The sequence below is a fragment of the Delphinus delphis genome, chromosome 16, assembly GCF_949987515.2.
Source record: "Delphinus delphis chromosome 16, mDelDel1.2, whole genome shotgun sequence".
NCBI lineage: Eukaryota > Metazoa > Chordata > Mammalia > Artiodactyla > Delphinidae > Delphinus > Delphinus delphis.
Window position 1 is genome coordinate 28608713 of NC_082698.1, and position 144179 is coordinate 28752891.

General features: G+C 42.2%; 2 protein-coding genes and 1 long non-coding RNA gene across 6 annotated transcripts; 1 reads left to right on the forward strand and 2 right to left on the reverse strand.

Moving 5' to 3' along the window:
• Positions 1-1617: 1617 nt before the first annotated feature.
• Positions 1618-16257, reverse strand: LOC132439333 (uncharacterized). The gene is made up of 3 exons (XR_009522339.1): positions 15889-16257; positions 6303-6376; positions 1618-1735 (listed from the first exon to the last, which is right to left on the reverse strand). It is a non-coding gene; the product is annotated as an uncharacterized lncRNA (long non-coding RNA).
• Positions 16258-16453: 196 nt separating this feature from the next.
• GOT1 (glutamic-oxaloacetic transaminase 1) lies at positions 16454-46115 on the forward strand. Its single transcript, XM_060034290.1, has 9 exons — positions 16454-16668; positions 24750-24931; positions 37627-37750; positions 38382-38494; positions 38719-38823; positions 40224-40374; positions 40460-40625; positions 41438-41580; positions 45531-46115. Exons 1-9 carry the CDS (start codon positions 16551-16553, stop codon positions 45668-45670), a joined length of 1242 nt encoding a protein of 413 aa, XP_059890273.1. The 5' UTR covers positions 16454-16550; the 3' UTR covers positions 45671-46115.
• A 10624-nt stretch (positions 46116-56739) lies between these two features.
• CNNM1 (cyclin and CBS domain divalent metal cation transport mediator 1) lies at positions 56740-105085 on the reverse strand. Of its 4 annotated transcripts, XM_060034291.1 has the most exons (12): positions 103356-105085; positions 87005-87148; positions 84017-84157; positions 80985-81154; positions 79266-79365; positions 78867-78914; positions 75378-75440; positions 67702-67865; positions 61248-61431; positions 60945-61094; positions 60167-60268; positions 56740-59132 (listed from the first exon to the last, which is right to left on the reverse strand). In XM_060034291.1, exons 1-12 carry the CDS (start codon positions 104917-104919, stop codon positions 59053-59055), a joined length of 2910 nt encoding a protein of 969 aa, XP_059890274.1. In that variant the 5' UTR covers positions 104920-105085; the 3' UTR covers positions 56740-59052. The 4 variants fall into 4 exon arrangements, with proteins under 4 accessions (XP_059890274.1, XP_059890276.1, XP_059890277.1 ...); XM_060034293.1 differs by lacking the exon at positions 75378-75440; XM_060034294.1 differs by lacking the exon at positions 60945-61094.
• Between the last annotated feature and the right edge of the window lie 39094 nt (positions 105086-144179).

Sequence of the window (144179 nt, forward strand, 5' to 3'; positions counted from 1 at the left end):
CAGTCTTCTCACTGCTCTTCACACACCCCATGGTCGTTTGTTAATTTGTTCATTCATTCATAAATCCATTGACCATCCACTATGTGCCAGGCACTGTACCAGGAACTGGGATTCAACAGTGATAAGAAACGGTCCTTGCTTTCATCAAGCTTATGTTCTCAGGCCTCCTCCAGCTTTCTCCTCCCTGAACTTTTGGTGCCCAAGGGCTTGTAACACATAATTAATACTCAACTGCTCTCCAATTGTTTCCCTTACACTAATTTTGCCTCCCAGTAGACTGTAGGAGCCAGTAAACTCTTTGAAGTTATAGGCTATGCCTTCAGTTTAAACATATTCAGTCAATCTTTATCTATGATACTGTTAAAAAGGAAATGAGAAGCACAGTTTAAACATAACTTGAGGCTTTTAAGCTGATTCCCAGATAACAGGAGAACTTCTTCCAGCGTCTCCGAAATCCTCTAGAATAAGAATGTAAAGTCAGGATAGTAGTTTGTTTATTTGCTGAACACACCTCCTCCAAAGAGTCCTAGATTTTGTAAGGAGATCTTTAAAGCAACAAACATACCTTGAACTGAGTATTAGTGAGATTAGAGGGAACAGCAGGAGGGAAACAGCCAACAAGCTCAAAAAGGGAAGAAAGTTAAGGACAAACAATGGCAAATTCAGAAAAATGTTTGGTCCAAAATTGAGCCCAAACAACATTTTTTTGGGCCCCTCACACTCTGCAGAAGCAAAGCGTCCTGAAAACAAAACAAAACAAACCTAGAAACAACACAAATGGCCATCAATAGAGGATTTGATTAAAGCAATAATGGCACCTTCATAATGTGGACTGGTATGCGGTAAGAATGAAGTAGTAAATCTACATACACTGATGTGAAGAGATGGCCACTTTGTAGTTTAAACAGCAAGTCTCAGAACAATACAGATAATATGACCCCTTTCATTAAAAAACTTATTTATATATGTGTAGAAAATGCATTTAAGGATATATACTAAATTGTTAACAATGGTATTTCTGGGAATGGGTTATAGGCAATGAGGTTGGGGAGACAGGGGGATTTAATAATTTATTTTTACTTTATAACTTCTGAACTGTTGTATATCCTGCACTTATTTATGGATACCCAGAGTGGTTCCTGGATTTGTACGTGCCCCTTGTGCCACGTGGAAGGACTTCTGAAGAGAAATCCTAAGCATCTGCCAATGAACTGTGCATGGCTATGGCCTAGGGGGCATTCTTGGGTAGAAGGAGAGCATGTCCCAGCCAAAGATTTGCCAGGGCACACAAGGAGAGCCATGAGGAGGCCGCTACAAGCATGTTTCATGAGTTTGCTTCCTTAATGCAACTCAAGGATGCACTGAACAAATTTCATGACAAATTTGTTGTTGCTGTTATATAAATGAACCCCTGGAAAAACGTATAAATAAAACTTTTACGTCACCAGGCAGTAAGGGAAAACAATATTTAAGACATGTTGAGGTCAAGAATGTGGCTTTGGGATGATAGAGACATTTTGAATTCTAAGTTTGCCACTTACTAGCTTTGTGAACATGGGCAAATTACATCACCTCTCATTGTTTCCTCCTCCTTCCTGTGAATCTTTTTTGGGGGAGTCTTCTCGTTCTCTTTCCAGCCCTGAAATGCTGGTGTTCCTAAAGCTGCTGTCCGAGGCCCTCTTCTCCTTTCCTTGGGTGATATTATCTTCCTGTGGCTTTAGTGGCCACTGCGTGCCTGTGACATACAAGTCAACGGATCAGGCCAAATCTCTCTCCTTAGCTCCATGCTCTGCCTGATACCTTCTAACAGAACCCCATTTCCTGCATGCTAAAACCCTTTAACATGCTTTACATGGTCCTTCAAAATCTGGGGCTAGGTTACCTTTCTAATCTCATTGCTCACACATTCTCTCTTCCCTCTCTGCTCCAATCAGACCAAGCCATTTTTCATTTCTTCCACTAACCGTGTCCTGTGGTCCTTAAACTCTGGGCTTTTACAACTCTTTGGTCCTCTTGCTCTAGCCTACGTGTCTAGCACCCACCCCGGCAGTTTCCCAGTATTGCACTCCTCACACTGCATTGAATGACTTGTTTACACATTTGGATCATCCACCAGATCATAAGCCCCAGAAAGCCAGGGTATTTGTCTTGTTTGTCACTGTATACTTAGAACATAACCCCCATTACTGGCACTTGACAATCTAATTATAGACATTTGTTAAATAAAGCCCTATCATTGTAACATGAGCGAGGTGATATAATCTTTAAGAACTGGGCTCTGGGTTCAAACTTTAGGTCTACTGCTTAACAGCTGTGCAACTTTTGGCAAGTAATTAACTTATCTGTTCCTCAGTTTCCTCATCTGTTACCCCATCTATTAGAATGCTTCGAGGAAATGAAGCACTAAATGAAGTAACTGTTTTCATTACAAAGCAAGTGCTTAATAAATATCAGATAGTTTAACGCTTAGAAAGTGCTTAGAACAGTACCTGGCACATAGTAAGAACATAATAAATATTAGTTATTAGTATCACTATAATTTTTTGTAATGATAAAAATAATCTCTAATTAGTTTTAAAAGTTTAGATTTCTGTGTATAGATTTTCTTAAACCACAGCATATTTGTGCTTAGTAAGTCAGGTAGTCTAGTAGCTTTTCCCCTCTAGGAAAGTATTTAAATACTTGAGTGGAAAAGTTATTAGGGACAGTAAGAGAGCAAGGAAGGAGAACCAACTGTGTTTAGTGCTAATAGTGTTTTAGATTTCAGTTGTTGCAAAACAGTGGTTGGACTTTAATGTTTCTATGATTGTTGCTTTTCTTCCAATGGCAGTTCTCAAACTTGGGTGTGCATCAGCATCATCTGATAGCTTGTGAAACTACTGATCAACTGCCTCTATTTCTAGGTGGTTCTGGGACGGGGCCTGGGTCCGTGGACTTTTACCAAGATCCCCTGGTGATTCTGATGCAAAATAAGGTTTAAGAGCCTATGAGCCAATAAAAAGCAATTGGTTAAAACCAACAACCACTGTGTCCAGGTGGCAGCATCGGGCTCAGCAGGACTTTGTTGGAGTTGCCTTCTGGAAAGGGCTCTGAGAGATTGGTGTCTGGGAGATGCCTCTGTTGTGAGGGACTATTGTGATGGCCAGGAGAATCCTAAAGACAAAAGGCTTCACCTCCAACAGGAACAGCTGCTGAGGACCCACTCTGGGCTTGCTGGGGGAGGCGAAGAGGAGCTCCGCCAAGAGGTGTGCTGGAAGCACCATTAGAAGCCCTTGCTGGAGGCGCTACCCTGTAGCAGCAGTGAGAATCATCTAGATAGTTTGTTAAAATGCAGATTCCTTGGTCCTACTCCAGACCTTCTGAATTGGGATATGCATTTTAAACAAGCTTCACAGATTTGTCTGAGGCATGTTAAAGTCAGAGAACCATTGACAGAAGCTTGGGCTGATCCCAGTGCGTCACAGCCTCTGCCAGCTGGTGTGGAGAGATGTTTTTGTTTTGTTTTGTCATACTCCCCTTCCCAGCAGTCTGCATGGAAACTAGACTGACTTCTCAGATCTTAGATGGTCACCAGCCCTCAAAGACCAGGGAGGGTGTAACCCGGAAAAGACTTTTGTAAATCAAAGCATAACTTTCTTTGAGTTATTAGATGTTATGCCCTTTTCTGAGGACAACTAGAGTGGGCATTTGGTTTTCAGGAACTGTCTGGTTAATGATTTTCTTTAGAGAGAAATCTCCATTGTGGTAGGTGGGCCTTGTCTGGATTCCTCCTGTAGGGTCCTGCGAGGGAGACAGGGCTGTCCTGGTACACTTGGCTCCAGTGAGTGAGGTGTTTTGAAGGTGACATCTATTCTCCTTATCTGTCAAAGATAGATGAGCAGGGACTTGGTTGCCGCGGGAGATGTTACCGCCTTGGTTTTCCCATCAAACTCTGTCAGGCTTTGTAACTTGAAGGAATGAAAGAGGGAGTGGGAGAGGGACAGTTTCTAACGAGCTGTCAGCAGGGTCCCACCAGCCTGCCTTAGCCCAGACTTTGTTCCAATGCTGTTAGGGTAAAAATCCTTGAGTTTCTCTCAGACAAAGAGAAGTGGCCTGGGGCTGAGAGGCACAGATTCATAAGCAATTTCCCTCATTATACACTTCCAGTTCTTAATCACCAGTTCAAAGAGGATGAGCTATCAGAGTAGACTTTGAGAATTTTGCCCTAGACAAGATGCACAGCCCTCATACTGTAGCTTAATCAGTGTGCTTTTCTCAGCTGCTTAAAATGGGGGAGACCTGGCTCTCAGCATGGCTGAGCTGTAGGAGACCTTTTGTCCCTAGTGATTTTTAGGCCTGGGACAAGGGAGAATTTACGAAGTGCTAATGTAGAGATCTTTCCAGAAGTGGGATCTGCTCGCACGGATGAGATATCCAAGGAACCAGAGAGGTTATTAGCGACAATGCCAAGTGTAACATCGGGGGTGTGGGGGGAATGTATCTGGAAAAGTCAGACTAACACAATTCCAGTAATCCCAGAATCGAAAAGCTACAGGTTTAATAACAAAAACCTTGGTGCCCTAGCAGTTTTTGTTTGGTGCAGGAATTATAGATTTATTTTTTGTCAGCCACTCTGCTATTTATTATAAAATTATGCATTTAGGATTATAATATTAAAATAATAATTAGCTTAAATAGTCTGTAATCCAGGATTACAGATGGTATGACAACCAATAGCCCTGGAATGCACTTGGAATAGTAACACAAGTAGTGCATGGATACATTCTTGTAAAATATTTAGAAGTTTACACAGCAAAAAGTCCCTTTCCCTCCCATTCCTCTTCCCAGAGGTAACCACTGTCAACAGTTCAGTAAGTATATTTCAGTCATCTTTCTGAACATTTACATACACATGTATGTATATATGCACACTCATCTTTTCCCATGAGATCATATATATTGCTATGTAACTTAAAAAAAACCTGAATAGTACATATATCTTGGAGATATTTTCATAGCAGTACATATGAGTCTTCCTCATTCATTTCCACATTAGCACAGTACTGCATTATCGGGATGTGCCCTACTTAGGGAATCACTCACTAACTGGTAGACATTAAAATTGTTTCCAATATGTTTGCTATTACTAACTTTTAAAAATGATGTATACCCATGCTGCACTGCAGACCCACTGATTCAGAATCTTTGTGAGTAGGACTTAGGCTTTGGATTTTTTCAGAAAAAAACTGGAAAATTCTAATGTGAAGCAAGGATTGAGAATCATGATCTACACATTAAACAAAATAAAACGAACTCTAGAGCATTTTAAGATAGTACAATCAATTATTATGGAAGCAATCAGAGACAGTCAAATAGTCACTGATTAATTTTTAATCATTTACTCTGAAAACACCTTGAGTAAATCAAGTTATCTAAGTGAAAATAAATATGATATTTAATAGCTGCATGGCATTTTTATCTTTGGGAATGCTTTCCTTTTTTAATCTCAGCATCTTCAATTAAAAGCTGTGAGCAAGGTGGGCCAGGAATGATCTTGTCTATTTTACAGTCCTGGAAGCTGATGGGGGTAAAATGATGCTTCTCAATTTTAATATGCTTAGGAAAAATCTGGGAATCTTCTTAAAATGCAGATTCCAACTTAGTAGGTCAGGGGTGGGCCTGAGATTTTGTATTTCTAACAAGCATGAAGGTGACTCTGATGCTGTTGATCTGAGGACCACACTCATTAGTAAGCACCTGGATTAAAGGTAGTGAGCTAAATACAATGGAGAACTCAATTCAATAGAAGAAACTGGGTGTCATTGAAATGATGGACACTTAGCATGACGAAGAAAGGAGTTAAAGGAGAAGGGAATATAGGGTGGAGAAGGATGGACGGCAAAGAAGCTCTTCCTCTACATCAGCTAAACAAGGATGCCTTTCATCTTGGAATCCCATGCCCTAAACAGGGGCACATCCTGAATATGGCACTAAAAGCATTCCAAGCCTATTGGCTGTCATACCATCTGTAATCCTGGAGCTTGCCCAATACTATTTCTTGTCTCTGTAACTTTCCCTTCTGGGGGATCCTGATGGTAGCCCATGGGTCCTGTAGTGCTCATCCCACTGCCTTTCACCTTGTTTACAACCCATTCCTTCCTGGGGGAACCAGAGGCTCCAATTCTGAACTTGACATGTCTCTGCAGACCATTTACTCTCTTGGTTCACTGGTCTTCCAGAGGAGACTTTGCAGCCCAGCGCTGGCTGTTATCTCCGTCAGAGATGGAAGAGACACCATAAGTCTCTTGGTGATATCCACTCACCAACTATGACAGTTCCATCTTCTTTGGGCAGTGCCTGTCATCAGTTTTCCTCTCACTCTTTAGAGATTCCTGTCCTGTGTAGGATAAGAATAATAAACATATAAGTACACGTTTCTGATTCTCCCTTCTCTTGATATCTGTTTTTATTTAATTAATAAAGATCTATGTGATTCAGAATAAATTTTTTACTAGTTTTACATTTCTCAACTGAGTCATAAAGATAAAGATACTTGTATCTTACTAATAGAAACTAGATTTTTTTAAATGCTGTTTTTGCGCTTTTATCATTTGGAACAAAAGAGCTAGAAGCACTAATAAGATAACAAAGGTATTATTTTAATGGGCCATTTTCTCTTGAAAACATTGGCTTCCAAAACATATTCCAGAAATTTAAGATTAGTATGTGCAAGCTGTAGGGTCTAAGAGGTGCTGCTGGGGTGGGAATTAGAAGGGGAATGCTATCCACGCTGGAGGGAATATTCTGAGGGGAAAGAACTGGCCTCAACTAGATGAATTCCCCTTATTAATATGCTTTCACGTTCCTTTTCCATGAAAGGACAAACAGCACTTACCATGGCTGTAATTTTAGTAATTTTATTTGTGCACTGCTTTTATTGTCTGTCTCCCCCATTAGATTAGAGAATTCGTGAGGACAGGGACTTTGTCTTTTTGTTCACCATGTTATCTTTTTCTATTTTGGCCGCACCGTGCGGCTGTGGTTCTTAGTTCCCTGACCAGGGATTGAACCCAGGCCATGTCAGTGAAAGTTCCGAGTCCTAACCACTGGACCACCAGGGAAGTCCCTCACCATGTTATCTTTAGCACCCAGTGCAATGCCTGACACATAGTAGATGGTCAATAAATATTGATAAAATGAATGAAGTGAATGGAAAAAATCATGAAGAAAATTATGAAGAAAAAGAAACAGTGGTACTATGAGATGGAGTTTTAATGTAACTAAGGTTAAAACTACAATTAAAAGTAAAAAATAAAAGGCTCTCAAGACTACAAAGCTGATAAATGGAATATTGCCTGCCATATCAGTAAACAAAAGATGTCACAGTCATCAGCAATTGCAGCCACAGCCAGTGGTGAGCTGGTGAGCCCTGAGGAAACTCAGGAAGGGAAAGTGTACCTGCCATCTAGCAGCCATCAGGCTGCAGCTACTCCCTAGGGTGAGCCCTGAGGAAACTCAGGATGAGAAAACACAGGATACTGGCCCCAGTTAGCTGAAGTACATATCAAAGGAATGATTTCAATGAGCCCAGACTCTTGCATCTTCCCATGCATAGAAAAGCAATAAATTCCTTAACTTGAGATTTCTAGTTTTCTTTAATTAACAGTAATCATTTGTTCCTACTACCTGCCCTTTGTCGCAAAACTCCTATATATCCTAGCTCCCCCCTCACCTCCTCAGAGCAGTTCTCTCAGGGTTATTTGAGATGCTGCCTCCTGGGCTTGAAGCCCTAAAAATTCCCACCAAATAAAACATTACTCTCAACTTTTAGGTTGTGAATATTTTCTCAGTCGACAAAGCTTAGCTACGGAAGAAGGATTCCTGATTGGAAAAGTTGGAGACCCATTGCTTTAGTCATGTGGAAGATTAAAACTCACACCTTATCCCTTTAAATAATTTTGACATTGTTAGGTCATTTTTCTTTGTAAGCCCTATGCCTCTTCCATTTCTAGAGCAGGATGTTTCTCTGTTCCGAACTTGGAACTCTTGTATGGAAATTAATATGATGCCAGAAAGCAAATACAGTGACTTCACCACAGAACAAGGACCTCCTGTGGTCTTTTTAAACTCAAGTAATGAACCAGTAATACATTTTAAATGTTTTTTAAAATATGCTCTACCTTAAGGAGAAGTTGTGGGATTAAATTTTGGTATGCATTAATATAAAATATTCTGAAGTCCTTGGAATAAAAGCACAATATAATATCTAAAACCAGAACATCTCATGCATTCTTTCACTCAATAAACTTTTATGACACCAGAGGCCATATGGCACAGCGGAGCAGGGACCCTGAAGATAGGCTGTCTAAATTCATATCCCCACCATTTTATGGTTGTGCCATTTTGGGCAAATTGTTCCAGTGCTTTTTGCCTCAATTGCCTCATCTGTTAAATGGAATAATAAGACAACCTACTTCCATTGTTATTGTAATTTGAGTTAGTTTTTATTGAGCACTTAGAACAGTACCTGCCATATAGTGAGCACTATGTACATGGTTTTAAATAAACAAACTCCTGTAATGTGCCAAGCAGGTACTAAGCACCAACAGGCTTCCAGGAAATTAGTGAGCCAGTATCTACTGAACACTTGCTATGTATCAAGCACTAATCTGTAGGCAGTTTTGTATCCATTTTTATGACAACTCTGCTGGAGATATCATCCTCCTTCATTCCTTCAGCCAATATTTACTGAGTGTTCACTAGATGTCAGGAGCTGTTTTTGGTCCTGAGACACATGTCTTGGGATTTATGTTTTAAAAAATTACTATTTTACTAACAAGTGATTTTCAAGAGCTCCCTCGATTTCCAGATCAGCTCAAAACTGTAGTGTGTCACATTAATCTTTATTAAAACATATTCTCATAACTTCTGAAGTTTTAAATTACTACATTTCTAGAGCTTTGTAGAACTATTTTCCTCCCTGTCTGTTCTACTTAATTACCATTATTAGAGACTATCTTAATTTTGTATTCTTGTTGTCTCTTTCAAATGTTATTTTTTCAATAAAAACTTGATTTTTTAGGTTATAAAATAACACCTTTGTTGGAAAGTATGTCATTGTTTATTTCTCTATTAAAGCAATGCTGCAATGCATAGTTGTATATGACTGTCTCTCTTTGTAAACTTGTATAAATGTCTTTAGGATAGATTCCTAAGAGGAGAAATTGCTTGGTGAAATGGTATACACATTTTGACTGATATTGCCAAAATGCATTCTAAGAAAAGGGTTTATCGAGTGACACTCTCACCAATAGTGCATGAAAGTGCCTACCCTACCCTGCACTCTCAACGACACTATTTTATCCATATTTATAAATATTTTTGTCAGTCTGATGGGCAAAAATGGATTAATTGGTGCGGTTTCAATTGTATAATGAGTATGATTTTTGGTCCATTTATTGGCCATTTGTATTTATTCTTTCCTGATTGATTTCTCTATATCCTTAATTCATTTTTATATCAATACAATGAAGCGCTGAGTATCTACTAGATGTGACTGATAAGCAGGCTGCAAATATTTTTTCCAAGTCATCATATTTTAATTTATGGTGTCTATCGTCAATGTTTTTCTTTACGGCTTCTGAGATTGTGTCGTAATTGGGAAAGTCTATTCCACCCCAGTACTGTTTCAAAAATCTCCACTATCTTCCCTATTTTGTTTGTAGTTTAAATATTTAAATTTCAAAAAATTGCTACAGTGATAGCAATAATGATTAAAAATAGTACTTAATTTTCAGTAATTAACAGAAGTCACATATTCTAGAAATCAAATAACAGTTTCTTTTAACGTGATAGTTTTCTTCATGTAAATGTTTAATTATATGCTAGACATAAATGACCTGTGAAAGCATTTTATAGAGGCGTCTCTCTTTTCTGGCATATATTCCCATGTTTATAGAAAATGGCTGAGAAAATGGTTAGAGAGAGACCAGGACAGAACCTCTCTGAGGGGAGTGAGAATTTAAAACAAAGTAGAAGTCTTTCGATTACCTTGTTCTACACATCCCTATCCGCAGAGTGAAAGTCCTGTATTTTTTTCCTGTTTTTGCCCAATCAACAAAGATGTGCTTTGGAAAGCAGGTGATTTGGAAGATAGTTATTAAGAATTAATTCTGGATGAAAAAGTTACAGAGATCTGTTGTATACAATGTGCATGTAGCTAAATCTACTGTACTATACACTTTAAAATGGTTAAGATGGTAAATTTTATATGTTTTTTACCATAATTAAATAAAAAAGAGTTAATTCTGCATTAGAGTGTATTTTTAAATCAATCAACAAATATTTGAGTGTCTATTATGTACCAAATATCTTGTTGCGGTGCAGGATACCAGGAAATATAATTGGTGGTTTCAGTTCTCAAGGAACTAAGAAGCTATCAAGTTGGAGAAAAAAGTTAAGTATGCATGAAAATGTACAATCTCAGGCAATGTAATGATACCAAATGAGGAGAAGAGACACAAATTCTTATAGGAGTTTAGAAAAAGCAGGAATCTGACTACAGTGATAGAAATATTTGCTAGGTACTTAAAGGGCTTTCAAAGCACTTTGACATATATTTTCCAAATTGACCCAGATCTAGGAGACATTATCTCCATTTAACAGATGAGGAAACAAAGGCTCAGAGGTCGTAATTTTTCGAAGTTCACACGGCAGAACTGGGAACTAGACTCATGTCTTCCAGTTCTTACTCCTAGTGGGATTTATTTAAGTTGGCACTGAAGTTTTGCTGCCAGAAAGTTTTGAGGGTTACAGCAGAATCCAAATGTGCCAGGGACACTATGGTTATGTATTAGCTAGAATTATGATTATTCTCTCCTCGCTGTCATCCTGCCAAAGAGCATCAAGTAACTTTTAATACAAAATAAGGGATTATTTTTTTCTTGCTAGTTACTGCATAGAGAAACTCAAGTCAAACTGCAATTGAATGAGGACTAACATGCAAGACTTTAATTTCACCACTGTATACACACAGCCATTTAGCCAACTGCAGTCCCATGACAGACATTCCTTACTGATCATGTCTGACATCATTCTTTAAAGTCATAATACATATGGTACAGGTCTGATCTGACCCAGGTGTGACAGAAAGGAAAACTAACACAGAGAGCAGAATAAAGTCAGTGAATTCAAATTTAAAAGCAGTTATCCGGGCTAAGACCATATGACTTACACACATTTTTAAAACCACATCCTGCTAGTTCAGTGGACTGACTTCTCCCCAGAAAGTGCAGAGGAGCATTAGGTCTGTTCATACAATAACCCTATCTGATTGCCTAGGGTCAAGCTACTGTTTATCTCTGTCAGACACAACCCATATCCTGAACAGAGCCCATATCCTAAAACCTGCGTTTTTCACCAATTACTTCAGGGCAATACAGGATCTGACGTTATTTCTACATAATCATCTAAACAAGAAAAATACTCTAATTTTTTGTTTTTTAAATATTAGGTAAAAGTAAACGCACAGACACAGTGGTCAAGAGCTTTGCTTTTCATTTTCCTTCTCTTTGAGTGCTCAACATTTTGCAAAAGAAGGGCAGTGCTGCCCTCTACTGCAGGATGTTGCAATGTTCACAGTACACTTCTACATCCACGCATCACCCCGCACTCCACCCCCGACATGTTGGGTAGAGGAAGACAATCTATTACAAGGTTTTACACTACCCCTTTAGGAGCTGTTTAAAAGAAATGTGTTCTTGGAAAATACATTGAATTTGTTTCCTTCATTATCTCTTCATCTACCTTCCTCTTGTATCAAAGCATAGGACTTTTAGGACATGACCTACCAACAAAAAAAAGGATATTACAACTTGGGGGGATAAAAGCTTAAGACATTGCTCTAGAGGTAAGAGGTTGTGTTTTGATGCATTTAGGGAGAAACGGGGCAAGGGGAGGAAACTTTCTTCTGACTTTAAGGTCTGTAGCCTTCTGGTCTGTCATTTGGTGCGTTCTCATCAGCTTTTAGCTAGGGTGATCTATTTCCTTCACTGTATTTCTCTGACTGGAGATGACAGTCACCTGGGCATGTTAAGAGAGTAGTGGAATAGGGTGTCTAAAACACTCTCTACTCTTCAGAAAAAGATAATATAGAGATACTAAGGGCTATTATTAATATAGCTACATTTTAATTAATTATTAAATGTCTTGTTACCTTTAAATTGCTTTGAGATTTTACAGATCTCTACAAAGATTTCTTGAAGGGTTGAAGATATTAAGACTTATGTTGTTTTCTTTTCCATTAAAAAAAATTTCAGAGTACATGCCCTCAAGAGGCCACGGCAGACAGACTTTAAAGACAGTCTAACCATTACCTTATAGTTACCCAGGAACTAAATTGTAATCTTCATGATAATAATTTCTACAACTGTGTTAAATTCATGTGTGTGTGTGTGTGTGTGTGTGTGTGTGTGTATCAACACCAAGAAAAACATCTTTTTTCCCCCAATTTACAGATAAGAATACTAAAACTCAGACATATTAATTTACTCAAACTTTCAAAACTAGTAAGAGGCAAAACCAGAATTTGATTTCAGAATTTGATTGAAAGCCTAGGTATTGTTCTACTATGCAGCTGATCAACGAACAAACTAAACAAATCTCAAAGGCACATGCTTGTAAACAACATCTGTGATGATGACAATGATGATAGTTAACATACTGAGTACTTACTAAGTGTCCAGTACAATTCAAAGCATTTTAGAGTCAATCATTTAATAACATTAAATCATTTAAGCCTCACAGCAACCCCATGAGGTAGAAATATTATCTCCATGTTATAAGTAAGGAAACTGAGGTATACAGACGAAATCTAGTCCCAGAGGCCACGCTTTTAACCATTATGCTACACTGCTTCTTAAGTAAAGTACAAAAATTATATAGCACAACAATTTCTAAATGGTGCCCTGGAACTTAGTTCTATTAATAAGTAGATAAAACCCATCCATAGTGGTCAGTCCTGTTGATATGTTATACAAAGGCCTCAGCAGCTTTAAAAAAAGTTCTGCCCATGTAGGTGCCTAGTTTAGAACTAACATTAGACCTTGTCCACCGCAGGCCTCACTAGACATGCCCTTCTACGAAACAGGAAACAGCAAGAGACCTTCACTTGGTCCAATCCATGTATGCAGGTGGGGAGACAAGTCATACATAAGGGAGGGAGGAGAGAAGTGAGGGAAGAGATGCAAGGGGAGATGGTTCCACCAAGGCACACCCAGGAAACAAGTCAGTTAAGCTGAAGGGAGTGGTTGATAAGCGATCACTTTCCTTAGCAAGAGTAAACTCAATCCAATCAGAAGCCAGCACCAGCTTAGGGGCTCTACTCTTACTTTCTTGCCCACGATTTGGTCACACAGTGACTATCAAACAGATCTCCTCTAACAGCTTTGGTTTTTTTAAATTTTTATTGGAGTATAGTTGATTTACAATGTTGTGTTAGTTTCAGTTGTACAGCAAAGTGACAGCTTTGGTTTTGTTTTTTTTTTTTGCGGTACGCGGGCCTCTCACTGTTGTGGCCTCTCCCGTTGCAGAGCACAGGCTCCGGACACGCAGGCTCAGCGGCCATGGCTCACGGGCCCAGCCGCTTCGCGGCATGTGGGATCCTCCCGGACCGGGGCACAAACCCGTGTCCCCTGCATCGGCAGGCGGACTCTCAACCACTGCGCCACCAGGGAAGCCCCAGCTTTGGTTTTTAAAGAAACTTTTGTTCAATGCACAACTCAGCTTCTAAATAATATCCTACCCTTAGTGACAACATATACCCAAATATAACCATTCCAAAGCGCTTTGTGCTTAAGTACAAAGTGTGATAAACTCCTCCCTCCCTTGTTGCTAAGCATAGACCTTCCGGGTATCAGCGGCAAGATCAAGTACAATAAGCAGGTGTGGATTTGCTTAGGGGTCCATGCAGTGCCCGCTACTGCCCTGGCCTGCCTCTTATGCTATGCGGCAGTGCTGCCTAGCCCCAAAGGCTTCAGATTTCCAAGCAAGTATATTCTAAAGGAATTCATTCCCGATCAAGCTGTTGCTATGTGGTTCCTACTTCCTCCCTTCCAATTCTTTTGGGGAAAAAAAAAAAAAAAGGCAGAAGGGAGATGGTAGGGACAGATAGTCATAATGAAGTCAGGAGCCAGGGGAATACCTGCCCCTTTTCCTTCTGATCCTTACTGCCCTTTCCCTGGACACTCACTTTACCTGGCTGCCTACTAGTCTGGGCAATGTTTGCCTCTCAAGAATCTTTTGCTTGAATTATCCATTCAGCAGGGTGGCTGTCTTGCATCCATTCTAAGTCCAAGTGTTAAAATTAGTGATGGCCTGGAAAGCATTTTGTTTACTTCAATACAGGCATTTTGCTTAGAGGGGCAGGCTGCAGGGCTCAAGATAGAAGGCTACTGAACTTAAAGTAATCTCGAAGAAACATATTCCCGAGGAAAAAAGTTTGAGACTTGCATCCCACATAATATGCAATCCCTTCCCCCAACACCCAGTAACTGTTTGCCCCTTTCTAAAATTCAGAACAGATAATTATGGGGACATGAAGAAAAACTGCATATGGTACTTTCTATGCCCCTGTCAGCACTGACTTGGTTATGGGGCTGCTTAGGTTGCCAATAAATATTTATTTGGACTTAGCTAAGTTGATAATGTTTAGTTAATTTAGGGTTGTTTTTCCCCCAGGGAATGACGTAAGGCGTGACCATGACATTGTTGGCTAACACTGTGAAGATCATACTTTTAAATCAAACTTTGGTAAGGCTGGGCTATGTAACATCTCACTCAGCAGTTGCCCTTTGCCTCTGCTTATGGAAGCACCTAAAGTTCATTGTCATTTCACCTTCAGTGTTGAACTCACAATCTTAGAGGAAAGTGTTGTTAATGAAACACTGTTGACAGTTATCTTTAAAACCAGAGGCTGTTTCTGAAAAGAAGCAAATGATACAAAGGTTGGCAGGTGTTGCACAAAGGACTTTTGGCTTATGTTTGTTACTTTGAATGAGATTCATTTTGAGATTTGTCATATTATCCAATGAACAGAGGGTAAGGTATTGCTTTTTTCTGAACCAACAGAACTGACTCCTCCTGCCACCATTTATTGAATACTTACTAAGTGCAAGAAACTAAGGGAGACTAATACAGGGTTAATATCTCTAGCCAAAGGAAGTTTACCATCTACAAGGGGTGTGCATCTGTGCAATGATGACAATAGCTAACATTTAGGGAGTGCTTACTATATGCAACTAAACACTTCATATGTATTAACTCACATAATCCCCACAACGACCCTAAGAAAAGTACTATTATCTCCACTTTATGGAGCAGGAACAGAGAGGTTAAGTAACTTGCCTAGCCCTGACCAAGTTAGTAAGTGGTAGCATTAGAATCTAAACCTAGGTAGTCTGGCTCCAGAACTAGGTTCTTAACTGGGCATTTTGGTCATTTTCCACAATTGTAATATTGCCAACAAGGGACAGAAGCACAGGAAAGAGAGAGGGATTTTAACCAGCGTGAGGGTTAAGGCAAAGCTTTAGGGAGGAGGCATTTGCTCTGGATCTTGAAGGTCAACAGATGGAGAGAGGGGCTGGGGAGGAAGGAATAGTCTGACTAAAAGAAGAGACAGTCTGAATACCAGCCAGCTGACGACAGCAAGATCTGGTTGAGTGCCTGCGTGGGAGAAAAGCTGGAGGGGGAGGCCGCGCCCAGATCCGTAAGGTCCGTGAGGACCAAGCTCTCTCGGTAAGGAAAGGGGAGCAAAAGCTTCAAACTGTAAGAGCGGCAGAAAGGAATTCCTGGACACTTCCTCTTTTAGTAGGATGGCCCCCTGTCTGAAACCAACGCAGGTGGCCCACCCACATTTCTCTCGGGGGAAACAGCCGGCCGAGATGGTCAAGGTCGTCCGCGCGGGCTCCGGAGCTGCGCGTCCTGGCCGAGGACTCACTACCCGTGCGCAGAGGCGGATTTGGCTGCCAGCCCGAGCCAGGCCAGACTGGGTCAGGAACGTGCGCACTCCCGGGCCTGGCAGGGAGAACACCAGCTCCACGGGTACCGGAAGGGCGGTCCTCCAGCTACCTGCCGCCAGCCACCTCCCGCCAGCTACCTCCAGCTTGTCTCCGGGCGCCTGAAGGTCGAGAAAGCTGCCTCCCGCGTACGCCGCTCGTCTCCTCCCCTCAGCGACCCAAGGAACAACGGCTTCAGCGATAGGAGCACGCTCTGCCAATCAACTCTATCCCCGCCCCGTCCCAGCCGGCGTACGTTGCATTGGTTTCATCAATACCGGCCTCCGATAAGATTCTCTTCTTGGATTGGCTAATACCATCCTTTTCCTTTTGCGTCATAAACTCGCGATTGGTTAACCGCGTTGCCAAGTTCCGGACGCGGCTCGACCATTGGAGGCCGCGGGCCCGCCCCTGCCGGCTAGGCGAAGGTGAGAGTCTCCTCCAGTCGCAGCCGTTGGACCGGACCGAGCGGCTTCAAGCGCAGAGTGGAAGCTTTCGGCCGACTCCAGCTTTCTAGCTATGGCGCCTCCATCAATCTTTGCCGAGGTTCCTCAGGCCCAGCCGGTCCTTGTCTTTAAGCTCACTGCTGACTTCCGGGAGGATCCGGACCCTCGCAAGGTCAACCTGGGAGTGGGAGGTAAGGATGCAGTGCCCAGGAGTGTGAGCAGCCTGGGAGTGGAGCGGGCCTAACCCTGGCTGTGGGGACCGTAGGAGATAACCAGGTCCAGCTTAGCTCCGTCGGAGAAGAGGAAAGATCCATGAGGCTTAGTTCAACCTGCCCATTTTACAGATGGGCATATGGAGTCCCTGGAAAAGGGAGATGTATCAGTGTACACACAGAAAAGGTGTAGCAGTCAGGGCACAAACTCAGTTTTTCCGATTCCGCATTGTGTGTTCTTTATTCTGCATCCTTTCGCCTCTTAAGAAATGGGGCGGCCAGGGATTGAAAGGAGAGGGATAAACATAGGAAGTCTTATAGGCTTGGAGTCCTGGCTGCTGGGGAATGGAAAAAGGAGAACTCTTAGCTCTAGGGAGCTCTGGTCTGGGTCGGTAAATGTTTGAGGTATCAATCAGGTAGTTTACCAAGCCTTGTGCGGGGAAGACTGAGTCTTGGTTTTGGCCCCAAGGAGATTAAAATCAGCAGGTGTTAAGTGATGTAATAGAGATCTAAAATGCTTCTGAGACAGGTTAGTGCTCCCTGGGGATCTGGGAAGAATGTTCTGGCTCTCACAGATGTGGTGGGAATGGTAGAAATGGTGGTAGAGATGGTAGGAAAGAGAGGAAAGAGTGTGGACAGTAGAAGCTCACTTTCCACACATCCTTGTCATCATTTCTTGCTTGTATTTCTTGGACAGCTCAGAGCATGGGCCTCAGTTTTTCCTACTGCCAAGAAAAAGATTTGGACTGAAATGCCTCTGAAATTCCTTTAACTCTTAATCTTATCTGGTGAATTTGTTATTTCTGTCACTGTCATTTGGATGTTTGAAGCCACACCAACACTTACTCAACCACATAGAAAGATGAGCCAGGGAGAAGAGAATGAATAGGACAATGTTCTGTGCTAGGGAACAGACTTAGAGCAGAAGGACTAGAAATTTCTGAAAGAGAAAATTGAACTGTTTTGTAGCAGAGAAGCAGTGGCGAGAAGGAGGTGCAGAATCAGGTGTCCCACAGTGACAGTGTCTGTACACAGAACCTGTTAAAGTCTTCACCAAGGAATATGCAGGAGGGGTGAGGAAAAAGCCATTAGAAAGTGATGGTTTGGGCTTCCCTGGTGGCGCAGTGGTTGAGAGTCCGCCTGCCGATGCAGGGGACACAGGTTCGTGCCCCAGTCCGGGAAGATCCCACATGCCGCGAAGCGGCTGGGCCCTTGAGCCATGGCCGCTGAGCCTGTGCTCCACAACGGGAGGGGCCACGACAGTGAGAGCCCGCGTACCGCAAAAAAAAAAAAAAAAAAAAAAAGTGATGGTTTGTTGAACCTGGGTAATGGGTACATGGGCATCCATTATATTATTCTCACAACTTTTGTGTATGTTTGAAATTTTCCATAATAAAGCATAAAAAAGTCAATTCAGAATACATAGTTTCACCCACAGAGGGAAAGTGATGTTTTTAGCAGGCAGCAAAGTGGAAGTAATATTGAAAGATTGCCTTGAATTGAATTGGAATGAGCACTATTCAAGCTCTTAATTTAAAACCAATCCAAAACCTCCAAGTATTCCTTTAGGGCTGGATATATCGTGAAGAACTAGTATTGATATTAATCCAAATACATGTTTTTAAAACCTTAGGTTTCATTGGCTCAATTACCCTTGAACTATCTTACAGGATTTTGGTGAGGATTAAATGCATTTAAAGTGCTTAGAACAGTCCCTGGCACATAAGTAGGAGTTATGTAAGTATTAGCTGTTACTGTAGTTGTTTTGGCATTTCTTTGCATAAAAGATATTGAATAAAAATTTTCAGCTCAAGAACTGCAAAATGAAATAATTTCTGACATTGGTTCAGAAATAAATTGCTAATGCATAGAAAAAGCACCCTGCCAGCCGAGGCCAGAAGTGATTGGCTCAGAAGCATATTCTGCAGCCCGGATAGTGGTCAGTTCAACTGTGAAAGTGCCTTTGTCATGTTTTCCTGGAACCGAGGAATTCTTTCTCTTTACTACAAGCAAATGATTTATGCAGTTAATTGCATTTAGTGCTTAGGATGACTCTGGAGGGTTGTTTATTACTATTACTGTTTTAGAGGTAAGAAAGCTGAAGCCCAGATTGATGAAGCATTTTGGTCGAGATCACATGTCTGTAGTTGGTAGAGCTGGGATTCTAGGCCACATTTCTCAGATCCCTAGGTCTCTGCCCCCTTCTCTATTGGGCACCTTCAGGTGGTCCAGAGGGAGCCAGTGTATGGTAGTAGAACAGCCAGGAGACCTGGGTACAGGCCCAGGCCTGCGGTCCAGTGATGTGACCTTGGGAGTGTTATTTACATCCCTGGACCCAGTCTGTTAAATGAGGAGCCAGAACGGAATGACCTATCTCTAAAATTATACTCTAAGATTCACTAGCATGTTACATGACTGTAGTATAGAATAATAATGTTACTGGCTTCATCAGATGACTGAGAATTAAATGGATAATTATGTGTGTGAAATATAAATGAAAAGTGTTGTATAAATGTTATTTTTGATGATCACTGTGACCCGTCTTTTTTGTGGATGGCAGGTGCTCAGATAAAGGTCTCATTAAAGTATAGTAGAATAAGAAGTCTCTTTATGGCTTTTGTATGTCCTAGCTCTATTTATACACATCCTGAAGTATATCCTTTGTGAAGGAAATGTATTGATAATTAATCTCTGACTTTGGTGAAGATGCCCTTTTTTTTTTCTAAGTTAAGATAAAGCTTAATGGAAGTTAACCAGCTCAAGTTCTAATGACGTTGAACATTTAGAACAAACTGCAACTATAATCTCATTAGCTCATTCCTACTTGCAGATAGTTTCCCCAGAGATTTTCTTCTTGCTGTGACTATTTGCATAATTTCCATATACTTAAACAGAGCAGAGCATCACATTTTTCACTGTTAAATATGATGCTCTTCGAGTTGACTGTTTTAGCGCTTCGTAAAGTTTCAGACAAGTGACTTTAGGGGCAGGGGAGATATGAGTTCATTCAGCCTGATGCAGCCTGAAGCAGGACATTTCTACATAGACTACAGTCTGTTCATCATGTAAACTTACCTTTCTTTTGTTCCAGGTAGACTGTGCTTGCTTTCATATTTGTTGTTGTTTTTTTAATATGGGTTCTTAGCATCTTCAAATAAAGTTGTGGGAGAGACGTGCTGTATCAGGTGTTTCTGAGTACGCCCGGTCCTCTCCGCAGGGCCCTAGTTGGAGAAGGGCCTTAAAGAGGCATATGTGCATGGGCTGTTGGGTAGGGATGGATGGGGGAAGTGGAGATCTTAGGAGGAGGAGGAGGGTGATGGTTTGATCATCTAATTCTCCGTGTTCTTCTGGAAATCGAGACTCACCTGCAACCTGTGTGACTCCTCTAAAAGAGCTGGTCCTCAGGGAGAAGGGTGTGGTGTGTGGAGCTGAGGGGCATGCTGGTAGGTAGAAAGGCCCCTTGCACAGTCAGTCCTCTGGGACCTGCTGGCTTCAGGCTTTCCCTAGACATCTCTTGCTCTTTAGAAAAAGCACAGGGATCCATGAACTTAATATTAATAGTATGACAGCCTAACTCTTACAGTTCTTGTGATCTTGGGCAAACTTTTCTGGCCTCAGTTTGCAGATCCCGAAAATAGAGATCATAATATCTATTTTGTGAGTTGTTATAAGAATTAAATGAAAGTAAAAAAAATGTGAAGTATTTAGCACAGTGCCCTGTATGTAGTAAGTATTCAGTAACTCCTTGTTATTACCATGGCTTCAGCCACCGTCCATGTCTATAATTATGAAATCTTTCTTTCCATCCTGGACTTCTTCCCTGGATGCCAGACCCATATTCGCTACAGTTTGCTGGACACGTTGTACAACCACTTCAAATTCAACGTGTTTAAAACAATGCATGGATTTCACCCTCCCCTCAATCTTTTCTTTTTTCTTCTGCTTTGCTCTATATCTTGGTTGCCCTCTCCCCTGCACCACCCCCACTAGTCGTTATCCAGACTAGAGAGAGACTTTGGAGGTTGTCGGTGACCCTTTCATCAGTCCCATGTATATTTATTTGGTCACTAGGTTCTGTCTTTTTTACCTCATAAATTTATTTTGAATGTCTCCCCTTTTGTTTATCCCCGTGGCCGCTGCCGCTGCTGTGATTCAAGATTTCACTATTTCCTTCGTGGATTATTGCAGCAGCCTCCTGACTTCACTGTCTGCTTCTGTCCTCCTTCCAGTTTATTTTCCATCATGTCACTCAAATGATTCTGTTAAAATGTACAGCTGTCCACGTCACTCTCTTGCTTAAATGCTTTCAGTGGTTTCCCCATTGAGACAAAGTTCCTTAGAAGAGACCCCAAGACTCCCTGAGCCATTCCTTGCTGTTTCTCCATGGATCTTACCTCCGAGCCATGAACATGCAGATCCTCAAGAACCTCATCTCTTCAAGCCTCTGGGGGCCTTGCACAAGTGTTCCCTCTGTCTGGAAAGTCCTTTTTCCTGTCTTTTAAACTCTTATTCATCTTTTATACTTCATCTTCCCTGCTCACTTACAGGAGAACTAAGGACTCTATGCTCTATGTTTCCTGGAGGGAGGCCAAGACAGTATCTTGTTTTATCTTACCCATCTCTGTGTAGCTACTTCTGGCCAGTACCTGGTTCATGGTGGATTCAATAAGTAGCCGTCAAATGAGTGAGATAATGAAAGAATGAATGAGAAACTCATGGGTCCAACAAAACAGGAATAAAACCCCTCTGGGAGAGCAGGAATAGTGGTTGTTGGTAATGCTTAACCTCATTGCTCCAAACGCCCAAGAGTAACTGCAGTTCTCCTTCAGTAGGGCAGTGAGACAAGGCATTGGGAATAAATCTAGAATTGAATCTGGGGGAAACTGGGCAGTGAAGAAGGAAGCAGAGGTGTGAATTGGCCATTTTCTCTTTTGTCACAATATGGACACAATGCCTCCCTGCCTCCAGTCCTATCACAGGATTTTTTAGAGTTGCACAGAGTATACATTACTGGTAAGAACAGTGGTACTATGGCTTTATCTTTCATATTTTATTTATTTATAATACATGATTTACAAATGACATATCATAAATATAAGTAGCATAATTATATATTAACCATCCAAACACAGATGGGAAGCATAATAGAACTAGTTTTTCTACAAACACCCATATTCTTGTACATCTAAACAGTATCCCCTCTGTGTAGTGTAGTCCATATATACTGCTATTGCTCAAAGTTTTCCGAAAACCCTGTTTTGGAATGGCCTTCAACACATGTTAGACCCATGTAGGAGGCCATCTTTTTATAGCTGTTCTCCATTAATATTATTCAGTCCATTCACCCACCTACTTTGCTGGACATAATACAAGTACCATTTTCAAAAATTAAATTTACTTTCAAAGGACAAAGATTTGGCATCATTAAGGATATTCAAAATAATGAGATGTCTCCTCTAAAAACAATTCCAAGAGAAGAATTCCAAGAATATTTTGAACAATGGTAGCATTGTGATCATAGATGGGGTGATCTACTTCAGGGAAAACGATTACTTGGGAGTCATTATTTTGGTATCTCTTTGAAGAACCAGACCAAATCTCAACTGATAAAGTAGACTTTTTGAACTTGTTGAGAGGGAGGGAATTTGGTGGGCCAGGGGGTCTAATGTGAGTGATATGACAGTATTGTGAGTCAGATTCATCTACCCAGAGACTGGTTGTTGGTTAGTGGCTGTCAGTCTGGAACTCTCTCCACATTTTTATTCCTAGCTTGATGTGCTTTTCAAATTTGCAGATGACACATTCCTGGAAGGTAGGGTTAGTTGATGGGAGTAGACGACAGATGCAAAATCAAAATATCTTATAAAGTCTTATTTGTTGTCTGACTTTTGATCTAGTAATTTTACATCTAGAAAAAGTTTTCCTAAGGAAGCGCTCATGAATGTGTAAAGTATAAGAACGTTAATTACAATGTTTATTTTAGCAAATAGTCAAAAGCAACACAAATAGTTAATAAATTATACATAGAAAGGAATATTGTCTAGCCACTAAAATTGTGTTGTAAATGGCTCATATATATGAAAAATGCCCAGTTGCATCCACGATAAGAGAAATGCAAATTTAAACTACCCTGAGATAGCATTTGGACTCTTAAATTGGCAAAAATTCACTCAGTGGCTGTGGCTGTGGGGAAGCAGACACTCTTGTACATTGATGGCAGCGATGTACACTGATAACACCCCTGCCCTACGGCAGCGATGTACACTGATAACAGCCCTATAAAAAAGGCAATGTGGATATATCTGTCAAAACTACAAATACACAAAGTATGCTTAAAAGTAATATATTTGCATTTAAACTTTTCATTGATTGCCACCAGTATTCTTCCAATCAGTTGTTTTAACCATATTTGTCCTACAACCATGTGTTGTAAAATGAAAATCAGTTGAAAGTAGTAAACTAATGTATACCCTCATAAACAACAACAAAATTACACATACACATACTTCTCAACCTACTCTTCCATTTTCAACCCTGCCTCTTACAGCTATATTTACATACATGTAAGATGACATATGTACAAGGTTCACTGAAGTATTATTTTCTAATAGCCAAAGATTAGAAACAACTCAAATGTCCATCGACAGGAGACTCACAAAACAAATTATAGTACATTTATCAGTTATGCAGCTCTAAAAAGAACAAAGACAGTCTGTGTGCACAGACTTAAATAGTTAATGATGATGAAAGATATTCATAATATATATTTAATAAGTGGAAAAAAGCATGTTGAAAATTCTATATAAAAAATGACACAATTGATAAAAGAATATACTCATGTAAAATAAAGTTTAAAAGGCTGTACACCAAAATTTTCATACTCCTTATCTCTGAGTGCTGGAATTACATGTTAATCATAATGTTTATTATTTTCTTTCTGGGCTTTTCTAAATTTTCTACAGTCAACATGTGTTGTTCAGTAAACAGTATCAACCACCCTAAAAAAGTGATTTAAAAAAAAAAGGATTAATGTTGAGCAGAAATCAACAAGATAAAGAAGAATTACTTAAAAAATTTGTTTCACTGTCACTTGCCAAAGTATAGGCTTATTGGAGACCTAAACAGTCCAGCAGAAGCAAATCCTTGTCAGGAATCCTGCTCAGAGAAGTCATTGGCTTGGATGCAAGCCAAAGCAGCTGCCCTCTCAAGCTATAATCTCAATGATTATAGGGTAGTATAGGAAAAAAATCAGTGACAGGATAACTCAAAGTAGACTAAAAATACTTTTAGCATAGAAGAAATGCTTAGAAATTTGCTGTAATCAAGATTAAAAATTATGAAACAGGTAAACTTAGATCCATAAAAGTGTGAAGCAGAGGAAGTGAGTGGTAGGAACAGTCAAAATGGTAAACACTGACTGATGTCAAAAAACAGCAAGAGGACAAAGATGTGTTTAAACTTGTTGTTCGATGATTGTGTAACCAGTTGTGGGACTCTTCAGTCACAGGTGTTTCCTCGCCATTTGTCTCATTTCTGTTCTTAAAGGACAAGAGGAGGAGGTGGGCCTCCCTCCGCCCTCCTCTCTCTCCATGTTTATGTTTGAAGGTGCAGCGTTCATGTGAAGTAGCACCGAACCCTTTTCTTGGGGAGATGCAGAAGGAAGGCGATTACTGGGCCAGTGGTCGTAGAGACCTCAGTGCCCTAGTGATATTGACATAGCATTTGTAAGGTATTTTTAATTTGCGGAGTGCTTTTGCGTGCACTCTCTCACTCGATCAGGCTCTTTGATGTCCCAGTTTTATTTCAGCATTCTACTTTTTGGAGGTCACATATTTAAGAACTATAATTTCCGTAAGGATAGGAAACTGTCCTTCTGCCTTCCCAGCACCTAGCCCGGTGCCTGGCCCAAAGCAGGCAGCCAGTAAGTGAATGAACTTTAATTTCCCTCACAGTTCTGTTTGGATTGGAAGGTGGTAGAACTCTCCCTGTTCACAGCTCCGAATTCTTCCTTTGACGAAGCCTAAGACTCCTCCATTTTATGTCTCTTTCCCGTGTCCCAGCTTATCGCACGGATGATAGCCAGCCCTGGGTTTTGCCAGTCGTGAGGAAGGTGGAGCAGAGGATTGCTAATGACAGCAGTGTAAACCACGAGTACCTGCCCATCCTGGGCCTGGCAGAGTTCCGGACCCGTGCTTCCCACCTGGCCCTTGGGGATGACAGCCCAGCTCTGCAGGAGAAGCGGGTGAGTTTTGGGTGAGGATCTATTTTTTTCTAGAAACTGTGAGGGTAAAAAGTGGTTAAAAATTAGGTGTTATGTCTATTGAACTGTCAGTGAATAAGGGTTTAAATAGTGTGACCTCAGGGACTTGATAGCACGAATAACATGCTTTTGTATAAAGCACAGCTTCTTCAGTTGTTCACTTTTGCCCAAGAGATGATTGGATTTCAGCTGCTGGGTTTGAAGCAGTTAATGGAAGTGCCAGCCAAGGGAATTTAATGGAATGATCAAGAGATTAGGGTCTGGACCCAGCTCTGCCACTACTTTTGACCAAAGGCAAGTCATTTGCCCCTCTAGCCCCTATGTCTCATCTGTATGTTAGGAAAAGACTAGTTTATGGTTCATGGTCCTATAAGGAGCATTTGCATAGGGGATCATTCAAGGGGGCCTCTGAACTCCCTGAAATTTTAGGCAGAATTCTGTGTTTAAGTGTATTTCTGGAGAGAAAGTTCATAACTTTTATCAGATTTTCTGAAGGAACCTATGGCCCCCGAAAGTCCAAGAGCCACTAGTCTAGATGCTCTCTGAAGATCCTGCCAGTTCTAATATTTGATTCTTCTAGCCTTGATCTCAGCTTCTCTTCATTTAAATGCTTCCTGGTATGTAGTCTATGTATAACTAGAGATACATGGAAGAGAAATGCATTTGGGGAGAGTCTGTATGTGGCAGAAAGTGGTGTGATAGAGATTATCAGTGTTGTAGGAATTCAGAGAGACTGACAAAGGCTGGAAATGGGACTTGAGCTGAACCTTGGGGAATGAGGCCAGGACACTGGTTCTCAACTGTGACTGTATCACCTGGGAGGTTTTAAAAACATTCTGATGGCTGGATCCCATACCAGACCTGTTAAATCAGAATCTTGGAGGGTACCACCTTTCTCTGCCCTTTTATTACCTTTCCCTACAATTCCCTTCCCTTCATGGGTATTTTTTAAAAGCTCCCCATGTGACTGCAAAGTACAGCCAAGGTTGAGAACCGCAAAGTACAGAGGAAGAAAAAGGAGGGGTATTTGTTTGGAGCAGTAGGAGTCCAGGGACAGAGGTTGGAGGTGAGCAGGTCTAGGTTGTAAAGAGACCTACCTACCTGATATGGGCTGGGAACATGCTGGATAGATCAGGGAGGCTGATTTTGGCAGCCAGGGCAGGGGAAGCCCCTTGAAGTTTTGCGCAGAGAAGTTACCCAATAAGAGTGTTTGAAGAAGATAAACCTGGCTGGATGAGTAGGAAAGGGAAGAGCTCAGGTTTTTGCAATAGTCCGATTAGGTATTGTGCAATTTAAACCAACTTCCCTTATTGCTCTGCTAGGCAGTGTCAGCCCCGCTGAGCAGCCTTCATGCAGGTACAGCCTTCATGCATGAAAGAGACCACATCTTGGAGTCACTGATTTATTTCCATGCTGTTACCCAGATGCCGTGATAAGCAGAGTGGGCAGGGTAAAATGAAGGCTGCACACAGGCACGTTCTTATGTATATCAGGAGACCTGGAGGCTCTGCGTGAAGGTCTTGGAACTCAGATCAATGGTTAGATAAGTAATTAACTTGATGAGGGTTTTGTCTGGATTGGTATAAGAGACTGTAACTGACTTGCCTCTAGGAACAGAAGGAATATGGGTAGAAATGGTAGACTTTAGAGATTATGGGTGACATTGGGAAGTTGCTCTGAAAATCTAGGGTTTCCACTGAGGGAGAGAGAGAGTCCTGATGAAGTTTGAAAATGGGGAACTTTGGCGACTGGAGGTGATCTTCTGAGACGTTGTTGATAAATTAGTTGGAATTCCATTGCTGACAAATGAAAACAGAGGTTCTGTGTTGGGGAGCTTCTTCCTCTAAGACTATACATTTCTTATATGATGCTTATTAACTATGTTGGCAGATAGATGCTTGTTCCTCTGCCCAGGAACAAAATGCTCTGTTCCCCATTTTGATCACTTAATACTGAGGCTTGGGGCTATTGCTTGTGGCATAGAGCCCTTCCTCTTAGTCTAGTTCATCCTGTGTTATGTTTTTGATCATAGAACAAATTTAAATGGCAGTCTGTAAATATTTGAAGATTTTTACTTTTTACTTTTTGTGTGTGTGTGTGTGTGTGTGTGTAATGGTTTAGGATACCCTCTTGGCATCTACAACACCCTGGGTACCAGTTCATACTGAGCTCTGAGCACTTGCTCTTTCCCTGGACCATCCCCAGGTGACTATCTTAGCTCAGCCCACCATCATCTCATTTGGATTCTTATAATAGCCTCTTGCCTCTAGTCTCTTCCCCATTCTAGTACATTCTGCACAGTGCAGCTAGAATGATCTTCCTCAGCAAAAAAAAAAAAGAGCTAATTGTGTCACCTGCTTCCCCTCTCACAGACACACAGTAGCTCTTCCATTATCTACAGGGTAAAATGCAGACTCTGACCTGGGCATGCAGTGTGTTTTGTAGCCAGGTGTCATCCTGTTCTTGCAGTTACTCTTGCTCCCATCCTCTCAGGGGCCTGCCATCCTAAGAGCCTGCTGTTTTCTAGACCTTCCGAGCCTTGCCATGACTTGGCACCTTTGCCTCAGCTGTTCCTTCTGCTAGGAATGCCCCCTTCACTTCTCTGACTCCCCAGTCCCCACCTCCAAGTCCTTCAAGGCCTGAGCAAGGGTCACTTCCATGCTGAATCCTGAGCTCTCTCAGGCAGAGCTAGTTGTTGGAGTGCTCTGAGTCATCACAGGACTGTGCATCGCTTGGGAAAAGCAGTACTTACTGTGTTTAATGTACAATTTTGTAAGCCTGTCCCTCCCGCAAGACCCTAGGTTCCTCCAGGGCAGGGGTGATGGCTTATTTACTTACTTAAAAAAATTTGTGTGTGTGTGTGTGTGTGTGTGTATGGTGTGAAGTATGGTTCTTTTATTTATTTATTTATTTGGTTGTGCTGGGTCTTAGTTGCAGCCCATGGGCTCCTTAGTTGTGGCACGTGAACTCTTAGCTGCGGCATGCATGTGAGATCTAGTTCCCTGACCAGGGATCAAACCTGGGCCCCCTGTACCGGGAGCACGGGGTCCTATCCACTGTGCCACCAGGGAAGTCCCAATGGTTTACTTATTTACCTCATGAATCTTCAGCATTTAGCTCCTAGCCTGGCACCTCAGAGATCTCAGATGTTTTAATTCACTCATTCGTTCAGTCAGCAGATGTGTGCTCACCACAAGGCACTGTTCTAGATGCTGGAGCACAGTGGTGACCAAAACCATTGCCCGGCTTACAGTTTTGTTGGGAGAAACCGACAGTAAACATAATAAATAGGAACATTATATAGTTTTTTGAAAGATGATAAATGCTACAAAAACAGAGGAGAGGAAGGCATATTAGGAGTGCTGAGGGTGGGAGTGAGAGTGGATACAGTTTTAACTAGGGTGGTCATGGTAGAAACAGAAATGACATTTGAGCCAAAACTTGAAGGAGGTGAGGCATGAATGAAAGAATGAACCAGAAAACAAACAGTAATCATGTCCTCTCTTAGATTTTTCTTCTCAAGATTTTACATTACCAGGTCCATCAGCCATTTTGAGGAGACCTGTTTTCTAGACTCGTCACTGCCGCCTTCTGCTTTTCCATCTTCAGATCTTAGAATCCAGACCAAATGTCAAATTGTCATCTCCTGCCTGGTAACATTTCAGCTTCTGAAATTACTGAGCCACTGCAGGTAGGAGGGCTTGTGGCGCATGAGATGGTGTCCCAGTTTCCTGCTCGGACCGTTGCCTCTGGGAGACTTGGGGCTTTCTCTGTGGCTCTCACCTTGTCAACACTGTCTTCTTCTTCATCTAGTTCAGCCCATGTGTCTTTAGTGCCACATGCCGGATACCACATGAATTGCTAGGAGCACCCAGATCAATGCATCATAGCCTTGGCCACAAGCAACTCCTAAATAGCTCTCCTGCTCCTCACAGGGAAGTCATTACATCAGCAAATTGTGATCTCGGACAAGTGTTCTAGAGCCCAGCAGGGATTCCTTCAGGCAATTCATGGCTAAATTGGGAATACAGATTGCTGGCATAGCTTTCTGCCAAGTCTTACTGGATTTCTCTTGTTCTGGATACTCCTGTTTAGCCACCCAGGTCCAGTTGTCTGGCTCCTTTTGAAGTTTGTATTTATTTCCTTTGCTATTATGATTTTTTTCCTTCATCCCAAATACAGGATTTTCTTGAGCTTTACAGCTATTTGCCAAAAATCAGTTCAGAGAATGACCGAATTGACATATTATTGATTCACCAAAAATTCGTTTCCGCTAGTTGCTGATATAGTTTAGAGCCATCTGTGTTTCACTGAAGCCATCTAGTGTACAATATATTTTTAGAGGGAATGATAATTTCTTGGGAATTTAATATGTCAAGTGTCATATACATCATGAATATCAAGAATTAGTTACAGGGGCTTCCCTGGTGGCGCAGCGGTTGAAAGTCCGCCTGCTGATGCAGGGGACACGGGTTCATGCCCTGCTCTGGGAAGATCCCACATGCCGCGGAGCAGCTAGGCCTGTGAGCCATGGCCACTGAGCCTGCGCGTTCCGGAGCCTGTGCTCCGCGACGGGAGAGGCCACAACAGTGAGAGGCCCGCGTACTGCAAAAAATGAAAATAAAAAAATAAAGAATTAGTTACTGTTAGTGAAGTGGGTTTATCTCTTCCAAACACATTTCCAATCTAGTCTACTGACTTTGTGACTTCTTTTAGTTAATGACTTTGCTTTTTGGAGTGGGAGAGAAAGGGTGGGGTTAAAAGCTGAGCACAGGAGAGGGCAGACAACAGAAGCAAGAAGAACTACAATCCTGCAGCCTGTGGAACAAAAACAACATTCACAGAAAGATAGACAAGATGAAAAGGCAGAGGGCTATGTACCAGATGAAGGGACAAGATAAAACCCCAGAAAAACAACTAAATGAAATGGAGATAGCAATCTTCCAGAAAAAGAATTCAGAATAATAATAGTGAAGATGATCCAGGGCCTCGGAAAAAGAATGGAGGCAAAGATCAAGAAGATGCAAGAAATGTTTAACAAAGACCTAGAAGAATTAAAGAACAAATAAACAGAGATGAACAATACAATAACTGAAATGAAAACTACACTAGAAGGAATCAATAGCAGAATAACTGAGGCAGAAGAACGGATAAGTGACCTGGAAGAGAGAATGGTGGAATTCACTGCTGCATAACAAAATAAAGTAAAAAGAATGAAAAGAAATAAAGACAGCCTAAGAGACCTCTGGGACAACATTAAACGCAACAACATTCGCCTTATAGGGGTCCCAGAAGGAGAAGAGAGAGAGAGAAAGGACCAGAGGAAATATTTGAAGAGATTATAGTCGAAAACTTCCCTAACGTGGGAAAGGAAATAGCCACCCAAGTCCAGGAAGCGCAGAGAATCCCATACCGGATACACCCAAGTAGAAACATGCCGAGACACATAGTAATCAAATTGGCAAAAATTAAAGACAAAGAAAAATTAATAAAAGCAGCAAGGGAAAAATGACAAATAATATACAAGGGAACTCCCATAAGGTTAACAGCTGATTTCTCAGCAGAAACTCTACAAGCCAGAAGGGAGTGGCATGATATACTTAAAGTGATGAAAGGGAAGAACCTACAACCAAGATTACTCTACCCAGCAAGGATCTCATTCAGATTCGATGGAGAAATCAAAAGCTTTACAGACAAGCAAAAGGTAAGAGGATTCAGTACCACCAAAACAGTACTACAACAAATGCTAAAGGAACTTCTCTAAGTGGGAAACACAAGAGAAGAAAAGGACCTACAAAAACAAACCCATAACAATTAAGAAAATGGTCATAGGAACACACATATTGATAATTACCCTAAATGTGAATGGATTAAATGCTCCAACCAAAAGACACAGGCTTGCTGAATGGATACAAACACAAGACCCATATATATGTTGTCTACAAGAGACCCACTTCAGACCTAGGGACACATACAGACTGAAAGTGAGGGGATGGAAAAAGATATTCCATGGAAATGGAAATAAAAGAAAGCTGGAGTAGCAATACTCATATCAGATAAAATAGACTTTAAAATAAAGAATGTTACAAGAGACAAGGAAGGACACTACATATTGATCAGGGGATCCAAGAAGAAGAAATAACAATTATTAATATATATGCACCCAATGTAGGAGCACCTCGATACATAAGGCAAATGCTAACAACTATACAAGAGGAAATCGACAGTAACACAATAATAGTGGGGGGCTTTAACACCTCACTTACACCAATGGACAGATCATCCAAAATGAAAATAAATAAGGAAACAGAAGCTTTAAATGAAACAATAGACCAGAGATATTTATAGGACATTCCATCCAAAAAGAGCAGATTACACTTTCTATTCAAGTGTGCACGGAACATTCTCCAGGATAGATCACATTTGGGTCGCAAATCAAGCCAAGTAAATTTAAGAAAACTGAAATCATATCGAGTATCTTTTCTGATCACAGTGCTATGAGATTAGAAATGAATTGCAAGGGAAAAAACACAAACACATGGAGGCTAAACAATATGCTACTAACTAACCAAGATATCACTGAAGAAATCAAAGAGGAAATCAAAAAATACCTAGAGACAAATGACAATGAAAACACGACGATCCAAAACCTATGGGATGCAGCAAAAGCAGTTCTAAGAGGGAATTTTATAGCTATACAAGCCTACCTCAAGAAACAAGAAAAATCTCAAGTAAACAATCTACCTTACACCTAAAGGAACTAGAGAAAGAAGAACAAACAAAATGCAAAGTTAGCAGAAGGAAACAAATCATAAAGATCAGAGCAGAAATAAATGAAATAGAAACAAGGAAAACAATAGCAAAGATCAATAAAACTAAAAGCTTGTTCTTTGAGAAGATAAACAAAATTGATAAACCCTTAGCCAGACTCATCAAGAAAAAGAGGGACTGGACTCAAATCAATAAAATTAGAAATGAAAGAGAAGTTACAAGACACCGCAGAAATACAAAGCATCCTAAGAGATTACTATGAGCAACTGTATGCCAATAAAATGGACAACCTGGAAGAAATGGACAAATTCTTAGAAAGGTATAACCTCCCCTCTTCCTCCAGAACCAGGAAGAAATAGATAAAATGAACAGACCAGTCACAAGTAATGAAATTGAAACTGTGATTAAAAATCTTGCAACAGGGCTTCCTTGGTGGCACAGTGGTTGAGAGTCCGCCTGCCGATGCAGGGGACATGGGTTCGTGCCCCGGTCTGGGAAGATCCCACGTGCCATGGAGTGAGCCATGGCCACTGAGCCTGCGCGTCCAGAGCCTGTACTCTGCAACGGGAGAGGCCACAGCAGTGAGAGGCCCGTGTACCACAAAAAAAAAAAAAAAAAATCTTGCAACAAACAAAAGTACAGGACCAGATGGCTTCACCGGTGAATTCTATCAAACATTTAGAGAAGAGCTAACACCCATCCTTCTCAAACTCTTGCAAAAATTTTCGGAGGAAGGAACACTCCCGAAATCATTGTATGAGGCCACCATCACCCTGTTACCAAAGCCAGACAAAGATACTCCAAGAAAAGAAAATTACAGACCAATATCACTGATGAATATAGATGCAAAAATCCTCAACAAAATACTAGCAAACAGAAACCAACAACACATTAAAAGAATCATACACACCATGACCAAGTGGGATTTATCCCAGGGATGCAAGGATTCTTCAATATATGCAAATCAATCAATGTGATACACCATATTAACAAATTGAAGAAGAAAAACCATATGATCATCTCAATAGATGCAGAAAAAGCTTTTGACAAAATTCAACACCCATTTATGATAAAAACACTCCAGAAAGTAGGCATAGAGGGAACCTACCTCAACATAATAAAGGCCATATACGACAAACCCACGGCAAACATCATTCTCAATGGTGAAAAACTGAAAGCATTTCCTCTAAGATCAGGAACAAGACAAGGATGTCCACTCTTGCCACTATTATTCAACATACTTTTGGAAGTCCTAGCCACAGCAATCAGAGAAGAAAAAGAAATAAAAGGAATACAGATTGGAAAAGAAGTGAAACTGTCACTGTTTGCAGATGACATGATACTATACATAGAGAATCCTAAAGATGCCATCAGAAAACTACTAGAGCTAATCAATGAATTTGGTAAAGTTGCAGGATACAAAATTAATACACAGAAATCTCTTGCATTCCTATACAGTAATGATGAAAAATCTGAAAGGGAAATTAAGGAAACACTCCCATTTACCACTGCAACAAAAAGAATAAAATACCTAGGAATAAACCTACCTAAGGAGACAAAAGACCTGTATGCAGAAAACTATAAGACACTGATGAAAGAAATTAAAGATGATACCAACAGATGGAGAGATATACCATGTTCTTGGATTGGAAGAATCAATATTGTGAAAATGACTATACTCCCCAAAGAAATCTACAGATTCAATGCAATCCCTATCAAATTACCAATGGCATTTTTTACAGAACTAGAACAAAAAAACTTCAAATTTGTATGGAGATACAAAAGACCCCAAATAGCCAAAGCAGTCTTGAGGGAAAAAAATGCAGCTGGAGGAATCAGACTCCCTGACTTCCGACTATACTACAAAGCTATACTACAGTAATCAATACAAAAGACCCCGAATAGCCAAAGCAGTCTTGAGGGAAAAAAATGCAGCTGGAGGAGTCAGACTCCCTGACTTCCGACTATACTACAAAGCTATACTACAGTAATCAAGACAATATGGAACTGGTACAAAAACAGAAATATAGATCAATGGAACAGGATAGAAAGCCCAGAGATAAACCCATGCACCTATGGTCAAGTAATCTATGACAAAGGAGGCAAGGATATACAATGGAGAAAAGACAGTCTCTTCAATAAGTGGTGCTGGGAAAACTGGACAGGTATATATAAAAGAATGAAATTAGAACACTCCCTAACACCATACACAAAAATAAACTCAAAATGGATTAGAGACCTAATTGTAAGACTGGACACTATAAAATTCTTAGAGGAGAACATAGGAAGAACACTCTTTGACATAAATCACAGATCTTTTTTGATCCACCTCCTAGAGTAATGGAAATAAAAACAAAAATAAACAAGTGGGACCTAATGAAACTTAAAAGCTTTTGCACAGCAAAGTAAACCATAAACAAGACAAAAAGACAACCCTCAGAATAGGAGAAAGTATATGCAAATGAATCATCAGACAGAGGATTAATCTCCAAAATATATAAACAATTCATGCAGCTCAATAGTAAAAAAACAAACAACCCAACCCGGAAATGGGCAGAAGATCTAAATAGACATTTCTCCAAAGAAGACATACAGATGGCCAAAAAGCATGAAAAGCTGCTCAACATCACTAATTATTAGAGAAATGCAAATCAAAACTACAATGAGGTATCACCTCACACCAGCTAGAATGGGCATCATCAGAAAATCTACAAACAACAAATGCTGGAGAGGGTGTGGAGGAAAGGGAACCCTCTTGCACTGTTGGTGGGAATGTAAATTGATACAGCCACTATGGAGAACAGTGTGGAGGTTCCTTAAAGAACTAAAATTAGAATTACCATATGACCCAGCAATCCCACTACTGGGCATATACCCTGAGAAAACCATAATTCGAAAAGACACATGCACCCCAATGTTCATTGCAGCACTATTTACAATAGCCAGGCCATGGAAGCAAGCTAAATGCCCATCGACAGATGAATGGATAAAGAAGATGTGGTACATATATACACTGGAATATTACTCAGCCATAAAAAGGAACGAAATTGGGTCATTTGTAGAGATGTGGATGCATCTAGAGACTGTCATACAGAGTGAAGTAAGTCAGAAAGAGAAAAACAAATATCGTGTATTAACGCATATATGTGGAACCTAGAAAATGGTACAGATGAACCGGTTTGCAGGGCAGAAATAGAGACACAGATGTAGAGAACATACGTATGGATACCAAGGGGGGAAAGTGGCGGGGGCGGAGGTGGTGGTGGGATGCATCAGGAGATTGGGATTGACATGTATACACTGATGTGTATAAAATGGATGACTAATAAGAAAAAAGAATAAATTAATTAAAACAAAACAAAAAAACCCCCCAAAAACAAAAAAAAAAGCTGAGCACAGGAAATATAAAAACTATGCTTGGGAATGTCTTTACTGATATCCACATGCACCTGTCACATATCCATGATAACTTTAAGTCCCTGCTTTAAGGGAGACCTTGCTCATTTGTATAGGAAGTATCAACATTCCTATACAAAGTGCTGAGGTATTTGAAATATGAAATAATGAATAAAGTTGACATTCAGCTTAGCTGATGACAAATCCATAAAAAATGAATGTACATTTAGGTTACATCACCTTGGTCGAGTTTTGCGTAAGGAATCCAGGTAGGTCACAATGTGAAGCCCAAACCTTTAAGGTAATGGGAAGCAACAGGTACACACTGCTATATTTAAAGTAGGTAACCAACAAGGACCTACTGTAATAAATGAATGAATGAATGAATGAAATTATTAACATAAAAAGAAAATAAAGTAATGGGAAGGGACCAGTGCTCGGGGGGACCACTTTGAAGAACCACATCTGATGCACAGTGACCTTTTCCATCCCAGTCCACTGCCTTTGCTCCTCTCTGCAGTGGATGCCGTGCTCAGTTCCTCGTTTTCCTGAACGTCAACTTCGCTTCTGTTTCATGTTTCAGGCGATGTTCTTTCACAGATGCTCAGATCTCTGAATATAAATAGAGCAGTGGGGAATAATAGTGATAATTGGTATTATTGCCTAGTTCCTAGCTTAAAGGGAACTTCTGCTCGTGATTCAGTGTTCTTCATGAAGCTGACTTACTCATCATGGCTGGATCTTATTTTTTTTTCTTTTTAGTTATTTTTAGGAAGTCTCATTGCTTCTTTTTTTACCAAGCATTTATATCAGAAATAGCTCTATTGTTTTCTCCTGTTATGATGATCATTTGGGTGATCATTTTCTCTATCTAGCAGCATGACAAATTTTATATTTCTTTTCTCTTTTTTTTAAAATAGGAGAAAATCAAAGTTTAATAACATATATACATGGGAGAGGTCCAGGAAAACTGACTCACTCCTATATTTGTTAATAATCGTGCATTCGTGGGATGACTAACTTGACCAAGGGAGTATTTTTATATGCACTATTGGATTCATACTGTTCATCAATATTTAGGAAGTTAGTATCAATATTCATGAAAGAGGTCTCTTTTTTCTCTTTTTTTTCCCTTTGTCATCTTTCAGCATTGGTGTTGACGTTAGTTTTTTTTTTAAAAGATTTTGGAAGCTTTTCTTCTTTAGGAAGATTTTTTTTTTACTTCTTTATTGTGGGAAATTTCAAATATATACAAAAGTAGTTAAAACTGTAATGAACAAAACCCCATGGATCCATCAGCTAGCTTCAACAATGATCTGTATTTGGTCAGTCTTGTATATTCCCCCACCCTCCCTGCCAAAACTGAATTATTTTATAGCAAATTACAGACATCTAAATATATATTTTAAATTATTAAAAAATTTTCCAAATAATACATGAATACATTCTCCTTATTTTTTAAAAAAACAACTTGTAGATTAGGCCAAAGTCCCTTTGACCACTATTCCCACATCCTAGGCCCCTCCCCAGAGGTTGCTGCTGTTATTACATTGGTGTGTGTCCTTCCTTTTCAGTAGACATTCTTATGTGATCTTTCTCTTTCTTTCTCCTTTAGACATATTAAGCAACACATAATTAATGATATTTCTCTACTGAAAGAGTTATGCTAAAACCTAATTAGAAGTGTGAAGGGGCAAAAGCAAAGATGTTTAGGCAGAACAACAGAAGTAGGGCCTAGTGACTAGATGTAGAGTGAGAAGGCCTGGATTTATACCCACCTCTGCCGCTCACCAGCTGCGAATCCCTTGGTGAACCACTTCTCTGAATCAATTTCCTCATGTATAAATTGGGGATCTAGAACTTACTTTACAGGGCTGTGTGAGGGTCAAACAAGAATGTGTGTGAAGGTATTTTGTAAACAGTAAAACGTAGGACTTTTATTATTGCCCAGGTGAGGCCATTTTAAGATAAGAGGAAGCTTCAGGAGAGGAGAGTAGTATTTGCATATAACCTTTGTTCTGTGAGAACATTTCTAAGGATTAATAAGCCTTTGTCATAGCGATGAGAAAGGGCATTGCAGACTGATAATAGCAAGCTCGGAACATTATTTTACTGGCTTCTGTTGGAGGGCAGTTTTGATCTTGGGATGGGTGCAAACGGATGGGTTTGCTTTGCAGGGCACACTCTAGTGTGCCCGAGGTATGTCCTAGGGCCTAGGTATGTCCTCCACCTCTGTGTTCAGAGGGATACTCCTTTGGGGGTCAGACTTCCAGACTTCCTGGGTGAAGATCTGACCTTTCTGCTGAGTAGCTGGTAACTTTGAGCAAGGTGCTTCACTTCTTAGCCTTAGTTTCCTCGTTTGTGAACATGGGCAAATAATACTTTTTCATGTAGTTATGACATTTTATAGAGATAACACATTTAAGGAAGTGCTCATCATTACCATATTTTCCCTAATATTATCTGACCTCACCATTAAATAACCAGTGACCCTGCTTCTTCTCTTTCAGGTAGGAGGTGTGCAGTGTTTGGGGGGAACAGGTGCACTTCGAATTGGAGCTGAGTTCTTAGCGCGATGGTACAATGGAACAAACAACAAGGACACGCCCGTCTATGTATCCTCACCAACCTGGGGTGAGTCCTGTAGCTGTAGCGAGAGGAGAAACAGAGAAGCCAGAGGAATTCTTACATACTGTGAGACAGCTATATTGATGGGGTCCTGTGGAGGCACATAGCTCAGACTCTGGGGAGTGTGTGTGTTTTGGGAGGGCTGGTGGTAGCAGAGGAAGCCTTCCTGGAAGAAGTGGTTTCCGTGTTTAGACTTGAAGGATGAGGATGGGTCGGGGCTGGCAGGGAAGGAATTATCCTCATGAGTCTCACTGCTTACACTGAAAATGTAACCCAGCCCTGGATCAACTAACATGAGAATGGCTTGAGCAGTGGATTATGGTAGTACATGGGTAACCTGATGCTTAAATTCAGATTGGGACTACTTTATCCCAAGACTCTTGGTGAACTTGTGTTTTAGTGTATATTGAGCCTTCCCAGAGGAGGAAGGTCCCACTGTAGTAGGATGTAAGTCAGCATGACTAGACTGGTCAAACTTGTTGTTGGTCACAGTCATTCCTCTCAATCTTAACCCCTCACCTCCATGTCACCCAGTGGATGTTGAGCCTGTGAGGGCCCTGGAAGCTGCCTTGAGTCCCTTCTGTTCATGCCTCCTTGTGTTTGTAAAACATTTAACATTTTACCCCTTTGCTTGCAGAGAATCATAATGGTGTCTTTATTGCCGCTGGATTTAAAGAAATTCGGTCTTATCACTACTGGGATGCAGCGAAGAGAGGACTAGACCTCCAGGGTTTTCTGAATGATCTGGAGGTGGGTTATTAGAAGAAAAAGTAGACAGAATGCTATGACGTCAAGAAGAGCAGGGAAAAGTCTTTGGATCAGTTGATAGGTGAGAGAGTCTGAGACACCCTACTCAGGCCGGATGGTGGTTTCTGAAATGGCACGTAAGGAGGGAGTACCTGCCCTCTGTGCCCCTGACTCTGCCCCCCATGTCCCTGCTGGTGTCAGAACTTACATAGCTTCCTTCTCTCCAGAAAGCTCCCGAGTTCTCCATCTTTGTCCTCCACGCCTGTGCACACAACCCGACTGGGACTGACCCAACTCCAGAGCAGTGGAAGCAGATTGCCTCTGTCATGAAGGTAACTGTCTTTTCAGAGCATCTCCTAAAATAGTGTGTATTAGTATTTGATGTATTCAACAGCAGTACCTATTTACAGAAGAATTTGGAAAAATGGAGAAAAGCCCAAAGAAAAAAATAAGTACTAACTATAAATTCTATTACCCAAAGAAAGCCACTGTTAACATTTTGATATACAGAATGTCAGGCTCTTTTCTTTTTAAATTTTTTTTTAGTGTAGTTATACATGACATGCATGGCTATGTCACAGTACAGATTGATTAAATCAGTTGATGGCCATTTCGTGCCCAGGTTTCTTACTCTTGTGAACAATATATGTAATAAACCTCCCTTTTTTTTTTTTTTGGCGGTACGCGGGCCTCTTATTGTCGTGGCCTCTCCCGTTGTGGAGCACAGGCTCCGGACGCGCAGGCCCAGCGGCCATGGCCCACAGGCCCAGCCGCTCCGTGGCATGTGGGATCCTCCCGGACCGGGGCACGAACCCGTGTCCCCTGCATCGGCAGGCGGACTCCCAACCACTGTGCCACCAGGGAAGCCCCAAACCTCCTTTTTATTATTTCTTTGGGATAACTTTCTACACTGGAATTTCTAGCTCAAGGTGTATATATTCTTCATTAACATGTTTAAAGAATACTTCTTGATAAACTATTATGTACCAGGTGCCATAGGGGGACAATAGAGAACAAAGCAGAGGTGGTCCCGCCCTCAGAGCATACAGCCGGTTTGGGGAGACAGCCACGTACTGTGAGATGTTGATGGGGTCCTATGGAGGCACATAGCCCAGACTCTGGGGAGTGCGTGCAGTTTGGGAGGGCTAGTGGTAGCAGAGGAAGCCTTCCTGGAAGAAGTGGTTTCCGTGTTTAGACTTGAAGGATGAGGATGGGTCAGGGCTGCAGGGAAGGAATGTTTCCTGCAGAGGGAAGAGCACCATCAAAAGCCCAAGGCAGAGGTCATGGTCCATATGAGGAAGTAAAAGTAATTCTTGGTACGGGCTGGAGTTCCAGGGGAGGGGGCGAGTGAGTGATGAGGCTAGAGAGGTAAATGGGGGCCAGGTCCTGTGCTGAAGCCTCGGACTTTATTCTGAGGGCAATGGGGAGCCCCTGGGAATCTTTGATGTCATGGAGTGACATGATCAGATGTGCCCTTGTTGGCAAAGCAGCATCGTGACACTCTAGGACAATATACTTAAAAAAATAAGGTTTACCGAAGTTAGATTTGTTGGTTGGTATTTAGGTGAACAGAGAAACAGATGTAAAGTGGAGTTGGATGCAGAAAGGAAAGAGGTAGGAGAAACGGACAGGGTGAGACATTCCTTCCAGGCACCAGTTGGGGAAGGAAGGCCGGTGTCTGAGGTTGGTTCCAGGAGGATTTCCTGCCCTGACTCACTTTCCTTTCTCGCAGCGCCGGTTTCTGTTCCCCTTCTTTGACTCAGCCTATCAGGGCTTCGCATCTGGCAACCTGGAAAAAGACGCCTGGGCCATTCGCTATTTTGTGTCTGAAGGGTTCGAGCTCTTCTGTGCCCAGTCCTTCTCCAAGAACTTCGGGCTCTACAGTGAGTGCTCTTATGAGTTACAGCCCAGCTGCCCCAGCCTCGCCGCCCCCGGAGCCCCAAGGCTGATTCTCCTCCTTCCTTTTAGATGAGCGAGTGGGGAATCTGACCGTGGTTGCGAAAGAACCTGATAGCATCCTCCGGGTCCTTTCCCAGATGGAGAAGATAGTGCGAATTACGTGGTCCAATCCCCCTGCTCAGGGAGCACGAATCGTGGCCCATACCCTCTCTGACCCTGAGCTTTTTAATGAATGGTAAGGGGCTCAACGCCGATGGGCGAAGCGTGGGGATGCAGAACAGCGATTGTCCCATTACATTTAACTGTCTCTTCCTTTTATGCTGGCAGAGGCAGGACAAAAATACTTGAACCTCTTTTGAGTGTCAGTTATTATTTCTGTAAAATAGGGCTGACACTTACACATGAGTGTAACAGAGCACTGGGAACATAGGAAGGAGGCTCTCAGTGAATGGGAGTTTCCCCCACTCTCCCACCACCCAGGCTTCCTCCCCTTAAAGTTGGGAAATACAGGGAGGAATTTCTGATAAAATAGAATATCTAACTTCAAGTTAGTGCAACAATTTTGGGGCTCTTCATTCTTATCTAATTTATATACTTTTTGTGTTATTTTGAAACAGTAATTTTTTTGTAGTAGCTAAATCTGCAATCTCTACTTAATTACACCTGATAAAATACATTATCCTGTCTCAAGCAGCACCTAGCTGAAGAAAATATATTATCCTGTCTCAAGCAGCACCTAGCTGAAGAAAATATATTATCCTGTCTCAAGCAGCACCTAGCTGAAGTCTGAGTTAAAACATAAGTGGTATTACAGCCAGTATACCTAAGACTAGCCATAAACTCCATCAGTAAATAAAGTCCTTTCCTTCTGCCTAGTAAGTCTATCTCTCTGGTCTCCTTATCCACCCATCCAGGCATCCACATACCATAATAGGCAGGTTGTGATCATGTTTTCAGCTTACAGATTAAATTACATTTAAAAAATTTTTCTGTTTTCGTGTACCATCTCTCCTGTGTGGATTGGTATTCATATTGCTGTCCACTCAGGACAGGTAACGTGAAGACAATGGCTGACCGCATTCTGACCATGAGATCTGAGCTCAGGGCACGATTAGAAGCCCTCAAGACCCCTGGAACCTGGAACCATATCACGGAGCAGATTGGAATGTTTAGTTTCACCGGGTTGAACCGTAAGTGGCCCCACCGCCTCGAATGCTCACTGTTGGACACAGCACTCCTCACAGCCAGTGTTCTTGGGCTTGGCTCCCTTAGCTGTTGCCCATTTGGTCAGCTATGACTTTGGACCAGAACAAGTTAGATTTTCTCAGTGTGCCCCGCCCATCTCCTGGACTGCTTGGGTCTCAGAAGAGCATTGTGTGGTCTACCCTCCAGAACATAACTCAGATACTTTCATTTTTATGGGCTTGGGAAGTAGCTCAGAGCCAGCTGGGAAGTAACAGGATTTGTACCTTGGAGCCTTGATTTATGAAACATCTTTTATAAATGCTTAGGCACCTTTTGGGTTTTCCTTAACCTTAAGTATAAATATTACATATGATTATCGAAGGACCTAATTTCTTAACAGGTCTTTCCTAGTCTCCAAGCATTGCCTAGGTTACAACATTCTCTTTTCACTTCATAAATAAGAATTTAGATTGGTAGTTGGAATTAAAAGTCAGTTGACAGTCTGGCAGGCAGACATGCACGATCTTGGTCAGCCGTCAGTAGGGTGTATCAGTGATTGGCCATCCCGTCTGATGATAGAGGACTCATTCATTTAATAAGTAATTCCTGAGCACCTCAAGCCAAGCCACTGGTTGCATGGTGCAGATATGACCTCCCTGTGGAGCTTGTGTCTGAGTGGCTCAGGGGACAGATGTGTGCCTTTGGATAGTCAGTAGAACCTTAGGTACTGGGAGGTACTATAAACCAGGGCCATCAGAGTGCCTGTTTGAAATGGGCTCAGAAAAAAGCCAAAAGAAAGGTGGTAGAGACTGTATATTGCAGACTCACTGAAACACTTTGGGGTAAAATGAGGCTAACCAAGAAAGTAAATGGAAAGTTCAGTTAGCCTTTGGTGTCCTCACAGTTCTGGAATGGGGAATTAATTCACTTAATTAAGGAAAATCATCCTTATACAATTTTTAAGATATTAAGTGTAATGGAAATGGTGTTTAGTAGTAATATTCTTTTTTTTCCTAGCCACATTTCTTTTTTTTTTTAAATAAATTTATTTATTTATTCATTTATTTAATTTTTGGCTGCATTGGGTCTTCCCTGCTGCACGCGGGTTTTCTCTAGTTGCTGAGAGCAGGGGCTACTCTTTGTTGCGGTGCGCGGGCTTTTTGTTGTGGTGGCTTCTCTTATTGCAGAGCAGGGGGTCTAGGCACGCGGGCTTCAGCAGTTGTGGCTCACGGGCTCTAGAGCGCAGGCTTAGTAGTTGTGGCATACGGGCTTAGCTGCTCTGTGGCATGTGGAATCTTCCTGGACCAGGGCTCGAACCCATGTCCCGTGCATTGGCAGGTGGATTCTTAACCACTACGCCACCAGGGAAGCCCTCTTTTTTTTTTAATTTATTTTTTTTATGCAGCAGGTTCTTATTAGTTATCTATTTTATACATATTAGTGTATACATGTCAATCCCAATCTCCCAATTCATCCCACCACCACCACCCCGCCACTTTCCCCCCTTGGTGTCCATACGTTTGTTCTCTACATCTGTGTCTCTATTTCTGCCTCTATTTCTGCAAACCGGTTAATCTGTACAATTTTTCTAGATTCCACATATATGTGTTAATATACGATATTTGTTTTTCTCTTTCTGACTTACTTCACTCCGTATGACAGTCTCTAGGTCCACCCACATCTCTACAAATGACCCAATTTTGTTCCTTTTTACGGCTGAGTAATAGTCCATTGTATATATGTACCACATCTTTATCCATTTGTCTGTCGATGGGCTTGCTTCCATGACCTGGCGATTGTAAAGAGTGCTGCAGTGAACACTGGGGTGCATGTGAGTAGTAATATTCTAAAAGCTCACAAGGTGGGGATGTCTTCCCATGAAGTATCCATATTGTCCCACTCTCCAGAGTAGGAAATTAGTTTTATTATGAATTGAAAAGTGGTGAGAATAGACCTGGGCTTATAACATAAAGTTATACTTTTAGAACTTGGCATTATTTACCCTTTTTAAAAACAGGGTTTGTTTTTTTTCCTCTCGACATTTTATTAGGAAAAATTTTAAACATACAGAAAAGTTAGAGGACTTGAATCCCATGTGCCCGCCACATAGTTTCTACAATTTTCATGTTGTGGTACTTCCTTTTCTACATTTTATCTGTCAGAACAGGGGCTTTCATCCTGAAATATTTTTAAAATTGGGTATGCCTATATTGGCCTTTTTCTAGGGAAAGAGTCCCTAACTTTTACTAGCTTCTCAACTGTGATACTCCCTTTCCCCATAAAAGTAAAGAAGTTTCATTTCTATTTAAGAAAACGGGGCGGGAGCCCTGTAACCACAACATCTACCTCTGGGGCATAGGCTTTACAAGGTGCTGTGCCTGTGGCTCTGTTGATGTGTGAGGTTAGGCGCTCTCTCCTTGGATGGCTGTAATTCACATAGTTAAAGCTGATCAGGGCTACTGTGAAGGTGGCTTTGTTTGGAGGGGCCCAAAGGTAGCACTGAGTACAGGGTCTAGGTTTTTCACTTCCATACAGAGGCAGTATAGTATCCTGGCTAAGAGCTGAGAGCCGGGAGTTATACTGCCTACCTTAAAATTCCAGATTCACAGCTGACTAGCTGTGTGACCTTGGGAAGGTCATTTAACTTCCATTTATGCCATCTGTAACATGGGGGCGATAAGGTTATTATCAAGATTAACTGAGCTAATATAAAGTGCTTAGAACACTGCCTGGCACCTAATGTTTGCTCCTCTGATGATTATGATTTTATTACTGTCTTAGTCTGCTTGGGCTGCTATAACAAAATGTCATAGACTGGGTGGCTTAAACAACAGAAATTTATTCCTCACAGTTCTGGAGGCTGGGAAGTCTGAGATCAGGATGCCAGCATCAACAGGTTCTGGTCGGGTTTCTCTTCCTAGCTTGCAAGTGGCTGTCTTCTTGCTGTATCCTCACATGAAGGGAGGAGGTGAGGGGGGGAGAGAGAGAGAGAGAGCTCGTGCATGAGCAAGCCTCTTTGGTCTCTTCTTATAAAGGTCACTATTCCCATCATGCATGCTTACCCTCGTGACCTCATCTAAACCTAATTACCAGCCAAAGGCTCCACCTCCTAATACCATCACAATGGGGCTTAGGGTTTCAAAGTATGAATTTTGGAGAGATACAAACATTCAGTCCATGACAATTATTATTATCCTGATCCCTCAAATTGATGGTGCCTTAAGGGTGCTAATTACTTAGGGGAAAAAAATCAGCTAAAATTCTCTCATGGATTTGCAATAAAGCAAAAAAAGCTCTAGAGATTGTGGCAGAAGGGAAGTACAGGCAGTCCCTTCCCATTTCATACAGCAGCGTTTCTGCAGACTCATGGGAAAACCCTCCTGTGTGTGTGTGTGTGAATGAGAGCTGAGATGCGCCAGGCCCAAGAGGTCTCTGCAGTGTTCAGCCTGTGGGTTCGCACACACAGCATTTATCCAGCAATGCTCATCTCAGGGCCTTGTCCAATGTACTGTGAAAATGAAACGTCAAAGGGAAGTTGCTCTGGGTGCTCAGGCTTAAACAAATAGAGGTGAAGGAAGAGATAAACAAAGCAGTTCTTAACCAGTTTTTCATATTAATGGATTGTTCTTAGGTCTGTGGGTTTGGTTGAGTGGATAGGGTGTCCCGGTGAACGTAACCTCCAAGGTTTGGTTGGGAGGTAGTCCCAGATTAAAATTCCCATCAGGAAGAACCGTGTTAAACTTGCTGGGGATTAGGAAGTTAGCTCATAAGAGTAGTTTCCAGAATCTGCTGAGTGTATTTCTCACTGTGTCAGGTGGACAAAATAACTCCTATTGTTTTGCTTCTCTGTGTTAGGGGGAAGAAAGGAAATTGTCATTGTAATGGACTCTCTGGACCTCCATTACTTAAAGGATTCCTACTGCTCTGATTATGTATCTCTTTTGGTTTTCAACAGCCAAGCAGGTTGAGTATCTGGTCAATGAAAAGCACATCTATCTGCTGCCAAGTGGTCGGATCAACATGTGTGGCTTAACCACCAAAAACCTAGATTATGTGGCCAGCTCCATCCATGAAGCAGTCACCAAAATCCAGTGAAGAAACACCACCCAAACAAGCACCACCAAAGCGGTCCTCTGTCTCGTGTATTCCCTGCCTGCACAAACCTGGTTGTATACATCACAACTAGATTAGACACTACTGAGGGACAGAAAAGCTGTTCTGGTGAGGCGGTTTCTGTTTAAGCTGGCCCCACGGGAAGAGAACATGTCTTGAAAGGAAATGGGGATCTGGGATTAGAGCCCGTTTGGAGGCCAGAGCAAATTAAGGCTTTTATTTGAGAAGAATAAAAAGATACTTTGATGATGAAATGTAGATGTCTTGCCCCCTCGCTGGAAGCAGGAGTATTGCCCATGTCACTTGTGTGCTCCTCTGTGTTGCTTTACTCTGTACAAATTTGAGTCCCAAAGATCAAGTTGTCTGAAGAGCCAAGTGTGATTGTGGGTGTCATTTGTGTCATTAAAACTCGTCATCTCGATCCAGAGTGTCTGTCTCCCTGCTCTTTCTGCATGGTTGTGTCCCTGTCCCTAAGCTTGAGTTCTTTAGAGTGACCAAGTTAAGAAATACATTTATATCTCACCCACACATTTAACTGACATGAAAGTTTCATAAAACAGTATTTACCCTTGCTATGTGTAATGCATTCTGATATTTTCTATTCTATTCTATTCTATTCTATTCTATTCTATTCTATTCTGTTTCACTAAAGTAATAAAGTGAAAGTGCTGATTGAGGCCCATGGACTTGATTTTGTCATCCGCTAATGGGTTGTAACCCATGATTTAAAGTGAATGCTGGGGCATAGAGAATGGACTTGAGGACATGGGGAGGGGGAAGGGTAAGCTGGGACGAAGTGAGAGAGTGGCATGGACATATATACACTACCAAATGTAAAATAGGTAGCTAGTGGGATGCAGCCACATAGCACAGGGAGATCAGCTCGGTGCTTTGCGACCACCTAGAGGGGTGGGATAGGGAGAGTGGGAGGGAGATGCAAGAGGGAGGGGATATGGGGATATATGTATGCATATAGCTGATTCACTTTGTTATACAGCAGAAACTAACACACCATTGTAAAACAATTATACTCCAATAAAGATGTTAAAAAAAAAGTGAATGCTAGAGTGGGATTTACCCGTTGCTGAAGAAAAAACTAAAATGTATTCCTGCAATCTGCCTCCCTTTAGTGAACTCACCATAACATAGCCCTTTGACAGTTTTGTCCTTCAGAGGCCAGCCATCTTCATATGTTACTTAAGAAACTGAACTTCATGGATTCATAGAAGGGTTGACATCACTCAGGGGATTCTAGAACCCAGTCCCTCCCACTGTAGTTGGAGTACCTCTTAGTCTATTGAAATGATTAGAGCCACTTAAACATAGATCACATTTTCCAGGGAGTCCAAGGGACTCTCCAAATGATGATTTAGTAGAATTTGAGTTTTACTTAAAACAAGAGGGTCTACTAATTGGTGTCTTAAAATACTGAAAAGTAATTCTTGTTATGTTAACAGGATCTGCCCCTTTTTAGGATGCCTTTGAGTTGTTATAAAATCCTACAGTTTTTTTTTTTTTTTTTCCAGACTGGAAGAATATATTTGCCATGTATATAATAGACAAAGGATTACTATTCAGAATTATAAAGAATTACTGTTATACAGGATTACTATCTGGGATTTTTTATTTTAACTTTTAAAATCCTACAAATTAAAAGAAAAATACAGATAACCCAGTAGAAAAATGAACAAAGGATACGAACAGGTAATTCAGAGGGAAAACTCAAATCAATTATAAACAATGAAAATGTTCTGAACATCGCTAGAAAAAATGGAAATGTAATGAAAGTAACAGGATACTATTTTACACTTAGATTGGGGAAATGGGAAATATGGTACAAATATGTTGGAGAGCAATTTGGCAACATTTTGAAAAGCTGAGGATGTGTGTACTTTACAATCAAGGAATCATATGCACTTCATGTATGCATGTTAGAGAAACTCACTTGTGCACCTGGAGAGAGCCATGAGAGTGACCAGGGCACAGTGTAACAGTGAAGAGATGAAAACACAAGTGTGCATCAGTAGGGGGTACATCAGCACCCCACATCCAGTACAGTCACAGGACTGGACATGGCACCAGAGCTGTGTGTGTCAGTGAGGGTAAAGCTCACACATGATTTTGAGTGGATGAAAGGTGAGATGAGATGCCATTTATGATACCGTTTCTCAAAATGTGCTGCATATTGTAGTTGCTTATGAATACATACATATGTAATAAAAATTTTAAATATAGGTAGGAAAGGTACACATCAATCTCAGGAAAGTGGTTACCAGTGAGGAAAAACGGAGTGAGACGGTGAGGCGCTTAACCTGTAACTGTGATATTTTCTTTTAAAATTATGTATCTAAAAGAAATATGAGGAGAGGCTTTATTAATAAAATTAACATTTACTGAATACAATTTGCCATTGTCAGGCACTATTGTAAGCCCTTGTATGTATCGGTTCACTTAATCCTCAACAATAAATCAGTGTGGTAGGTACTAATGTTATCATCACCCTTTGCAGAGGAGAAAAGAAGCATAGTAAACCAAGTAACTTGCCTAATATTAATATTAGTCACATGACTAGTAGGTGCTAGGATTTGAACCTAAGAAGTCTGGGTCCAGAGTCCATAAGTTTAAGCTATTACTCTACCTTGTTGCTGTGCCTTATTCTCTCTGAATCTCCTAAAGCAGGAAGGGCGAGTACGGAGCAGTTCTCAGGGGCTCAGAGCGTAGCCTGTGATTCGCTCAACGTCAAAGGCAGAGTAGCCTACATGGCCTTCTCTGTCAGAATTCAGTCTTTCTGAAGCCTAATCTGGAACTCTGTGATTCCAAAAGGTACAGGGTGGCCACGTTCATCCGAGGCCGCCTCCTACACCTGCCTCTCCCTCAAAATACCTGTCTGTTCAGTCTTCCACTCTTCCCTGTCAGGAAGAGGGAAGACACTCCTCACCAATTCCTTCTTCAGGATCTGCCAGGAATGGGACACCATATATCTCCTCATGGCTCCTGAGTTGGCAAATGGCACAACAGCCCCTTTGCCTTTCAAGGGTAGAACCACAAATCTTTCCCCAAGAATCCAGTTATACTAGAAATAAAGTTTCCTTAGTGGCAAGGTAAGAGCTCCTCTCCATTCCTCATATCCGACCAACAGTGGCTGGAAGCCTTGTTTGGACAGATCTCATGTCACAATGGAGGATTCTGGAAGGAACAGGGGGCAGTGGGAAATAATTGGAATCTGGGAATCTAATGTTTACTGAGAACTCATAGGCATTATCTTAGTTAATCCTCACAACTACTACAAATAACCCAGAGGGACTTCACACCCAGTCCTTACATGAGGCTGAGGCTCAAAAGTAGCTAAATGACTGAGTCATGGGGCCATCTTAAAGTGGGAGGCTTCTGGGCTGGAGGTGGGGGCACCCAACACCTCAGCCTGGGGACCACTCTGAGGCTTAGAAACGAACCCCTGGAGTGTAGGTACAAGGCACTATCCTGTAAATCTTGTTAAGTCAGCAAATCAGGAACACTCCGTGTTGGGCTGCACACCACAGGCCTGCAAGCCCTGTACTTACCCAGCCTCAAGACCGAAGAAATAAAATCCTACAGTCTTGAAGGACGATCAGGGTCTCAGAAATCATTAACTCCAGCCTCTCTCCCAGTGCAAGAGTCTCTTCTATGTTGTCCCTGACTCATCACTTTTAACTGGGGTGGGTTGGGTTCTTTCTTTTTTTTCTTTTCCCACAGCACGTTTTACATGCTTACATTAAATTATATGTTCATTTATTTATTTTTAATTTTATTTATTTTTTATACAGCAGGTTCTTATTAGTTATCTATTTTATACATATTAGTGTATATATGTCAATCCCAATCTCCCAATTCATCCCACCACCATCCCCACCCCCCCACCACTTTCCCCCTTGGTGTCCTTATGTTTGTTCTCTACATCTGTGTCTCTATTTCTGCCCTGCAAACCAGTTCATCTGTACCATTTTTCTAGGTTCCACATATATGAATTAATATACGATATTTGTTTTTCTCTTTCTGACTTACTTCACTCAGTATGACAGTCTCTAGATCCATCCATGTCTCTACAAATGACCCAATTGCGTTCCTTCTTATGGCTGAGTAATATTCCATTGTATATATGTACCACATCTTCTTTATCCATTCATCTGTCGATGGGCATTTAGCTTGCTTCCATGGCCTGGCTATTGTAAATAGTGCTGCAATGAACATTGGGGTGCATGTGTCTTTTCGAATTATAGTTTTCTCAGGGTATATGCCAGGTAGTGGGATTGCTGGATCATATGGTAATTCTATTTTTACTTTTTTGAGGAACCTCCATACTGTTCTCTATAGTGGCCATATCAATTTACATTCCCACCAACAGTGCAAGAGGGTTCCCTTTTCTCCACACCCTCTCCAGCATTTGTTGTTTGTAGATTTTCTGATGATGCCCATTCTAACTGGTGTGAGGTGATACCTCATTGTAGTTTTGATTTGCATTTCTCTAATAATTAGTGATGTTGAGCAGCTTTTCATGCTTTTTGGCCATCTGTATATCTTCTTTGGAGAAATGTCTATTTAGGCTTTCTTCCCATTTTTGGATTGGGTTGTTTGTTTTTTTACTATTGAGCTGCATGAGCTGTTTATATATTTTGAAGATTAATCCTCTGTCCGATGATTCATTTGCAAATATATTCTGAGGGTTGTCTTTTTGTCTTGTTGTAGTTTCCTTTGCTTTGCAAAAGCTTTTAAGTTTCATTAGGTTCCATTTGTTTATTTTTGTTTTTATTTCCATTACTCTAGGAGGTGGGTCAAACAAGATCTTGCTGTGATTTATGTCCAAGAGTGTTCTTCCTATGTTTTCCTCTAAGAGTTTTATAGTGTCCAGTCTTACATTTAGATCTTTAATCCGTTTTGAGTTTATTTTTCTGTATGGTGTTAGGGAGTGTTCTAATTTCATTCTTTTACATGTAGCTGTCCAGTTTTCCCAGCACCATTTAATGAAGAGACTGTCTTTTTTCCGTTGTATATCCTTGCCTTTGTCATAGATTAGTTGACATAGGTGTGTGGGTTTATCTCTGGGCTTTCTATCCTGTTCCATTGATCTATATTTCAGTTTTTGTGCCAGTACCTTACTGTCTTGATTACTGTAGCTTTGTAGTATGGTCTGAAGTCAGGGAGTCTGATTCCTCCAGCTCCCTTTTTTTCCCTCAAGACTGCTTTGGCTATTCAGGGTCTTTTGTGTCTCCATACAAATTTTAAGATTTTTTGTACTAGTTCTGAAAAAATGCCACTGGTAATTTGATAGAGATTGCATTGAATCTGTAGATTGCTTTGGGTAGTATAGTCATCTTCACAATATTGATTCTTCCAATCGAAGAACATGATATATCTCTCCATTTGTTGGTGTCATCTTTGATTTCTTTCATCAATGTCTTAATATTTTTCTGCATACAGGTCTTTTGTCTCCTTAGGTAGGTTTATTCCTAGGTATTTTATTCTTTTTGTTGCAATGGTGAATGGGATTGTTTCTTTAATTTCTCTTTCTGATCTTTTGTTGTTAGTGTATAGAAATGTAAGAGATTTCTGTGCATTAATTTTGTATCCTGCAACTTTACCAAATTCATTGATTAGCTCTAGTAGTTTTCTGGTGGCATCTTAGGTTTCTCTATGTATAGTATCATGTCATCTGCAAACAGTGAGTTTTACTTCCTCTTTTCCAATTTGTATTCCTTTTATTTCTTTTTCTTCTCTGATTGCCGTGGCTAGGACTTCCAAAACTATGTTGAATAATAGTGGCAAGAGTGGACATCCTTGTCTTGTTCCTGATCTTAGAGGAAATGCTTTCAGTGTTTCACCATTGAGAATGATGTTTGCTGTGGGTTTGTCGTATATGGCCTTTATTATGTTGAGGTAGGTTCCCTCTCTGCCTACTTTCTGGAGAGTTTTTATCATAAATGGGTGTTGAATTTTGTCAAAAGCTTTTTCTGCATGTATTGAGAAGATCATATGGTTCTTCTTCAATTTGTAAATATGGTGTATCACATTGATTGATTTGCGTATATTGAAGAATCCTTGCATCCCTGGAATAAATCCCACTTGATCATGGTGTATGATCCTTTTAATGTGTTGTTGGATTCTGTCTGCTAGTATTTAGTTGAGGATTTTTGCATCTATATTCATCAGTGATATTGGTCTGTAATTTTGTTTTTTTGTAGTATCTTTGTCTGGTTTTGGTATCAGGGTGATGGTGACCTTGTAGAGTGAGTATGGGAGTGTTCCTCCTCTGCAATTTTTCAGAAGAGTTTGAGAAGGATAGGTGTTAGCTCTTCTCTAAATGTTTGATAGAATTCACCTGTGAGACCATCTGGTGCCGGAGATTTGTTTGTTGGAAGACTTTTAATCAGTGGTTCAATTTCATTACTTGTGATTGGTCTGTTCATATTTTCTATTTCTTCCTGGTTCAGTCTTGGGAGGTTATACCTTTCTAAGAATTTGTCCATTTTTTCCAGGTTGTCCATTTTATTGGCATAGAGTTGCCTGTAGTAGTCTCTTATGATGCTTTCTATTTCTGCAGTGTCTGTTGTAACTTCTCCTTTTTCATTTCTAATTTTATTGATTTGAGTCCTCTTCCTTTTTTTCATGATGAATCTGGCTACGGGTTTATCAATTTTGTTTATCTTCTCAGAGAACCAGCTTTTAGTTTTATTGATCTTTGCTATTGTTTTCTTTGTTTTTATTTCATTTATGTCTGCTCTGATCTTTATGATTTCTTTCCTTCTGTTAACTTTGGATTTTGTTTGTTCTTCTTTCTCTAGTTCCTTTAGGTGTAAGGTTAGATTGTTTATTTGAGATTTTTCTTGTTTCTTGAGGTAGGCTTGTATTGCTCTAAACCTCCCTCTTAGAACTGCTTTTGCTGCATCCCATAGGTTTCGGATCATCGTGTTTTCATTGTAATTTGTCTCTAGGTATTTTTTGATATCCTCCTTGATTTCTTCAGTGATCTCTTGGTTATTTAGTAACGTATTGTTTAGCCTCCATGTGTTTGTGTTTTTTATGTTTTTTTCCCCCCTGTAATTGATTTCTAATCTCATAGCATTGTGGTCAGAAAAGCTACTTGATATGATTTCAGTTTTCTTAAATTTACCGAGGCTTGATTTGTGACCCAAGATGTGCTCTATCCTGGAGAATGTTCCGTGCACACTTGAGAAGAAAGTGTAATCTGCTGTTTTTGGATGGAATGTCCTGTAAATATCACTTCAATCTATCTGGTCTATTGTTTCATTTAAAGCTTCTGTTTCCTTATTTATTTTCATTTTGGATGATGTGTCCATTGGTGTAAGTGAAGTGTTAAAGTCCCCCACTATTACTGTGTTACTGTCGATTTCCTCTTTTATAACTGTTAGCAGTTGCCTTATGTATTGAAGTGCTCCTGTGTTGGGTGCATATATATTTATAATTGTTATATCTTCTTCTTGGATCGATCCCTTGATCATTATGTTGTGTCCTTCTTTGTCTCTTGTAATAGTCTTTATTTTAAAGTCTCTTCTGTCTGATATGAGAATAGCTACTCCAGCTTTCTTTTGACTTCCATTTGCATGGAATATCTTTTTCCATCCCCTCACTTTCAGTCTGTATGTGTCCCTAGGTCTGAAGTGGGTCTCTTGTAGACAGCATATATATGGGTGTTGTTTTTGTATCCATTCAGGAAGCCTGTGTCTTTTGGTTGGAGCATTTAATTCATTCACATATAAGGTAATTATCGATATCTATGTTCCTATTACCATTTTCTTAATTGTTTTGGGGGTTTTTTTGGTAGGTCCTTTTCTTCTCTTGTGTTTCCCACTTAGAGAAGTTCCTTTGGCATTTGTTGTAGAGCTGGTTTGGTGGTGCTGAATTCTCTTAGCTTTTGCTTGTCTGTAGAGCTTTTGATTTCTCCGTTGAATCTGAATGAGATCCTTGCTGGGTAAAGTAATCTTGGTTGTAGGTTCTTCCCTTTCATTACTTTAAATATATCGTGCCACTCCCTTCTGGCTTGTAGAGTTTCTGCTGAGAAATCAGCTGTTAACCTTATGGGAGTTCCCTTGTCTGTTATTTGTCATATTTTTCATGTTGCTTTCAATAATTTTTCTTTGTCTTTAATTTTTGTCAATTTGATTACTATGTGTCTCAGCGTGTTTCTACTTGGGTTTATCCTGCCTGGGACTGTCTGTGCTTCCTGGACTTGGGTGGCTATTTCCTTTCCCATGTTAGAGAAGTTTTCGACTATAATCTCTTCAAATATTTTCTCGGGTCCTTTGTCTCTCTTCTCCTTCTGGGACCCCTATAATGCGAATGTTGTAGTGTTTAATGTTGTCATAAAGGTCTCTTAGGCTGTCTTCATTTCTTTTCATTCTTTTTTCTTTATTCTGTTCTGCAGCAGTGAATCCACCATTCTGTCTTCCAGGTCACTTACCCATTCTTCTGCCTCAGTTATTCTGCTATTGATTCCTTCTAATGTATTTTTCATTTCAGTTATTGTATTGTTCATCTCTGTTTGTTTGTTCTTTAATTCTTCTAGGTGTTTGTTCTTTAATTCTTCTAAGTCTTTGTTAAACATTTCTTGCATCTTCTCGATCTTTGCCTCCATTCTTTTTCCGAGGTCCTGGATCATCTTCACTATCATTATTTTGAATTCTTTTCCTGGGAGGTTGCCTATCTCCACTTCATTTAATTGTTTTTCTGGGGTTTTATATTGTTCCTCCATCTGGTACAAAGCCCTCTGCCTTTTCATTTTGTCTGTCTTTCTGTGAATGTGGTTTTCCTTTCACAGGCTGCAGAATTGTAGTTCTTCTTGCTTCTGCTGTCTGCCCTCTGTGGGTTGGGTTCTTTCAATGCTTGGTGAAACATCCCATTCTACTGATGGAGTAATTTCATTACAAAGATCTTTTACCTTGATCCAGAATTTGATCTCCATCTGTCCTACTCACCCAGTCCCCCTCTTCTCTTCCTTTAAACCACAGACATTAATTGTACTGGCACTTCTAATTGATGACTTTTCAAATATTTGAGAATAGCGGTTGTTATCCCTTGTTTTTGCTTCTCCCTGTGAAACTCCTCCCTCCAAGATTCTGCAGTGTTTGAGCACAGATTATGGTTTACAGATCCTTCACCACCTGGTTGGCTCCCTAGCAGTCCTTCAGAAAACATGTGCAGGTGCATGATTGGGTCCAGTGGATGGGAACAGATTTCAAGTGATGAGATGACCTTGCACTCAACTCTTCATTACTTTCATTCTATTTTTCTTTCTTTCAATATTTGTTCTTCCTATTTAAAGATGCTTGCCCTTCATAAGGGAAGAATAACAAAACTTGAGTCGAATGATTCTACATTTTGTCAGTCTTCTATCATTCTTCCGAAACACAGCTTTAAACCATGAATTCTCAACAAGGGTGATAGTACCCCTTAGATAGGGGCTAAAAATTGGTTCATGGGGACAAAGAAAGTCCGAGATATTAAAGTGATTTTGTAGTCCTGCAAAGCACAATCTTACTTGACAAAATCTTATTTCTGGGTATTTAATTTCTCTTGTTGGGGAGAATTTGAACTTAATTTTTGTCTTTAGGGGGATTGCTAATGAAAAACCGGTTGAAAACACTTCTTTAAGTCAAAGTATACCTACTAAAGTTCTCAAATGTTTTTAGTATTTAAAAAAGCCCCAGTCTCAGGAGTTCCCTGGTGGTCCAGTGGTTAAGAATCTGCCTTCCAATGCAGGGGATGTGGGTTTGATCCCTGGTTGGGGAACTAAGATCCCACATGCCATGGGGCAACTAAGCCTGCCTGCTACAACTAGAGAGAAGCCCATGTGCCACAACTAAGACCCAAGTAAGCCAAAAATAAATAAAAGCCCCAGTCTCAATAGGAATCTGCCTTTCTTCATTCTCTTCTTACATATATTCCCAACAGCGTGTTCTTTTTCCCCATGAGCCGGGGCTCTGAGCAAGTCTGGGAAAAGCCAGGCTAAGTGAGTTACACAGGTTTCTTTACTGCAGGGCTTCTCGGCGCCTCTCACATGCAGGAACGCTCATTTCTTTCTCAAAATCACCCTGGAAAGGAAGTTTCACAGCCTGCCCTCTTTTACAGTCTATGAAATAGGCTGGGAACAGTTAGGTGAATTGCTCAAGTTTCCATGGCCAGGAAGTTGCGGAGCCTAGGGGTGTGAGTGCTTCCTCGCAAGCGTGGACCAGTCCTACCTCTGAGGTTCACACTGCACACCTGCTTAGCACAAGACCTGGCACATAAAACCCTCAGCAAAATAGTTGTATCATTTATTTACTGTTAATGAACTTAACAGCCTATGGAGGCTCCTGGGAAGAATCATGGGTCGTACTGGTGCAGGTCACTTGCTAATTGTCCTGTGTGGTGGTTGAAGACCTTGGTAGTAGGTGTCAGATTCCAACCCTCTGCAAAGACCTTAAAAACCCCAACACCTGTGCCCACCTGTCTGGCTGTCCCCTCGCTCCTGCCTTGGTTTAAAACTAATCAATAAGCCCTGCCCGCTCCCTCGTTCCTTTTCCCAGCCTTTGGTTGGAAAGTGCTGAAATTAGGCCACTTTTGCTCCTCTCCAAAGGGCCTACAGAAGTGAGCCAGTGTGACCAGCACATTGTCTCAAGTGCTAGACTGGGTTTTGGCCTCCAAGACCTTGAACTTAGAAGGCACCCAGCCCAGTGCCTTGCACATCACGGGGCTCTGGCAAACGCCAGCCCTTCTCATTATCATCCTTGTGCTTCTTCCTTGTCCAGAAGTCACACTCTGGCTTCTCATTTGGCTTTTACTTTCCATTTCTGGCATTCGTTCTTGCAACATCTTACCCATCTGATATCCCAAAGCAGAGCGCGAGGGCTTTTCTGTAACCTTCCCTGCAACCTCACACCTGGTCTCAAGAGGGGTGCCTCTTTAGGCAGGTGGGCCTCAGGTAAGATAATTATGTGTGCACCACCCACCCTGCACCTCAAATGAAACCATGTCAGAACACTGAGATGCCGGGGCAAGGGAAACAGCCACATTCCAGGAAAAGCATTTTTATTTTATTTAAAAATTATTTACAGTTATTGAGCCTTCACAAATGCTTTATTTTAAAATCCTCTTTTTTTTTTTTTAAATCTGAAGAAAATCTTGGGTTGGGGTGGGGAATAGGGAGGGGAGTGGTGACAGGCTCCTTAGGGATTTTGCATAGGGATGGATTAATGCAACAGCAGTGGTGTAAGGGGTAATGAAAGGAAGACTAGACAGGCAGGCCCCCTCGGGCCAGTGGCCAGCTGGGCAAGATGACTGCATGATGGCAGTCCTTGTTTGAAACTCACTGTTTACTGGTTTGGGTCAGAGCACCCAGCACCAAGGGCTGACACTTTGCCTATTTCTACCAGGCAAGAGCAGGTGTTGGGGGTGGGTGGTAGCTGTGAGTTATCTACAAGAAGTCATGCACTGCTGAGCCTCAGGCAGAGCCAGGCAAGGGATGTGAAGTCAATAATACATTGATGAAAGAGGCATCTCCAGCTGGAAAGTCTACTTCCACATGCTGTGTCCCTCCTGTTGGCAACACCTGCTCTGGTTTGGTGGGGGAGGGGGACCAAGTTATGTCAGGTGTAGGCTGTACAGCACCACAGGGTGTGTCAGGGGTTTCTGACGACTTCCACGTGGCGTGTGCCAGCTTTCCCTATCGATTTGATGGACACTTGAGAAGAATCTGTCTCAAACTAACCAGTATTCACTTCACTCTGCACTGCAGAAACTCTGGGCTGAAAGTTCCACTAGTTAAAATAGTGGGTTTTAACACTTTGTGGGTCTGAGACCTTTGAAAATCGTATGAAAGCTTTAGGCCTCTGGAAAACACACATAAGAACGCAGACACTAAATTCTGACAGAGTCAGGGGTTTCATAGACCCTCTGAAGTCCAACAATGGACCCCCTGGAGCAATCGACCCCAAGTTAAGGACCCCCTGAGTTAAAGGTTCCTCTGGGTATTTTCTTTTGAGATGCAAATAACCCAGAGGAATTATCAGCCTCCCCGCTCCCCATGTGATTATTGATTGAATGGGTGGGGGGAGGTGAGAGTAATGGTTTTGGAGGAAGGGAAGGGAAGCCTGAATAGTATACCCCAGAGAAAAGTTAGGGAATGGTTTGGAGATCAGCAGGTAGCACTGGATCACTGGATCCCTGATCTAGGGGTGGGATATACATCAGAAAGGGGGGCAGGTGTCCCAAAGACAACCTTCACTTACTTCCACATTTTCCCTAAGGCTGGCTGTGTGGTTCCGGATCAGAACGAGTTTGTTCTTCAAGTAGGTCTGTGCAGTCATCCTGCCATCTGGTGGTGATGCTTGGAATTGCACCTGCCCCAACATCAGGTGAAAAACCAGAGATCTAAGATCAGTACGTTCTTAGAATAAAGTACGCTCAGCTGACTTGCTGGAGTGGAGTAATGGGTGGGGGTGGGGGGAATGGATGAAAAAAGAAGAGTGATTCTTCAGTGTTCCAGTGTAATATACACTGAAGTCCCATGAGAGCTTGCATCCTTCTTGGCCGACCTGGGCACTCTTTGGTTTGTCATGGCTAAAAACTTTCCACATACATATTTTTTGAACTTAAAACCTGAAGTTCCATCTCTGGCTCCCAAATGGGGTTCTCTGCTCCCTGCTCCTCCTCTTCCAGAGCAGATTTATTGTTGGATTGATGAGTACTGATCAGGAGCCAAAACAGATGTGTCCCTGGGAAATAACAGTGACTTGAGGTTCCATCTCACATTCTTTCCATTCCAGCTGAGACACACCTCCCAGGCTGCTGGAACCCTTATCTAACAGGAAACTGGTCACTGACAGTTTTCTGTCCTGTAACTTCACATGCCAACGTGACTGTCCCGCTGCTCTAATGTTCTGGAGGAATTCGTGGTGCATCTCCTGAACTAATCTTCCTATCTGCTGCTCCAGCCTCCTTTGTGCCCGTCTGCCAGTGGCACCTTTTGACCTAAGCTAAGTATGAAATATGGTGCCAGGGGACACCAAAGAACAAAAAAGGGCATCAGGGATCCTCGAGTGGCACTGTCAGCCTGGGGTCATTTCTTCTCCAGTCCCAGACTGTGCTGTGGATAAAACCATTTCTAGCATGTTCCACTGAGGCACCTCCTTCCGTTATGGCTACCGCAAGGCTCTGAGTCAAACTGGAGGAACGAGGGAAAATCTGCCAAACTGACAGCTAGGGGTGAAGAGGTGGTAAGGAAAGCGGAACGCTCTGTCACCTGTGGGAGGCCTTGGGGAGAAGCAGATGATGGGAGGACGGGTTCTCCCCAAAGCTCTGGAATCTCACGCACCCAGCGAACGCTGACTGCCCTGTCATGTGATGAGAGGGGTTAAGTTGGAGTTCTCCTCAGAGGTTCTCTCTCCATCTGGTGACCTCTTCCTTTTTTGACCACCTGAAAAACACAGCTTGTAAGGATCAATCTTTAAGACTGGGAGGACATTGATACTCTCTCGGTGGTCTAAGCTTTCTTCAAAATAGAAGCAGGAATGGAGACAAAGCCCTTGATAGTTTGTCAGAAGTAACCTGCATTGTCTCCTGGTGCTGACATCAGCATATTTACATCTTGAAGGATTAGGATGCACCTTCCACCTGAGATGACATCTCCAGAAAGCCGCACACCCAGGCTAGTGCCAATGGAATGGAGATTTCCTGGAGGGGACTGAGTGAAGCCCACACAATGCCTCAGGATCACGCCCCACCATCCCCAGCTCAGATGACTGCCAGACACCCTCTGAGAGAGGGCTGGTCTCACGGACTTTGATGTCCCTGAGCCAGGGGTGGTGGGTGTAGCTGGGAGCCACACCCCGCACCGGGGACCTACATTCTCTAGATCAGAGGCAACCTTCCTTCTGCACTGGGGTACGTGGGGGTAATTATGTAACTGCCCTCAAGGATGGAAGGGCACTCTGTTCCCAGCTCCACTGTTTTTAGGAAGGAGTATTTTTCACCTTGTTCTCTCTGCCATGGACTTCTTTCCACCGAGGATATTGCTTTCCTTTTTATTGAGTGTCCCAAACACAAATTCTTTCCTTAAAGGACCAGATTGTAAATGTTTTAGGTTTTGCAGGCCATTTGGTCCCTGTTGCAACTACTCAACTCTGCCATTGTGGCCATCAATAACAAGGGGCTTCTATGATCCAGTAAGTCTTTATTTTTTACAAGAATGGGCGGGGGAGGGAGGTCAGGATTTGATCTGTGGCCGTGGTTTGCAGACTCCTGTCCTAGATGACCACCAACTGAGTGGGACAGCTCCCCAAAGTATCAAAGGTGCAGTACTGCCTGAGCCCTATTATGGGTATCCACAATTGTACCTCATTAGAGTTCCCAACAGGAGTCAATGGTTCCTCCTCCAGGAATAAGATCCTAACGTGTTTTTTGTACTAACCAGCTGGCGGGCCGTTTTCATCTGGGTGAAGAGCTACTCACTCAAGGTTCTCAGCAACTTCTGGCCCATGGTTTCCTCAAAGCTGCTGCTGCAGCGGCTGGTCTCTGTGTCCAGGTTGATATGACAACATTCACTATCTGATGCTGAGAGAAAGGAAAGAAGAAAGAACACAAGCCTTTCCCACCTACACACCCAGGGATCCAGGTAGGGTGTTTTGGTTGAGGTTCCTCAGCAAGCGAAAGTTCAAAACCAGCTTACTAGCTAGTCTCTGGAGCCCAAAGGAAGGGACGAACCTTAGTAAGAGTGATGCCTGACCTCAGTTTCCTAATGTGTAAATTAGGCCTAATAATAACTATTGATACTTAACATTTAGGGAGCATGGTACCAAGTACTATGATGTGCCCTCCTGTAAACGTGATCTCATTTATGCTCAGAGCTACTTCATGAGCTAGCCACTGTGATTTATATCTACTAATATAAGGAAACATATCTATTAAGATAAGGAAACCTAGTCTTAGGTTAAAGTAACTTGCAGAGCTCCTAAGTGGAGAAGCCAGGATCTGAATCCAGGTGGAAACCTAGCTAACAGTGTCCTACACACTGTTTTCCTAGGAGAATGGATTAAGATGGGTCTGACGCATGGCAGGTGCATAGTAAGCCTTAGTTTCCCTTCCCGGGTGGAATAAGGAGGTGGGAAGTTTTACATGGGGACGGGGTCCCAGACTTCCCTCACATGGCTCACCCTGGGCCGTCCCAGCACCTGGTGGCCTTGACCCCCACCCCCACCTGTTCCTGCAGGGCCCAGTTACCCTCCCTGACCTGCTCTCATGGGAACAGCTGCAGGAGACAGTGAGAGTTGCTGCGTGCTCTGCCCCTCGAAGTCTGTCATCTCCTCCTGGGTGAAGGCCATCTCCTCCATCCTCAGGTACATGACCTCACTGGGGCTTCTCAGCCCATCTGAACGGCTGCCTGGGGAGGACAGTGAGTGCGTCACCTCCCTGCTTTGTAGAAGACCTGGGGCCCCATGAGGACAAGATGGCAGCTCTGGGCAGGACTGAGGAGGAAGGTAGGGCCATCCCTATCCCACGGTAGCCCGGCCCATCATCCTCCCAACTGACTTACACGGCAGGCTGTTCCTGTTGCTCAGGAGGGTGACGGCAGCGTCATCCTTGGGGGTCTGGGGTGTGCCCCGGGTCATGGGGGCCTTGGTGGATTCTCCGTCAGTGAAGGCCTCCACGTCGGGGGACTGAGGTGAGCTGTCCATGCGGCAGGCGGTGAGCGCATTCTGGTACTGCTGCCGTGTGATCTGGAAGGAAGGGGCGGAAGCTCAGGAGGAGCTGGGCAGAGCCCTCCCTGGATGTAGTCTGCCTCCCTGAGCTCAGAAGCAGCCCCACTAAGGTGCTTGGGAACGCCTGGCCTTGGTGGCCCGGGATCTATGATCTGGGGGCCTTACCCAAGTTGTACCAGCCCAGCAGTTAAGGGACAATGAGGGGACCCTTTTGCTTGTTTGCCACCAGAGCTCCCTCTGTTCATTTTTATTGGCTCTGGACTCTAGCACCTGGCGGAGCCAAGCCTTCTCCCGAGACCCAGGAGAGGATGGAGGGCATCTTCAGTTAGCAGGGTGGTTGCCCACTGAGAGGTTTAAAACACAGGCTTATACTGTTGCCAAGGACCCTCTTCCTAAAGGGCAGTCAGTGGGGACTCGGCAAGAGCAAGACCCCCAGCTTGTGTCAAGGGCTGAAATAAGAAACCTCCAAATGAACAACATAAACTGGCAAAACCACCGATGAAGCCAATTTATTACTATTATTTTTTTCTGATGCCTTCCATAGTCATATAGGAATCCATCTGATAAATCCTTCATGAAATTAGTGCCAGGAATAAGCTCCTTTCTCTAGATGAATTATATACTTTCTTATACTGGATGAGAACTCAAATATCCACTAGGTTTCTCCTTTTTCCTTTTATGACCAGGAAGCTCACAAATAAATTTATTTACTTGCAGTAACAAACTCATCCCTGATAGCGTTTTCACAAAATTGGTTTGCAATTTCTTTTCAATTTTTTCTTTAAAACATCGTTGGGTTATTTCTTTTGGGAAACCCTACATATTCCTGAAAGTTCTACAAATATCCTAAAGAGATGGAACTGATGATTAGATTTTCAGACGCTGGTGAAAGCTCTAGTGCTAATGTTACCCAAGAGAGCTTGCTTTTGCAGACAGATGTTGGGATATGAGGATGGAAACTTCCAGCCACACAGTGCATTATGGCTCACAGAGCACTTAGGAATGTGTTGTCTCCTTTGGTCACAATGACTGCATGGGGTAGGCATGAGAGGTTTCGTGATGCCCATTTTACAAATAAGAAAATGAGGTCCAGAAAGATGGGGGACTTGCCTAAGGTTTGACAGTTAGCAAGCCTTCAGAGTCCCAGCCATGTGATGTGTGTTCTGCCTGGGAAAGTGCTATTCATTCTTTGGGGCCAGGGAGATGGAAGATGGAAGTGGGAACTCCAAGTTCTCAGAGGGGAAACTCCAGGGTCTGATAATGGCACCCCTTGCAATCTGGGCATTTCACTTTAAAGGGCCTTTACTCTTGCTCTCCAGGGGAAATCATCTGAGCTCAGCTCTGTACACTGCAAACACACTTGGCTGCATTAGGCTGCCTTTCACATGCCCGCGGAGGCTGCCTTTCACAAAACTTTATGGGAGGTCCCCCCAAAACTGCTGTTTTTTGGGGTCCATAGGCATCAGATGACTGAAGAGAAGCTGGCACACGGTCTGAGCCAAGGTTATCATCAAAACTCAATTTTCTAATGTGCCCATGGGTGAAGGTGAAGCTTTCTTCGGAGTCTTGCAGGTTCTCCTGGCTTGAACAGGAAAATTTCCTAAATGACACTTCATAAGCCCAACAAAGCACTTGATATTATTGTTTGGGTTCTTTTAACTAGTTAGTTTAGATTTGGCTTCCAGTTTAGTTAAAGAAGACCCTTCGCCTAGAAAATATGGTGTGAAACACACTGCCTACTCAAGACAAAGGCACTGCCCATTGGTTACCTGCTCTAGGCATCTCACAGCCTTGCTTTCACACTGCTTCCACTTTTTAAGCTAAAACAAATATCACAAATACCATGTCAATGTGTCACCTTGAAAGAAATTTGAGAAGGGACCTCTCTGGAAATGTATTCAGGGAATCTCCCCAGCTGCACTTCTAGATTCAAGCATCACTTTTTGTCAGTTCCCTCCCCTTGTTCACCTATGAAGCCTTTTCTACGTACTACAGTACTGTCCAAGAGAAAAATAATGTGAGTCACATAGGTAAATTAAAATTCTCTAGTTGTCACATTTTTAAAAGGTAAAAACAAACATGTGAAATTAATTTTAATAATACATATATTTCATTTGACCCAATGTATCCAAAATCACTTCAACATGTCACCAATATAAAATAATTAATAAGGAATCTTACATTCATCTTTGTACCAAGTCTTTGGAATTCAATATGTATTGGGTTGGCCAAAAAGTTTGTTTGGTTTTAAGTGAGAGTAAAAGACACATTTTTCATTTTCACGGAGAACTTTATTGAACAACGTATTCACTAAACGAATGAACTTTTTGGCCAAACCATTATTTTACATTTTACCAAACATCAATTTGGATGAGCCACATTTCATGCGCTCAACAGTCACATGTGGCAACTGGCTACTGTATCGGACAGTGATGGTCCAGCAGATCAACTAAACGGCTCTGCCCAGTTTTGATAATACAGCCTTGCATGGCCATAGAGTCCCATTGCTTGCCAGTCAGAACCACTGGTCCAGCTCAGCTCCTCTTTCACATTCCTTGAATGTGCCATGTTCGCTTGCCTTCCATACCCCTATTTATCAGTGTTCCCCACTCCTCGCTCTTGGCATTGCCTTCACTCTCCTCTTATTCTTTCCTAATTCTTAAAGGTCCAGTATATTCTCTAGACAAATTAGTGCTTAAAATAAAGTGCCATACGATTTTGTAATCAATTAGATACTACCCTGCATTGGTTACTGTCATTTGACTTATGTTTCTTCTCCCCAACTGTATTTCTTGAGTATTGGTCATGGTGCCCAGAACCAGCCTTAGTGCTCAACAAATACTTACTGATTGGCATTGAGGGAATCTAACCACTGTTCCAAAGACAATATGTTCTTATTCTTTTTTCATTGCTGTAGCTACAACCATTTCTTAACAATAGCTTGAGTTAAAGTTGCCTTATACTCTGGCCAGTTAAGAACTCAAGCATCCTCTAAATTACATAGGAAATGGAGACCTGTTTATCTTGAAACTAATAGGAGTTAAGGGTACCCTTTGGGACATTTTGACTTAGCAGTCGATGTGTCCAGAAGTTAACCTTTCAGCCAGTGTGATGTTTCCAATCATTTTATGATGTTCCGTTCACATTTTCAACTTTCAGGTGGTTTATTCATCCCTCAAAACACGATTCTGCAATTTAGAGATTCTGCCACCAGATGGTGATGGGGCATCTTGGCCATGGTTACACAATTCTGTCTATATGACATCTGCCAAATATTCTTCATTTAAAAATGATACTTACAGAATACATTTAAAAAATTCATAAGGATTCTTTGGTACCTTCATAACTTATTAACTACTATTAATCATGGCTTTAATACCTTTCCCAGATACTCACTGGATACACCTTTCTATCTAATTTTATCTTGAACTCAAATTACTACTGGACTTAATGAACAGTTCTAGAACTTAGTCTGTTGGACAGGAAAAGCCCTTGCAGACAGTCACAGGGGCTTTGGCCAGTGAAATCACCCCTTGAGCTTCCTCAAAAACTCTCTAAATGTTAAAAAAAGGCGTAAACACCACTCCTCAAAATCTCATTCACTTTTCTCCCCAAAGCCTCATATGGCTTTTCTCAACTTAAGATATAAATGGTGTTATGGACTGAATGTTTGTGTCCCCTCCAAAATTCATATGCTGAAACCCTAACCCCCAAGGTGATGGCATTAGGAGGTGGGGGTAATTAGGTCATGAGGAGGCGGAGACTTCATGAATGGGATTAGTGTCCTTATAAGAAGAGAGCCTTCGGGCTTCCCTGGTGGCGCAGTGGTTGGGAGTCTGCCTGCCGATGCAGGGGACGCGGGTTCGTGCCCCGGTCCGGGAGGATCCCGCGTGCCGCGGGGCCGTGGGCCATGGCCACTGAGCCTGCGCGTCCGGAGCCTGTGCTCCGTGATGGGAGGGGCCACAGCGGTGGGAGGCCCGCATACCGCAAAAAAAAAAAAAAAGAAGAGAGCCTTCTTCTTCTCTCTCTCCTCCCCGCCATATGAGGATACAAAGAGAAGACAACCATTTTCAAACCAAGAAGTGGGTTCTCACTAGACGAGACACCACCTGGATCTGCCAGCACCTTGAACTTGGAGATCCAGCCTCCAGAACTGTGAGAAATAAATGTTTGTGCTTTAAGCCACCCAGTTGATGGTAATTGTTATAGCAGCCCAAATGGACTAAGACAAATGGAAAGACCCGAGAAGCAAACTTAACAAAAATTCCCAATGCACTTAAAACGGAATCCAGACACCATACTCTGGCCTAAAGATGCCACGCAACATTGCTGCCAGCACTCCATCCCCAACTCACATCGGCCTCGTCTTTGCACATAACGGGCCAGAACAAAGATCCTCCTTGGACCACCAAGCTCTTTCCTGCCTCTGTTGTTTCTATCTTGAACATTCTCTCCACATCCCCTTCCAGGTCTCAACAAAAGAGACCTGCTCTCTCAGGCTGCTCTGACAACCATTTCTAAAGCAGCTTCCTTGCCAACTCTGCCCAATCACTGTTTATCCCATGACCCAGTTTATTTCCTTCATAGCCTTCATCACTCCCCTAGATTACCTAGGTTATTTATGTAGTTACTTGTTTATCATCTTTCTCCCCCTAGGAGCATGGAAGCTCTAGAAAGGTAGGCGCTTGCTGTCTTGTTCACCATGGTATCTCGCTGATGCCTATTCGGTGCCAAGCACGAGCAGGTAGTCAGTAAATACCTGTTGAACCACTGACTCATATAGCGACATTCAGTTTCTTTTCCCACAAACCATATGCCCAGTACTACAAACCACTAAGAGTTAGTTATAGCAGAATTTCTCTTCTCCCAGTTTTTCCTACCTCCACTTCTGAGGAAGGTCTGCAATGAGAGGGCTTCAGGGCTGGAAGCAAGAGGGAGGAGAATCGTGGGCTGCGGTTTTCTGAGGTTCATTCTCACTGCCACGATAGACTAGTAAGTGTCCACAGTCATACACACCATGCGTGTTGTTGGGTTAGTGCCTAAAGCCCTTCTCCCAGGCTCTGTCAGCTCTGATTTCTCTAAACTCTCCCCAAAGCCCAAGGACTTGAAGGCTTGGACTCTGGAGACAGAGAGACTCAATCTGAAGTTTGGCTGTGCCACGTCCCAGTCACGAGACCTTATACTCCTCAAGCTCCCACGTCGTCTATAAAGTGGGGATGACACAGTACCTACCTGTTAAGGTGGTTGTAGGACTCAGTGGGAAATTCGTTCAAGGACTTAAAGTGCATGGCACACAGCACCCCACCAACAGTCATTGTCCCAGCCCACCCCCCAGGAGTGACCCCTCTTCTCCACGGTTACTTTTCTCAACGCTCTTGAGTTTTAGTTCAGGGTGTTTGCAGAGTTCTGGAACACAGAAAGCCAGCCAGCACACACCACCCTCAAATAATCAGGGTCAGTGTTCTGAACAGAAGGAAAGGACCTCCTCCCACCTTTGTGATTTCCATACACCTCTCACCCGGCCTGCAACTGGGATGACTGTTACCAAGTGAGTGCGTTGGGTGTTTAGTTGGACTCAGGTAAATGGGTTCCCTTCTGATCTCAGGCCAAGTGTGTAATGGTTTGTGGAATGCTACCAAACAAAACAAACAAAACCTATCAAAGCAAGAGAAAGGAGGGAATCTTAGAATGTTTCTGTCCAATACCAATCTCAATGAGGGGTATGAAGAAACAGCTCTCCTCCTTAATTACAAGGCGATAAGCACTGCTGCCTCTCTCTACTGCACTTGCAAAGCGGCTCTCTTCAAATAGCTCAGTGACAGCAAGGGGGTATAATAATATTTACAGGCTGAACTGTGTTTTAGACTTTAAATATTAACACGTAAAATCTTATCCACATGTAAAATCATAGCATGGTTTCTTCTATACCCTTGGTTTATTAATCACCTGCAGATTTATCTTGAATAAATAAAATCAACCTGGTGCCAATGGCGGGCATCCAAAGGAAACAGTTCTGCCGGCAGCTTGTCTCGGGCAAGCTAATTCCCTATCGCTTTGTGCCTCAGTTTCTCCACAATGAAAAATGGGGATCAGGAGATCTTAATGAACAATCATGGTTCAAACGAACAAAGGGACAATAACGGTGACAAATAATGAACAGAATAAAGCTAACCGAAACCAGGGCCTTTAGAAAGCCAGGGAGCAATTGCCACGCAGCATTATCTTGGAACAGGGGGAACAGGATGCTGCTGGCTGGGAGTGAGGGGACAGCCCTCCCTGCGGAGCTACCTTCACAAACTGCACGTCGCTGAGGATGTGGACTGAGTAGTCGGGTGTGTAGAGGTTGTTGCTGCTACTGCACAGCTGGGTGTTGCTTCCCCCAAAGTCGCTGCGCTCACGGCTCGGAGACTCGGAGCGGTTCAACCCGCTGCAGCGGGAAGGGGACCGGTTTACTGCAGAGGGTGAGAGAGAGGAGAGGGAGGAAAGGCAAGGAGGGAGGGGTGGGGAGGAAGGAGAGGGGAACAGAAAGAGGGAGAGAGAGAAAGGGGTGTCGTTTACCGAGGTCTCGCAGTATGTTTAGGTGATGGCAACACCGGGTGGTGGACTGGGCCCTCTCCCCTCCCATCAGAGCCCAGGAAAATGCCTGGCTGCTCCATTTATGAGGATCAAATGCCTAAGGCCTCGTGGCCCCACTCAGCTCAGGTTCCTGCTCCCCACGACCTCTAGAAGCGGGAAGCTGGGTGGGCCGCTGCCTTTCTCCGTTCTGGGGTATGCGCAGGAGATAAGGACCCTTCTATGAGTGTGGGTTGCTACCCCAGACCATGACACCCTCTATTGGGGTGAGTTCTTTTATATAAACTCCATTCACAAACCTTCTTTTAGGAAGGCTGAGGCCTTAGGTTTGCCCTAAAAACCACCTGTCGCAGAACAGGTAAGCAGCCCTCACCGTGGTGAGGGGATGACGCAGGCCCCAACACTGGCAGGGCCGGGGACAAGTGGAGGCCCATAAACCATGTGGATAGATATTTAAATCATGTCAATAAACTGTTAAAATATGTTCTATCCTTGTCTTTGACAAATATAACTTCTTAAAAACCTAGCAGGCCAAATAAGGCTCCTTAAGAGTTTTGTGCTGGAAAATGGGCTGTAGGGGGAGAACCAGCTCTGCCCTAGGGCTTTCTGGCCCCGTCTCCCAGAGCTGGTTGGGTGGGGAATTCCATACCTGAAACGTGGTCTAGAAGGAAGAACACAGCTCTGGGTGGTACATCCCTTTGGCTCTGTGAACTACTCACCCCACAGAGAGGCGTGGAGCTGAGGAGGGCCAAAGAGAGGCCCCCTAAAGGGTGGGTCTAGGGCAGGGCTCTTTCTAGGCTCAAAGGCCGGAGGCTGGAATAACCCTCCAGGCCTTCTGTCAAAGGCCTCTTAAATGTTCAGAGCCGGCTTCTTTTTCCATTTTCAAGAACCACTTCTTGGGAAAGTTCAATTAAGACCACATCACTTGGTTTCAAAATGGACTGTGTGAACTACCCTCCCAGGATCAACAGAAGAGAAGAGAGGTTCTTAAGGTGACCCTAGCATTATCTCCACCACAGAATAACCCTGAATGAGAGACCGCAAAGCCCCTCCCACCCCTCTGCTTCCCAACTGACGCCACTCTTCATTTCTTCCCAAAAAAGAGAAATGGGAGGCTGTCAGCCTCTCCTAACTAACACAGATTCAGTTCAGGTGCTCCAATGAAGAGTCTGATTCCTCAGAGATTCTGCTCCTTGGTTCTTTCAGGGAAGAACCTTGGGAATTTAATTCTGTCTCTTAAGATAATGCTGCCATCCATCAAAATGATTAGCATCTATTTGGAGTAACTTCTGAAGGTCTGTCGATGTGCTTAGCTGCCAGGCTGTTATTGTTGTCTGGCAAACCATGTAGTAGTGGAAAGACTAAAATGACCATAGGTTGAATCATTTTCTCATTAGAACCAGAATAATCACTGCCTTGATCAGATTATAGAATTAAGGGTTCCACCTCCAGTTTTCTCCTTCTCAGTGTCATTCACATACATGCTGTTACTTAAACCAGAAACCTGGGAGTCTCCCGTGACTCCCGCCAATCTGTCAGCCCCACATCAAGTCTCCACTTTCCCGACATAATAAACTCATCTGCCCCTACCTCTGTCTCCACTCAAGTCCCAGTTACCATCACCCTCGCCTGAACCACAGCCTGGTCTCCCCAGTTATAATCTCATAATCTGTTCTCACCTCAGCTGTCAAAAGCACATTTTAAAAACACAAATCAGCTTCCTGTTGAATCTCAATAAAATCCATACTCCTTGCTGTGACCCCTAAACCCCCTATGACTTGAGCCCTGCTTTCCTGTCTGATCTCATCTTGGGGCTCCCTCTCCTCGCCTGCTTGTTCTGCTCTAGCTTACTGGCCACCTTGGGGATCCTCAACCATGTAAGCATACTCACCTCAGCAGATGCCATTTCCCCTGCTCCCCCTCCCCCCATTTTAGCACCATTCCCACCCCTGCTCTCACTTCTCAGTCATTAGGTCTCAGCTGAAACACCGCCTTCTCTGAAGACCTGGTCTGGCCACCCTAAGAAGATTACCCCTATTTTCCTCTATCACTGTCCCCTGTTCATCTCTTTAAAGCACTTTTCACAAGTTTTACTTAATTACATGTTTGTATTTATTTGTAATGTCTACTCAGTTCAATGATAAATTCTATGAGGGCAAAGACCTTGTCTTTTCTGGTCATTGTTGTACATCTGGTACCTAGCACAGTGCCTGGCCCAGAGTAGGCACTCAATAAAAAGGTACAGAATGAACAAATCAGCACCTAAGAATCCCTGAAGGAGTTTTTATTTAGAATCTAAATTTTGTTTTAAAAAGGTTTCAGGGCTCTCAATCACCCTGGAATCAGAAGGCTTTCCCCCTGCAACCTAAGTCATTTTAGGGAAGCTGACTTCTTGAAGTGAGGGGTGGGTAGAAGAACACTCCAGAAATGCACTGGAGTGTTAAATAGTGCGCAGTGAGACTCCAAGGGCACCAAGAAGCCTCAGGCCTTGGCCCATAACTTGAGGAAGAGGCCGCAGCGAGCATCAAGACCTTCTGTCTGTCTGTCTGTCTGTCTGTTTAATAAGAGCATGTGAAACGGGGGGTCCTGGAGTCAGGTCTCCTACTTATCCACTGGGTGACACCAGAGTGACCAGGGGCCAAGAGGGACAGTGATGGTGCCACGGAGAACAGAGTGAAACACCAAGGTGACTGTAAACAGCAGTAACATTGGGCAGAGAAATACCCATTTCACGTCTGGTCCTGATCCCTTAAAAACAAACCGATGAGGTCTGGCTTGCCTAGGCCCACTGTGGCTGTTCTGAGGCGGTGACTGACTAAGTAAGTCGGTGGTGTTTCCTCAGGGCTGTTGGTTGTGGGAAAGGGGGGCAGGCACTCCTGCAGGAGTGCAGCTTCTTTGGTGTGAGCAGAGTCTGGAAATCACACCTTGATCTGGTGGGTTTTATCTTCAACTCAGTTTGGAACAAAGAGAGAGAGTGTGGGCAGGCGTTTGTGGTTTCATTTACCCTGAGGAATGACCACTGCTCCTTGATAATCCTCCACCTTGCCTGGTGGGACACGTGCTTCACATACCCCACATCTGCTGTTCTACATCCTCATCCCTTATGTCATAATTCAAGATAGGGTCAGGGAGGCTGATAGGGAACCACAACCCTATTGTATCTGCTTAACAACTTCTGCCTGAATCACTTCTACTCCCTGTTGGAAACAGAGGAAACAGCTTCATCCCTGATCTCCCCAAAGCTCTCATCTTCACTGGCACCTAGCACAAGCATGTCACCCTGCTGTCACTCACAAGGACCCACATGTCAAACACAAGCGACATCACTGTTGTGCTGGGAGGAAAAACATGTCTTTTTTAAAGTAAAAACAATGCTATTGAAGCTTTATTCAAAAAATCCCAAAGGATTCCCAACACCAGAAGATACAACTGTCTTACAAAGGTCGAGTATATAAAATCAATTTTTAAATGACAAAGGAATCCTCATTTCATGACAAAGAAAGTCCCAGCTCATCTGAATGTTGTGCAAGATCAATGTTTTTGTGTCCCAGAGCCTTACATTCCTCAACAGGTAGGATGCTGATGACTCGGCATTTTGGTAATTGTGCACATACACTCAAGAGGTTCCTGAGCAAGGGCAATGGAAATACTCTTAATAAAAAAAAAGAGAAGAAATCAGTAACAGACGAGTGTCCCAGCAGCATGGCAAACTACTTCAAGTTGTATAATTCCCCCTGGCATTTCCTAAGAGCACAGAGGCACAGCTTGGGGGAGTGAAGAGAGAAGGAGAATCCTAAGCACAGTGCAAAGAGGTCTAAGAGGCGACAGATGAGCATGAAACTGACCACAGGACCCCTCAACAGGGCCCAGGCCAAGCTTCCGACATATCCCTTGTCCACTTGTGCTCTTACATCATACCCTCAAGCTGGCCCTGGAGAGACTGGCAGGAGGGCAACCCTGGCGGAGGGCAGGGTTTCCTGCTCTAGACCCCCAAGTGCTGTGGAGAAGTGTGGAAGACCTCATTCCTGCAGACTTCACATGGTCAGTCTGCAAGAGATATCTGTCCTGGATGGCAAGTTGGAGTTACTGAGGTTGGGTGGAGAAGACACCGGGGTAAAATTGGGTCAGGGTGGGAGAAGGGGAGGAAGAGGATTTTAAACTGCAATTAGGACTGGATGGAATCTCCCCTCATTCTGCACTGATGGGCAGGGGCCCTGAAAACCTATGCACAGTTCTGCTTTACTCATGACACCTGTGTCTGGAGAGTTTTCGCAACTCTATCCCAGGGGCAGGACCCACGACACAGAAGAACATCCCACTCCCCTTTTCAGTCTGGGGATTTGAGAGGAGGTAGGGCTCAGCAGCTGCTCGCTTACATCTTTCAAAGCATCAGTGAGGGATGGGGAGGAATAGCTCACTCTGGTCATTGTCACTGTGCCACGGGGCATCTGTGTTCTCTAAACTGGATGGGGGAATTTAATTACATAGGCTTACAGGATTACAAACTAGGATTATTAAAATTCATCATTCTGGGGTAATATTCAACATCAGACAACCAAATGCCAAAAGCTCTCTGTCAAAGCTACAATGTGAACCCTGCAAATCAGCCCAAGTTAGGAGTCCAGATGAACTCACTCACGTTACATGGAGCTTTAATGGTTCCCAAATGTTTACTATGCAAGAGCCGATCCAAAGGAATACTTCCACTTACCACATTTCACAAAGTAAAAAGATTATTTTTAGGTACTCCCTTTATATTCTGGGGAAAATCTAACCTCACTGATCTCAGACTACATTACAGATGGACAACTGGGCATTGTAAAAGGACCCTTGCTTGCGACCTCTCTCCTGCCTTTGTGCTTTTGTGGAAGGACTGTCATGGGGAACTTGGAATCATCTCCACCACTGGGAGAAGAAAAAAGGGATGAATCTGGGGAGATCTGCAGTGGGGCCGTGTACTCTCAGCAGTTTGTTTTTAAATGAAAGCACCTGCAAATCTGGCTAATTACACCACATTCTGGAGGTAATCCACACACCACTCTGCTCTCCTTATTTCAAATAAGGCTCAAATAGAAGGAAACTGCCTCTGGGTAATGGTGGCAATATTTGGTGTAGGGACCACCGGGCTCAACCCAGAGGGAGCACCTTAGTTCATTAGCACAGCTGTTTTCAAAATGCAAACAAGCCTCTAGAGGGCACAACACGCCCACGTTCAGAAGGGCAGCAAGGTCCCGGCCTAGAACAGGACCTCAGAGACTTGGACACCAGTCCGCATCCTTCTACCTTCTTACTACACCTTTGACAGTGACCCAATGGCTTAATTTCTCAGAGCTGCTTCCTTACCTATTGTTGCCCAGCAATAATTCCTAACTTCCAGGGTTTATCTAAGATGGGGGTAAGACATAATATACGTAAATTAATGTATCTGGATCATAAATCAAGTATGGGACCAGAGTGTGCCCAGAACTGCTTTCCATAAAAATCCAATGACTGAGGCTTCTTCTGCTGATATGGAACAGAAGCAAGAGCTACTGGGAAATACCAAATTATAGGTCCTGGGGATGTCACCCGGTCGCTAGGAAAGCTTGGCAGTTGGCTACAGAAAGAGGTGAGACAGAAGATGGTGGGAAGAAAAGAGCCAAAGGAGAAGCAGAACGTTCCCATCTCTCATTTTCTCCTGCTGTGCCCATCACTGCTTCACTCTGCAGAGTTAAACCAAGGGTGGGAATAAGCTGGCCTTGCCCTCCCCTGCTTCCTATTGGGTTGAACACACACAGTCATGGAAAAGTGGGGGGAAGGTTAAAAGAGCTCTCAGGAGCACATGGCACCAGCCAGAGTTGGATCGGAAGACTCAGTACCTCCTATAGGGGGACTGCACAGCAGAAATGAGTCACCTTAATTTTCATAATAAATACCGATGAACTAGAACTAACCTTCATAAGTAGGAAGTTATAATTAACTAGGTTGTCTGGTTAACTAAGGGTTAATTTAAAAAAAAATAACTCCTGCTCTCATGCTGTCATTCTTTTCTTTTTTTTAATGCTTTGATCCTTTTCGTTGAAAATCTTTTAAAAATGTCCATCTTTCCTTTCTGCTGAAGCTTCCTAGCACGTTCTTCATTCACCAAGATTCCTCACATTGGAAGGATCTTGAAGGTCCATGATGTGGTCATTTCTAATTTTATGGGCATGTGGGGGTGACCACTTAGCTGGGGAGGGTACCAGACTGGCATCTCCCATTGACAGTACTCCTGTAGTCATCATGAAGGCATGAGCTCTCACAAAGCAAGAAAAAAATTTATTTCTTGGTGGAAAACCTCCACTAAGTAAGAGAGAAAACTTTGGTGAAATTTGAGAAGGTGATTAAGTCGTCTCGTCCAGATAAACATGGGAACCAGATGGTTTTTGATGGAAAAATGTGATTTGTGAGAAAGTAGAAATCAACATAAGTAGTTCTGAAGTTGCAAATTTGGGGGTTTGAGGTCCCAGAACAGAGCCTTCTGAATGTTGAGGGTCTACTATACAGACAGTGAAACATAACTGGATTCTTGATGCCGGAGGCTACGGTGGGGCCTCAGAATCATCGCCAAAGCATTGGGATAAGGGAGACAGATGTAGAGGGTATGGGAAATTGGGCTGTGCTTTAACTTCAAGGTAACTTAACAAACAAATTCTTAGTTTGGTCATTACTTGCTCCATGACCCTAAGAGATCAACGTCTAGTGATGAAAACAATATAAACACTTAACTGATTGTTCAGATTTATTACATTCTACTCAATCCTTGAGTTACTGTGTGGCTCTGTGAGGAGCTACTTTACCTGATTAAAAAAAAAAATCCAGTAACTTTTGTTTAATTAACAAGAGAGGTTAAGCCTGATGAAAAGTTGTTTTGAAAATTTTACATATAGCATCCTTTGTATGAGCAGAGCTAGAGGGAATATGGTCACTACACAGTAACATTACTAGAAAGATAAGGAGGGGTTAGTGGGTTAGCTAAAGGCAGAGACCATATAGAAGAAAAGATGGAGGAAAAATAGGAATAAAGCATAGTCTTTCATTGTTTCTTCCTATTTTTCTTCTGCTGCACCCCTTACCCTCCATTCTGCAGTCAGACAAATGATAAGGAAAAATTCACACCATTCCTCACCCCACCATTTCTCCATCTACGTACACAGATATATCCTTCGGGCCTAAGTTCACACGTGACACCATTGAACCAGCAATGCCTGGTCAGTGAGTACAAGTGAGTGTTAGCCGTGCAACGTGCTGTGCCTTGGTCCTGGGAGAGACTAGTTGGGAGAGACTAGTTTTCATGTGGGACAGTGACAGAGACCAAAGGCCTCTTGCAAACCCCATGGATCTATGGAGATCGAGACCCCATGCATGTTTACCTGGGGAGCCTGCCAGAGAGTCCCCTCTGCTGAAGACGAAGGTACGAGACACAGAGATGGGCACTAAAGAGTCAAGGATTTGTGAGTTGCGTAAGGGAAGATAAACATAAAAGGAGAGAGACAAAGAGCAAAGCGTGTGAGACAGTCTGTTCCCGGATCTTCACAACATCACATTTCTCTGCCAAAGTGAATCTTGCCTCTGGAAACATGAAAATTGCATCCTCTCACAAAGTCACTCTCCAGAAAGAAGAAAATAAAATAGACTTTGCTGAAGGTCTTCCAAAAAGATGCACAATAATTTCTGAGGGGATCAGACCCGCCAATGACAAGAACAGGCGGTGCCCCAGCAGGGAGTGTGTGTGGGCAGTGTTCTGTCTGAGGCGCCTTTTGGAGCCAGCAAATGTGCTGGGAGCCCAGCACTGTATTCCCGCCGGGCTCTCCCCGCTGCCTCAGGTCTCCAGCTCACCTGTGGGAGGGGTGAAAGCAAGTGCATGCTCCTACTAGGGGCATCCTCGAGGAAGCTGTCTCCTGCCTCAGACTCCTAGGAGCTCCCTCTGTGGTCACAGTGCTGGGGGAGAAACTGTGCGTGGCTAGAGCCTTGGGACACAGGAAGGGCAGCATTTCTCGCAATCTTAATGTAAATCAACTTGATAAACTAAATCAGTCATTTCTTTGCAAGTACAAGTGCTCCAAACCACCTCTCTTCCTATCCCCTTTTCCTTCTCTCTCTTTCCCCACAGAGTCTGAAATGGTGCTGGCTATCGCTTGGGGCCTGGGTGGGGTGGAGTGTGTAGCAATACTCCAGTCCTTTCCCGACCTTGACCCTGATCAAGTAGTGTTTCTGCATAGGAACCTGTTTTCATCTCTCTTATCTGGTCATTCCCAGAGTCTCTTCCAAGGAGCTAAATGAAGTCAGAGTGCAGGTGACAGCACACTGAAATAGGTGGCTTCCATAGTCTTAGCTGCTGAGCCCGATGACTTGCCTGAAATTATCCAATAGTACAAAGGAGTGGGGAGGGGAAAGCCTTATACCTACCTGATAATCATTTGCTTTGTCAAATAATCATATTCTTTGTCAAAGAATATTTTAACAGGCCCCTAGTATCACGAGACACACTGGAATAAGAAACCCCATTGTCTCAAGAAGAATCCTAGCGCTTCTGGGCCACAAATTACATGTATACCCAGCCAAGCAGATAGGAGACTTGTTCTCTCTCCAATTGCACACCACTGTGGGCATCTGTTCTGGTCACGCTGAGCTCAGGCCCCGTTCCTCCAGAGTGCCAGGCTCACCACGGTCCTCCTGGGTTCCCTGGCAATCAGAACCAAGACAAAGGAGATAGTGCTGACTGCGTTCCCTTTGCCCTGCACAGGAAAACCAGAGGGACTTACTTGTAACCTCGAGTTCAACTGTGAGGCATTGGTCACAGGGCCAGTGTTCTGGCAAACTCATTGTCTCCTTTATTACCCTCAAGGCTGACAAAGCTCTAGGCTGGCTTCAAGGACAGGGGTAGTTTGGTAGACTGAGACCCTACAAGAGTTTACTGCCTTGTGGCTCAGCTTAAGCTCTTCCTCAACCTACAGCTGAGGTCCTTGGCCAGTGAAAGATGCTGGGTGGCTGGACCTGGGCTGAGGGTGGACCTGGAACAAGGAGGGGCAGGGGGTGGGGTGGTGGTCTTTGGAGTTCTTCACGCTTTGCTGTATTAGGTAAGGAGGGCTTGGCAGGGAGGATGGAAAATGTCTCCATACCCCTACAGGCTAATTTAATTTCGTTTTCCTCCTGAAGATTGATAAAGATGCTCAGAAGTGTGGGGAGGGAAAGAGAGGTTAATATTTCTTTTTAGTTAACCAGTTTTGAAGGATGATTAGTGTTGCAAATTTACTGTGTCTCACATATAAAATGGAAGGATTTTGATAGAAGGAACTAGAGACAGGAAGGAAGGAAAGGAGGAAACCAGATAACATCTTCTTACTACTTGAAAAACTTTTTTTTAAAAGAAAGAAAGTCATCTAAATCAGATGGGCTTGGGAGCTTTAGGTAGCTCTTTTCCCCTAGAGTTCCCACATCTTTTGGTCTTATGGAAGAGCCAGAATAAGGCCAACATGTCTAGGTAACATTTCATATCCCAAGAGTTACTCTACCATGAGCAATCCCCAGTGTGATGGATGGTGGAAATCTCCTTTAGAGAACCAAGGTTTACCAGGTCCTGTAGACCATCCCTCTCCCATCTAGATTTCTTGTTCTGAGAACTGACACTTCCTTCATCAACCTTAATTGAGATTTGTTGGTTTATATAAGTATAATAATGTACGAGGATGTTTTATTTTACAGCTCTCCTTCAACTCATCTTGGACCACCCCTTGGGTGTGGGCAGCTACTTCAACTTCATTTCAGACATCTGCTGGGCTAGGATGTGAAGTTACACTGCAAATTGTTCCAATATTTCCACATAGAAATTACATTCTGGAACATGATGGATTTAAAATCTCTATTTCATTGTGCTGTGTGAACTAGTCAGGACACCGGAATGCATCTAGGTAAATCACCAACCTGCTGGGTGATTTGGAGCAAGTCATTTCTTTAGTTTCTCTGTGTTAAAATGGTATCTACTTTTCATGTGCCACGGATTGTGATATCAAGCTTTGGGTCCCTCTGATAAATCCCAGTAAAAAGCACTATGTAAAATCTTTCTTATGATGAGAAAAAACACCCCTTTGGCATTAAAATGGCCACCATAAACACTAAGAGCTGAAAGCAATGCAAAATTCAGACTGGTGAATCAAAGAGAAATCTAGAGAAATAACGCTTTCTGGATCACACTTATATCACAATAAATGCCATGCTCTCTAAGCACAAGTGCAATAACTTATGCAGGAAACAGAGAGAAGGTAGAGCACAGAAGGCACAGAAGACACCCGCCAGCAGCCCCGTGCCAGCCCCCACCAGCATGCACGGCCAGCTGCAGACACTTCTCCACCAGCTGAGATGTGGTAAATGAGGAAAGAGAAGCAGATAAGCAACATACGCACCAGCCTGGGACTTACGTCCTAAGATCTTGCAGTCACTTCTTACTAACCGCCACAGACACAATAATAGCGTATTAGGGTTTGCAAGTAAAGGACAGTGGGTGAATTATCACAGCAGCGAAGGAAAGCCTGAACCTCCACCAGAGCACACAAATCACCTGCCTGCATTCCCTGGCAGGTGACAATAAATGGGGCCTCCCCTCACAATCTCCCTCCCCCGTCATTCGTCATTTGCACGTGAGCAGAGAAGCAGCAGAAAACATTCCAGACACGCAGAAACTAAGCCCCCTGTGGTCCGTGGGTACCTGGCAGAAAGCAGTGTTCCTGGCAGAGCATACAAAGAGGCTGCCAGCATTTGTGTTAGCCCTAGCCCAGGCTGAGAGTGCTCGGTCCAGGTCCCCAGAGTGGGCTGAGGCAGGACCACAGCAGGGAGGATGAGGGAGGGGTTTGAGAGATACATACGAAGGACAGAGGATCCAGCCAGACTTCCAACCTTCCGCACATCGTTATCTAAGGACAGAAGGATGCAGTGTGTTTCAGAGGCAATTCAGAAAACACACCTTCTTAAAGGAATTCTCCCTCTTCCACCCCACCCACAGCACCAATCAACCCTGTAAAAACAGGGCAATCAGGTGGAAGTGTAAAAAGTAAAATAAACTTGTCTTTTCATATTGAAAATTACCACTATCCATCCCTAACACTGGGTAATGTTACAGTCTACCATGTACTTCCACATCTAAAGCCTGGGAAGGTAAAAGGCTTGTTCAGGGTCCATAACGGGAGTCACAACTTGAACCCAGATGCATTTTCTCCACTGTCCCACTGCTTCCCCAATAAACTATGGCTTGGAAACTGGAATACCTGAGCAAGCAGTGGTCATGATGGCTGGGACACCATAGTAGGTGAAGGCTCCGTTCTCGAAGCGAAGGCCTTCCTTCCCAACCTCCACCTCCACTTTACCCTGGAGAAAGAAGGAAGTGTACTAAGGGTGTGGACAGCACTTCCAGATCTACTAGTGATTACGACCCTAAGCACTTCTGCTTGGATAGTAAGTGGACTTAAAATCTTATCACAGGGAAATGTGAATTCTCTCTGGATACGTTTCAGAAACAGCAACTCCAACTTCAGAAGGCCTTGGCAGTAAATGACTTGCTTAGTTCATAAAGCAGCATCCCGTCATGTACATCCAAGCTTTCCCTGCAGACTGTAATGGCTCTTCCATGATGCGGGTCCAGGCACCAGCTAGCCCAGAACGCTGTAAACTGCCCCACAGGTGTAGTCTGAGACTAAACCATCTCTAAGTCTGGCTGAGATAAAGCCTGATTCTGTGAGAAGCTTGTGCATATAGTGTGCTTCTATGGGCCTGAAATCCACTGCATGGATCCGCCCACACCCTATGAAGCCTGTACTATTTTTATCCCCAGTTTATAGATGAATCATTTCTGAGGCTCAGAGAGGTTAAATAGCTCGGTCACGGTTAGTTAGACTTTAAAGCTAGATCTTTCCAATTTCTGAACCTACATTCTTGCCACTACATTTTACGCCTCCAAGATTTATCTGAAAATGGTTAAGTTTATATTAGGCATAAGACTCTATGTGTTCCTTGTGTTATATAAACGATGTAACAGGACACTTCTCCATTTCCAACAGTAAAGAATGCAACTCCATTTCTGGAGAAGAGGGGGCATTTTATTGAGGCTATCTGGAAGGATGGGTGTGAGGCACACTACCGAGTCCGAGCAGACAGGCTGCAGGGGAACTGTAACAGAGAGGCCCTTTCTAAGTCAACGTGAGTTTAATGAAGATTTTAAGACAATCACTGTATTTAGGATTCACCAGATTCTGTTGGAAAGAGACAGGGAATAGGGACGGAGTTAATGGTGGAGCCAGGTCAGGACACCAGCACTACCTAGTGCTGGAACCATGCCTGACACTTACTTACAGGCCTTTCCAGGCACCCAGGGCAAAGGGTGACTCTACTCCTGTGAGTACCGGGAAGATGCTGCCCCTCTTTCATTTGCTCATTTATTCCCTTCCCAGTCTTCTGAAGGAGGAGAAGATTAAGGGACTGCAAAGGCTGAAGTGTGGTAGAGAGAGCGGATGTGTTCTGTGCGCTTTCAGAGAGCAGAGCAAGGACCAGTGGGTGTAAATCAGAGATGGTGAGATTTCAGCTCAACAGAGAGAAGGGCCTGAAACAAGAAGTGCCTGAAGTTTGGGAGGCAGTGCACAGTTGCATTCGCGGGCATGGCCAAGCAGAGACAAGGCGGTGTTAGCGATTCTGTAGGGCAGCAGGTTTGGAAATTCAGCGGCAGAACCCCTCTGCTGGGAGGTACCCACTGCATCCCACCACAAACATCGCTGATGTCAGATTAAATGCCATCAAGATCCCACCACTCCAGGACGCCAGCCAGTCACACCTGTCCCCTCTGAGCATCGTGGACAAACACCCACACCAACTGGCCTTGCTCCCAGGGCAGCGAGCCGAGCCTTGGAACCTGGCACAGAGGAGGCATGGCCGTTCCTCTCCAGTCTAGAGAGGTCCTGTCTTGCCCTTGGGGGGTCCATGGCTTTCCCACTCACCTGCAGAAGTAGCACAAAGTAGTCCACAGGGCGGTTGCGCTGGTACAGGTAGTGTTCCGGGGCCTTCTTGTTCTTCTCATCACACTTCAGCTCCTGGATCACGTTGGGATGTTTCAGGAGCCGCAGCAGGATCTTCTCCGAGAGGTACAGAGACTTAAACGGCTCCACTTCTAGGGGAGACCGGGAGGCAGGAGGAATTGGCAGCTGGGAGGAGTCAGGATGGGCACAGCCAGGGCCATTCATGCTCTCGGGCACCAAGCTAGCAGGATTCCTGCAGTTCCCTTGGGTGGGTGGGGGTCTTAAGCCCACGTATGTGTCTCAGGCCCTCTGGGGATGTGTGTCCCTGCACTGGCACCTCAGGAGAAACAGGTCACCATTTTGGCAATGTCAGTTTTGTTATTGTTTTTCTCCTTGACTTTATTTAAAGCTGCACATAAACTTAAAAAAGAAGAAAAATCCTGCCATTTGTGACAACATGGAGGAACCTGGAGGATGTTATGCTAAGGGACATAAGCCAGGCACAGGCACAAATACTACTCGATACCATTTATATGATGAATCGAAAATAGTAAAACTCATAGAAGCAGAGAGAATGGGCTGGGGGAAGGAGGGAATGGGGAGGTATTAGTCAAAGGGTACAGAGTTCTGGCTATGCCAGACGAATAAATCCTAGAGATCTACTGCTCAGCCTAGAGAGCCTAAGAGCAATACTATCCTGTATACTTAAAAATTTGCTAAGGGCTTCCCTGGTGGCGCAGTGGTTGAGGGTCCGCCTGCCGATGCGGGGGACGCGGGTTCGTGCCCCGGTCCGGGAAGATCCCACATGCTGCGGAGCGGCTGGGCCCGTGAGCCATGGCCGCTAGGCCTGCGCGTCCGGAGCTTGTGCTCCGCAACGGGAGAGGCCACAACAGTGAGAGGCCCGCCTACCAAAAGGAAAAGATAAAAAAAAAAAAAAAAAAAAAAAAAAATTTGCTAAGACAGTAGATCTTTTTTTTTTTTTTTTTTTTTTTTTATGCGGTATGTGGGCCTCTCACTGTCGCGGCCTCTCCCGTTGCGGAGCACAGGCTCTGGATGTGCAGGCTCAGCGGCCATGGCTCACGGGCCCAGCCGCTCCGCAGCATGTGGGATCTTCCCGGACCGGGGCACAAGCCCGTGTCCCCTGCATCGGCAGGCGGACTCTCAACCACTGCGCCACCAGGGAAGCCCGGACAGTAGGTCTTATGTTAACACACACATGCAAAAATAATAATAACAAATAAAGAGGGTGGGAGGAAACTCTTGGAAGTGATGGATATGTTTATGGCATAGATTACGATGATGGTTTCCTGGTGTATGCTTATCTCCAAGCTCATCAAGTTGTATACATTAAATAGGTACCGTTTTTTTGTATATCAATTATACCTCAATAAAGTTGTTCAAAAAGCAACAAAAGGGACTGCCCTGGTGGCACAGTGGCTAAGAATCCTCCTGCCAATGCAGGGCACACGGGCTCGAGCCCTGGTCCGGGAAAATACCACATGCCGTCAGCAACTAAGCCTGTGCGCCACAACTACTGAGCCTGTGCTCTAGAGCCCGTGTGTGACAACTACTGAGCCCACATGCCGCAACTACTGAGTTGGACGTGGATAAGTAAGCCATGTAAACATGGCTAAAAAAGTTTTAATGCTGCAATCAAATGAAATACAGAGAATTTAATCTGACTTATTTGTATGACGTGTATCTGTTGAATGAAATGAAATTTCAAGTTAACAGGAACAGTTAATTATTTAAGTGGGAAGTTCTCAATAATGAGAAGCATCACTGTATCATATTTACATATTAGTAGATATTATTATTTATATTGTTATGTTATACTACACTATTATGGTATATCATTATATTAACAGATACATCTGTTTTGTTCTAGGAAATCAGACAGCCAGTAATTAAAAGAAATCTGTATTGAGAACTAGGTAACATGTTGAAAACCCTAAAGAAGCTCCAATTTCTTTATGTATTTGTTTATTTATTTATTTATTTTCTTTATGACCTGAACTTTTTAAAAATTTTTATTGGAGTATATTGATTTACAATGTTGTGTTAGTTTCTGCAGTACAGCAAAGCGAATCTGTTATACATATACATATATCTACCCTGTTTTGGATTCTTTTCCCATATAGGCCATTACAGAGTATTGAGTAGAGTTCCCTGTGCTATTCAGTAGGTCCTTATTAGTTATCTATTTCATATATAGTAGTGTGTATGTGTCAATCCCAATCTTCCAGTTTATCCCTCCCCACTCTTACCTCCTGGTAATCATAAGTTTATTTTCTACATCTGTAACTCTCTTAGAAGCTCCAATTTAAAATTTTCTACTTTTTAGTAACTGGAACAGTACTAGCACTCATTATATACTCAATAAATACATGTTAGATTAATTACATATTGAACTTAGTAATGTGTGTGATCATTTTAGGTCAGCACATTAATTAGGCATGGATGAGAAGGTTAGACGGTTCAAAGACAAACTTTACTTTCTTCACAAGAAGAAGTTTATCTTTGGATTCTCTCTTTTTTTTCTTTCTAAAGATTCCAGTATTCACAATCCACATCTGTATTTGAAGAACTCGTAGCTCACAGGCCTACATGGCCCCTGGAGGGTCTGGGCCCCAGGGCCTTTGTGGCTGCACAGGACATCGCCTGTCCCTCCCTGATGAACCCTCTGGGGCCCACCACCTCCCGCCTTGAAGCAGGTGGAGGAAGGGAAAGTGCAGCGGTGAATTCCTCAGCCCTTTTTTCGAGTAGAAGAGAGAAAAGCAGAGTAGCATTATGCTCACTTCCCCACCTAGAAGATCAGGCCTGAGGCTGAAAATGACAGTATGTGGAGTCCTGTCGCCCCACCTAAGATGACCTCCTCTCCTGGAACAGTGGTTCTCAGTCCCAGAATTGGAATTAGCTCGTAAGGTATTAAAAGTGATTGGTGCCTGGGTCCCACCCTCCAGAGCTGCCTTGCCTGCCTGCGGTGGAGATGCGGGCGGGTAGAGTCATCATACCTGTGGCCATGAAGCGGTGTGTGGCCAGCAGAAGCTGTGGAGAGATCTTCACCCTCATCTCCGAGTCAGAAAGCTTAAACAAGGAGAAGTCGTGCCGCTTCCTCTCCCTGTGTGGGACCCTCTGCTTTTTCCGATTGTCGGCTGTCGGGACAGGGGACACATTGCAGCTATCTCAGAATCGCTAATGGTTTTTGGAGGTTTCACCATAACCACCTGAGACAGATAGTTCCTTTGGGACCACAGGGATTTCTGGAAAGTGTCAACTGTAGGTGACATCGCAACATCTCTTTCCCAGAGACTGGAAGGATGTGGATAAGGGATAGAAGGTGGGAGCTGCTGCCATGTCTCAGTGTTACTTGCACTGAAGTGGTGAACAGTGGAAAAGGGGAAGGCCAGCCTGGGGCTCCCAAGTTCAGGCTTCTAGGGCTGGCCTCCCTGTTTACGAGCTGTGCAAGCTCTCCAGGCATCAGAGTGTTCGTGTGTTTTAATCTATACAATAAGGTTAGTGATTAATCATAATTTTTCTGCTCATCTCAGGAGTCTCTTATTATGAGACTCCAATCTGAACCTATCTGTGAAATGCTTACAAAAAGGCGTTCAAACGCGAGGAATTTGCACTCTTAGCCTCAAGGACTTTGGCAGGGCCCAGGGGGTTTCTGCCTCTGCCTTTCTCCTATCCCCAGAGCTGAGCTCACCTGGTCTCTTCCTGCTGATTTAAACCACACTCTGAGTGGTACTTGAGGCATGCCACCCAAGGGAGGAGGGCAGTCACCCCCCTCCCCACTGACAATTCTCTTGCTTCAACCCTGGCCCCTCCATGGGGAGAGAACTGGGGGAAATAAAGGAAAGAAGGGAAAAAAATGGAAATAGCTCTGTAATCCATAAAGGTGTGGCCTCTGGGTGGCGGCCTCAGGCAGGACTATTGTGATTACTAATTGAGAAAATCTCTGCTTTTTCCAGTTTAATTTTTTCTTCCTGCTTTTTAAAAGCTTGTCTTAAAAAACATGTTTAGGGGGTAAGGGGAATGTTTTCTTTGGTCATGTCTCTTTTGCTTTCCCTTAGTATTGAGTAAAATTTTGAAACTTTAGTCTATCTTAACCTGTGCTAAGGGGAGCAAAGAAACAGATTTGGGTTTTCTCCAAAGTTGGCCTAGAGAAAAACAGGGCTGCAGGGAACTTTCAGTGCAGGCTGAGAGGACACAGTGGAAATGAAAGGGAATGAACTCCAGGGACAGGGTTTCCTTTGGACTCTCCCCCTCCCTTTGGAGCTCACCCCACCACACAATTGGGGCTCCCTTCTGGAGGGAGAAAGTGCCTTCCACCGCACTGCTCTCTTGTGGGCCTGCCTTGGGCTCTGGGCCCTGGCTTTAACACTCCTTGTGTCTGGCTGCCACAGTGGTGAGATCCAGGCCCAGCTGCCCTGGGGGGTCAGGGTCCAGGGAGAAGCAACACTGTATTCCTGGCTCCTTGGCCTTCTCAAAGCTCTTAAGGATTCATGCCAGAGTGGGAAAACCCTCTCCTTTAGAGAGAGGACGGTTAGGCAAGACAGCAGCAAATATATGTATCAGACCAGTCCTTTTGTGTGACTAGTGAGTAACGTTCTGATTTGCATGACACCTTTGTCTAAATATCCCCTCTCCCTCCTCCATCAGAATGCCACCGAACAGTTCATCATTGGAGAATCAGTCTTCTGATCTCCCTCTTCATTCCTTCAATTTTATTAGTGTGCATTCGGAGTATTAAGTCATTCAAACAAAGGCCCTCGGAAGAGCTTACTCATTTAGACCCCTGTCACTACTATCAGTCACTAACACTTTAGTGTGTATGTTTTCACCACTGTATCTATTGAGACACTTGGGAATTCTAGATCATGAGCCATGGGCAGAGGTGGAGAAGGGAGAAAGGAATGGGGGAGGGAGAAATTAACCCCTAACTCAAGAAGATGAGCCCCCTCAGGGCTCCACAGCAATAGCAGACACTGGGACACTCCTGCTATGTTTCGTTAAGGCCTGACCCACCTTTTAGGTCTCACCCCAAAGTGAAGCACTCTCTCTGTACCACTCACTGCCTTAAGAGTCTCAAAACCTTTTCTACAGGGAGCTAGTCTCTGAACAGCTGCCTCTAGCAAACTAAGGATAGGGGTCCGGAATGGGTTATCTGAGGGGAGGAAAAGGGACTGCTGTCCCAGGTGATGAAATTCATTCGGGAGGAGGAAATACTTCCTGGCCTAGGGGCTCCCATGGATTTAGATAACACTCCCATCCCTGAGGAAAGCAGGCCTTTGTAATGTTTGCAAGCAAAGCTGTGATAAGGCTCAGTAACCGAAAGCAGTCACTATCTGCAAGAAGGAGTCCGTGTTGTTCCTGAGGGGGAGTGGGGAGGGGGGGCCAGGAGGCCAGAAAGGAGGGAGCAGGGACCAGAGCCAGGGGTGGGAAGCGGGGAGAGGGAGAAACCAGGCGGCAGGGCTGAAAACGCACAAGGGACAAGAGCGACTAAAAGGGCGACTTCAGGTTTAGCTTAGGTTGTGGTGGGCAGTCTCGTGAGTCTCTACGGCTCACGGATGTTTTGAATGAGTGGATCCTGAGTGGAACCCCAGGGGGTGCTGGGGTCTGTGTCTAGGTGGACGAAGAGACAAACCAGGAACAGCACAGGGGACAGAAACAAGGGCAGAGGGGTCATCCGAGGTGCACTTTATTTCCTTTGGTTCCTTTTCCATCCAAAGGCCAGGAGGTCTCCTTTTCATAGTCTTGGCTGTGTTCCTGAAGGTTCCCTCTGGATAAACATTTAGCTAGCACACTCTCAGTGACTCAGGGATGGTTCAAGTCAGGGCATCTTGCCGTGCCGGCTCCTGGCAGGAGGGGGCTGACACACAGCAATGCCTGGGGCTTGTCCTGACCCCCTTTTACACTGTTCACCAAACTAAGCCAGCTCTGAGAATCTCAGAGAAAAATATGATGGCCTTGGACAAGAGCCAAGGCTGTGCACTTACTGTAGAGGTCAGTTTCATCCAGGATCTCCGACTTGATGATCTCCTCTATGATGTCCTCCAGTGTGACAATGCCCATCACCTCATAGAAGGGGTCCCCTTCTCCCTCATTATTCACCCGCTGGACAATGGCCAGGTGAGACTTTCCTAGAGATGAAGGAAGTCACAGTTAAGCATCTGGGACATTTCAGAGAACTTTCCTTGTGAGAAAATTATACTAAGTTTACCTCTGACCAGTCTTGGGACTCAACCCATCCCAGGACCTCTTTAAAATATGAAGTTTGTGTACAAGTTCTTATAAATGCAAACTTTATACTTTTACATCACCGTCTCTTCTTAAGAAAGTTACCTAATATACACAATGTCATTTAAATGTTTTTTTCTGTAACTTTCCTATGTTAGCAAGTATATCTAAGCTGAAGGATAATGAATAATCTAATTGAGAGAACAAGAATTAGGCGTCAGAAGAATTAGGTTAGAAGACTTTTTCCTCCAGAAAACTTCCCTGCCCCCACCCCCTACTATCCCAGTGACTATCTGTGCAACTGATCCTGGATAAATCATTAAACCTGTACTGAGCCTCAATCTTCTCATCTAGAATTAGGGGATAATACCAGTATGGTGATTTTCAAACACGGCCCCCAAATTCTTTGATATGCCTTCTACTGAGAGGTGTGGTCTAATCCCTTCCCTTGAGTCTGGGCGGGCTTGTGACTGCTTCAACCAATAGAGAACAGGGAAGTGTTGGCTATGAGCCTTCTGAGGCTGCGTCATAAAAGGCATGTATCTTCTGCTGTAGAAACACTCTAAGAAGTCTGACAACTATCGTGAGGCCACCACGGTGCAGAGGTCACATGTAGGTGCTAAGGTGACAGTCCCAGCTGAGCCTGGCCTTTCCGCCATCCCACCAAAGCGCCAGACAGGTTAGAGAAGAAGCCATCTTGGCAGTGGATCCAGACCCACCGCTGGTGTCCTCCCCAGCCATCCACGATGTCTCCAGCTGGGGGCACAGTCACAGAGAAGCAGAGATAAGCAACTCCCACTGTACCTTGTCTGAATTCCTGACTCAGGAATCTGTGAGCATAATAAAATGATTGTTGTTTTATGCTTCCAAGTTTTGGGGTGGCTTGTTAACAGCAGTGGTAACTAGGACAACCAATATCCATAAGGTAATTGTGGAGCTCAAATGACTTGGTGGATGTGTGAAAATGCTGTGTAAACTATGATGTGTCATAGGCAGTTAGTTAACTGACTGCCCAACCGCTGAATAATAGTTAACATTTATTGAGCTCTAACTACGAGCCAGGTACTATTCGGAACACTTTACATGTATTAGTTCATTTAATCCTCTTAACAACCCCTGAGACAAGTACCATTATTATCCCTATTTTACAAGGGAAAGAACTGAGGCACAGATTGGTTAAGTAATAAGCCTAAAGTTACACAGCCTGTAAGTGGCAGAGCTGGATTGTGAACCCAGGTAACCGGGTTCGGTCCTAACCTAGCGACTGAGTCTTACCTAACAGTCCTGCTTCACCTTGATTTGTTTTCATCTGCTGATAGATGCATTTCCTGGATCTGTTTCTAAAATGTCAATCTGGGTGGTTCTTTTCCTTGGCTAAGAGAACATCTCTTTAAATTAGGAGAATATCTAGGGTACTGACTCAGATGTTATTCTTGCCAAAAAAAAAAAAAAAGGAAGTTCATGCCTTATCATTACTACCCTTTATAAACTTTTGCTTGGCCATTGCTAAAAATATCAGATAAGAGGAGTAGTCAGTTTGCCAGAGGCATAATTAACCATTAACATTTAAACAAATGAATTTCTGTATCAAATACCTCAAATCACAAGATAGCTACTTAGTGGGATTTTTAATAATGGGAAAGATGGTATCCATATCACTCAAGAAGGGTCTCTAATTTCCTCTCTACCTTCAACCCATCTCTCAACTTACTCCCAAACTGATCTGATCAGGCCACTGCCCTGCTCAAACACCCGCCAAGGCTCCCTAGTGTGCACAAAATCAAATCTAGGCTCCTTAGTTCGCTATTATCAAGACTATAAAATGTAGCTCTTGCCCGTCTTTCTGACTGTGTGCCTGCTGCATCCTCTAATCATCCTGGACTCCAGGTGCGCCAGGTTACCTCCAGCTCCTCAACTTCCTCCACGTCCACTCTCCAAGTCCTCTCTCACACTGCTTCCTTCTCCTACTCTGTCTCCACTGACCCTTTGAGTTCCAGCTCAGGTGCCAGCTCCTCAAGAAAGCTCTCCCAGATTTGCCCCATTTTGTATCTGAATCAACCTCTCCTTGCCTGTGTTTCTAAGCCCTTGATAACTCCATTAGCGCATTGATCACAATTTGCCGCTTCTCGTATCTTGCAATGTGTGTGTCCTCTACTGGACCACGTTTCCTCCTCAGATCATGAGCTTCTTCAGGACAAAGGCTCATACACTGAGACAGGGTTCTCTCCATATAACAGGCAGCCAATAAGTGCCTGAGGAACTGAAGTAAGACTGAATAAAAATCCATAGTTGATGTAATAGATGGTATTAAACCCAGACACTAAAACCTTTTTTAAAAATAAAATACAGGGGCTTCCCTGGTGGCGCAGTGGTCGAGAGTCCGTCTGCCGATGCAGGGGACACGGGTTCGTGCCCCGGTCCGGGAAGATCCCATGTGCCGCGGAGCGGCTGGGCCCGTGAGCCATGGCCGCTGAGCCTGCGCGTCTGGAGCCTGTGCTCCGCAACGGGAGAGGCCACAACAGTGAGAGGCCCGCGTACCGCAAAAAAAAACCCCCCAAAAAACCCCAATGTGTTTAAATTAACATTTAAAATCCATCAGTGGTTCTAAAATTATCCTTTGAAACAACTACATCCTGCCCAATTGGACTGAAGTGTTTTGTAGCTTAAATTAGATTATGTTAACTGTTAGTATGTGCTCAATTTAAAGTTGTTTTTTTAACACCTGTTCTTAAACTTCTGGCACCTGTTCTCACTTTTCTGCTAACATGTGCTAGAGATGACAAAACAAATGACTACCATAATGGAAAAAACTGGAAAAGTGATTTCTTAAAATTATTTTCTTTTTTTTAATTGGGGTATCGTTGTTTTACAATGTTGTGTTAGTTTCTACTGTACAGCAAAGTGGAGTTCCCTGTGCTGTACAGCAGGTTCTCATTAGTTATCTATTTTATACATATTAGTGTATATATGTCAATCCCAATCTCCCAATTCATCCAAAATTATTTTCTATAATTGGATAATTTTTATGTGGAGCCCAGAATATATATAATATAGCCATACTTCCTGCCACTAAGAGATTAGTTCATATAATGGGATTAAATAAATTAACGTCTTATATTGTTTCACGAAGAGTGCCATAACTTCCATGTGAAAATCCACCATTTGTGTACACCTTATAAGGTCAATTTGAGGACAAGCTATGTGATCACCAGGCAGTAGAGATTTTAAGTCCTAATTGTAATATTCAAGACAATGTACTTATGTAATCTATTTAGAAGCATTTTAAATTCACAATCAGCCTTTATGATTCCCTCAAATGCCTGTAGAGATCTACAAACAAATGAAGGAAGTCATTGTTTCTTGGGGACAGACTGGAACAGGAATCAGCAATCACATAACCCTGTTCTGAGCTGACACCGGGACAAGAAAACCAGCTGTTCCCATGACACACATACCCGAGGTCCTTCCCTCAAAAAGTCTGGCCTTTAAGAGACCTACCTCCTGGTACTCCTTCTCTTCCTGGGCCCCAGAAGTGTTGGGGAGCTGTGGGCCTGGGGCATAATAGGTTCACGGCTTTATCAGAGATCTTATCAACCCTGAGGGATGACTCACAAGTATTTAAAACTGGGGCAGCCGGGGCTCAAATTTCCCAAGTGTTTTCACCTTTTTCTGGGCAAAAGCTGGTTTCTAATATGCATTATTTCTCCTCCCACAGATGAGTGTTGTGTTTACTTCCTAATGGCATACTTGAGGGAGTGGCTTAAATCTTGGCTAATCCCCTCTTCTGCCCTTCTATGAGGTTCTGTGAATGGGAACTGTGGCCTTTTCTGCTGAGCTGTCCCTCTACAGACCAGCAGAATTTTTCAAGTTCCTTCTCACGACTACTAGTCTATTGATTTCAGTTTCCTTCCAACTTACTAGAAAAGTGGGATGTCTGTGAAATAATTTAGGCTGACAATGATGATCATTAACATTTATATAGAACTTAACAATTTGTTAAGAGGTTCCACACAGGGTACAGGAGAGTCATGGAGATTGTGAGCAGATGTTCCTGAGAATTGTGAGAAGCCCTCATTTTGTGAATTAGAAATGTTTGGCCAGGTCCCCAGCTTTCTCCAGAATCTATTGAGAGACAATAAGAACTGATGTCTTATGCATGTTTCTTGGGTAGGTCCGGTTCCAAGTACTGATGATATATCAGTGAGTATGACGTAGGAGGAACAGTAAAGGAGACTGAGAAGGAGTTCCAGAAGGTAATGAAGTCTCATATTTCCCTCCTTCCAATTTTGGGTGTATAGTTCTTAATTTCCATGCCCTCATTGTATCCTGGATGACTGCACTAATATCCTAACCAGTCCTCCTTTCGTTTTTTTTTTCTTTTCTAAGGCATACTATCCACTAAAACCAGATTGACTGCTCCCAAACATTGCACTCATGAAGTTATTCCCCATCTCAATAACATGGACCAATAACCACAGAGGGTCATTTCTGAGCTCTTTTTCCTGTCGTTAGAGGCCTCCATGGTTTAGGGTATATACCTTGCCTTCTTTCCCACTACTCTATCAAAATATAGAGCATTTTGAATGCTTTTGAAAATATTTCTGAATGCTTTTTCCCCATTCAGAAAATAACTGGTCCAAGGATACTCAGCCAATAAATGGTGGAGGCAAAATGTGAACTCAGGGAACTGAAGAGGACCTACCCAGCTAGGATTTGTGGAAATCTCTGAGACGAACTAAACAAGACTGGATATTTTAACCTCAGGCCTTTTAGGCACAGAACTGGCCTAGGAGGCTGCCCGTGGGGTCGGTTTGACGCTCTCCAGGTTCAGGCTAAACATAACCAGGATCCTCTGCTTAACAATCACCATTGGCTAAGCTTTGGCAGATGGTGTCATTCTCAGGCCACAAAGCAATCTCAGATATGAGGAGGATACATGCAAGGGCCTTTGTTGTCCAGCAGATCTATTAGTTCTGAGCCAGCCCAGGGGCTATGGCCAAACTTGGCTAGTCTCTGGGAAAAGAGAGAGATGTGGCTCTGGGGGCCCTATCTGAAGGAAGCCAGACACCTGAGGTGGCCTGAAAACCCGCTATTCTGAAGGTTCTCATTCCAGGTGAAGACCGCCTACAGCTACTCCGACGTTCTCCAGACTGTTTCTGACCTAAACCAAGCTGACTCCTGAGAGCACAGGTCAACATCCACTTGATTTTCCAGTTTTTGCCATGGTGGTGATTACCACACCTACTGTAAACTGGGGTCATATGTCACCTCTGGTCTTCACCATCTCTTTGCAAAATGGGGATTGTTATTACTAATATGAAGATGAGGAAAATGACACTCAGAAAAATAAGTGACTCACTCAAGGCCGAGAATTAATACGCCATAAAGCCAGGAAACAACTCAGGTCCGTCTGCCTCCATAGCCTGTGCTTCTCCCAGTACACCTTGCTGACTCCACATTTCAGGCCAGATCTCAGGTTTCCTGTCCCAAATGTGTTAAGAGAAATGGGAACTTATTTTGTAAATGGCTGAAAGTATGCAGAACTTATGCCCAGCACCTCACAAAGGCAGAGGAGGGTTTTAGACTGTGAAGGAGAAAGGAGGAGTCACTGTCCCCCCACTCCCCAGCACAATACGTCTGCCTTCCGGCTCAACCCTTCCCACGTCCAGCCTGATATTTCATTTTGTGGACTGCTTGCAGCTTTAAGGGGTTTCATTGTTCTGGCTGTGATATTTGTTTGTAGGTTAGTTTTTTTTTTTTATTTGCCTGGGATGTCTGAGGAAGGGCAGAGTGATACAGGAGGAAACTGAACTGATGACAGGATAAAAGAAATATAAGGAAATTTCCACAATCAATTTTGGTCTCCTGGGCCCTATCCAAAGTAAACAGCTCTCACTTTTATTTTCTTATTATATACAATGACTTCTACATGGGCTGAATCAGAGAAAGCACTTGTTATACAAAACAACTAACTAGACAGAATTCATTTAACTAGATCAGTGAGGAGAGAGGCAAATGGTGGAATGTCTTAAATGCTGTACAAGCATTATCTTTAGCCTTTGCGTTAAGCTTACAATGTAGGATCACTATTGCCATTTTAAGAAGAAGGAAGGTAAGCCTCATTCAGAGTGGTAGAGTGACCTGCCCCAGTCACACAGCTAGTAAACAGATGAACTGGGCCCGGACTATCTCTGTCTGTGGCTCCACAGTCTGAGACAGCAAGTCACAGATGTGGCTTCCTGTTCTGCCTCAGTCACTAACACTGAGCAGGACACTTGTGTCTCCAGATTCCATGTGCCTTGTACAAAAGGGGGATAAATTCTACTGACATCACATGCATGGTGAGCACAAAATGAGTTACTGTTTGGAAAGATCTTTGCAGAGGTAAATGCTTTGCAACTATAAGGGATTATCATTGCTATTTTATAATTTGTCTTTTCTGGGCCTCAGTTTTCTCCACCTTAAAATTAAAGGATGGGATCAGGTGATCTCCAGCGTGCTTTTTTCTGGCTCTAAAATTCTATGCTTTTATAAGGCTAAACAGTCCCGGGCTACAAAAACAGTTTGGCTTAACAGGACGTTTCTTTGTGATGATGTATGACATACCAGAATTTTAACAGTGCCAATAGTTACAGCCTCTTGAGTTTACAAAGGAGCTTGAACTCCTAATGTTTGTATTTTAATTTTAAGAATAAAATGAGAAAAATTACCTTGACACATGCTAGACTTTAAAAAAAAATTTATACAATCAAATCAAATCACTTTCTATGAAATCAGGAAGAGAAACACAAAAAACGTTATCCTACCAGTCCTGCAGCAATCACCTAAATTTGGAAAAACAAAACAGTCCCTTTCTCTAGTTTAAAAAAAAGGCTGTACTTTGTAGTAATCCTGCTCTACTTCATCAGAAATAGAGTAATCAATGCATTTATCACCAAAAATTTCTCGAGCCACTAAAAGGCAATTATAAAAAAAGCCAGGCATGTCACCCAGAACACCATGGTAACCAGCATCACCAGGGCATGAAAAAATAGTTGTTAGTCACTAGACTCTAAGCTGGTTGGCAGTTTGGCTTGCTAAGCAACACTGCAAAAATAGCAGAGTAACGACCCATTATCTGGAGGTCTGACTTTGCATGGTCTTGAATCTGGTCCCAGAAGGAACTATCCCAGGTCTATATATCAACCCCATACCTGAGGCTCCCAGTCAAAGCCCAATTAATAATTTATTCAACAAATATTTATTGAAGCCTATTGTACACCAGGCACACAATTCTCAACATATGTATTTACTTGGTTTCTCAGTTAAATAGAATTGACACAGAGTGGTTTTGTGATGAGTGAGGTGAGGGTAGGGATTTGCTTGAGGCCGACTCAAAGAGAACTAGAAGCTGACAGCCAGAGGACAGAGAAAAATGTAAAAGTAGACGGAGAACTGCTTTATAATACAGCATAAAATAACTACACTCTCATGACCATGATCATGCGTCATCAAGAAAAGATTGTTATATTTAGGATCCTTTGTTAAGGAAGGCAGGAATGGGTATAAAACATTTTAGAAATATCATCACCAAAAATAGTTAAAATATACAGTTTCGGCACTTGGAGGGAATGTAAATTATGTTTGACAAATGCCTCAATCTGCCTAGCTCCCCATTTAGCTGGAAGAAAAGCAACATTATAATCACAGTTTTACCAGCTTTTGAATGTTGTCTCAGTTCCCTGTCTGCCTTTATTTTTCTAGCTCAAGCTCCCGCCTCAGCTAAAATGCCCTTTCCCTTCCTAACTGCTTATCAGAGTCCCTCTTCAGTTACTTCCTCAGAGAAGTTTTCCCAGGTCCTTCCAGGGAATTATTTCTCCCTTGCCCCCTCGCCCATAGATGTTGTCTGGATGCCCTTCCCTGTACCCCAGGCTGCTTTGTATCATTTTCATCCCTCTTTTCAGCTCCTGGATATTTATATCCATGTCCATCTCCCAGAGCCCTGGTAGCCCAGCACTCAGATAATGTTGGCAGAGGGAAGGTTGGTGGCAGAGGTGGCGCTTTCCCTAATGGGTGTTAAATGGCCTAGGAACCCTGCATGGCACGCACACGGCCCTCTTTCCTCAGAGCCTTTGGATGTCCGTTCCCTTCTCCCGGAAAGCTCTGGCGAACTCCTTTCCACACTTTAGGATTCAGCACAAATATCTCTGAGGGGAGAGGGGGGAGTTTATCCTAACCTATAATACCAGGTCAGGCCCCCCTATTATAAGCTCTCATAGTTCCCTATACTTTTTATTCAAATCACCTGTCTTCACTTGTAACTGTTTATTGATTCGTGTATATCTCTCTACTTGACTGTAAGCACCAGGAGGGCTGGAGGTCTCACACAAGATAACGTCACATGGAAGGAAGGAAAGGAGGGAGGGAAGGAGGGAAGGAGGAATTGAGAAGAATCTCAGTTTGGAAAGGAATAGACAACAGAAAATAGAGGATTGAGAGTTGTTATTGAAGGTCCAGGGGTGGCTAAATGTGGGCCTAGAGGTAAACCAATTTAAGAGAGTACTAGGAAAATCCACAGGCCCCCTGCCCTGAGACACCAAATGCTTTAAGGGAGCCAGAAACACAACCAAATGTATTTGGTTGTTAAAACATGGAATTGAGGTGAGCTACTATATTCTCCAAATAAAAGAGGACTCACAAAGCATGATAAAAAGAGGAAATGGAATTTGACTGCAGCCTGTGGGATTTAGATTAGATAAAAAGAGAGTCTGATAATAAAGGCTGTTATGTCCTGGAAAGGATAACTAAATGTAAAAAAAAAAAAAAGTGTGAATTAGATTCTCTCTCAGGTTTCTCAGTGCCCCTTCCAGCTCAGATTCTCTTGTTACCTGGTATTTCTATTGCCAGGCTAAGAAAAAACCAAATATTGCATAACAATATTACAACAATCATAATGAAAAATTGTAAAGAAAGAAATATAAACCAGCAATGTTAGAACCTTGTATAATTTATTGTTTTTCACTTTTCCTTGTTTCCTTTTGTTCTTCCTCCCTGTAGGGGAGCATGATGGACTGTGCTTTGCTTACTGTCTATTCTAATGATTGTTTAGAAGGTAAACATCTCATTCTAAATTTTACTAATTATTATTTAGCAATGTTTAACACATTTTAAAGCATATTACATCTAATTATACCAATGAAATGTAACTTTGAGTGAAATAACTTTTTATTTTCTTTTGTAGAAGACAAAGAATGGAGCATGAATGTTTTGGCAGCTTTTTATAGAATTAAGCAGTGGGATGACTTTCTGCTAAAATAGCTCACACCGGAATTTGGAGTGATGAAGCAACACACTGACTGAAAAAGTGGTCCACATCAAAAACATCTTTAAAAAAAAAAAAATCCCTCTGAGGATTAGAATGGGATATTTGATTTGTGCAAGAAGGCAAGACCATAGGGTTTTTCTTTTTTTTTTCTGTTTAAGAATTTGATTAAGGTTGTTATTGCATGCAATATATTTTTAACATGACAGAGTATTAAAAGTCATTATTTCAGGACAGTGGGATGATTATCTTCAGGTGATTTTCATACTTTGTTCTATATTTTTCAATTTTCTATAATGAATAAATATAGAAATTTATAAACTTTAGTATAAATTTTATAAAAGCAAAATAACCCTATCATAATTTCTCTCTTCTCCATGTTCTCATTGCATGTTAGTATTTCTATTATTTTTTCTATCTAGTATTTTCTATTATTTCTATTGCCTGTTCGCTTTAATGATTTAGGTACCAGTCTGTCTTATCCACATTCTTATATGCTGAGCTATGACTTGCGAAATGTAACATTGTTGGAAGTTGGGGGGAAAGGTGAGCCCAGCCTGCCTTCTAGCTTTATGAAGGGGAAAGCTATTCTCCCATTAGGCTGAAGGCTCTTTGGGAGCAGGGACTGTATCTCGTACACCCAACTCTTAGCACAGTGCTTTGAAAAGGGCTAAATCATTGTTTCCTAGAGAAGTAAAGAAAGATAATACATAACACTTTTCTTCTAACATTTAAAATTTGACTTTGGCCTTCTGCATGGTCCAAAATGATTGGGCTGGAGATAATGAATGATTCATTTACTAGAGCTCTGCAGATCCCTTCCATTATATTAAAGTTTAACCCCTTCCAGTCATTCATTCAGTCGTTCAATAAAGATTTATTGAAAACTTACTGTGTTATATCAATCCTTACAGCTACAAAGGTAGATAAGACAGCCTCTGTCCTCCAGGTGCTCATTATATGGATGGGCAGCACTTTCCATCACATACTAATAATACAGCCTGTTAGTTCAATCATAGAGATATTGAACAATTAAGTTGGCCAAACTGGGGTTTATAGAAGTTTCGCAGAGGAGGTGGCCCCTGTGCTGATGTTAAAGGAAGGCCTAGACTAGGGATTAGTCGGGTAATGTATATTCCTGACAAAGAGGACAGCATGAGTAAAGGGACAAAGGCAAGAAATAACACAGTGTGGCTACGGAGTTCGGCGTTGCTGGAGCGTAAAGCTGTGGTAGTGATGAGTGATGAATCTGCAGGGGAGGGCGGGGAGCAGGTCATGACCGCACAGCTTAGACTTTATCCTGCAGGCAGAAGTGTTTGAAGCAGGGGATGATGACACCAGGGATTACTTATTGGCACTGGAGAGGATGGATTTGAGGGTGAAAATAACCGGAGGAAGTAGAACTTCTCAGGAGGCATTTGCACAAATGAGTATGTAATAGATTTGTGTTTATATTTAAAAATGAAAGCTAACATTTATTTAGCATTTATTATGTGACAGTTACTAAATAAGCAGTGTTATGCAATATTGTCTTAATATTTCAAACAACCCTATGAGTAAATACTATTATTACCCTTATTTTACAGCTAATGAAGCAAAGAGTTAAATAACTTGCCCAAGGCCAGGATGCAACCAGAGCAGTCTGGTACCAAAGCTTATGCTCTTAATTTCTATCTCATTTGTTTAATTTCTGTCTCCTGTATTAGAATGAAAGCTCCATTCAGACAGGGACCCTATTGGTGGTGTTCTCCACTGTGCCTACACAATAGGTGTATAGTAATGATATGCTGAATAAAATTAATGAATAACCTAAGTGGAAGAAATAGCAGCCTAAGTTATGTAACGGTACAAGAAATATGCAATATTGGCAAATTTTTTGCAGCCTTTGTTCCAAATATTTGGCCGACTTTGGAGATTATTACGGACTGAAAATTTGTGTCCCTTCCCCTCTCCAAATTGATATGTTGAAGCCCTAATCCCCAGTGGCCCTCTAAGATTAAATGAGATAACAAGGGTGGGGCCCTAATCCAAAAGGATTGGTAGTTTTATAAGAAGAGAGACCGGAGCTGTTTCTCTCTCTCTCTGTGCTTGTGCACTAAGGAAAGGCCACGTGAGGACACAGTGAGAAGGTAGCTAGCTGTCTGCAAGCCAGTAAGAGAGGTCTCATCAGAAACCAAATCAGCTGGAATCTTGATCTTGGACTTCTAGCCTCCAGAACAGTGAGAAAATAAATTTCTGTTGTTTAAGCCATTCAGTCTGATATTTTGTTGTGGCAGCCGGAAAAGACTAAGACAGTGATTAGTAGGATGAGGGTGGGGAGTGAAGGAGAGGTTTCTCCCTTGGTAGACTGGGGGCACAGGTGTGCCACTAATTGGGGTAGATAAACTGGGAAGAGGAAGATTGATTATGGTCAATGGAACAACACTAATTATCCTGTACTTAAGGTTCACCTCAAACATAGAAATACAACTGAAATTAGCTATTTAAGATCACTTGTTCAATAAATATTTATTCATCCTCTAGCCATCAAGGTCACTGTGTTTGTCCTGAGTATACAAAGTAAGTAAGATTCATTCTCTGCCCTCAAGGCACTCACAGTCAGGTGGGGAGAAATATTGTTCCTTTTTGTAAAGCTAGCATGCTTGCTTTCCTTTTCCCTTACTTCTAAAGACCTGGAGCTCATAAGAAATATATATGTATAAAATCTCATATGGATAAGAGCTTTGGAATCACGAGACTGGGACTTGAATCTGGGCCTTGGAATAGACCGGGTGAGTGATGATCTTAGGCAGTACAAGTAACGCTTCTTATGTTCTTATGGTCCTCACCTATACCTGCAGAGTTGTTTTAAGAATAGAGAGGTAGGTAGAAATGTTTTGTAAAATGCAATATGCATGTTAGCAATTATTGTAATTATAAAAAGCTACATTTCCAACCTGCAGAAACTCAAGGGTAGCAAGTCATGGGCAGCAAGTCAGAGGTGAAAGGACAGCTTTGAACCATTTGGGTGGCAGGAGTTTTGGGATGGGAGATGGAATAAGAACAGGCTTTGGGGTCCTGTGATCTGGTTCAAATCACAGTTCAGTCAGTTATTAGCTGTGGAAAGTTGAGCAAGTCATGTAATCAATCTGAGAGTTAGTTTCTTCATCTGTAAAATGGAGGTAATAATACCTCCCCAGGTGGGTTGTTCTGAGTATGTCAAGGGCTTGGCATTGGGCCTGGCAGGGCTGTTGCTCAATTAATGGTAACCGTTGTTCCTATTAAAATTACTATTTTCCTCTCCTACCTCCTAAGGGGTTTGTTTAGGTGGTTAAGTTACTTGAAGTGCAAGGAAGTGAGGGAAATGGAAGGGCTATTACGACTTGCTTAAAACGTTATTTTTAAAGGTAAAGAAAAGTAATTCAACTCAGCTTTCCTCTCCTAACCTGTGATGCAAACGTAACTCTTATAGAAAATGACCACCGTATTATATGGCTTGGAGTCAGAGAACACCTACCTTGATAATTATACCTTGTATTTATTCTATTCTAAGTTAATCTACGAATCATTGTTAATAAGGTTCTCTGAAGACAATGCTTCTGAAAATTTAATGTACACATGAGTCACTTGAAGGCTTGCTAAAATGCAGATTTTTATTCAGTGGATTTAGAGTGAGGCATGAAAATATGCATTTCTAAAAAGGTCCCAAGTGAGGCCCATGCTGCTGGCTCGTGGACCAGCAGTGAGGAAAGAGCAAGGCTCTACAGGGGCATGGAAATCTCTTGGGGTGGTGTAATGGCCTGCTTCTCTTTAGGGATCTACCTAATTGCAAACTAACCACTTACTGACAGAACATTACCGTGCCTTTTTTTTTTTTCTTTTTTTTGCGGTACGCGGGCCTCTCACTGCTGTGGCCTCTCCCGCTGCGGAGCACAGGCTCCGGACGCGCAGGCTCAGCGGCCATGGCTCACGGGCCCAGCCGCTCCGCGGCATGTGGGATCTTCCCGGACCGGGGCACAAACCCGTGTCCCCTGCATCGGTAGGCGGACTCTCAACCACTGCGCCACCAGGGAAGCCCTACCGTGCTTTTCTACCATGCCTTTTTTTAGACCAGATTTAGATATTCTGCAACAGGACTCATTTCTGATCAATAGTGACTTTTTCCAGCAGCCTACTACATGGGAGGCACAGTGCAACGTGCTGGAGATACAGAGGTTAGTAAGACACAATTTCTGCTTCAGAAGACTGCCTTTATTCTAACACTGTCCACCCTTGTAGACTGTTAATTTTCTCAGGGCAGTCTTATTGTTTCCCCTGTTGCTTAGCACTATATAGAAGCCCGTAAGTACTAAATGAATGAGTTCCCAGGAATTTCATTAAAAATGTTGTCTGGCAGAGAAAAACAAATGCTGTATATCACTTATATGTGGAATCTAAAAAATAAAACAAACTAGTGAATATAACAAAAAGAAACAGACTCACAGGTATGGAGAACAAACTGGTGGTTACCAATGGGGAGAGGGAAGGGGGAGGGGGCCCAATAGGGGTAGGGGACTAAGAGGTACAAACTACTATGTATAAAATAAGCTACAAGGATATATAGTACAACACAAGAAATATAGCCAATATTTTACAATAACTATAAATGGAATGTAATCCTTAAAAACTGTGAATCACTAGGTTGTACACCTAAAACTTATATAATATTGTACATCAACTATACCTCAATAAAAAAAAATCTTGTCTGGCAGCGCGTGACAGTGAACTCTATCTTAGCTATCACGCGTAAGAGGTGGTTAAATTAAAAAGGGGCTGATAGGGTGAGCCTTAATCCAATCTGACTGGTGTCCTTATAAGAAGAGATTCAAATACAGAGAGACTCCAGGGCTGAGCACACACACACTGAGGGGCAACCATGTGAGGACACAGCAAGAAGGCAGAGCCATCTGCAAGCCAAGGAGAGTGGCCTCAGAAGAAACCAAACCGGCCAACACCTTGGTCTTGGACTTTCAGCCTCCAGAACTGTGAGAAAAGAAATTTCTGTTGTTTAAGCCACTCAGTCTATGGTATTTTGTTATGGCAACCCTAGCAAACTAATATAGATTTTCACAGCTTTTATGCCCAGAACCAAGACTCCCTTCTGTAGGGTACACAAAATGTTAAGAAAAATGCTAAAAGTGTATGGATGAACCTCTGAATGCAATGGGAATGAGTCATGGAAGGACTGGGGGGAGACAGACAGAAGAGGGTGAGACAGTAGCCAGATTGGGCTAAAACAGCTGCAGTATATATACATTTCCTTCCCCTTCTCATGATATCAGTACAAAGCATAGGGCTGTTCTCTCTCCAAATCTGAGAGACTGAAAGTAGCTTTTTGACTTTTTCCCCTTTCTCAGGTTACTTTTTGATATTTAACACAATTTCACTTGTCTTAAAATATTGTGGCAGGAGGAAGACCCCAGATTTCTCTCTGTATGCAAAGTCTTTATATACAAAGAGTACCTGTGCTGATAATGAAATGAGATTGAATTTTTGACAAACAAAGAAATGTATCAAAAACACATAGTCAAATGAGATTCCTGCTAGCCACAGGGAAGCTACATTTGAAACCTGATTCTAAAGTCAGGGGATTAATTATTTGCTTTGTTTTGCTTTCAATAAACATGCCAACTCATAAGTACAGATGAATGCCTCTTTCAAAATAGTTATTCTGGGAGGTTCTACACTTATTCTAACCATGTCACTGTTCTCAAATCATTTCTGGAATTGCTTTCAGGGTCTGTGAGATAGTTTTCTGAACACTCTCAACTGTGACTCTGGAAGGTAGATTTGATTTTCAAAAACAACCAAGGGTCCTTCTGGGTCAACTCTGGTTAATAGGGGGACCAGTCACACTGTGTAATGTCAAGAGGATCAACCCTAAAGTATTCAGGCTGATTTTTCTGGAGTGAATTGTTCTCAACCTCAGAAGACAGTTTCCAAAGGCAAACCCCAGAAATGGAGTAAACATGTTACAGGCATGACGTCAAGGGCAGAGGATGTGACCGCTCTGAAGGAAACCCCATTCATTTGGATATGCAGGTTTTTTAGTGATTCCCTTTACCAGAATATTTCCTCAGGTCTAGATCTACCTTACTTCATGGGACCAGAGTTCCCAGAAGTACAAGGACCTCACTGCCTTAGTCAACTTTTAATCTCCAACCTGGGTACTTGATGTGTGTCCAAGGCATAGCTGATGGAAAGATGAATATGGGGGAAGAATGGCTAAGGTGTCTGGGGCTTACTCTATGTGATTCAAAGGGCAGAACTAGGGCCCACAGAGAAGCTCTGGAGACATAAATTTCTGCTCCTTGTAGGAAATACATTTTCAGCAGCTGGAGCTGTCCAGCAATGGAGTTTGCCCTGCAATTGGAAATGGTGAGCTTCCTACCCAGAGAGGAAGCAAAGACTGCTTGTTATGGGAACCCTTAGAGGTACCTCCTGCAATGGGGAGCTATGCAGTGCCCTCCAAGGGCTATCTCCTGAGTCCTATCCGCACAATACCCGGCAACTGGTAGGCCCTGAAAAAATACTGGAATGCAATGAATGAGGAATGCAGTGCATCCTGTGAGCCAAGTAAACGGGAAGAGGCAGGGACTCAATCAGCCTCAAGGAAGGTAGGGAGAAGTGAAATGAAAAGACCCAGGGAGCCATGAGGTAGGGCCTTCCTTGAGTTTTTGGTACCACAGGAGAGAAGCTGCTTTGGGTACCTGAAGCCTCACGTGTTTATGAGAGGGTAATACTTTTTAAGGGGGTAGGAGTTGAGGGAGGAGATTAGACCACATGCTCACCCTTCTTAAACTCTTCCAGCACCGTGTCCAGCCGGGTATCATTGAAAACGCAGTGCAGGGGCCGGTTGTAGAAGCGGGTGACCGTGAGAAGCGGCGTGCAGTCGTCGGGGTCCACGAAGGCCAAGTCCTTGACAAACAGAATGTCCACAATGTTGTGCCGCTGGTCGCCCTCGTACACGGGGATGCGAGTGTAGCCGCTGCGCAGGATCTCGGAGACAGTGGCGAAATCCAGCACAGCGTCGGAGCGCAGCATGAAGCAGTCCCCAAGAGGGGTCAGCACCTCTTCCACCACCTTGGTGCGCAGCTCCAGGGCGCCCTGGATAATGTTGAGCTCCTCTTTCACCAGGTCGCTGTAAGGATCCGCGGCCCGCAGCGTCTCCAGCAGCTTCTCCCGCGTGTAGAAGGTGCTGATCTCCTGGCGCAGCGCCCAGTCCAGCAGGCGGCTCAGCGGGTAGCACACGGGGAAAGCGGCCGCCATCAGGAGCCGGGTCAGGCACACGCTGTGGGAGGCGATGGCCAGCCCGTGCCGCGAACACACCGAGTAGGGGCAGATCTCTGCGCCCAGGAACACGGCGCCGGTGCACACGAGCGCCGGCAGCCAGGGGAAGTGAGTCCCCGCGTCGCCGTAGTCTTCCCCAGTGTCCCCGACGCCCGGCGGCAGCGAGGCGCACAGCCAGCCTGCCAGGGCCGCGTTGGCTCCGGCTTGGCCCAGGAGCAGGGTGCAGAGCAGATGGGTGCCCCTGCCGCGCACGGCCTGCACTCGGCGCGCCTGCTCCTGCTCGGCGGCCGAGCCGCTGTTCCGCAGCACCCGTAACTCCACCGGGTCCAGCGAGAGCAGGCTCAGGCGCAGGCCGCTAAACAGGGCAGACAGGGCGAGCAGCAGGAACGCTCCGAGCGCCCGCAGCCACGCGGGGGGCAGCAGGTCCCCGCCCGGGCCATAGAGCCGCGGGCGTACGCGCAGCAGGAAGCCGCCGGCGGCGCCGTGGTGGTGCCAGGCGCGCCCGTCCCAGGCGCACAGAGAGAAGAGCTTCCCGCCACCGCTCGTGCCGCCTCGCTCTGCCTCGCCCTTACGCAGTTCCCGCACCCGCACCTGGACTAGAGCTGAGCCCGCCACGCCTCCGGGGCGCAGGGGCCCCAGGACCTCCACGTCCGATGCCCAGTCGCTCTGCTCGCGGCAGCGCTGCGACCCCGGGGGGCGCGTGGGAACAGCGCTGGGCGCCGCGCCGCTCCCGCCCGGAGGCTCCTCGATAAACACGAGCCGTGGAGCCCAGTCGCCGGTGCCGTTCTCCCCTGGGGAAAGGGGGGGTGTGGGCACCGGCTCCACGGGCGCCGCGGGCCCGGGCTGGAAGTAGACGCGCAGGAGGAAGCTGGTGCCTTCGGCGGCGCGCAGGGTGCCCCCCTCCAGGGACACGCGGCCTCCAGCGGTGTCCTCGGGCCGCAGGCCCAGCAGCCAGGCGGCGGCGGTCGGGGGCCGAGGGGACAGGGAAAAGAAGAGCAGGAGCACAGCGCCCCTGCTGCAGCAGTCTCGGAGCCTGACACCCACCGCTGCTGCCGCAGCCGCCATCCTGCACCCGCCGCGGCTGCACGTGATACTGCAGAAAGCCTAACGAGAGCTGGAGGGAGGAGGAGGCGGAGCCGGGAACCCGGCCCCAGGCAGGTCACCACGTGTACGCACCCCTGCGCGCGTGAGCTGGAGGCGGTGGGGGTTCAGACCCTGCCCGGGCAGTGGGTCCCGGCGGGAGGCTGGAGATGGTCACGCATCACTGCACGGTGCGTGACCCCGACGCACTTGGGTACGGCAGAGTTGCAGCCTCAGGAAGGCTTGTCTTGAAGCACGGCCTCCTATTCCAGCAGTAGGGCGCCCCTCAGCGAACTCCAACCGGGCAGAATTTCCCATCTGGTCCTGCCACTTCACCATTGGCCAGGGAAATTTCCCAGCATCTCGCCTCTCCTCCTGCCTCTTGCATTCCCCCTTCTGGTCAAAAGATATTCTGGAGACGAGTCCTGAATCTGTGTTTGGTCTCAACTCCAGCTGACCTTTCATGTTTTAAAAATTTACAAATTCTTAGGTTAAATTCCTTGTTAAGATCCAAATATCCATTAATAAGAAACTGTTGAATTAAATTATTATACCACTGCGCGATGGAATACTATGCAGCAGAAAAAAATAATGATGTGGATCCATGTGTTTGTGATATGGAAATACCTCCAAAGTAATAGCTGCAAAATATCAAGGTGCAGAACAGTGTGTATAATATGCTACTGTTTGTATTAAAAGTATGTAAGTATAAATGTATATGTACATATATACATATATAAAATATTAGATTTAATATGCAGAGGATACACAAGAAATTTGTAATAGTGTTCACCTCTGGGGAGCAGGCCTATATTGTACAATGCCAAAAGCAGGGAATTGGCACTGGTATAATGTGTGTGTATAGTTTTGTCTCATTTTACTACATGTATAGATTTATATAATCATTGCTGAAATCAAAATGCAGAACTATTCTATCACCATAAAGAGCTAGGAGGGAGACATTTTACTGAATTCCTTGTATTGTTTGAACTTACCATGGGCCTGTTACTTTACTTTTATGCATTTATTTAAGAAATTTATATAGTAAAATTCACTTCCTGGCGTACTGTTCTATGAGTTTTGACAAATATTCATGTAACTATCACAATCCAAAATAGTGCCGTCATTCTCCAATATTCCCTCTTTCTGTCTCTTTGTGGCCAGCTCTCCCCCCATTTAATCCTCTGGCAGCTATTGATTTGTTCTCTCCTACAGTTTTCCTTTTCCAGAATGTCGTGTTAATGGAATAATACAATACGCAACCTTTCGTCTCTAGCTTCCCTTACTTAAGTTAGCAATATGCATTTGACAGTCATCCATGTTGTGTTTATCAATAGTTCATTCCTTTTTATGGCTGGGTAGTATTCTGCTACATGGATATATCACAGTTTATCCATTTATCAGTTAAAGAATTTTTGAGTTATTTCCAGTTTTTGGCAATTATGAATAAAGCTGCTATAAATGTTTGTGTGCAGGTTTTTGTGTGAACATATATTTTCATTTCTCTTGGGTAAATTTACCACAGGTCTGTATTACTTTTTAAAATAATTTTATTTATTTATTTATTTATTTTTATTTTTTGGCTGCGCCGCATGTGGGATGTGGCATATGGGATCTTAGTTCCCCGACCAGGGATGGAACCTGCACCGCCTGCCTTGGAAGTGCAGAGTCTTAACCACTGGACCGCCAGGGAAGTCCCTGTATTACTTTTTAAAATATAAAAATAACAATAATTAGGCATACTACCTTTGACATCTCTAATTAGAAAAAAATCATATGTGAAATCTTATTTTTCATAGAACTCCAAAGATATTGACTGAGAAAGACTTGCAAATGATAAAGCTCAATACAAATGGTCCCAGCTAAAAGTTACCTTCTTTTCATAACAAACTCTTATCATCCAGAGTGGAAATAGCCCCTTCCTAGTTTGAGACTAAACAGGCCTTAGTGGGTTGCTGCTCACATAGGCTGCCTTTCACACTTTCTGACAGGAGTATGAAACAAACCTGCCACTGCCTTAAAATACACCAGATCTCGTGCACAAGTTGCCTCTTGCATGGGCTGCTTAAGAGACGGAAGGAAGGTTTAATCTAGAGAGGGAACATTGAGGCATTTATTGGAAAGGTAGGGGAAAGAGTGAAGAGGTGTCAGGCATGTGATTGTTTCTGTTAAGTATTGGCAAAAAAATATTCTCACTTTTGTCCTGACACTTAGATCTCTCTCCTCTCCCAGCCTAAGCTCCTCAGCACAAAGGTACCTGTTATCCTAAGGGTTCTCCCACCTCTTTTTTTTTTTTTTTTTTTGCGGTACGTGGGCCTTTCACTGCTGGGGCCTCTCCTGTTGTGGAGCACAGGCTCCGGATGCGCAGGCTTAGCGGCCATGGCCCACGGGCCCAGCTGCTCCGCGGCATGTGGAATCTTCCCGGACTGGGGCACGAACCCGTGTCCCCTGCATCAGCAGGCAGACTCTCAACCACTGCGCCACCAGGGAAGCCCTCCCACCTTTTTTTGGTCACAGGACTTAATCATCCTTTATCAAGGGTGATAAAGGATCTTTATCAACCTAACACCTTTATCAAGCTTTAGAGTTACAAAGGGATTTCATATCTATTGCTTCATATACACACACAGAGCCCTGTGAAGTAGATATAATAATAAACCATTTTACAGATCAGGTGAAATGACTCGTAAAACTTCTTTGGACTCTAGGTTTATGCTCCCTCACTCCACGGGGTTGATCTGTGCCAAAACAGAAGCTTTCAAAAATATTCAATTAGGAATTTAAAAACCTAAATTTCTGATATAAAGTATTACATTCCTATTGAAAATAAAGTTTTAATGCAGAAAAGCTTACGTAAAAATAAACTATAATCCCACCAACCAGAGATAAACACTGTTAATATTTTGACACATTTCCTTTTTTATCTTCTACATAGATAACCGAGAAACAAACACACACACATATATAATTGAATACATATTATGCATACAAGTTTAGTCTGCTTCTGTCACTTAACATATCAAGAACATTTTCCCTAATGTAATAAAAATTCTTTCATAAACATAATTTTTAATGACTGATGCTGTTACATTATTGGATATATTATATTGACAGAGAGAGAACTGTAAGGATGATATCATTTCTAGTTATACCAGCTCTATTATTAACAATGTTAGGCTTTCAACTCACTTTTCTGGACCCACTTTCTTATCTGTGAAATGAAAGACAGTTTTAAGTCCCTACCCTTTCATGAGACAGTGAGTAAGGACTAATGTACACCAGGTGAAGATAATCTAGAGAGACTGAGTACTTTTCCTTTTCTGAACAGGAGTTAATCTGGAAACGTACTGGGTTTCCAAAGCTCTACTGTAGCTGAAAGGATTCCTGGGGACAGGTTCAAGCAGTGTGATTCTAGTAAGGAAGAGCTGCCAAAAACAGCTCCCCAGAATCTGAATGTTGACTATCTTCCTATCTTACAAAATGAGCAACTCCTCACTTCCCAGAGAGATGAAGGAAATGACACTTGCCTTTAATCTCATGACTCTGCTATTTCAGAACGTATGTATTTAAATGCTTTTGTTTATTTCATTACCTGTTCATTCATCAATAAATACTTGTTAGTCAACAAAGGGCTAGGCCCTGTGCTAGATGTTGTACATAGACAGATACCATCCTTGCCATCACTGAGTTTAGATTCCACTGAGGACGACAGACGTGAACCGGAAACTGCTTACCTATCTAATTAATTAATTACTCCCATGAAAGAGATGTCAAAGTGCCATGCAAGTATATAACCTGAGGACAAAGAGGAAGGTCTGGGCAGACTATTCCCAAAATGAAATGAAATGAAAATGAAAGAATTTATACATTAGGAAGAACATGAAAAATATATTTTGTACCTTCTATTCTTTTTTGTAATACTTTTAAAACTATGACAATGTATTAATAATATCCCTAATAATATAACCTGTTGACATTTATCAAGTGCTTTATCATGTGCCAAGTATATTATCCCTTTTAATCCTCACAATAGATGAGAAAACTGAGGCTCACAATAGGTAACTTTGTGAAAGTAACGTTGCTGGTGGGTAGTGGAGCTCAGTTGGATATGCAGTCTGAATCCAGAGACTATAGTTTAAAGTTAAGAAAATAATGCCAGCTAACCCTTACATAAGGTTTACTACGTATTAGGCATAAATCAACTCATTTAATTCTCACAAGAACTTTTGGAAGTACGTGTTATTATTATTTTCACTTGATATGAGGAAGCTAAGCTACAGAGAGATTAAGTACCATGGTGGCCAAGATTATGCAACCAGTGGCAGAAGCACTGCCACTCTACCCCACAATTTTACATGATACTGTACTATAGCTACCTGTCATACTTTGCCCATTTACATACATCATCTTACATAGTTGCACATATAATATTCCTAAAACTGTTGTATTCTATTTCTTTTCATTCATCATTATAGCATGGTTTCCCTCATTAAAACTATTTGTGAACATGTTTTTCCTTTTTTTCTCCCCACCCCCATACTCTGTTGTTATTGTTGTTTATTGGTTGGTTTTATCACAGGCACAAAGGATTGAGTTAATCATCTTCCTCAGTCCATGGGCTTTGAAAAGGCCTCCTCCACTCCATCCTAATCCCAATCCCATCCCCTCCCCTTTCAGGCAGCCATTCCAACTTTTTGATATGTCCTTAAAACAAGTATGCAATATTGGTTTGTGTGTATTTTTTCTTCTATTGCAACATGATTCACATACCATAAAATTCACCCTTTTAAGCTATACATTTCAGTGGTTTTTAGTATATTCATAAAGTTGTGCAGCCGTCATCACTTCCTAATTCTAGAATATTTTCAGGCACCCCCAAAAGAGACCCTTACCCATTAGCATGCTTCTCTTCCCCTGACCCAGCCTTTAGCAACCACTGATCTACTTTGTCTGTGCTTTTAATTTTCACTTGTTCTGTTTATCACATTTTCACTCAACACTATGCTTGTAAAATCTGTCCATGTTGCTGAATGTACGCCTGGTTTGATATTTCTAAATGCTGGGTGGTCTTCCACAGTGGATAGCCATAACATTAATTTAATCCATTCCCTTAGAGATGGACACTTAGATTGCCATCAACTTCCCACTACCACCAATAAAGCCACAGTGACATCCTTACCATTCCCTACTGGACCAGTGGGGGATTCCTGTGGGATGTACCCACTGTGGGACTGTTGGGTCACAGTATATACATATACTTAATTTCACTCAGTACAGCCAGATTACTCTCCACCAATAGTGCCTGAAGTTTCCTGTTTTCCTACATCTTAGCCCACACTTAGTATTATTCACTTTCCAAATTTGGCCAAGCTAATGGGCGTGAAGTGCTATCTCATTTAAAAAATTGGAATGTCTCTGATTTCTAACAACTTTGAGCATGTCTTTACATATTTGTTAGCCTTTCGGGTGTGAAATTGAATGGAAAGGGCTAAAGTTTGGAGCTGGCATTAAAAGTACATCTGCTCTTTTATAGGACATATATTCAACAGTGCTTCATATCTGAAAACGCTAACCCATGCTTTACTCAGCTTGAAGCCCTGGACCAACTCAGACGGAAGCATGGAGATGGAGCTTCCTGACAGAGCAAGGGTAAAACAGCCTGCACTTGTTAATGTCTACAATAAACAGTTGTTTGTGGGGACTTCCCTGGTGGCTCAGTGGTTAAGAATCCACTTGCCAATGCAGGGGACACGGGTTTGAGCCCTGGTCTGGGAAGATCCCACATGCCGTGAAGCAACTAAGCCCGTGCGCCACAACTACCGAGCCTGTACTCTAGAGTCCACGAGCCACAACTACTGAAGCCCACGTGCCTATAGCTCGTGCTCCGCAACAAGAGAAGCCACCGCAATGAGAAACCCGCGTGCCACAACGAAGAGTAGCCCCTGCTCACTGCAACTAGAGAGAGCTCGCACACAGCAACGAAGACTCAATGCAGCCAAATATAAATAAATAAATTTAAAAAAATTATATAAAAAAAGCCTACACAAACAGTTAATTGTGTGCACAGCATTTCTCAGATATAGGAATTTCTATCAGTTAATAAGAGAAGCCCCTGCCCAGGGCAGGGAGAGTTTTTTCCCCCAAAAAGGTCAAGAGCTTTTTAGGGGAATGATTACTCTCTAGCATCTGGGCAGTCAGAAGCTCGGCCCCACTTTGGTCACGAACTAATCAGTTCATTCAACACCTGAATCAAGAAATCCAGTGGGGGGTACCAGCCTGGGTCACAAAGAGTTGAAAGCGGGGGCAATAACCTCCAGTCAAACAGAAAAAAAAAAACCACTGAAGATGTTTTCTTTACTGAGAGGGGGTGGGAATTGAAAGCTATTAATATGTGATTGGCTTGCGTATTGTTTTCCGGGATAATTTGGTTCTCAGATGGGCAGGAGAGAAAGTCAGTCTTATTAAGACAGTCTTTAATTCAGGCAAACATTAATTTTTTTCTTTGTAGATCAATGATTCTCAAATTTTTTATGCATAAAAATCATGAAAATCACTTGGGAGTTTTTTTTTTTTTTAACAGATTCTAGAAGGATACACAGGAAACTGCTAACAGTGGTTGCCTCTCTGAAGAGAAACTGGTAGTTGGGCAACAGGGATAAAAGAGAGACTTTTCCCTTTTGATCTTTTAAATTTTGTACCATTTACATTTCCTATTCAAAACCAATTTACATTTAATTTTAAAATGCACATTCCTGTCTCTATTTTGATTCTGTGGATCTTGAATAGGACCCAAGAATCTGCATTTTAACAAGCATCTCATGGGGTTCCAATACAGCTGACTGTTGGTTCACTTTTTGAGAAACAATGATATGAAAGAGTGGTTTTTAAACTTTTTTGGATTTACACACCCCTATGAATTTCTGATGAAAGCTACGGGCCTCTCCCTAGAAAACTGCACATTTACTCAAGGACTCAATAACGTGAATATGTTGTGAATACAATTGCAGGCATTCATGCCATCCAGTGGCATTGTGCCCATCCATGATCCTTATGTTAGGGACCCCTGATATAGAGATTTTGTTCTATATAATGGCAAGGAGTTTGTTTGCTTTTTTTTTAAGAGAGGGAAATTCATAGAATTGAGAAGATTTTTAAGTGGGTGAATGCGTGTGTGCATGTGTGTGTGGGTGCATATGTGTAAGAAAAGAGCAGAGGCAATTTCTACTTTTGATGACGGGGTTCCTTCTCCATTTCTAGAACCAGTTCCTAATTAATAAAGGAACAGAAGATGGATCCCTCAACAATTCCCTTCCAGCTACATCCTGTCCACAAATATGCTAATGAAATTTGCAGATGACCCCAAAAGAGGATACACTCCAAACACCAGGAAAGCCAAAGAAATTACATAAAACATTAGCAATATGGCAAAGAGAATGACACTCAACTTGAAAAAATTTCAAGTTGAGGCGTCTGGGGAAAACTAATTGGAAAGAAAATTTTTCATGGGGAGGGCAACACCTGGAAAATAGTAATGTCTGTAAGAGGCCCAAGGGTGACGCTAAATGGCAAATTAGATACATGTCTGTTGTATAATATTGTGAGAAAAATATAACACTGACCTTTTGTCACAAAGCACGGAGATAATGGCTCTTTCCGTTTGGCCCTAGTAAGATAGCACCTGGGATGCTGTTTTTGGTTTTGGACACTTCATTAGTGGAAAATTGTTGATTAGCATTTAGGAATTTGGAGGCAAGAAACAAGAAACAATTAAAAGCATACATTTGACACGATTAACCCATTCAAACAACAGCACAGAGCAAAAGAGGAAAAATGAAACTCCGCATTTAAATTGTGTTGCTGAGAAATCAAATTAATCAAAAGTCTCTTCATTTCAACTTCAGCATAGAACCACTGATTGTTGGAGCTGCGAGGGACTTTGGAGATGAATTTTGCTAAACTTTAATTAAGTTCCTTTAATTAAGTGTCCTTTCATTTCAGCTTAAAGAAACCACTTTAGCAATTCTTGCAAGGAAGGTCAGTGGTGATCAATTCCCTTAGCTTTTGTTTGTCTGGGAAGAGATCCACATGTATATAACAGAAATCTGATTATATCAATCCTCTGCTTCCAATGGCTCTCTATTGCTTATGACATGGCTTATTAAAATCCTTCATGAACTGCCTTCTCTCTGCTTCATCACCTTGCTTCTCAAGGGTGGTAAGTGGCAGTGCTGGGATTTGAACTCATGTAATTGACTTTCAGAGCCAATATTCTTAACTGCTTGCTTGCATTGTCCCAGCAGTCAGCCATATTGAATGTCCTTCATCATCTCCCATGAACTATGCTTTTTCATGTCTTTAGGCTGCTGTAGCTTATGCTTGGACCTTTCTCTGTCCACTCTTTTGGCTTGGAAAACCCCTCCATATTTATCTTTCAGATCTTAGCTTTGAAGTTTCTTTAAGAAGTTTCACGTGATTCTCCAAGTCTGAGTCAGAAGCCCCTGCCCTATAGTCCTATAAATTCTTTTTCTTCCCCGACATATAACTTATTTGTTGTATTATAACTGCCAGTTTATTTACTTACCTCTTTGACAAAAATTTGAATTCTGTGACCTCAAGGACTGTGATTATTTTATACATCATTATATCCCCAGTGCATACAGTAGGCACTGGTAACATATTTGTTGTATAAACGAACAGAAGATTCCATTCTGCAAGTTTTAGAGCTTAATACTGGGGGGTTGGGAAGAGAATACTATAGTCATCTTCCTGTTTGGATCTCTTGCGGGGGCGATTCAAAGCACAACCTAAAAAGAACTCAAAGGCAGCGGAGATACTCAGGAGAGATAGACAAAGAGGGACCTGGGATGAGTGGAACCTGGTGCTGCTTTGCTTCTACTGTTTTCCTCTCCACAGCTCTTCTTTGCAGGTGTATCAAACCCCTATCAAACCTATTTTGGCTGGGTGGGGCCAGGTGCTTCCTCACAGCCGGGAACATCTCGCGGTGCCTCATCATCGCGAGAGCGGCGCGAGGCCGCCTCATAGCCCCGAAGGCTTTCTCGCTGGGTCATTGAAAATTCAGGAACTTTCCGTAGGTCGTCGAATGGGCAGTGACCTCCCAACAGACGTTCCGTCTCTGCTTGACTTTCTGTGGGGCCCGGAACACGGGACCGGAACCGACGAAACCTGCGGAAGAATGGTGGTCGCCTGACAGGAGCCCCCTGCGGGGAAGAACCTCCGCGAGTGAGGAAGAGCCGGCAGAGCCTAGCGGGCGTTGCCGGGAGTGTCCACCACAGGCCCGATGCGGGCCTGTGCCCTCTGACAGGCGGAGGAGAAAAGGGAAAGACGGTGTTGGGGAGCGAAAAAAGAGGCACCCAGGAAGGGAATATTTTTCTCGGTCAGCAGTGGAGAAGAGTTCCAGGGTCGGTGGACAGAGGAGGCCACGGAGTCGACACACGGCCCTGGGCTGCGGATCCCTGGGCTGAGGTCGGAGAGCAGCAGGCGGCGGCTCAGAAGACAGGTGAGCAGCACCCCCTTTTGAGGACTTGTGGAGGAGCTAACGTAGGAGGGGGTATCCCGAGAAAATATGGACTTCCTGCTAATGAAGGGGTAGCTGAGAGCACAATATTTGGGGTATGGCCCTGAGGGGATCAGATTTATGCTCACTGTACTGGAAGACCATGGGAAATACTGGTTGTATTTGGACTTAGACATGATGCAATCGGGTGACCCTTTATGGGACTGAGCGGGTGGGACTCAGCTGAAGAAACTACTTGTTATAAAATGTAAATATAAAATCACCATAGAAATAACTCCAGCACTGGCTGCGAATCTCCAAGCTTATTTGCTTAGTCTGAGTCCAGAGATGTAGCTGTATTTATTTCTTGCTCGCCCTCATTCTATTCTGTCCCCCTTCCCTTCTTCCCTTCCTCACTTTTCACTCCTCCCCTTGCTTTGTCTCCTTATCACTACCTCCTTCCTTCCATCAAACCAGGAGTTCTTAACCTTAGAATTATGGTGGTCCGCGAACCACAATGGAAAGAAAATCATATTTGTTTAACATCTAAATAAAAATTTGCGTCTTCATCAATTACGAAAGTGATCGTAAACCACAGGAATATTAGCAGTACCCATGACTCATCAATAGAAATCAAGTGGTTTTGACAGTACCTGTACCTTTGCCACCAGAGAAATCACAGATGTCATTCACATTGTGGTATGTAGAAATATTTTTGCTCATTGCTATAAAATTATGAGTTATTTGATTGCCACCTGATCTTGTATTCAGTGCATTAACACTGAAGCATGCTATATCATTAACTTAAAAAAATATTTTGACAACTGTAGTACAATATAATTCATTTCCTTTGCATACTTCTTATCCATTCCTGATTTTGCTATGGTGCATAGAAGGAAAACTGGTGCTGATCTTCAGAAAGTGAATGACCCAAATCACTGGGCCACAAATCTTTTTCCAATTTAAGTGGTTTCCAGTTCTTTCTTTCAACAAAATAGAAGGAGGACCTAATGTAGTTGTTAACTGATAGATAATTAAAAGTAATTTTTAGTAATAGGTCAGTGTAGGATTTTTGTCAAATAACTCTGGAGATCAAAGAATTATATGCTGTTACCATAGCAAAATGATTATTCCTAATTACTTATTTATGTAAACAAGCTTTCTCAGAATTTATATTTAAAAATAAATAAATATAGGAAAGGGATTGATTTTGTACATCTACTATTACTGTCAGTAAAAGCATGGATCCATAAAATAAAAGCCACATTCCTTTCACTAAGGGATATGATGTGAATACAATTTTTATTATGTTTAATATTTATATAAATTTTATTATGTTTACGCTGTTTTGCTCAGTTGGGTGCTAATACTAATTATAATGACAGTGCAATTAAGAAGGAATTTTTTTATAGTCTGAACCTCCAGAACTATGAGAGGATAAGTTTATTTTCTTTTAACCCAACAAAGCTATGGTACTTTGTTACAGCAGCCGGAGGAAATTAATAATAGGGTTTATAGTGTATGCACTTGTTCAGTTTTAGTAGCTACTGCCAAATAGTTTTCCAGAGTGGTTGTACCAATTTACACTCCCAGTAGCAGTGTATGAAAGTTCTGGTCGCTCTACATCAAGGGTTGGGGGTTAGATATTGAAGAACCAGATAGTATTTTAGGCTTTGTAGGCCATATGGATTTGTGGCAGTTACTCAGCTCTGCTATGGTAGCGTGAAAGAAGCCATAGACAGTGCATAAATGAATAAGCAGGGCTGCATTCCTATGAAACTTTATTTACAAATAAGGTGGTGGGGGGTCTTATTTTGCTGACCCTTGCTCTGTGTCTTCTTCAGCACTGTAATTTCTGTCCTTTTCATTTTAGCCATTCTTGTAGTGTGTAGTGGTATCTCATTATGGTTTTAAATCACACATCTCTGATGACAAATGAGGTTGAGCATCTTTTCAGGTGTTGACCACTTAGATATACTCTTTTGTGAAGGGTCTGTTCAAGTGTTTTGCTAATTTTTAAAATACAGTAAGTCCCCTACATATGAACCTTCAAGATGCTAACTTCCAAAGATGTGAACGTGCCTGCCAGCCCCTGTATGCCAGCTGTTGTACTGCACTATTGTACTTTTCAAGGTACTGTACTGTAAGATTAAAAGTGTTTTATTTTTTGTGTTTGTTTGGTTTTATGGACGAATTATTTGTGTGAAAAGTATTATAAACCTATTACAGTACAGTACTATATAGCCGATTGTGTTAGTTGTGTTAGTTGTGTGAGATGTAATCCACATACTATCAAATTCGTCCTTTTAAAACTATACAAGTCAGTGGTCATAAGTATATTCACAGAGTTGTGTTACCATCACCACTACCTAATTTCACAGCATATTCATCACTGCCCCACAAAAGAAAACCCCATGACCATTAACAATTACTCTCCATTCCTTCTACTCCTAGTGCCTGGAAACCACTAGTCTACTTTCTGTCTCTATGAATTTGCTTATCCTGGACATTTCATATAAGTGGAATCATAGAATATGTGATCTTTTGTGTCTGGCTTCTTAGCATAATGTGTTCAAAGTTCATCCATGTTGTAACATAGTCAGTACTTCATTTTTTTTTGTTTAACAATTTCATTGGAGTATAATTGCTTTACATTGTTGTGTTAGTTTCTACTGTATAACAAAGTGAATCAGCAATACGTATACATATATCCCCATATCCCCTCCCCCTTGCGTCTCCCTCTCACCCTTACTATCCCTCCCCTCTAGGTGGTCACAAAGCACCGAGCTGATCTCCCTGTGCTATGCGGCTTCTTCCCACTACCTATCTGTTTTACATTTGGTAGTGTATATATGTCCATGCCACTCTCTCACTTCATTCCAGCTTATCCTTTCCCCTCCACATGTCCTCAAGTCCATTCTCTATGTCTGCGTCTTTATTCTTGTTCTGCCCCTAGGTTCTTCAGAACAATTTTTAATTTTTTTAGATTCCATATATATGTGTTAGCATATGGCATTTGTTTTTCTCTTTCTGACTTACTTCACTCTGTATGACAGTCTCTAGGTCCATCCACCTCACTACAAATAACTCAATTTCGTTTCTTTTTATGGCTGAGTAATATTGCATTGTATATATGTGCCACATCTTCTTTATCCATTCATCTGTCGATGGACACTTAGGTTGCTTCCATGTCCTGGCTATTGTAAATAGTGCTGCAGTAAACATTGTGATACATGACTCTTTTTGAATTATGGTTTTCTCTGGGTATATGCCCAGTAGTGGGATTGCTGGGTCATATGGTAGTTGCATTTTTAGTTTTTTAAGGCACCTCCATACTGTTCTGCATGGTGGCTGTATCAATTAACATTCCCACCAACAGTGCAAGAGGGTTCCCTTTTCTCCACACCCTCTCCAGCATTTATTGTTTGTAGACCTTTTGATGATGTCCATTCTGACTGGTGTGAGGTGATGCCTCATTGTAGTTTTGATCTGCATTTCTCTAATGATTAGTGATGTTGAGCATCCTTCATGTGTTCATTGGCGATCTGTATGTCTTCTTTGGAGAAATGTCTATTTAGGTCTTCTACCCATTTTTGGGTTGGGGTGTTTGTTTTTTTGATATTGAGCTGCATGGGCTGCTTGTGTATTTTGGAGATTAATCCTTTGCCAGTTGCTTCGTTTGCAAATATTTTCTCCCATTCCGAGGGTTGTCTTTTGGTCTTGTTTATGGTTTCCTTTGCTGTGCGAAAGCGCTTAAGTTTCATTATGTCCCATTTGTTTAGTTTTGTTTTTATTTCCATTTCTCTAGGAGGTGGGTCAAAAAGGATTTTGCTGTGATTTATGTCATAGAGTGTTCTGCCTATGTTTTTCTCTAAGAGTTTTATAGTGTCTGGTCTTACATTTAGGTCTTTAATCCATTTTGAGTTTATTTTTGTGTATGGTGTTAGGGAGTGTTCTAATTTCATTCTTTTACATGTAGCTGTCCAGTTTTCCCTGCACCACTTATTGAAGAGGTTGTCTTTTCTCCATTGTATATTCTTGCCTCCTTTATCAAAGATAAGGTGACCATATGTGCGTGGGTTTATCTCTGGGCTTTCTATCTTGTTCCAATGATCTGTGTTTCTGTTTTTGTGTCAGTACCATCCTGTCTTGATTACTGTAGCTTTGTAGTAGAGTCTGAAGTCAGGGAGCCTGATTCCTCCAGCTCCATTTTTCTTTCTCAAGTTTGCTTTGGCTATTTGGGTTTTTTTGTGTTTCCATACAAATTGTGAAATATTTTGTTCTAGTTCTGTGAAAAATGCCATTGGTAGTTTGATAGGGATTGCATTGAATCTGTAGATCGCTTTGGGTAGTATAGTCATTTTCACAATGTTGATTCTTCCAATCCAAGAACATGGTATATCTCTCCATCTATTTGTATCATCTTTAATGTCTTTCATCAGTGTCTTATAGATTTCTGCATATAGGTCTTTTGTCTCCCTAGGTAGGTTTATTCCTAGGTATTTTATTCTTTTTGTTGCAGTGGTAAATGGGAGTGTTTCCTTAACTTCTCTTTCAGATTTTTCATCATTAGTGTATAGGAATGCAAGAGATTTCTGTGTATGAATTTTGTATCCTGCTACTTTTCCTAATTCATTGATTAGCTCTAGTAGTTTTCTGGTAGCATCTTTAGGATTCTCTATGTATAGTATCATGTCATCTGCAGACAGTGACAGTTTTACTTCCTCTTTTCCGATTTGGATTCCTTTCATTTCGTTTTTTGTCTCTGATTGCTGTGGCTAAAACTTCCAAAACTATGTTGAATAACAGTGGTGAGAGTGGGCAACCTTGTCTTGTTCCTGATCTTAGTGGAAATGGTTTCAGTTTTTTACCACTGAGAACAATGTTGGCTGTGGGTTTGTCATATAGGGCCTTTATTATGTTGAGGTAAGTTCCCTCTATGCCTACTTTCTGGAGAGTTTTTATCATAAATGGGTGTTGAATTTTGTCAAAAGCTTTTTCTGCATCTATTGAGATTATCATATGGTTTTTCTCCTTCAGTTTGTTAATATGGTGTATCACATTGATTGATTTCGTGTATTGAAGAATCCTTGCATTCCTGGGATAAACCCCACTTGATCATGGTGTATGATCCTTTTAATGTGCTGCTGGATTCTGTTTGATAGTATTTTGTTAAGGATTTTCACATCTGTGTTCATCAGTGATATTAGCCTGTAGTTTTCTTTTTTTGTAGTATCTTTGTCTTGTTTTGGTATCAGGGTGATGGTGGCCTCCTAGAAGGAGTTTGGGAGTGTTCCTCCCTCTGCTATATTATGGAAGAGTTTGAGAAGGTTAGGCATTAGCTCTTTTCTAAATGTTTGATAGAATTCACCTGTGAATCCATCTGGTCCTGGACTTTTGTTTGTTGGAAGATTTTTAATCACAGTTTCAATTTCAGTGCTTGTGATTGGTCTGTTTGTATTTTCTATTTCTTCCTGGTTCAGTCTCAGAAGTTTGTGCTTTTCTAAGGATTTGTCCATATCTTCTGTGTTGCCCATTTTATTGGCATATAGTTGCTTGTAATAATCTCTCATGAGCCTATGTATTTCTGCAGTGTCAGTTGTTACTTCTCCTTTTTTAATTTCTGATTCTGTTGATTTGAGTCTTCTCCCTTTTCTTCTTGATGAGTCTGGCTAATGGTTTATCAATTTTGTTTATCTTCTCAAACAACCAGCTTTTAGTTTTATTGATCTTTGCTATCGTTTCCTTCATTTCTTTTCTTTTTTTTTTTGTGCGGTACGCGGACCTCTCACTGTTGTGGCTTCTCCCGTTGCTGAGCACAGGCTTCAGACACGCAGGCTCAGTGGCCATGGCTCACGGGCCCAGCCGCTCTGCGGCATGTGGGATCTTCTCGGACCGGGGTACGAACCCATGTCCCCTGCATCGGCAGGCGGACTCCCAACCACTGCGCCACCAGGGAAGCCCCCTTCATTTCTTTTTCATTTATTTCTGCTCTGATCTTTATGATTTCTTTCCTTCTGCTAACTTCGGGGGTTTTTTTGTTCTTCTTTCTCTAATTGCTTTAGGTGTAAGGTTAGGTTGTTTATTTGAGATGTTTCTTCTTTCTTTAGGTAGGATTGTATTGCTATAAACTTCCTTCTCAGAACTGCTTTTGCTGCATCCCATAGGTTTTGGGCCATGGTGTTTTCATTGTTATTTGTTTCTAGGTATTTTTTGATTTCCTTTTTGATTACTTCAGTGGTCTCTTGGTTATTTAGTAGCGTATTGTTTAGCCTTCATGTGTTTGTATTTTTACAGTTTTTTTCCTGTAATTGATATCTCGTCTCATAGCGTTGTGGTCAGAAAAGATTGATACAATTTCAATTTTCTTAAATTTACCGAGGCTTGATTTGTGACCCAAGATATGATCTATCCTGGAGAGTGTTCCATGAGCACTTGAGGAGAAAGTGTATACTGTTGTTTTTGGATGGAATGTCCTATAAATATCAATGAAGTCCATCTTGTTTAATGTATCATTTAAAGCTTGTGTTTCCTTATTTTCATTTTGGATGATCTGTCCATTGGTGAAAGTGGGGTGTTAAAGTCCCCTACTATGACTGTGTTACTGTCAATATCCCCTTTTATGGCTGATAACATTTGCCTTATGTATTGAGGTGCTCCTATGTTGGTGCGTAAATATTTACAATTGTTATATCTTCTTCTTGGATTGATCCCTTGAGCATTATGTAGTGTCCTTCTTTGTCTCTTGTAATAGTCTTTATTTTAAAGTCTCTTCTGTCTGATGTTTCTTTTTCTTTCTTTTTTTTTTTTTTGCGGTACATGGGCCTCTCACTGTTGTGGCCTCTCCTGTTGCAGAGCACAGGCTCTGGACGTGCAGGCTCAGCGGCCATGGCTCACAGGCCCAGCTGCTCCGCAACATGTGGGATCTTCCCGGACCAGGATGCGAACCCGTGTCCCCTGCATCGGCAGGCGGACTCTCAACCACTGCGCCACCGGGGAAACCCTGATATTTCTTTTGATTTCCATTTGCATGGAATATCTTTTTCCATCCCCTCACTTTCAGTCTATGTGTCCCTAGGTCTGAAGTGGATCTCTTGTAGACAGCATATATACGGGTTTTGTTTTTGTATCCATTCAGCCAGTCTGTGTCTTTTAGTTGGAGCATTTAATCATTTTACATTTAAGGTAATTATCAATATGTATGCTCCTATTACCATTTTCTTAATTGTTTTGGGTTTGTTATTGTAGGTCTTTTCCTTGTCTTGTGTTTCCTGCCTAGAGAAGTTCCTTTAGCATTTGTTGTAACTTTTGCTTGTCTGTAAAGGTTTTAATTTCTCCATTGAATCTGAATGCAATCCTTGCTGGGTAGAGTAATCTTGGTTGTAGGTTTTTCCCTTTCATCACTTTGAATATGTCCTGCCATTCCCTCCTGGCTTGCAGAGTTTCTGCTGAAAGGTCAGCTGTTAACCTTATGGGGATTCCCTTGTATGTTATTTGTTGCTTTTCCCTTGCTGCTTTTAATATTTTTTCTTGGTATTTAATTTTTGATAGTTTGATTAATGTATGTCTTGGTGTGTTTCTCCTTGGATTTACCCTGTATGGAACTCTCTGAGCTTCTTGGAGTTGATCGACTATTTCCTTTCCCATATTAGGGAAAATTTCAACTAAAAGCTCTTCAAATATTTTCTCAGTCCCTTTTTTTTCTCTTCTTCCTCTGGGACCCCTATAATTCGAATGTTGGTGCATTTAATGTTGTCCCAGAGGTCTCTGAGACTGTCCTCCATTCTTTTCATTCTTTTTTCTTTATTCTGCTCTGAGGTAGTTATTTCCACTATTTTATCTTCCAGGTCACTTATCCGTTCTTTTGCGTCAGTTATTCTGCTATTGATTTCTTTCTAGAGAGTTTTTAATTTCATTTATTGTGTTGTTCATCATTGCTTGCTCTTTAGTTCTTCTGGGTCCTTGTTAAACATTTCTTGTATTTTCTCCATTCTATTTCCAAGATTTTGGATCATCTTTTTTTTTTTTTTTTTTTTTTTGCGGTACGCGGGCCTCTCACTGTTGTGGCCTCTCCCATTGTGGAGCACAGGCTCCAGACGTGCTGGTTCAGCGGCCATGGCTCACGGGCCCAGCCGCTCCGCGGCATGTGGGATCTTCCCAGACCGGGGCACGAACCCGTGTCCCCTGCATCGGCAGGCGGACTCTCAACCACTGTGCCACCAGGGAAGCCCTTGGATCATCTTTAATATCATTACTCTGAATTCTTTTTTAGGTAGACTGCCTATTTCCTCTTCATTTGTTTGGTTTGGTGGGTTTTTACCTTGCTCCTTCATCTGCTGTGTATTTCTCTGTCTTTTCATTTTGCTTAACTTACTGTGTTTGGGGTCTCCTTTTCGCAGGCTGCAGGTTCGTAGTTCCCATTGTTTTTGGTGTCTGACCCCAGTGGGTAAGTTTGGTTCAGTGGTTTGTGTAGGCTTCCTGGTGGAGGGGACTGGTGCCTGTGTTCTGGTGGATGAGGCTCGATCTTGTTTTTCTTGTGGGCAGGACCGCATCCGGTGGTGTGTTTTGGGGTGTCTGTGAACTTATTATGATTTAGGCAGCCTCTCTGCTAATGGGTGGGGTTGTGTTCCTGTCTTGCTAGTTGTTTGGCATAAGGTGTCCAGCACTGTAGTTTGCTGGTTGTTGAGTGGAGCTGGGTCTTAGCGTTGAAATGGAGATCTCTGGGAGAGCTTTTGACGTTTGATATTATGTGGGGCCGGCAGGTCTCTGGTGGACCAATGTCCTGAACTTGGCTCTCCCACCTTGGAGGCTCAGGCCTGACACCCGGCTGGAGCACCAAGACCCAGTCAGCCTCTTGGCTCTGCCTGGGGGCAACCTCGGAAAGCGTCCTGCGTCCCCTGCTGCCTCCCCCGTCTCCGGGGTGCCACCCCCAGCCGAGTCACCAGCCCAGCTGTGTCTCGGATGTGTGTGCCTGGCCCCAGCTGGCCTCCCCTCGGAAGACCCCCTCCCCCCAGTGCAGCTGCCTGCACCCTCCCGGACCACTGCTTCTGGGTGGCTAAGCTTCCTAGCTTTAGCTTTTATTGTGGAAATAGTGTGTGGATGGGGTGATGGTAGTTACCCATGGGCCAGGGCTTCTGTGGTTTGGAACTTCTTGCCAGTGCCAAAGCGGGGAGCATGCAGGCTCTCTTGCTGGCTTGCCTTTTTGTGAGGCACGAAGGTAAACAGAAACAGTAAGCCTTGAAAGCTGCCAAAAACAGAGTCAGACTGTTTATTCCAGTGGATCTTTGATCAGTTTTAGAACATCCTCCATCATTATCTCTTCAAATATTGCTTCTGCCCCATTTTCTCTCTCTTGCTTTTCTGGAGCTGTAATTACATGTGTGTTAGATCTTTTGGCTGTGTTCCACGTCTCCATGTTCTGTTTATTCTTTCTCTTTCCCTTCATGTTCTTTTTCTCTTCTCTACTACCCCCAGCAGTCTTTTTTCTTTTTGTGCTTCAGTTTAGATATTTTCTATTGATTTCTCTTTGAGTTTCCTTCCTGAGTTTGGCTAGGTCAGTTTACTTTTAGACACATCCATTGAGTTCTTACTTTCATATATTTTATTTTTGGTTTTAGAATATCCGTTTGATTCTTTATGTAAATTTCACTTCGTTGAAATTTTGTGTCTTTCACCTCTTTGTCCATCTTTTCCTTTCTTTTATTTAATATATGAATCATTTAAAGTCCTTGTCTGCTCAATCCAATATCTAGATCACTTATAGCTCTGCTTTTATTGGTTAACAGTCAAGTGGGTATGTTTTCATATACCTAGTAATTTTTGTCGGAATGTCAGATGTTTTATATTAAACACACACACACACACACACACACACACACACACACACACACACACACACCAGTAACAACTTTAGAAGCTTCAGATAATGGAATCTTTTACCAGAGAAGTAATATTCTAAGACGGTGGAATGGTTGTTAGCTTAATCCTGTTGTAAACTTATTTAGGTCAAGACTGGTTTGCAGTTTTGGTCAGATCTAGTCCACCTTTGTTTTCCTTATTCCTAGGACATGGTCCTTCACGGTTTTTCACTGAGAGCATGAGGGGAAGGGGGTAGTCCTCTGTTTAGAACCAAGACTCTGAAGAAGTTTTCAGTCTACTTTCCAGAGGTACTTGGATTAGCCTTCCACCCCATGAAGCTTCAAAATATCTCACATGTTTGAGGAGGAGACTGGCTGTGGGCTTCAGGTCTCTCAAGTCTCCAGTTTTGGTGCTCTGGTCCCCCACAACTGCCAAGACTACTGGTTTTTCTATTTTCTAGGAGCAGCTTTCTGAAGCCTGAATTCTTAGCCTCTAGCTGTGTCCATGTTGGAAAATGCAATGAGGGAAAAAGTGATAGTAGATGGCAGCATTAATCTATCATTCCCTCCAGGGCTTTTACCTCTCAGTGGCTATATTCAAGGCCCTTTGTCTCCTAAGTATCCACAGACACTAGAAAATTCTACTCTGCTTTCTGGAAGTTTTGGCTTATCTTCAGAATTCAGCAGATACCTTGAGGAAGAAACTGGCCTTGTGTTTGAGACTTTTCAAATGTTCACTTTTGTCACTCCATCCCAAGCAATTGTCAAAGGTTTGGCTCTTTTCTCTGCCTTATAGTAGCATTTCTGTGCTTGCCCCAATTCCAGATCTCAGCCACAAGCTTGTGCCCAGAAGTGACAAACGCCCCCCAAACACCGTAGATCCTAAGATTACCTCTGAATGGTTCTCTGCTCTCAGAAATTTTGTCCCTGATATTCCTTATTGTCTTTGCAGCTCTTTTTTTTTTTTTTTTTTGGCCACACTGCAGGGCATGCAAGATCTTAGTTGCCTGACCAGAGATTGAACCCGTGCCCCCTGCAGTGGAAGCTTGGAGTCCTAACCACTGGACCGCCAGGGAAGTCCCACCTTTGCAGCTCTTTGATGCCTTTAAATATATGATTTTTGTAATTTATCCAAATTTTAGTTGTTGTTAAGTGGTAATATTTACCTGACTCAGACTACTTCATCGTACATGGAAACGTGAGTGTTCAGAGGCCCATATTTAAAAAAAAAAGTCTTTCGGAGGACTATGGAGCAACCTTTGGAAGACCACTAAACTAGAAAGTGATTAAATAGATAATACTGTAGTGTGGTAAGTATTGTGGCATGTTTAAGGGAGTAAGTTCTACCTAAGCCAAGGTTAAAGGAACTAGATTTGGGGGGTCAGAGGACACTTTCTGGAGGCAGTGTTGTCTAAGATGATAACCTAAATATTAAGCAGGAGTTAGTCAGACATAGTTGAGGGTAGATATTTTGAAAATTTTTTGGAATCTCTTACCTTAGCTAACAGACTGCATCTGGCCAATACCTCAGACTTTCCGGATAGTTAGTCCTTAGCACTTGGAAACTGTATACCATGCTTGCCAGTGTTCTGAGGTCTGGATGTACCCATATCACACTTCCTGTCTGCTCTTCACAGTTGACCCACCTTTCCTAAAATCCTTATTATCTGACATAAATTTAGACTTAAATTCTTGGAAACAGTGCATTTTAAATTGGAACTGCCAGCGGACTCAACTTTGGCTTCTAATTCCATGAGCCTAGGATAGCATTATTTTAAAGGAACTTTACTTCGCAGTGGAGTAGTTGACTTTTGTAGGACACTGGAATAAGGAGAGGAAAGGTTTGCTAAGGTCCCTTACCTGACCTTTGCTGTGTCAGAGAGGATGCAGCTTCTTTCAGAAGTCTGAGAGAGTGAAAGGTGTTTTCATAGTCCTTGAGGCTGTGAAGTTGAATATGGTACCTGGGAAGGTTTGATTATAAATCAGCTTTTTCTATATGTTCAGATACCTGTGTTCATCTTTCTGTTCTTACAAGTTAACTGGGATGGCCATAGGTAAAGCTGTTAAGTCATTAGTAACTTCGATGCCAAAGATCTTCCTTCTAAATTCCTTTCTCTTCTCAGTTTTACTCTTTCACCATAGAGATCAAAGAAAGGAACAATAGCTGTCTTTACAACCAGGTAGCCCACCAACACTTATAAAGCATTTTCATGTATACTTTCTTTATAATCATCTTGTAAGTCTGGCATTTTTCTAGTGCAAAACAGCTCAGAGAAAGTAAGGGACTGCTTAAGGGACAATGATGGGCTTTTCTCTGTGTCCTTAGTAGGACCAAAGTGGTCTGGTGGAGTCCAGAATATTTTAGACCCCATTTGGAAGATTTACTTTCATTGTAGTCTCTCTTATTCTGCCATTCCACAGCCCAGTGTTCTTAATGCATCTTCTACTGCTTTAGACCAAAGTTTGATCTGCTATCAGTCATTTATGAATTTGAATATGCCGGCTCAGCGGGGACTATTAGAGATCTGTTCCCAGAAATTACTTGGTGAGAAGACCTTCTGTAGATTTTAAACTGCTTTATATTTGTTGGTGTTTTTATTGCAGTCATACACAATTTACCAATGTGGATGACTAGGAGTTAACTGCCCATTTACGTTTCTGTAGGAGAATGTATTTGACTTTAAAACAAACCAATGAATACAGTTTATTTGTAAATTTTAAAGTGATCATAATTAAGGTTTTTTTTTTTGGATTTGTTTTGGTAAATATCTTGATTTCTAATGGGGATATAACACCTTTTGTGTAAGTCAGCCTGGACGCAGAGAAGGCTAGGGGAATTATGATCCTCGTAATACTATGTTGCTAGTGGTTAGGGTTGAGGAGGAAGTAGAGGTACTGTTTGATACACAGATAAAACCTCAGTTTGGCTGATGTGCAGATCACTTTTCAGGGTTGGTATGGTGGGGATTATCTGGATATGGGAGAGAGATCTCTTGGGCTTCGAGGCCACTGAACTAGAGAAGTAAAAATGGGCTCATATAGGGAAAGAGAAGAGAGATTTGCAGCTCAGCTGACCTGGGGAGGAGGAAGAAGTACCTTGATCAAGGCTAGTAAATAATACCAAAGTTCTTTCCAGTTTATTTTCACCTGAATTATCTTACTTGACCTTCACAGTACAGTTGACCCTTGAACAACATGGTTTCACTGTGTGGGTCCACTTATGCGCAGATTTTTTCCAGTAAATATGTACTACATGATTTGTGGTTGGTTCAGTCTGCAGATATGGAACTGCAGATACAGAACAGAGGGCTGACTGTAGAGTTATAGGCAGAGTTTAGACTGGGGTAGGGGGTTTTGGCACTTCTAATCCCCAGTTGTTCAAGGGTCAACTGTAATTGTAGGATTTGTTTATATTCCCATTCTACAGATGAGACTACTCTGCCTTGAAGGAGTTAAGTGAAATGTTTCAGTTTTTTCAGCCCAAGTCTTTCAGTTCCAAAGCCATAACCTTTATCTGCTCTACCTTGATGCCTTATTATTGTTATTTTTTTATATATAAGATTTTGAAAATAAAGTGTATCATTGGGATCTCTCTCTCTTTTTTTAAATAAATTTATTTATTTATTTATGGCTGCGTTGGGTCTTTGTTGCTGCATGTGGACTTTCTCTAGTTGTGGTGAGCGGGGTCTACTCTTCATTGCGGTGTGCAGGCTTCTCATTGTGGTGGATTCTCTTGTTGCGGAGCGCGGGCTCTAGGCATGTGGGCTTCAATAGTTGTGGCACATGGGCTCTAGGTGCGTGGGCTTCAATAGTTGTGGCACATGGGCTCAGTAGCTGTGGCTCATGGGCTGTAGAGCGCAGGCTCAGTAGTTGTGGCGCACAGGCTTAGTTGCTCTGCAGCATGTGAGATCTTCCCGGACCAGGGCTTGAAGCCATGTCCCCTGCATTGGCAGGTGGATTCTTAACCACTGCACCACCAGGGAAGCCCCCTCATTGGGATCTGTTTTAAGTAGAAGTATGGGTGTACTTTACAGTTGTCCCTTGTTTCAAATAAAAACTTAAATACAGTATTATAATTTGGAAAATATAGAAAAGAAGAAAGAGGTAAAAAACCCATCTTTAATCTTTTTTTCTTGCCTTTTTTACATAGTTCAAATAGTAACTGTGAGTGTTTATGTATAATTTTAATCTTGCTTTTTCCATTTAACATTACAACATAAACATTTTCGGTTTTAATAAACGATTCATAACCTAATTTTTTTTTTTTTTTTTTTTTGCGGTACGTGGGCCTCTTGCTGTTGTGGCCTCTCCCGTTGCAGAGCACAGGCTCCGGACAGGCAGGCTCAGCGGCCATGGCTCACGGGCCCAGCCGTTCCATGGCATGTGGGATCTTCCTGGACCGGGGCACAAACCAGTGTCCCCTGCATCGGCAGGCGGACTCCCAACCACTGCGCCACCAGGGAAGCCCCATAACCTAATTTTAATGGCTATTTGATAGTCCATTGTGTGGATATACTGTAATTCCATTTTGATGAGGGGCAGTATGTATAATGGTTAAGAACACAGAATATGGATTACTTGTGTTTTAATCCTGGTTCTACCACCTTTTAGCTGTCTGTATGACCCTGGACAATTTAATTTAGGTACATCAACTTCTCCATATTAGATAAAGAATCTAATGGAGTAATGGAATATACTTTTATTTCATTAAAAAGAATGAAATAATGCCATTTGCAGCAACATAGATGGACCTAGAGATTATCATAAGCGAAGTAAGTCAGAAAGAGAAAGACAAATATAATGTGATAGCACTTATATGTGGAATCTAAAATACGACACAAATGAACATCTCTATGAAGCAAAAACAGACTCACAAATATAGAGAACAGACTTGTGGTTGTCAAGGGGGATGGGGGAGGGAAGGATTGGGTGTTTGGGATTAGCAGATGCAAACTATTATATATAGGATGGATAAACAACAAGGTCCTACTGTATAGCATAGGGAACTCTATTCAGTATCCTGTGATAGACCATAATGGGAAAGAATATGAAAAAGAGTGTATATGTGAATAACTGAGTCACTTTGCTGTACAGCAGAAATTAAACACAACATTGTAAATAAACTATACTTAAATAAAATTAAAAATTTTTTTTCCATTTTAAAATTGAGAACATAGTATCCACCTGTTAGAGGATTAAATAAGTCAACACGTGAAAAACCCTTCAAATATTGCCTAATACAAAGTAAATGCTATTTAAATAAGGGATATTATTATCGTTAATTTTCTGCTGATAAATATTTAGCTTATTTCAGTTTCTCATCTGATAAATAATGCTGTTACAAACATCTGTTCTTATAGATTTTTGTGGGACTTTGATTACTTAAAATAGATTGGATTGGAATTATCAAGTTAGAGTATATATATTTTTAAAAGTTTTGGTAGTTTTGTTGTTTATTTATTTATTTTATTTATTTTTGGCTGTGTTGGGTCTTAGTTGCGGCACTCAGGATCTTCATTGAAGCATGCGGGATCTTTCATTGTGGCGTGCTGGCTCCAGAGCACATGGACTCTGTAGTTATGGTGCGCAGGTTCCAGAGCATGTGGGCTCTGCAGTTTGCTGCACGCAGGCTCTCCAGTTGAGGCGCACGAGCTCAGTAGTTGTGGCGTGAGGGCTTAGTTGTCCTGCAGCACGTGGGATCTTAGTTCCCTAACCAGGGATCGAACCTGTGTCACCTGCTTTGTAAGGCGGATTCTTCACCACTGGGCCACCAGGGAAGTCCCCAGAGTATATTTTTTAAAGCTCTTGAGACATCTCATCAAATTGCTTTCCAAGTGTGTTGCTAATTTACAATTAACCCTCCCGCTTGCAGTGTTAGAATGGTTGTAGCTCTGTCCTGTGAGTGCTGTTGGTAAAATGTAATAAATATAGCACAGCTTTTCCTTGACACACACACACACACACACACACACACACACACACACACACACACACACATTTTTAATTAGATTTATCTTCAATTAGAAATATAGCCCCAGGAACTATCATATATATATGAAAAGCCATTCTCTTGTAGATAGACTAATGTAGAAGCCATGTTTTCTGAGCATAGACCCAGAAGAAAGGGAGTTGATGGACAAAACAAATGTTTTATGTCAATAGGCTGATATTGCCTGATATATCTATCTCCACAATGGAGATCATCATGTCAATGGAAAAATAATGATAATAAAATCACATTGAGCGCTTACTGGGTGCAGGCCCTTTATATATGATAAGTAATTTATACCGATTGTGTTATTTGAGGCTGTCAACTTTAACAATATAATAGCTAGTTATTTTACCACCAAAAGTGAGTCTATTTGGAAATAGCCAGAAGAATTACATTTTGGGATATGAGAACTATGGGGACCATTGGCAAATCCAGAGAACAAGGAAGGGGAACTTGCTTTTATAGGAAAAGGGGGGAGTTGGGAGGGGCTGTAATAGCCAAAGAGTCCATTAGAAGAAGCTAGGAGTCCAAAGTATGGGGAGGCTTCTCATTGGTTAGGCTGCTACAATCTCTGGCTGGACTGCCCTCTGGTGGAGAGTAGTTTTCTTCTTCCTGCTTGATAGTAAAGTAGGCAACACGTTTCTGTCAGAGATGTAAGTATACCTCTCTTCCTGTTTGGAGTAGTTGATCTTCCTGTTTGGAGTAGTTGATGAGGGGCATGAGAGCTCCCCCTGCAGGCCAGTTCTGACTCTAATTTTTAGCTGACATTTCTTTAGTTAATTCCACAGGACTACAACAATCTATGAGGTAATATTATTCCACTGTTTTACACCTGTGTAACTGAAGCTCTGACAGGCTGAGTAACTTTCCCTGCAAGTGTAATGCCCATATCTGTGTTCTTTACCACTGCCCTATTTTGAGTATTGAAAATTGTTAGTTAAGAAAATTGTTAGTTACTCTTACTTGATATAATTTAAAAAACATAATCCACTGATAAGACAGTACTGTTGCATCCACCTGAGAGAAATATCCCTAGGGGTATTCTTGCTCTAAAAAATTTTGCCAGGAGGTGAAGACTAAGAAGGAAACCTGGAACCTCATTTGGAGTTTAAGGTGTTAGCTTTGCCCATCAGCAGTGGGCCTGGACAAGTATTTGTCCAGTCATATTGGCAAACGTTTTGGCTGGTGGACTTGGAAAATCACAGGGATAATCAGGGTTTGGACTGAGAGAGTAAGACATTGTTACGTTTCTCTGATCATATTTCCCTCTCCTTTCCGGCTCCTGTAATTGGACATAATCCGGGGCTGAGGTTTAAAAAATTGTAACTGTTATATTGTTAGTTAAAATCTAATTTTATGTTTTCTTGATCAGTTTTTCAATTATTCTTCTGTGGCTATATACGGTTTTACATTGTTTAAAGATTAAAAAATACTTTTGCAGTATCTGTGTTTTCTTTTAAAATTGGAAGCTGTAAAAAAAAAGTTGTTTTTCACTTGAGCATGACCCTTAATTGACTCACCACCTCCCTTACCCCTCTTTTTATAGGAGGAACAAAATGTTCTTATCCCCTTCACAGAAACATACTTTAGGACTGGGTACACAGTCTCCTCAGATTTTTAAAAAATACCTTTTAAGTCATGGCTTGCTCAAGTTTTCAAATTCCTATTTTTGTATGACAAAGGCAAAGTATTTAAAATTTTATTTCTATGTGCATTATTCCTCTTTCAAGACACAGTTCAAGTTCCATTCCCTCAATAAAGCCTTGCCTGGCTGCTCTGGCCTATCCAGTATTTCTCAATCCCAGCTCAACATTTGCTGTATAATCATGCACTGCTTTGTGAAATAGTTTACATAGTTTGCCTGTTTTTTTTTTTTTGCTATTTACATCCTACAATAGTAGCACTATCTTATTTTATATTTGTGGCCCTTTAGATTTAATGGTGGCTCTCAGATAGGTGTTGTATCTGTGTGTGTTAGTAGTGGTGGTGGATGGTAGCTGCTTATCAGACCTTACAGATGAAGAGGGTCACGTCTTGGAAAAGCATAGAACTTCTGGCCTTCTGCTTTAGCAAGTAAAGTAGAGATTACCAAATGAGTGGGGATAGACAGGGAAAAGTGAAAATGGAGAGGGAATTCCTCCTTGAACAAGGGTAGGGGGGAAGTGGGAACAGGGAAGATACATATCAGAAACTTCAGAGGTATGTGAGATGTTTAGGTTTATTGAAAGAAATTTGAGAGTTTAGAACTCTACTCTCCAATAAGGTAGCTACTAACCAACCACGTGTGGCTTTTGAGCACTTGAAATGTGGCTAGAATGAATTGAGGTGTACTATAAGTGTAAAATAAACACTGGATTTCAGACAGTATGAAAAAAAGAAAGATATAGAATATCAATAATTTTTATATTAATTACATGTTGAAGTGATAATATTTTAGATGCATTGGGATAATTGTATTACTAAAAGTAATTTTAACTGTTTCTTTTTACCTTTTTAAAAAATGTGACTGCTGGATAATTTAAAATTATATATGTGACTCATATTTGTGGTTCTCATTACACTTCTATTCGGCAGTACTGGTCTAGAATGCAAATTCTGTGAGTACAGGGGCTGTCTCATTCATCTCTGTAATACCTAGCACCTAGCACAGTGCCAAGCACATGGGTGAGCACTCCCTGAATGCTTGCTTAATCATATGTCTTTCCCTCCAACTAGATTACAAGCTTCTGACAACTCAGAATTGAATTTTAATGTTTTGAATACCTCCCCATAGGCTTAGTAGAGTGTTATACACATAGTAGGCATTCAGAACATATTTATTATTAGATGAATGAATAAAATAACGCTTTCTGATGGAAACTTCCCAGATGTTCACTTCCTCTGGTATTAGTTGGTTCCCAGCTGGTTTTCAAAAATTTCCAATGTGATATGTCTGGCTACTTGCCCCCCTTCCTTTCCTGTTTCTTCTCCTTTCCCCTCTCCCTGTCCCTATAAACTCTTCCAACCAACATGGTATGTAGGTCCTGACAACCTTTTATTTATTCCTTCTAAAGCCATTTAGTCAGCCCCCTCCTGTTTCTAGATTTTGTTCCTCCTTGCAAATTTCAATTAAAGTTCACTGGATCTCGCCAAGGGCTGAGAGGAAGATCTAGCTTTCCTTGCTCTCTGCCAAGACACCTGCACAGCCCTTTGTCAGTGGAGCTCACTACAGTGTGATTTACTTGGCAGCTTGGAACCCTCTACAGGCCATTATCTTTTATAAGTAAATAACTAAATGGGACTGAGAACAATAGAGAAAAAAAGGGAGAATGTGAGCCAAGGAAGAAAATGCACACAAACACACAGATAGTCTGAAGATCTGGGTGGTGGTGCCAGCCCTAGTCCTTACTAGGAGTGTAATTTTGGGGAGATCTCTTCTCGGAGTCTCAGATCTTCATTAGAAAAAATTAAGGTGATAGGGTGATTTCTGTGTTCCCTTCTGGCACTAACACTCAGTGATTCTCTAGCCACTAACCAGAGGGGGCAGAAAGAGAAACAAATGAAGATCAGACCATTGTGAATTCAGGATGGGAACTCCATTGGTTGACCCACCTTTTGTGACTTTGTGTGCTATATTATTCTAACATCAATGTTGTAAGTTCTCTTACTCTTTAATCCTACTTGTTATTCTTTCCTCCCTAGTATTACTTCTGGAAACAGAATATAAGAAGGGGGCTCCTCCAGGGTTCACTTTAGCTGTAATTACTTATGGTTGTTCAACAATTGCTTTTTTTCCCCTCTTTTTAAAAAAATTATGAAAACAAAAAAATAGGGCTTCCCTGGTGGCGCAGTGGTTGAGAGTCCGCCTGCCGATGCAGGGGATGTGGGTTCGTGCCCCTGTCTGGGAGGATCCCACATGTCGCGGAGCGGCTGGGCCCGTGAGCCATGGCCACTGACCCTGCGTGTCCGGAGCCTGTGCTCCACAACGGGAGAGGCCACAACAGTGAGAGGCCCGCGTACCGCAAAAAAAAAAAAAAAAAAAAAAAAATTATGTTAAAATATATATAACATCCTTTTTTTTTTTTTACCATATTAACCATTTTAAGATGTATAGTTCAGTGGTATTAAATACAATCACATGGTTGTGCAGCCATCACCACCATCCATCCCCATGACTCTTTTCATCTTGTAAATCTGAAACTCTATACCTATTAAACAGTAACTCCCCATACTCCCCTCCCCCCAGCCCCTGGAAACCACCATGATATTTTCTGTCTTGATGATTTTGACTAACTACCTCATATAAATGGAATCATACAGAATATTTCTTTTTTGTGACTGGCTTATTTCACTTAGTATACTGTCCTCAAGTTTCATCCATGTTGAAGCATATTGCAGAATTTCCTTCCTTTTTTAAGACTGAATAATTTTCATTTTGTAAACCACATATTGTTTATCCATTCATTTGTTGATGGACTCTTGGATTGCTTCCACGTTTTAGCTATTGTGAATTATAGTATTGCTATGAACATGGATATGGATGTACAAATACCTCTTTGAGACCCTGCTTTCAATTCTTTTGGGTATATACCCAGAAGTGGAATTAGGGGTCATATGGTAATTTTATTTTTAATTTTTTGAGGAGCCCCCATCATATTTTCTACAGTGGTTGTACCATGTTACATTCCCACCTACAGTGAACAAGGGTTCCAGTTTCTCCACATCCTCAGAAACACTTGTTGTTTTCTATATTTTTTAAAATATTAGCCATTCTAATGGGTGTGAGGTGGTATCTCACTGCAGTTTTGATTTGTATTTCCCTGATGATTAGTGATGTTGAGCATCTTTTCATGTGATTATTGGCCATTTGTATGTCTTCTTTGGAGAAATGTCTATTCAAGTCCTTTGCCCATTTTTGAATCAGATTGTTTGTTTTTTCATTGCTGAGCTTTAGTAGGAGTTCTCTAAATATTCTGGATATTAATCCCTTCTCAGATACATGATTTGCAAATATTTTCTCCTATGCTGTGGTTTGCTTTTTTACTCTGTGGGTAGTATCTCTGAATGTACAAAATTTAAAAATTTTCATGAAGTGCAATTTGTTTGTGTTTTCATTGGTTGACTGTACCTTTGGTGTCATATCCAAGAAATCATTGCTCAATCTGGTGTTGTGAAGCTTTCATCCTGTGCTTTCTTCTAAGCGTTGCATTGTTTTAGGTCTTACATTTAGGTCTTTGATCCACTTATCCATTTTGAGTTAATTTTTATATATGGTGTTGAGTAAGGGTCCAATTTCATTCCTTTGGATGTGGATGTTCAATTTTCCCAAAACCATTTTTTGATAAGACTGTCCTTTTCCCATTGAATGGATTTGGCACTCTTGTAAAAAATCATTTGACTGTATATGTGAGGGTTTATTTCTGGGCTTTCTATTCTATTCCATTGGTCTATATGGTCTTTATTCCAATAGCACACTTTTTTGATTACTGTGGTTTTGTAGTAGGTTTTGAAATAAGGAAGTGTGAGTCCTCCAGGTTTGTTCTTTTTCAATATTGTTTTGGCTATTTCTAGTCCCTTGAAGTTCCATATGAATTTTTTGCAAAAAAATTCTGCAGAAATGTCATTGGGATTATAATAGGGATTGCACTGAATCTGTAGATTGCTTTGGGTAATATTGACATTTTAACAGTATTCATTCTTCCAATCCATGAACATGAGATGTGTTTCCATTTATTTATGTTTTCTTTAATTTCTTTCAGCAATGTTTTAACTACAAACCATTGTAGTCAAACATTGTACTAGTCTTTCACCTCCTTGGTTAAGCTAATTCTTAGGCATTTTATTCTTTTTGATGCTATTGTAAATGGAGTTGTTTTTGTAATTTCCTTTTCAGATTGTTCATTGTTTGTGTATGGAGATGTAACTGATTTTTGTTTGTTGACTTTGTATCCTGCTATTTTGCTGAGTTTATTCTAACAGCTTTATTGTGGAGTCTTTAGGATTTTATATGTATAAGATCATATTAACAGCAAATAGAGATAATTTTACCGCTTCCATTCCAAGTTGGATGCTTTCCCCCCATTTTTCTTGCCTAATTGCTTTAACTAGAGCTTCCAGCACTATGTTGACTAGAAGTGGGCATTTTTTTTCTTTATTCCTGATCTTAGAGGGAAAACTTTCAGTCTTTTACCGTTGAGTATTATGTTTGCCGTGGGTTTTTCATATATGGCTTTTATTGTGTGGAGATGGTTTCCTTCTATTTCTATTTTATGTAGTGTTTTTTAAATTAATTAATTTATTTTTGGCTGCTTTGGGTCTTTGTTGCTGTGCTTGGGCTTTCTCTAGTTGCAGCAAGTGGGGGCTACTCTTCATTGCGGTGCATGGGCTTCTCATTGCAGTGACTTGTTGTGGAGCACAGGCTCTAGGTGCGCAGGCTTTAGTAGTTGTGGCACGCAAACTCAGTAGTTGTGACTCGCAGGCTTTAGAGTGCAGGCTCAGTAGTTGTGGCATATGGGCTTAGTTGCTCCGCGGCATGTGGGATCTTCCTGCACCAGGGCTTGAACCCACATCCCCTGCATTGGCAGGCGGATTCTTAACCACTGTGCCACCAGGGAAGTCCCATGTAGTGTTTTTATCACGAAAAGGTGTTGAATTTTGTCAAATGCTTTTTCTGCATCAATTGAGATGATCATGTTTTTTTTCCTTTCATTTTGTTGATGTGATGTATTATTACATTGATTTTTATATATTGAACTACCCTTGCACACCAGGAATTAATCCCACTTTGTCATGGTGTATAATTCTTTTAATATGCTGCTGAATTGTGTTTGCTAGTATTTTGTTGAGGATTTTTACATCATTGTTCATAAGGGGTATTGATCTGTAGTTTTCTTTTCTTGTAGTGTCTTTGTCTCGCTTTTATATCAGAGTTATGCTGGTCGCAAAGATTGAGGTAGGAAGTGTTCTCTCCTTTTAATTGTTTTGGAAAAGTTTGAGAATGATTGGTATTAGTTTTTCTTTAAGTGTTTGGTAGAATTCACTAGTGATGCCATCAGGTCTAGGGCTTTTCTTTGTTGGGAGATTTTTTTTTTTTTTGTGGTACGCGGGCCTCTCACTGCCGTGGCCAGTCCCATCGCGGAGCATAAGCTCCAGACGCGCAGGCCCAGTTGCCATGGCCCACGGGCCCAGCTGCTTTGTGGCATGTGGGATCCTCCCGGAGCGGGGCACGAATCCGTGTCCCCTGCATCGGCAGGTGGACTCTCAACCACTGCGCCACCAGGGAAGCCCTGTTGGAGATTTTTGATTACTGATTCAGTCTCCTTACTAGGTATAGGTCTATTCAGATGGTCTGTTTCTTCTTAATTTAGTCTTGGTAGGTTTTGTGTTTCTGGGATTTTTCCATTTCATCCAGGTTATCCGATTTTTTGGCATACAGTTCATAGTACTCTTATAATCCTTTTTATTTCTGTAGAATTGGTACTAATGTGCTCACTTCCTGATTTTAATAGAGTCTTTTATCTCTTTTTTTTTAGTTAGTCTAGCTAAAGATTTATCAATTTTGTTGAAATTTTCAAAGTATCAACTTTTTGTTTCATTGATTTTCTCTATTTTTCTGTTCATGGTCTCATTTATATCTAATCTTTATAATTTCTTTCCTTCTGCTATCTTTGGGTTTAGTTTTTTCTTTTTTGTATTTCCTTCAAGTTGTAAAGCTAGGTTATTGGTTTGCGGCCTTTCTTGTTTTTTATGTATTTATTTTTGGCTGTGGTGGGTCTTCGTCGCTGTGCATGGGCTTTCTCTAGTTGCGTTGAGTGGGAGCTACTCTTCATTGCGTTGTGTGGGCTTCTCACTGCAGTGGCTTCTCTTGTTGTGGAGCATGAGCTGTAGGTGTGTGGGCTTCAGTAATTGTGGCACATCGGCTCAGTAGTTGTGGCTCTTGGGTTCTAGAGTGCAGGCTCAGTAGTTGTGGCACACGGGCTTAGTTGCTCCACAGCATGTGGGGTCTTCCTGGACCAGGGATTGAACCTGTGTCCCCTGCATTGGCAGGTGGATTCTTAACCACTGTGCTACCAGGGAAATCCCTTGTTTTTTTCTTTATTTTCTTTATTTATTTATCTTTATAGAGCAGGTTCTTATTAGTTATCTGTTTTATACATATTAGTGTGTATATGTCAATCCCAAACTCCCAATTCATCCCATCTGCCCACTTTCTCCCCTTGGTAAGTTTTGGTATGTTGTGTTTTCACTTTCATTCAAGCCTAAGTATTTTCTAATTTCCCTTGTGATTTCTTCTTTGATCCATTGGTCTTTTAAAAGTGTGATGTTTAATTTCAAAATTTTGTGAATTTTCCAGTTTTCTTTATGTAATTGATTCCTAACTTCATCCTGTTTTGGTCAGAGAAGAAACTTTTTATGACATTTATATTTTTAAATCTATTGAAACTTAATTTGTGGCCGAATATATGGTTTATCCTGGAAAATATGTCATGTATACTTGAGAAGAATGTGTATGTTGCTGTTGTTGAGTAGAGTATTCTGTATATGTCTGATAGATCTGGTTGGTTTATTGTGTTACTTAAATTTTCTGTTTTCCTTACTTTTGTTTGTTTGTTCAATCTATTATTGTGAGTGGGGTATTGAAATACTGTCAATTTTTGCTTCTCATATTTTGATGGTCTGTCATTAGGTGTATAAATGTTTATAATTGTTATATCTTCTTGCTGAATTGAACCTTTTATTAACATATAATATCCTTTTTCTCTTGTAACCTTTTTGACATAGTCTATTTTGTCTGGTATTAGTGTAGCTACTCTTGAACTCTTTTGGTTACTATTTGCATGGAGTATAGTTTTCCATCCTTTTACTTTAAACCTTTTGTGTCTTTGTGTCTATAGTGAGTCTTTTATAGACAGTATATAGATGGATCATGTATTTTTTAAATCCATTCTGCCAATTTCTGCTATTTAATTGAAGAGTTTAATTCATTTGCCTTTAAAGTAATTACTGATAAGGAAGAGCCTACTTTTGCCATTTAGCTATTTGTTTTTTATGTGTTGTATGTGCTTTTCATTCCTGGATTTTTCCACAGACCTCATATTGTGGAGGAAATGAAAGTATCATGGTTTTAATACATAAAAGTACTTTTGGAATGTATACACATTATATGATTCAGTACCAAGGTGAGAGAGACTAGTTATCAAATGTTAAGTAGTCTTTAAGAGAAGTGGAACATTCTTGAAAAAGATGAAGTTATTTAAGAGTTCATTTTAAAACAACCATTCATACACACTTAATATTTACAAAATACAGTGCTTGGCTCTGTAGAGATATAACATAAAATAATAATGGCAGCCTCCATTTGTTTAGCAAAGACAAGCACAACGTTAAGCCATTTAAAATGTGCGTTTATTTGGTCCTTACAATTACCTTTTGGCGTTAGGTAGTGTTATTATTCTCTTGTTCCCTCACTACATTAACCAGTCTTCTTGGCTCTACACTTCCAAAATATATCCCATTTCAGTCTACTTCTTGGCATCTTTATTGCTACTACTATAGTCCAAGCTCAATAATTTCTCATGTGACCTGCTGATCTCCCTACTTGCATTCTTATCTCCTTGCTATGATACTCTCGCCACATAGCAGTCATCATGAACTTCCAGCAAGTTTCTATAAGGTTATGTCATTCTTCTGCTTAACACCCTTCAATGACTTTCTGGTACATGTAGAATAAAGTCCAAACTCTTTACCATGATCTACAGGGTCTTATACAATCTGTTCCTTGCTATCAGTCTTAATTTAAATGAGACAAACTTTTAAAATAGGGAATCAAACAGAGTCAAAAGATTTATTACTTTATTGATTTCCTTTAATGATAAAGGAAAAAAAAAGGAAATTCCAAAGCTCTTGTTCTTACTTATAAAAGAACTCCCCAAGTACTATACTTTTCAGAAAACAGATAACAATTCAAATATTATTACAGGGCAATGAATTATTAAATGAAACAATCAGAAATGGAGAATTTTAGAACTTATAGGTTACATTCACAGGACAAGGGAACAATCAACTGATTTCTTATGTTTTCATGAGTGATACTTTTATAATAAAAGAAAACTGATGATACTATATATTTTCAAAGCCTCACAGTAGATAGCAGAGTAAGTTGGATATATATATTTTTAAATTTATTTATTTAACTTATTTATTTTTAACTGTTGGGTCTTCGTTGCTACACGCGGGCTTTCTCTAGTTGTGGCAAGTGGGGGCTACTCTTCATTGCGGTGCGTGGGCTTCTCATTGTGCTGGCTTCTCTTGTTGCGGGGCACAGGCTCTAGGCACACAGGCTTTGGTAGTTGTGGCTCATGGGCTCAGTAGTTGTGGCTCGTGGGCTCTAGAGCGTAGGCTCAGTAGTTGTGGCACACGGGCTTAGTTGCTCCGCTGCATGTGGGATCTTCCCGGACCAGGGCTCAAACCCATGTGCCCTGTGTTGGCAGGTGGATTCTTAACCACTGAGCCACCATGGAAGCCCTAAGTTGGATATTTTTGTGAGTGTTCTCAATATAACACCTTGTTAAATATAGTAATTACAAAAATAATAACAGTGATAAGTAACTTAGGTTATGTGCTGGGCACTATTCTAACTTCTTTATATTTATTAACTCTTAATCCTTCCAACAACTCATGAGGTAGGTATTTTTTTTTAATGTGTTTAAATTTTTTTTTATCATTTTACAGAGGGTAAACTGAGGTAGCACAGGGAACTCTACCACGCTGTACAGTAGAAACTAACAAAACATTGTGAAACAACTATACCCCAATTTAAAAAAAATAAATAAAAGAAAGTTTAACTATATAGCTTTTGTAATACTTTAGAGCCTTCTTTTCTTGTGGCTGTAAGGTAAGAGAGAACGCTTTTCTTTATTGCCTTTTTGAGACTTCCTTCTCAAGTAGTTTTGAGGGACCATAGCTTCAAGGCTAAGCACTGGAATTCCATTAGAACTGAGAGAAAAGAATCAGATAACTGAGACCTGAGAATCGTAAAACTGTTGGTACAGAAAAGGGCCAGAACAGAATTGTAACAAATACTTGTTGAGTGAGTGAATGGAATCTCATTTAACAGATAAAGAAATTGAGGTTTAGGGAATTTTAAGTGCCTTGTTCAAGTTCTCAGAGCTATTAAGTGTAGGAGTTTGGATTTTGAATCCAGAGCCGGAATTTTAACAACTGCCTAGCTTGCAACATGAGAGTGGTATACTCACAGTTAACCATAACACAAGGAGAGAGGGATGTATTACATATGTGGGGTAGGTAGTGGTGGTAGGGAATGCTTCCTTAATTTGGCCAGAGGTTCTTTTCTTTTATACTTCAAATTGTGGCTGTTTCACTGTTCCCCAGAGTCTGGGAATGGTTAAAGGGAAATTTTGTCATTGTTTAACTGCTGATGAAAGATGTGAAAGAGAGGTTGAAGTAATTATTAGATAGTTGAGATTTTGGAAATGAATCTCAAATATCCATTTTGTTTCTTTTCTATATAACAGGGGACATTTGAGGCTCTACTGTAGATGTTAAATAAATACAGGTGTGTTTTAAAAGATGTGGTGGCATTCAGTACCCTTGGCGATTTTGCCAAACTTCCCTTTTTGTCCATTTCTTCCATTGTTACCCTTCTTCAGATGATTTGGTTCATTCACTGCCCCTCTAATAGACCTTTCATTCCCTTCCCAGAGCTCTTGCCTAATGGAGACTATAATCTCTCTTGTGATAAATCTGGAATATTCACAAACTCACCTTCTTGGAGTTGGAAGGGACTTTGAAGAAATTGTGATCCAGAAAGCTGAAGAGACTTGTCCATCCAGGGTTGCACAGCAGTTAATGGCAAGGCTAGTCAAGAACCCAGTTCTCCTGAACTTGCAGTCACAGGCTCTGTGCACAGCTCCACTCTGCCTCACTTTTGTGTTGCTAGGAGCAGTCTCTAAAGAATATGCTGAGAGGGCCTCTGGGTCTCCTCTGACATCAACTTCAAAATATGTGCCAGTGTGATTTTCATATACAGAGTATGGGATTTTTCAAGAAAGTCACGTCTGTTTTATTTACTCAGTGTAGTCCCTGACAGCAGTATGCAAATATAGAATTTATTTAGTCTGCCTCCTCTGGTGACTTGCCAGTCGCTGAGCGGGAGGAACACATTTCATGTTTCCCATGGGTTTTGTTTGTCATAGCTTGGTTTCCCATAATGAAAAGAGCCCTGGGTAGCCCCATATGGGATGAAGCTGGAGAGTATTAAATGCTTCTGTCTTATGTACATTGGGCATTCATATTTACTTATGAAGTTCCTCTATGTATTAAATTTAGAACTTGCCAAAATCTACCACTCAAAAATTGGTTTCTTGGGTATTCTGATGAACCACAGTATTTGACAAAGGAAAGTTAGCCTTCTAGTTACGGTGTAAGCAATTGGAACCTGGGTTTTATTTGCAATTTGGGAATCTTTCTTAGCGAAGTGTACTCCCTTAGGTAAAGAATAAAAGCCTTGATTCTTATTGAGAATTATGAATGTTTTTACCTCTGTTTTTCCAGTACCATATATTCTTTTTCAGAATAGATGTTCTTGGTCCAAAAGTCCAGCATCATCCTACCTTTCTGTAAGTTGCTTGCAGCATTTTTCTGAGACCTCATTTATGTGCTATCACTTTCTGTGGTATCAGTAAAGAACAATGCAACCTTTTCTTGAAAAGAAGCCATTTCTTCCTCATTTCTAATTGGTTCTGTCATTTATCAAAAAGACCAACAATTGCAACTCTGTTGTTCTGAAATGAGACTTTTTTCTGATGATAATTGAAGATCCAGGGAATTTATATGAGTTCAGTGACCAGGAGAGAAATAATGGTTTTTATAAATTGTGATTTTGATGACTTAATCAGTTATCTTTGGTATTTTGAAGTCTGGAATCTAAACAGGCATTTCTTTCTTTTTTTTTTTTTAAAAGGGAAATAAGTGCCTAGAACATAGTCTCTTTTAAACATTACACTATTACTCTCTTCCCCTTTTGCAAAATACCTACTTGGTACTTCAGTAAAGGAATGATCTGAACCTTTCGTATATTGAACACTACTGTGTGAGAGCCACTTTTACATACTTTAACTCATTTAATCTCCTCAACAACTTTATGAAGTGGTTATTTTTGTACTTATTTTTACTGATGAAGAAATAGATGGTTAGAAAGCCCAAGTAATTTGCCTAAGTTCACATAATGTGATAGAACTCAGGTTTAAACCCAGATTTGTTGATTTCTGTGGCGGTGAATGCTAATTGCCTACTTGGTATTCATCTTCTCCTCTTTCTTATAAACAGAACCCCAACTTTATATGAAGCGGCAAAAGACTGTATTTTTCAGCCTCCTTTTCAGCCAGGAGTTGGCCGTGAGATATAAGTGGAAATTGTTGGATGGGACTTCCAGAAATGACTCAGGTGGCAGTTGTCTTTTCGCTCTTCTCATCTTTCCTGTCTAGAAATTAGATGTGATGGCTGAAATTCTAGCATGAACATGAGGGAACCTTGAAAATGGAAGCTACTTGCCAGTGCTAAGAAGTAGAAAAACAGAGGAGTCTGAGACCCTGATGACAATGTGGTGCTACCATAACAGCTCTGGACTGCCTACCTTCAGGCTACGTTAATGAGAGAGAGGGGGGGGAAAAACCCCATTTGTCAGATCTGTGTAACAAGCAGCTGAATGTAGTTTCCTAATTAAGACAGACTTCAAGAACCATTCTACATTTAGTATACTAGACCAGTATGGCTGGTCTGCCTGCCATTTTTTGAATACCTGAGTGTATAACTTTTTAAATTCAGTACAGTCCAGTGTCTTACTATTCAAAGTGTAGTGGGTGAACTAGAACATTGGCATCAC

Coding starts and splice junctions, on each gene's coding strand:
- GOT1 (XM_060034290.1), top strand. CDS start 16,551: ATGGCGCCTCCATCAATCTTTGCCGAGGTTCCTCAGGCCCAGCCGGTC. Junction 16,669..24,749: donor GGTCAACCTGGGAGTGGGAG/GTAAGGATGCAG, acceptor CCCGTGTCCCAG/CTTATCGCACGGATGATAGC. Junction 38,824..40,223: donor AGATTGCCTCTGTCATGAAG/GTAACTGTCTTT, acceptor CCTTTCTCGCAG/CGCCGGTTTCTGTTCCCCTT.
- CNNM1 (XM_060034291.1), bottom strand. CDS start 104,919: ATGGCGGCTGCGGCAGCAGCGGTGGGTGTCAGGCTCCGAGACTGCTGC. Junction 81,155..84,016: donor ACACCGCTTCATGGCCACAG/GTATGATGACTC, acceptor GGTCTCCCCTAG/AAGTGGAGCCGTTTAAGTCT. Junction 61,432..67,701: donor GCGACGTGCAGTTTGTGAAG/GTAGCTCCGCAG, acceptor CCTTCCTTCCAG/ATCACACGGCAGCAGTACCA.